We start from the raw sequence: 144,179 nt of genomic DNA on the forward strand, positions 1-144,179 counted from the left end.
ATCACACTTGTGATCATGATAACTGACTGATTGAAAAAGTATCAAACAAGTATCAAACAACTCATCCAAGATCTTACGGGTAAGGTACACACATGCACATGGACACACACACACACACATACAAGAACTTTGCAGTATCTAAACATTGAATCATTACATCCTCAAAATGCCCTGGAACTCAAATTAGAATTTCATTTGTGATGATCAACGGTACTTCCCAATTCTATTGATGCATGGGGAATAATGTAAAAAAATGCATTGAATCTTAAAGCACAAAATATTTTTTTTCTTTATCTGTTCAGCATTAAGTTCTCTCTTTTGTCATTTGAAATAATCTATAGGAAAGCTTATTCATAAGCACAGCATGAAAGAACAATTTACATTTCTACAAACAAACACAAACATATACACACACACACATCTATACATACATGTATTTATACAGTTGTATGTTTTACATATATATATATATATATATATATATATATATATATACATGTATTTATATGTGTATATATATATATATATATATGTATTTATGTGTTATATATATATATATATATATATATATATATATATATATATATTCATTATATATTCATAATAATATTTTACGTAAGGAGGGGTGAAGGGAGGAGAGGATGAGAAATCTCAATGGCACAAGCAAACACAGAGGAGAAAGAGAGAGAGAAGGGGTGAGATCAGAGCCGGAGAGCGGGACGGAGCATACAGAGAAACAAGCCACACGCTCTCTCGTGGCCACACAAGGTGCGGGCATCAAAATGGCAGAGTTCACGAGATGCCTCTACACTAGTCTCAGCCCATCAGACCCCAGCAAAAAATGTCTTATTGAATAAAATCAATCTTCTTTTCAGAATGAATCTTTGCAACAGAGTTTGTTGAAAAGAAAGCAGAACATGCACTAAATGCAGTATCTTACATGGGGTTCAGTAGCATATGGGGGTGGGGTCTCATGAATTTGAAATGCTTGGCACTTACATTTTGTATAAATGTTTGTTTTCTAATCAATGTAACAGTATGACGTTTATAATTCCTTCAACTAATCATTTTAATGACAAGCAAAAAATGCTAACCATGATCATTATGTAATGTGATTATGATTTACAAGAGCTTTTATATATTAAGAGCCAAAAACATCTTCCCAACAAGCAACCATTTTTGCACATAGAGAAACACATGCGAAAAGATTTGGTAAATTGCAAGAGCTCCATGCTGGATCTCATGATTTTTTTTTTTTTAACTTCATCCTAGTACAACTTTCTGGAGTCCATGGACTTTATGCGAATTAAAGTCTGGACAGAGAGACTATCTCGTGACAGCTTGTAAACACATGGGCTGCCTCATGTACAGCGGTGTAGACTGCGTGGGTGGAGGTTATGCGTTTGGACATATGCATGCGTGCATTTGTATTTACAATATGCCTTCAAATTAGGACAATTTCCAGCGACAAAAAGTTGCTATACACGGATAAAGAGTAGTCAGCGAGAAGGGCTGTCCTATAAAATTGCTGGATAGGCACAGAGAGCTGTGGATCTGCAGTGAAAATCTGTTTTAAAGATGCGACTGCATTTTAATGGTATGTACACAGCCCACAGTGTGACCATGTAAAGAAGAGAACTTTTGGTGGGTCTGTAATAAGGTCCATAAAATCATTGTGGTAAATGTCTGGTCATCAGGTCAATTTTATGTACTATGGGAAAGTTATCACTGTAAAAAGCTTCATGTTTGAAGGCATATATGTGGGAGTAAGTGAATGTGTATGTGTTTTATGTGTGAAGGCATTTTGTGTGTGTGTGTGTGTGTGTGAAAGGGTACATGCACGTACATCCGTAAGTACTATGTATTTTGCAAATTCATAGCATATGGAAATATTATCCTCTGTGGAGTTTGTACAAACACAATGATATGACCAGGATAGAAAAATCAGAATGCATCATAGCTTTGAACACAAAAGCACATACTGGTAGTACACACATACAATCTGACATGCAGACACCTATTACACAGAAACAGACACGCAGACAGACATGCACACACACTCACACCCTCACACTTATCCCTTTAACCATTGCACTACTACTATGTGCATAATTATTTTGGCTTTAAATGTCTCTGCACAAATACACACACACACACACACACACACACACACACACACACACACACACACACACACACACACACATACACACACTAATACATAATGCATAAGCAGTCAACAATCACATCAAAACTCACAAAAACAGCACAGGCACATACATACAATCTTACAAGTGCGCTTTAACGATATAATGAAATGCCCTATATAGCAATGGCCTGTCATTCTGGTCTCCTTCCCTCTTCCTTTGTGGTCAACCTCGCTGGCTAATGAAAACTGATTCTCTTTTTTTTCTCCCTCTCCTCCCCCTCATACCTATATAGACAACCGCATCCCATCTGTCAATATATCATTTCATTGAGAAATATGCTTTCTCTCGATATATCTCTGTCCATGGCCACCATGCATAATATGTCTTCCCTTCTGAGTAGTGCTCTCTTTCTCTTAATAAACTATACATACACATACAGGGCTCAACAGTAGAGGTGGCCCGATGGCCCGGTGGCCCAGGGCCACTAACAATTGAATGGGCCACCAAATCTATGTTTTGGTGGGCCAATCGCGCAACTAAGTTTCAAAATGGATTGTTATGTTTCCTTTTATTTCGGACCACCAAAATGTCAAATTCAAAGATTCTAGTGGCCCAAAAGGGCCACCAGAGTGTCAAGCCCTTATATATATAAAGGTATTTAGATATCTCTGTAGTTGATTACATAAATAAACTTGAAATATTATAATCTGTAAAGGGGTATCAAAGTTATAATTAGATGGAGTTTATCAAGGATTATGTGTTACATACAGTGAACATAATCTAAAATTTTAACATACAAAATAAAACAAGAGTTAACCAAAAAAAAAAAAACCAGTTATCACACACACATATGCACCTATACACACATAAAATATAGAACATACAATTTTATAACATATGGAAAAATATTTGGGCTTAAGGATGCATTGTGATGGACTAGCTAACTCTGATTTATTAAACCATGATTGTAAATGCTGCTTAAAAGCATGAATCTTACTTTATGGAGATTCATCTGTGTATTTTTTTTTTTTTGGTCTTTCAGTCACTTTTCATCTCTTTTCCAGACAAAGCACGTCTATACCACATAATCCTATGAAACATATAACAGATTACCATTCCTAAATTACATTTGATTTGCATTTTTGGTAGTCATATTTATCATTGGCTTGCTAACTCCCCCCCCCAAAAAAAAAAAAAAAGAAGAAGAAAGGGACAACAAAATTGATTTGCTCAACCCTGCTGGGGTATATAAACAACAATGACATTTTGACAAGATACATGCGCAAACAGATGGATAGAGAGGGAGAATAAAGGCCTGGCGGTCCCCTGGGAGCTTCAAACGACACGTGCCTCCAAATCCCGCACACTGAGCTGTTTGTTTCCGACAGACCGAAAATGGGGAGGTGAAATCCAGCCTGCTCTATCAACTGATTTCATATTGACACACAGGACTTGCCCCAGACAGCCTCGCGATTCCAACGAGCGGTTATGAATAGGGAGGCTGGGGAGAGAAAAAAAAGAATGTGGGGATATTTCGCTGCTCACTATCTAGTTGGGCCCAGGGTGGCTGGAACACACGGAAATAGTTCTATGTGTACTCTCACAGTGTTTTTTGACCGAGAAAAAAAAAGAAGAAAGAAAAACAGTAAAAAATGTGACACCACTCAAGGCCATGGTGCCAGATTTCTCAGGTCTGAATAACTTTTAGTTGATCAAAAAAGAACTGGGGTGAGGGACAAATATACAGATAAACAACTAGCTATATGGAGAGAGAGAAAATGTGTGTGTATGTATGTGTGTGCGTGTGTGTGTGTGTGTGTGTGTGAGTGTGTGTGTGTGAGTGTGTGTGTGTGTGTGTATTGCATGTGTGAGAACTGCTTGTGTGCATATAATGAAAATGGGATCGCAGGCAATAACCGCTCTTTGCTTTACACGTTCATCTTCGAGAACAAAACGGGTTCAGATACATGTCAGCAGATGGCTGTATAACCTAGACCCGATCATTACTCTGGCCGAGTTCACCCAATATTGCACACACATCAAAATCCTGCCTTCTTAAAAGAAATAAATACCTCAGGGTGACTAATATATATTTTTCTGTCCAAAGACATGGACATCAGCTTACAGATTGTATGATGTGTTCCCATCATGAAATGAAAGGCACTTGGCCAATAATAAAGCTAATGTTGGCAATAAATCATTGTAGCTCAAGGCAAAAAAAGAAGAAGAAAAAAAAAAGATCACTGTTACAGAAAAAGGCAAAACAAATTATGGAATTCCACTCCAAGCTCTATTCATTTCCATCATGTTGCTTTACATGTAATGAGATTGTACATCTGTTCTTTAATGAAATAAGAGGTGATATTAACAATAAAAAAACAACTTTTTGTTTATTGATATATCCTCATTTCCCTGTCAATAAACAATTTTTGAAAGTAACATATATGTGCTATGTACAATGTAATTGTCTATGATAGAATTTAACATGTATCATGGAAACAGAATGTACTACAATATGTGATATAAGAAAAATGTTACATTTAAAAAAAGGTCTAAAAGTATGAAAGACAGTGCCAGAGTCAAACTGTGCTATATTGCAATCTTCCTTAGATTAACTCATGCGTGCCATCAGCTGGCTTTATTGCAACATCCCCTGCTCGAGTGAACCTCAAATTGGCACGGATTGCTTCGTCCCATCGCTCCACTCCATTTTGAACATGCTCCTGATGTTTTCCCCTTCTCTTATCAGCCACACCACTGCAAGCCTCCATACTTGCAAATGAAAGTAACACTAAGAAGTTGACCTCTCTCACAAACAGCAACCAAAGAAAGAAGCTGGGGAAAATACATATATCAGCATATTAGTCTTTTTCAGAAATGCTTGTCTAGTCCATCTTTTTCTATTCTTCCATGCATAATTCATCATCTCTTATTTTATCCAGGTATCTTCACTTTGCTCTTTAGCTGGTTTAAATCACTGTACTTTATCTCTGCATACATTTTATAGTCATCATATTCACAGGTAACTACATTTAACATGACAGCCGGTTCAAACCATTATAATTTACCATCTTTGAGTCTATGCAAGTATGTAGTTGTTGTTTTTTAATCTTCAGTTGATTTCAAGTATTTTAAAACTGTTGTCTCTTACTGTATGCACAATGTAGCAACATTTTTTTTTTCTAAATGTAGACAGATTTAAACTGTTTTTATCTATCATTTCTCATTCTTTCCTGGTATCTACATTTCAACTCTTTAGCTTGTTTAAATGCTTCTTCCTGATACTCCTCCTCCTCCTCTTCCTCATACTCTGCTACATCCCATCTCTAAATCATCTTCAATCTCTATCATTTCTTGATCTATACTGCATTATTGTATCCCTCTCATTTTCTCTTTTCTTTCTACCCATCTATCTATCTATCCTTCTATCTATCTATTTATCTCTCTCTCTCTCTCTCTCTCTATATATATATATATATATACATATAAAGATATATATATATATATATATCTTCTTTTCTATTGCTGAACAATATCCTCATACATTCTGTATACTGCTATTACTAATTTTTTCTTCTAATTTGTATCCTCTGAGCTTTGCTTCCTTTTCCCGTTTTGATTCTTATGTACGCTTAATTCATCTCATTAAAACTCTCTGTCTCTCCCTTAATATCCATTTCAATTTACAATTTAAGCTTCTTTCCCATTCTCTTGTCTCTGTCCTTTTTTTTTTCCCGCAAGGGTTCCATCTGAGGTCTGGGGATTGGGCATTCTATAGATGCTTAATGAACCACACAAGGTCTTCCAAGGTGTTCTATAACAGCATGTGCCCGCATTCTGCTGCCAGTATGCATGGATAACTCATCCCGAAGGTAAGCCCGCATCGTCTCTCCTGCGCCCCCCTTAATCTGATGTGCCGAAGTGGCAACGGCCAAAGTCTATTTGAATATCTATACTTTGGTTGCTCAGACGGGGGTTAGAAGTGCCACGCAGAACATGCCCTACTGTCCTTGAAATATCTGTGTCTCACCAGTTGAAAAAAAAAATGTCAAGGATTATTATAATTGTTTGGAGAAGGGTCAGTGTCAGGTAAACTGGGCTTGATTACATTTAAATTTACACGCATTAAACATTGTGATGCCCCCCCCCCCCCCCCCATCGAGGTTGGGGTTACTCTCTCTAAAAAAAGCACTCTCATAACCCTGAAACCAATTCCATATAGTTGCCGCATCCAGGTCAATATAGTGCCGTGGTATACCATATGATTGGATGTTACAATGTACCATTCTCATTCCTCTGTGTGTGTGTGTGTGTGTGTGTGTTGTGTATGTAAATGTATGTGTACATGCAGGTGTGATTACACATTCTGAATCATCACTTGTTTCATTATTCAAAAAAGATCACATCTTGTCTTCGTGTATTAATGTATATCAATGACACTGGAGTGGGGGGAGGGGGGGGGGAGGAGAAGGGTGGGGGAGGGGGAAGACTTTCTTACTAGCTCATGGCACACATTTTGAGACCATCTTGCTGAAAGAGTGATGAGAGAGAGAGAGAGAGAGAGGAACCAGAAAATGAAACCTGTAAGGGTTGGGAGAAGGGCACCATGGGGGTCTTGTGCACTTCTCGCCCCAGACCGCACTTTATGGATGCAGGTTTGCTCCTGATGTGCGTCATTCCTGTTTATCCAAGGAGTGCTAAATGAGACAATCCGAATGCACGGCCTGCCCCCCGCCCTGGCATCACCGCTTACGCTGCACTGGCATGCGGAATCGCCCTGGCAGCACCACACTCTCTCGGCTTACTGGTCATTAGCTACATTGCTGACTTTGATGGGGAGTCAGTTGGTTTGTTGGGTGGGGGGGGGGGAGGGGCGGGGGGAGGAGGGGGATAAAAGAGACGGGAGACTCTCTTTAATATCATGTCGTTGTTCTTTTGAAAGAGGGAGGCATTCTTTTGCAAATATTGCACAGGTTCCTTGAGCAGAAAATCAGGAACACGGACTGAAATTCAGTATGCTGTGTGACTGTTATTGTTGAGCATGCGAAGAATGCCAGCTTGTTGCCAACTGCCCCACCCCATCTCCCCCCCCCCAAAAAAAAAAAAAAGGAAATACACATCAAACTATTAAGATCTGCTTCTTGGCAAATTGAAAGAAGTCTGCTGCATCAAAAGCAAGTTGCAGGGTCACAAAGACAAGCTCTGTCCTTCACAAGCACACAAACATGGATGCGCATAACTTTATAACAGGGGTTGTTATGACTGGTAGCTAGCTTGCTGGAGGGCTGTCCACCACAGCTTCAGCTAATGCCAGCAAAAACTGGATTTAAGTATTGAAGAACATTCAACAGCAGCAGGTTAATTGAAAGACTTGTTACTGAGTCCCGAGGGAAAAAAAAAAGCACATCCATAAATGTATACATCAAAAAACCAATTACTAACGAAAATGAGATGTGGGCTCACATACAAAATTCATCAAGGGCCACGTTGACAAGAAAACATCATTACCAGCACATCAAATAATGAAAATGCACTGTATTACATTGCACACTGGCTGTTTCATACATTGATGTCCAAAGCCCTAATATATGTCACCCCAAAATGACTCTGTTTGGTATTGATACACACTTTTAAAGCAAAGCATTCCTCAATCCAAAATGCTACATCTGGGATGCTACAAATCCTGCATGAACTGGGGGTTGTCCCACTGTATGTGCTAAAATAAATCTTAAGTCCAATTCAACTGATTTTGTGGACAATTTTAAGATCACTCAGTCCTTGGAAGATAAGACTTGTTTCTCTCCATTTTGGGTACGTCTTGTGCCCACCTTGCCACTTTCTTGAATTCATCTTGAATGTCTATGTGTCCTTCCCAACTAGATCTGATCTTAATCTGTCCCAACTTTGAGCTTTTGTTCAGCTCAATACAGTTCCCACGTTAGTGGAACAGGGTTCTGGTATATTGCATCACAATCAGGTCCAACCCCCAACACTTTAATCCCATATACCGTACTCACACTCTGTACAAATGCCACACTTTTATGCTGATAGGAAGCCGCTCAAGCAGATGGTAGGGTTTATACACTTTCCATGCCTAAATTAGATCTTTCCACTAGTATGTTTTGGTTATATAGATAAGTGCAGAATGTAGTATTAAGGAGATTGCAAGATGGCATACATGTACACTTCTCCAAGGTTACTACAAACTTTAGAGGCTTTGAATGGCAAGTCACTGAATTCCCAGTTCCCACCAAGATTCTGAGCACTGCATGTTACATTCCCTCTTGGCTATAAAATTAACTAAATCTTAACTCAAACTGCATTTCCTCTAGATTGCAATGAAATTGGACCTTCTGATGTACTGTATATGCCATATATTTAGCAAGTCAAAATTTTGTGAATCGAGACTTCCCCGACAATTTTGAGAGTGGTTAAATTTGCCATCATGGGGTACTGTACTGAACGGAGAAATGTACATGTGTGTCACATTCATATCGGGATCAGTCATTATTTTTGTGTCTTTAATTTCGTAAATAGCATCTGACTCACGAAATTCGCGAAAATAAAAACCTCGCAAAATAGTCAGCATATACAGTAATTGCAGATGTCACAAGTACCAACACATTTACACAAGCACACACACACACACATACAGACACACATTATAAGCTAGACAGAACTTGTAATACATATGTACATTTTAATATATACTGAGGATAGGTAGGTATCAGAAATACCACCATAAGTCATTGAAGCTCATTTTTTGATCTCTTAAATCTTGCTCGCCTTTTCTTTGAACTACCAACATTGCAGACAATTACAAGGTAATGGAAGATTCCTTCAGAGTAGAGTAACCCCTGGAAAACTGGAGCGGACTTGCACAAAACATAGAGTTGAAACATTCAAGCATTTTCTTGGAAACTTCATCACTTGAAAGGCCAAGAGAAAAACCTCTTCTTGTGTTCCTGTGGCTTAGTGTACATCACACCTCGTCATTAAAGTGAAAAGGCATGGCACGCATCCCCAACTGTCTGATGTGAGTGTTTTTTCTGCTTTGGATGTTTTTACTGTTCTTTCTTTCTCTCTCTCTCTCTTTCTTCTGTGTGTGTGTGTGTGTGTGTGTGTGTGTGGGCCCTTGCAAACTTTTTTTCTTACCATTCACTTTTTTCCCTCTCTCTCCTCTGTGTGTTTGTGTATTACTGTTAGTGCCCGAGTGTGTGTGTATGTGTGTGTGTTGTGCATGCTCTTACAATTTTTTTTTAGTGTTCACTGTCTCTCTCTCTCTCCTGTGTGTGTGTGTGTGTGTGTGTGTGTGTGTGTGTATGTGTGTGTGTCCTTGTTAACTTTTTTCGTAACCATTCACTCTTTCTCTTTCTCTTGTGTTAGAGTGTGTGTGTGTGTGTGTTACTGTTAGTGACTGTGCATATATGTGGGTGTTCTCTATGGGGGCTTCTCTCTATCTTTCCTTCACATGTGTGTGTCTGTATGTGTGAGTATTTGTGTATTTTTATTGGTGTGTGTGCATGTCCATGCATTTCTTTTTTTTTAATGTTCACTCTTTTTCTCTCTTGTGTGTGTGTCATTAGTGTATGTATATGAGTGTGTGTGCATGTACACAGGTATTCTTCCAAACTTATTTTTGATTCTACTGTTTGATCTTTCTCTTTTTCTCTCTCCTGTGTGTGTGTGTCTGTGTGTGTGCATATGTGTATCATTGACGATGTTATAAAGGATGTTAGGGGATGGATAACGCTATGAAGGATGTCCCTTCATTTTTTTTTTCACTGTTCAAATTTCTCTCTGTAGAATGCATGTGAGGCGTGTGTGTGTGTGTGTGTGTGTGTGTGTGTGTGTGTGTGTGTGTGTGTGTGCGTGCGTGCATGCTTGTGCATTTTCTCTTATTGTTCTCTCTCTTTCTCTTCTGTGTGTGTTATATCAATTTTGCATACATAATATGATTTACAATAAAAAGAATATATTTTACTATATGTCAAAAAATATGCATTATTATACTGTACATCGAAAAAAAAATGAATTCAGCAGCCCAAGTAAGAATACAGTTCCTTGTTTTCGTTCATATTGATTTCATTGTGAAAATGAGCCTGATATTGAATGAAATTCAAAGAATATCACAAAAAGTGTATGTGTGTGTGTGTATGTGTGTGTGTGGATATGGAAGCCTATGTGTTTTAATGAGGATGCTACAAAGGATGTTATGAGGATGTAATAGAGGATGTCACAAAGGATATTACAGAGGATGTTATAGGATGAATTAGTTAATTATGTTTAAGTGGATGTTTAAAGGATGAAGAGCAGGGTTTGGCAATATTGGTAATGTTTTAATGATGATAATAGATATGTATTTATACATATGGGGGACTGGGAATAGGTAGGGCAGGGTGCTACATAAGCACTTGCCGGATTGCCTGGGGCAAGTGAAAATCAAAGTCGGGCAAGTGTTTTGGAACAATGAGAAAAAATGCTTGCCCGAAATGGGCAAGCAAAAAGTTTTGAAGCCATCTTTACTTCTCACCACTTACGTGAAAAAGTCCCATCAATCCAACACCAACACTCCATCCAACCAAGTTTGTTACTCCCCATATGTGCTGTTAATTCAAATGATTGGGCTTTATCAAGCCCTTGGCTTTACAAGTGATTTCTTATATCTTTAGAGTTTCTTTTCGGGCAAGTATAATACATGTTCGGGCAAGTGTTCTGCAACAATTTGAAAAATTTGCTTGCCCGACCGGGCAAGTGGTAACAAAAAGTTATGTAGCACCCTGTAGGGGTTATGCTTTTGGCATAGGTGAGTAGAGAGGTATGTTTGTTGGTTTGCTTTTTCACATAATAAATAAGTTATGTGTTCACTTTGTTTGATTATACAATATTATATGATCATAATAATCTAATATCAAAATCATCTTAAACATTTTTATTTTTATAACAGTTATGAACTGAGTTATTTTAAAATGAAATAAATGTTTAAAAATTTGTTGACACATTCAAAGTGATTGTGTAAATTTTCATTAGTACTACAAATGGAATCAGAAATAAAAATCACTGAAAAAAAAATAAAGTTATTGTTAGTGCGTCTGCATAAGTGCATGTATGTGTGTGTGTTTGTTTGTTGGTGTGTGTGTGTGTGTGTGCACCCTTGTCCTTCCAAATAGTTCTTTTTCTGTTCACCCTTTCTCTTCCTCATGTGTGTCTGTGTGTGTGTGTGTGTGTGTGTGTGGGGGGGGGGGGGTTTGAAAGTGCGCGTCCTTGCATAGTTCTACCCATCAACCCCAAGAGGCTAACTACTGTATGACTTGAATGTTAGTCCTGGCCAAATGAGGCATCCAGGGAACACCATTTAATTCTTCCCTTTACATCACTCTCTCAAAGAAGATGACCCCAAAGGGGAAGGGAGGGAGGTGATGAGGGGTGGGGAAAGGGGATCCATGGAAGAAGGCGTGGTGGCACTCCCACAAAGGTCAAAGGTCAGCCGTACCCTCCACGTCTACCGATGTGTCAACATCTTTAAATTACTCACTTCAAGCTTTGATAGCGATCCAGAGGACATGCATGCCCATCACCTAGAGCCCAAGAGGACAATTTTCCCCGTAAAGACAATAAAAACTTCAAAACACTTTCACTTACGAAGGCAAATTGCCCACATAAGTGACACAATTGCTCACCGTTCTTGGAAAGCACAATGTGACTCGATGACATCATTAATTTCAGAGACTGCAGCAGCCAAATGTTTAATCCCACAATCAGGTTTCTTCACTCGAGTGTTGTACAACAAAAAATTAAAAGTTTTCTTCAGGTTCCATTTTTTTCCTTCTTTCTTTGCAAGAAGGGAAGAAAAAGAGTGATACAGAGCTACTTACAAATAAGAAGAAACACAACTCTCTTGTCCAGATGCCATGAGGCTAACTAGTGGGGAATATAGAAACTGAGCAAACCTCATCATTATATTCCATTATTCAACGTGAAAAATGTGTTTCCCTTGGATCCATTTTTCACCTACCATTTGCATTTTGTTAGCGCCATCTAACCCTATGAAGAGAAAAAAACATTTTTTAAATTATTTTCATAATTATCACTTTATATATCACAATATTAATATCCTAGAAATATTGCAAAGAATCTTCATTTGTGTTGATGTAGTGCAATTTGTCAATCAGTTTCAATCTTCAGCGTGTTTCACAGAAAAATGCTTGGCATCATATCAAAGTGGCGATAATGCAGGTGCTGTGCTGTGATATTCTTAGTCAATGTCATGGCAACCGCAATCACTGAAACTTAATGAGACTGCAGACATGTTTATACATGGTGGTATAAGGTTCAATGAGACGTCCCATCGTAATTCCCAATGCAGTACAACAGTCGATTCTGACCTGTTGTGAAAAGAAAAGACTATAAACAGCCCGTGTCGCTGTGAAACGACAAATGTGTACCACCTTTGCCACCTGATCTCGCAATTAACAGGTTTGAATCAACACATTGGTTGTCATTTTGAGGTTTGTGCATTCTCCTCCACTCAAGCCACAACTTCATGACTTCTTCTGTCGCATCCCAACTTTTATATATATATATATATATATCAATTACCATTATATTCACTTGGCGTCCAATAAAAACAAGACAATTAGGCGTGGTGGATTTGTACGAGCAGCGTATGTTTTGACCTGGAGCACATTTCATCTCTGACGCTTTGAGGTCCTCCAGACATTTTAATAAGTCTCCTCACGCAAAATGAAAGTGAGTAAAAATAAGAGTAGCTGAGGAGGTGGGATGAGGGGGAGGTGGGGGGGGGGGTATGTACTCTCCTGGATGGCAAAAGAAGGGTAGCATGCTGTATGCCCCCTCTGGCCACTACTGTGCCCTGAATTTATTGCCATATTACCGCCGGTAACGTGATTAATAATGCGCACTGCAAATCAGGTATGAGAATGATAATTAAACCTCGGAGACACGCTTTGTTTTTGTTGAAAACGCCAGGCCTGTTGTTGGTTGATCAACCTCACTTCCTTCTCTCCGGCAGATTTTGTGCCCGTATTATTTTTCCCTCCGTTCGCATCCTTTCTCTCTCTGTCAGCTCTTGCTCCCAGCGAAGTGGGCAGACGAGATCAGCAGTCTCGCCCTTCTTTCCCAAATGTCTTTTGGCTTTGTATGTCCATATGTCCGTATCATATTTCTTTTTCTCCCCTTATATAGATAATCTTTGTGTTTGTGTCTTCAAAAAACAACAACTACTCAAATCAATAGGTTTATTTTTGTTACCCACTACATGAAATGACATAGATCATTCACATATTCTGAGATCCTTTGGCACGGATTCCACTCGCTTGTATTTATTTGTTTCGTTCTCAGTAAAGTAAGTGCAGTGTGTAATAGAGAGAGGGAGGGGGGGGGGAATGCCCAAAATGGTGGTTGTGGTGGTATTGGGGTGCCCTTATGTAATAATCCAGATATATAGATGGCTATGTAAATGAAATCCAACATTATGCCACAAAATGTGCATTGCTTTTAGTGAAAAAAAAATGATGTTGAAATGATTTGAATTTGCATCAATATTTACTCTAAAATAAAGATTCTCAAGGAAAAACAAATGTCTAGTGATAGAAGAATAATATTCATTCCTTCTGATCCAGATATCTCCGAATTCAAACATGGCAGAATAAGAATTCAAGTCATCTGCAAAGTAAACCTGTTTGTGTCTATTTGCCTGACATTCTGCAGCACTTGCTCGAGACTGGAACCTGCATTCAGTTACTTGTTACCGAACTATTCAAAATGACTCTTGCGTGTCGTTGGAAGCAGATCCCCCCCCCCCCCCACCATCAGGGTAATGCTTAACTTACACATATTTATGAAGGTTTCGCAGTCTCTATCTGAGAAAGGGAACAAACTTTTCAGTTGGAAGCATTCGGTGTAGCTGTGGCAGTTTGTCTTGTGATCCACCAGACAGAGGGGAACAGTTTCCCCCCCATTACCCTTCACCCCCCTCTGTCGCCCCCCCCCCCCCCCCCCCCACACACACACACACACACTCGACTACCACGATCTCTCTGTGACCAGGTCTTGTGATCTGGGGGCAAAAATCCATCAAAATGCTTACTGCCGGTTGCGAAGAGTGACGCCAATGGTGCAGACGGGCGCTGAATTATTAACACCCGATGGGCGCCCATATTTCATTTGATCTGATTGATGTTAATGTGGTAACATTCGGGGGCTCCCTGCATCCCAGCTGGCTTCGTTGATTCACCAGGGCAGGTTGCTGCAACCAGCATCACCATGAGGATGCAGGGGAAGGGGGAGGGGTAAATGAAAGTGGGGGGGAGGAAAAAGAGGGATAGAAACAAATAGATCACACTTCGATTGTGGAGACAATACTTCAGTTTCTCTGTAGCCCAGGTCAACCACAAGAAAACAACTACCAGATCAGTAAGACTTCTGATAGACCTGCCCTGTATGAAAGCTTGAAAGGAATAGGAGGAGCACTACATGTATGGCATCATTTCCAGCCACAAGCCATGTAGAACTACATACCATTATCTCAATATTTGCCAGATTCCTCCTAATCACTGACAGTACTTGGAAAAAAAAGAGAGGAAAGAATGTTCTAATGTTGTGTAACAATGATCGGTACAAGGTGGTAGCAGCTGCAGGCATTTGATTTTGAGTCATACGGCAAATGCGCAACAAGACCGAAATGGCAATATTTTGTTTGCCTACCGGGCAGTGGGATCAATCTCTTGACAAAGGTAGGGTCACTTCACACGGGAAATGTGGAAAGAAGAAGGTGATGATGAGAACAAAGAAGCCAAAAAAGAAGAAGGTGGAAGAAGAAGAAGCTAAAGGACAACAAATGCACAGAAAAGAAAGAAAGAGAAGAAGGTAGAAGAGGGTCAGCCTGGACCACAGATAATATGGGACTTGAGTGCAAAAGGATCACGACTGCAAAATGCACCTAGTAGTTTGTGATCAGAAAAAGGGAAGATTCGCTAGGTGGCTTGGGCCCACAGCATACCGGATCTGGTAAAGAAGGGGAGTGGTATTTGATCATCTGGCTTTCTTTAAACTGCCCTACCTTCACAAATGGGACGCGGCAAGCACTTACGATTCAATATGGTGGACAAGAGAAAAAAATGAAACCTCACATCGGGACATGTCGTACACATATTCTCCAGGTTGTTGCCTCCCTCATTTTTCTATCTTTTTCTTTCTGTATTGCAAATCTTGACCGGATGGATACAAAAAAAAAAAAATCACTTTGCATTTCAAGGATCCATGGCTCTGGGGAAATGTGAAATGTATGGAATATTGCAGATTCCCTCGCGACCTTTCCGGCAGATTGCTTTCCAAGGAGCCGAGACCAGCTCTCATATGACCACAGACGTACGTAAACTAACATGACCTCTTTGAGCGGTACTGTGCATGGCAAACTCCCAAGTATCAACTGCGTACACTTTGCCAAAATGCTTGTGGAACAAAAAGCAACATCATCACGATGTCATCTTTTCCTTCCTTTTCTTCTTCTTTCTAACATTATTATCACAATTTTCATTATCACCATTATTGTTATTATTATCATTATTATTATCATCATTATTACTATTATTATTATTGTCATTATTATTATTACTATCATGATTATTATTATTATTATCATGACTATCACTATTATCATTATTATTACCATTATCGTCATTATTATTATTATGATTATCACTATTACTATTATCATTATCATTATTATGATTATCATCATCATTATTATCATTATTATTATGATTATCATTATTATTATCATCATTATAAATACTACTACAATTGTACTACTATGACTACTACTACAATTACTTTTACTATCATTATTACTATCATCATCATTATCATTTTAAGTAACGGTTGTGTAGTAGTAGTAGTAGTAGTAGTAGTAGTAGTAGTAGTAGTTGGTAACATTGTTGTCACCATCATTATTTCCTGTACCAGTGCATTTATTATCACTGACGTAGAAAAGACATTAAGAAAAATATATGATTTTGGCAGGTCCCTGTTCACCACAGTAGCCCCATATCTTTTGATTACAGTTTTCTGTGAAGGATCTGCCACTGTACTTCTATATGACTTCAGCATTGCCAAGTACCTGTTTACACATCCCCATAAAGACAGGACTTTTTGTCAAAAATCTATAAGATCAGCGGCATACACTGCATTTTAATGATTCTTTCTTGGAAGGATATCACCTGCATTTCAATTTGCAATAAAAAGGAGGGAAAAAAATAATCTCTGAAAAACTGACTTTTTATGTCTACCAGCTGAAAGGAAGACGGAACCTTTTACTTCTTACATTGCACTTTCTGTGAGTGCATTTCATACACACACAATTCTCTTTATTTCCATCTCTACCATGAATGGTTTGAATAATTGTTCTGTTTTATAGTATAAGAAATTACTTACTTAACCATTGTGATCCTTTTGCACCCAAACACAGTGCCATGAGCATCATTCTTGATGGCATTATAAGAGGCCACTATAATTAATATAATAATAATAATAATAATAATTATTATTATTATTATTATTATTATAATTATTATTATTATCATTATTATTATCATTATTATCATTATTATTATTATTATTATCATCATCATCATTATTATCATCATTATCATTATTATCATTATCATTATTATTATTATCATTATCATTATTATTATTATTATTATTATTATTATTATTATTATTATTATTATTATTATTATTATAATCATTATAATCATTATTATTATTATTAAACATATATGTTCAGTTGGCTTCCTCTTTGTCACCTCGGCCCTTAATAAGGTACAGTAAACATCCGTCAGTTTTTACCTACAATGACGCAGAATTCTGACAGAGTCTACATGGCTTTCCCGATTCTCTTTTTGTTGTTTTTTTTTACATTGTAACTCATAATTCTCTCTTCATTTCAATGAAATCATTTCATTTTCTTGGCAACTGAATCACAACACATTTTAAGGATGCTCAAGAAATACTGCGACCCAAATGTCAAGAACTCCAGGTAATTTGTTACCATTATGCTATTAACCATTCTAACTAGTTATTCTGTTGTCAATGTTTTAAAATGTACATCATTGGTAGATATTAAACTATGTGCTTATTTCCTCATATTCAAGTCAGGTTTTGCCCTTTGGTAACTTTACAGAGAATCATCAGCTGTAATGACTCAGACAAAAGGGGAAAGATATGAAGGAAGGTTATTGCTTCCTTTGCTTTAAAAAAATTAAAAAAGAATATTCCTGCAAAGATAAAAAAAAAGAAGAAGAAAATGTTCTACTTGCACAATGTTATCCGAGCTAGAAAAAGTATTGGTATAGTTTTGCTTTTTGGGTATCTTGCTAAGAATAGGAGTGAATTATTGCAGTAAATCAAATGAAGTGAAAGTAGACACAAGCATACACACAGATAGACAGACAGACAGACAGACACACATACACACACACACACACACACACACACATACACATACAATAAAAAGCACCAGAATAGCGATGGGTGGAACAGAAAAAGGATCTATAGACAAGAAGAAGAGAGAGAAGAAGAAGGAAAAACTGGGATTATGTACTATAGCCTAACATTGCCGAGGTATAACTTTGCTTGGGAGGAGGTGGATCTTTTAAGGGGGAAAAAAAAAAAGCAAGCCCAGAAAACAAGGCATTGATTAGGCTGAGCAAGCGACAGATTAATCTCTGCTAGGAGGGTTGAAACAAGGCAACGCAACGACCGTCCCTTCTCTCGCTCGCGTCGACAAAGTGATAAGACGCGTGGAAGCGAGGGAGGGTGGTGGGGGCACCCTAATCATCCATACGTCAACATGCTTTTCAATCAAACCTGTTTTTCGGGGCTGACGAACGGGACACCGGCGCATGCAGCGACGCGACTCCCTACGCAAACATCGTGTACGGCGGTGGCGAGCGCGGGAATGCATCTCTCGCACCCTTGCCAATGGTGCGTCCTCGCTGCAATCACCGGACCCTAATGCAGGGCGATGAGAGAGCTGGTCTCTCCACTTCTAGAGTGCACGAATAGTGCCTCTAGAACACCTAAAGACCATAGACAAGTCAGTCAGATATGTTAACCCTTTGCCTCCGAGAAGTGATGATTCTCATCAAATTTATCACATGGCATACCAAGTTCTGGTACGATGCGATGAGTTTAAACATATATGCAGTAAATCTATATCCTCATGAATATTATGTAACATACATGTATACACACAATACTACCGGCAAATTCTCCTTGGTAAATCTTTCCTAAGCATGAAGGCTAAAATGTGTATCACCGTTCTCCAACCTCATCTTCTCGAACGAACTATAACGATCCACCATTTGATGAAATGACCACACCAGGCATGATGCAGTACACTTGAGAGGCACTTATCTTGGACATCATCACTTTCACAGACATCTATCCGGGCGAAGAGATTAAAAAGATAAAACAGAAAAAAAGGACAGAAACTGTCCAACAGCATGCCTAAAAGGATGATAACAACTGTTTAACCCCATCAGCTATATGATTACATGTTTGACATATCGTCGCTGGGGTGATAAGACCTTGTATCTGCAATTTTGGTGAAAATTAGTTTTTTTGATTTATGGTCAAATAATGGGTTAAGTGATGTCCTGTCCAAATCCCAACTGTCTTACTCCAAAAATGAAGCCACCATGGCATGTCAAAGGAAAGGCTATCCTAATCGCCACAGTGCTTTGGCCACCATGTTTTTTGGCTCTCCTGAACATCTGACATTTTGTAGATACGAGGTCTTATCGCTTCAGCGATGATATACATCTCTCCCTACTTAGGCCTCACTGCAAACATTGAATAGAATATTACCAGTCCTATATAATACATTTTTACTGAGATTTTCAGAGTGTCCTCCCTCCTTTCGTATGTCAAAATGTCATAAGGTCTCAAATTTTGTATCTCTGTATCTGTTTTACATTGATATAGCTGATTCTGGGTGTATGCACTGGTCGGGGGAAGGCCTCGAGCCTTGGTGATTAAGTTTGCCTTTTCCTCCCCTGGCAACCAGCGGCATGCACCTGGAATCACCACAATTTTTATATCATGTAATACGATTTTCTGCTTGTTTTTTATGTCAGCTTGTATTGTGAATTGCCGAATAAATGATAATAATAATAATAATAATGATAATAAACTTTGCTAATTTTCAGGGAATTGGGTGGGGGGAGGGGAATTGTGATTATATATTGACCAGCATGGGTACAGACAGACATACAAATGGTTAGCTGATCATGACTTTGAAGGTAAGCAATGCAAACACATCACTGCAACGTGTCCATGCACAAAAGGATTACTGTCGCTCAGGCTACCAGTGTTAATATTAATTTCTGGTAAATACCACTCCATCACGCTCGATGACCGACATGCAGATGTGAGGAATAAGCTATGGAAACCCATATGGGCTTGGGGTCACATGCGCTGTCTTGTGCAACGGGCAGAAAAATCTGCAAATTGGCAAAGCGGAGGGCGAGATGGGGGGGGGGGGTGGGTGGTGGGTTGGATGGATGTTGTATGGCTAAGGCGGCTGGCGTATTTACCAAACCTATGAAAATGTGATTGCACGATAAGAGCCATGCGGCGAGCGGGCAAGCCAATATTGTGAATTTATTCCTCAAATACCGAGGTGTAAAATTCAGCCGAGATAAGAGGGGTAAACACGCTGCTGGATCGAGTCTTTTTTTTGGGGGGGGGGGGGCAAGAGAGGAACACCTGACCCATCAAAGGTTGTTGCCTACTGTAACATGGGAACTATGCATACCAGCAGCTGACAGCAGGAAAAAAAAAATAGAAAAAACTAATGTGAGTGGTCGGGTGATATTTCAGCTCTCATGATTTTCATCAAGGCATTAGCATTTGATACTAAATGTTTGTTTGGTCAAATTATTGATACAAAAAAACCCCCAACCTATTAACTTAAAATATCTCATAGATTTATCAGCCTTACCTGGCTTTGGATAAGAGTGAGAAATGACACAATGCATTCTTCTAATACAAATCATTTTAAGCACATCTTCCTCTTCTTCAGTATGATTTTGTGTATCATGTTTTTTGTATTACGTGATGTAACTGTTTTTTATTAAGATGCACGGACTTGTTGACGAACAGCCTGTGGCTGAAACAAGTGACCGTGTGGAAATAAGATAAATGAAAGAATGAATGAATGAAATGAATGTATGAACATTTAATGCAACTGACTACCATCATACAGTTCACTGCTAGATCTTTCCTGTTCATGATGCCAATTGCAATAAATGATTGGGTAATATGGTGGATGCTACTTACAAGTATACAAATTGCTGGCACACATTAATTATCATATATTAGGAATGTGCACGTCATATCTTAGTATGATATTGACACAAACAAGTCATGGATCTCTTCAGTCACATTTCCACTTGCAATAAAACCGACTCAATCACGCGGGAAGCGTATGCCTCTAAAGGATTATATTTTGTTCTTTCCACAAACCCGAAATCACACAGAACATAAGGCAGCAAGTTCCATTTATGCACTGACTTTGTGTGCAAGCATAACTTATTTAAGGGAAATTGCTGTCATATTGCCATGAAATTGAAAACCTGTGTTCTCTTGCTCTGGGAATCTAGCGAGTGGGGCCATCCGATCACAGAAAGTAAAACTGAATTCTGGATTCCATGTTGATTGATTTGGGTGGAGAACTGAGATAAGATATGAGAAGCAAAGAGAAGGGAGATGCAGAAAAAAACAACAACATACATGTATACACAAGGATGTGCATTATTTCACACCTTCCTGATTCATATAAACATACATAGATACACACAACTACACATACTCTCTCTTTCTCTCTCACACACACACACACACACACAAACACACACACACACACACACACACACACATGCACTCACACAAACTAAAACATGCATACACTCAAACACATGCCTATGTACACACACACACACACACACACACACATACACACATACACACAAACGTACCTCGGAACATAATCAAGGGGATACATAACTGCATAGAATATTATTATCAGTTTATGTACAATAGTGTATGCATGCATGCAGCAAGTCTATTGCACATTGCCGATCATTGCATGCAATTTTCCCCCATGCGCCCTCCCAGAGCTCGCATCAGGCCCACTGGCCTTTTGGGAGTCTCTGTTTTTTAATATAGATTTGCACTGAATGCTGTGGTCCCAATGCATACTGTGCATACACATAACATTCTACAAAATGAATAGTACATCTATTCCAGTGCCGACTGCAGCTCATCTGTGTCAATATGTTAATTAGCAGTCAGCAAATCACATGCTGTAATCTCCCCTCTCTCCATCTCTCCTTTTTTCCCTCAGTCTTTCCCCATTGCCCAACACTGGCACCGCACACTCAACGCACACGCTATATATCTGTCTTGAGCCGAGAATGCATGTAAAACCGGCACAGACGTTTGCAATGCATAACCGGCGAGGTAGAAAAATGCATGTCGGACTCGGGGATGAGTATGTAAATCCCAAAACGCACGGAAAAGTCGTCATCTTTACCACCACCGCACGATAGCACCACGAGATTACAGACAAACTGCAAAAGGGAAATACAGCGTACATAATGGGGTAGCAAAGGGTCACTCAAAATATGTGCCTTATCTTTACAGCAGACTCATAAAGCATTAATCATTATCACATAATTCTTCCATTCTTCCATACACTACATGATACCATGCATGCACAATCATTTTTTGAATATAAATGTACAGTTGAATAATTCTTCAGCAGTGTACATCTTATTGAAATGTGCATTTGTGATTCAATGTAGAATGCAATTATGTAAAGCAAATGCAAAAAACAAACAAACAAACAAACAAACAAACAAACGGCAAGTTATAACTTTTGCACACCAATGCTTGAATGTTAGAGCTTGACTTTTGTTTCACTCCTATCTACATTTGATTTGATTTTGATTTGATTTTAATGTTCCACATCTCTAACACAAATATTATGATACAACTGACAGAACACAGGACAAGACATAACGTTGTGATTAAAAGAGAAGACAATTTTACAAACATGAAATGTGGGGGGCCTACTAAAAAGTAAAGCTTTTATTGTATAGGCCCCTATTATTCCAAGTGTACACTAAAAAGAAAACAACCCAAAACTGTTCAATCACGGTGGCAGCCATCCCATAACATACAGAACAAAGTCAGATTAATTTAATGAAACAAATATACTATGCAAAATTCTGCCTAAAATTGTATAGACCCTTGATTACATTAAATGGTATTATCCGATCCTATTCACCTTCAAGTCATATACACCTGTAGCTCTTTAGTTCTTTTGGTTGCTACTGTTTCTTAAAGACATGGGGGTCCTATCTCAGATAATATCATCAATAAGGGCTATTGACAGCAAATAATTTTGTCTATCCACCATACAAACTTTAAAGTGTCTCCACCTAGGAGCTTATAAATATCATTGTCTCCAAAGGGGAGCTCACAAAAAAAACCCAACAAACATATTTATCCACATGGGAGCTCATGTTCATAGTAAATAACATTTATCATGAAATGGTCTCCACATGGGAGAATTCTTTATGTGTACACACATTCATTAACATTCACTCCACATCATCTTGGGCAATACTACTGTACACTGCACACACACACACATGTACACTTGCATGTCACAATTTGCATCAGCATTTATAGTGACTCCATATGGAGCTTTGAATTGTCTGACATCATCAAATTTGGTAGTCGTATTAGCGACCAAGTTTGCCAGTGGAACGCCTCAATCCAGTCCTCAGTTTTTATTCTCCTTACACTGTCTTTTTTTAACTCAAACTTTATGATATATCTCGTATGATACCCTTTGGCCAATCTATGTGTGTGTACAGGTATGTGTATTTTTTTATGTGTGCATTGCCATTTTTTAAAGGGATGACATAGTTTTGGTTGAGATGGGGATTCAGGTTTAAACATTTTGCAAGGTAATTAGAAACCACTTACCTGAAATGTTACAGGGTATACAATTCTAAGAGGAATTCAAAGTTTATTTGATGAAAATCAGTCTTGAAATGGCTGAGATATCAAAAACAAAGTAAAACAAACTGATCCTAATGAAAGGTACTTGTAGAACCCACCTTTTATTAAGATCACTCTGTTTTGGATATCTCAGCCATTTCAAAACCAATTTTCATCAAATAAAATTTGCATTCCTCTTATAGAATTGGATGCTCTTTAATATTTCACACCAGTGGTTTCTAATTATCTTGCATTAAGTTGAAAAACCTGAATCCCCATCTCAACTGAAACTATACCACCCCTTGAATCACTTTTTTCATACATGTGACAGCGCCCAACGGTCTACTTAATAATTACCAAGTAGCATAATGTTAGCAGATTTTTTGCAGTGCACAATCCATCAACCAGCCTTTCTGTATGGATTCATGGGAAGCACAGATGGCCTAATGTGTATCGCCATACAGAGTTAGTATTCCTACCATGACCTTCCTTTTGTCCGTGACACAGACTCCAACTTTTTCTGGCGAGCTGGTGCTCTGAAAAATCAACCTCAGGCTGGAGGGGAAACTAATGACCTGTACTTACTATGGGCGACATCCCAATGGGCTGATATTTTGCAGTGTGTGGAGAGAACAAGGTTAGTGGAATAGTCCCTCTCACAGGCCCCGGAGAGTTGGATCTGCGTGCATGGTTGGGAAAGCATGCCGGCATCAAAAGGGTGTCTGCTTCACGCAGACTACGCGCTCTCCCCTCCCCAGCTAACTGCATACGCTTAGGGCGCAAGCATAAAAAATGCGTGCTCGACCTCGGCACTGGTTAGCTATGCACTCCAAGCACATACACACACACACGCACACATACAGACACACACAAACACACACAGACCAAAGGAGCATTAGCCATATAGCATACGTCGAAACGAGGCCCACACACACACACACACACACACACAAACATGCACATATACACACACACACAGACAAACATGCACACACAAACACACACTGGCGCACACACACACACTCTCACAGATGCACAGATGAAGGCACGATGAACACACTCATAAACCTCACATACACACACACAGATAGACACACACACACACACACACAGGTTCACACACAGAGCAAGCACTGCATATATACAGCCACTATGTAGGCTGCAACTAGCAGGTGGTGGTGAAAATTTGGGTACATTGGCATGCATGAAGCTCTGCTGTCTACCACTACTCTCTTCTTAGCATGGATATATTCTCTCTCTATCTTTCTCTCTATCTCTTCTCTATCTTTCCTTGTATATTCCATCTGTCTCTCACCACTCTTCTCTACCTTACCCCTTCTATCCTAATACAGGAAAAACAGATAATATATGTACTTTGATATATGCCAATAGAACCACTTCTTGTTTCTTCCCTCTCCATAAGTTGACTTGATTTCATCTGTATCACTTTGCGTGCACAATGAAGTGCCTTCCCTACATACATGTGTACTGACTGATATTACTAGCTTTCCCCCCTCGAAAATTGTTTATCATTTATTGGCCAAAAAAAAATCATGAATACATAGCAGCATGTGGAACATTCTCCATTTCCACGCGACATAACGGGCGAGTGAATGGAGAGTCACACAAGACGAGAGAAGGGCATCTCATTACGTATGCAAAGCTCTGCGGCTGATGGATTTTAGTGCGAATCACATTGATTTTGGGGGGGCCAAATGGTGTTTCACATTCTAATGCATTCATGCTGAATGGAGGCGATGCAGCATGAACATTGCATTGTCCACAGTCCAACTAATGGACTATTACGGCTTGGCTGACACATGGGCACTGTGTGACAAGTCCACATTATCTGGTTGGTCTGCAACATCTGTTTGAGAAAATGTCCATGATGTTTCCGCTTAGTATCTCTTGCACAGATGTATACATTGTGTGCGCATCATCTACATTCGTCATGAATAATCTCTAAGAAACATGGCTATCTGCATACATGTTTCAACAACAAGTTCATCGGTACTGATGATGTAAATGGATGGGCTACATATTCTATCATTACTGTCAAGTTATGTACTATATATATATATATATATGACAATGAACCATCCTAGAAAATGTAGGTCAAGATAAGGTATGAGTATACATGCCAAGGTTGAACTCATCACTGTCATTGGCAGAAAATTTCTAGTGGCATTCTTCTCACCCCAGAACACACCACATGAGATTCCACAGCAATTTAATCATGTACACAGATGAGTCCATATGGCAAAAACAAACAAACAAATCATTCCAATGGTAAACCTTTCCTTATTTTTCATTCGATTTCAAGTACATATCTAGACTGTAACTTATTCTAGTACTTTTTTTTGTAAAAAAAGAAAAGATAATATTCTTTCATCTCCTCAAAACGAAAATGAAAAAAAAAACTGTAATGTATTCCCAAGATCACTGAACTTCCAATCAGAGTCTTTCATGGCACACTAAAGCTGATCAAACCTGGACAACAAAATACTCTGATGAAAACAAAAACAAAAACAAAACAAAACAAAACCACCACCAACCCCCCCCCAAAAAAAAAACAACAACAACAAAACAAAAACAAAACAAAAACAAAAAACATTCACATCTACATTAGATGAAGCGCTACAAACTATTTGTGGACAAACCTGCACAACATTGCTTCAATCTCAACAACTTGGCTTATTTTTTTACTCTGAAGTCACCTGTATCCATACAGTAAAATAGTTAAAGGACAGGTTCACCTTTATAAACATAAGGATTGAGAGAATGTAGCAATATTAGTAGAACACATCATTGAAAGTTTGAGGAAAATCAGACAATCCGTTCAAAAGTTATGAATTTTTAAAATTTTTGTGCAGCAACCGCTGGATGAGAAGACTACTGCAGTGTATGAATAACTTGCGTACAACAATATAAGGAAAATATAAAGAGAATTTCACAAAATTCCATCTTTTGAAAAAAGTACACATTCCCCTGACTCGTTACCGACAAATGTTATGGGCAATATTATTCCCCCTGCCTTTAGAAAGAGGCAAGTCAAGAGCTCTTTTATTATGCGAAAAAAATGAAAATATGTTGAATTTTCTTTTACATTTTCTTTATACTGTTGTACGCATATGACTCACAAGCTGTAGTAGTCTCCTCATCCAGCGGTTCCAACACAAAAATTTTAAAAATTCATAACTTTTGCATCGATTGTCCAATTTTCCTCAAACTTTCACTGATGTGTTCTACTAATATTGTTGCATTCTCTCAATCCTTATGTTTAAGAAGGTGAACTTGTCCTTTAATAACCCTTTGCATGCTTTGAGTGGTGATTGGTACAGAAAACCCCTTTTATTTATTGTATGCAGTTATACACATGGTCCAAAGTCCCGAACACAGAAAGGGTTAGACCAGCTACAATGAACAGTATTCTTTTCTAGAAATACATGTATTTGAATGTTGTGCCATCCAGATTCAGGATGGCGCAGATAGGTAAAACAATACTTAAATGGCTATAAATCTGCTGCGGGATGACAAGAAATAACAGGGAAAGAGATTTATGATTGTACCATGGTCCATTGCCTATTGCCTATTGAATATGAAAAGCAACTGATGACTGCACAAAAGCGGTCAGAGGTATAAAATATCTTTTCTACGGATTTTCTTCAACTCTGCGTGTGAGCATCAAGGCGTGTCAAAACACAAAATGGCGCAAAAAAAAAAATGAAATGTGTGTGCGCAAACAGGATCTCATGTATTATTCATGGGAATTGCATGATAATATCTGTATTTTTGTTTTTCAGTCCCATCTACCTTCAGTACAAGCATAAATATATCACTAACAAAAAAAAAAAAAATTCTGTTGATTCCCTGACTATCTAGCATGCTCAAGCCACCTTATTCAAACGGCTTTGTTCTCCTCTATATCTGATAAATATTGTTTTCAAGCTGTTACCTTTGACACGGTATAGAAGTGGCTGCTTGAGTACAGTATGCTTGTTTTTTCACAAATCCTCAAAATGATCAGCACAGAAGAGCTCCATAGTACACTACAAACATGTTTGCTCTGATATATTTTTTTTTACCGTCAAGTGCACAACAATAGTCAAATAAATCAAAACAAAACTAAGAAGACATTTTTTCTCCCCCTGCCAAGAGTATTTCCTTTTCAAGTTTGGAATGTGGTTCTTGGCATGAACACTATTAGAGGAGTGGCTTTCTGTATGAATTTTAGACTGCGTTTGAGCATACCTGTGTAATAGATAAAATTAATATATACTATCATAGTCCATCTTTTTTCCTCTCTCTCTTTCCCCAGAGATTCTGGAATTGTAGGCTTCTGTTCTGGTATCCATGAAGTCAACTTTTTAAATTTTTGAGAGCTATTCTTTTATGGTCACTGTTCAACAGATTTTGAACCAAGATTTGTCCTTTCAGAATCAAAGTTAAGAGGCATTTTGAAGCACTAGAATATAAGATCAAAAAATTCTATAAATAAACAAGTTACATTGTTCAAAAAGCGAATCATGTGGTCTAGGCACCTCATATGAAAGCATCCTGTTACTGAGTCCCAAAGCACAAATATACCTTCTTTATTCAAAGTCAATGTATGAAACTTGGATTGTGTGTGTATTCATTTTATGCAAACAGTAACTCAGATGATTGCTGTTCTGGTTTGGCAGTATTAAATTTATCAGAAAAAAATATAAGGCATGCACCAAATTGTAAAAAAAAAACCCTGATAAACAAGTGCTGCATGCTCTCCGTCGCTCGGCAAATTTTTACATTAATATCACAGCATCATCGCGCATCCAGATAAGACGAACAAATATTGACGGGGCATCTGAATTAGCGGGCACTCATTTACGCATGAAGTTAGGGCAAACAGTAGGGGTGCAAGACCCCGCCTTCAAAGGAGCCATTGGCATGCAAGTAATACCAGTCAACAGAAGCACAGGGGTAAATGTAAATGCACTTTAGTCATAAACATGCTCTCCGTCGGTGCGCTAATCACCTTTTCTCCAGATATTCCACGTGGCCTGGAAAGGCATTGACAAGAAAAAAATATAGAAAATTAGAGAGAGAAAGAAAAAAAAGGAGCATAGGAAACATATGGCACCTCAAAATGAGAATAATCATACGATATACACTGTATCCTAACCTGGTTGGAGTGTGTATGTGTGTGTGTGTGTGTGTGTGTGTATGTGTGTTGATTCTCCTTCACAAAAGTTATAAAGATCTGACGGACCATGTGGGATGTGGCCACATGTTTGACAGTAAAACATGGTCAAATCTAAAGTTGCAGTCAGGTTGGGAAAGCAAATGACGGTAATGATATCTACTAGTGAATGCCAGTGAATTTTTATATCTTTTAAACATGAATGTATGCATGGTAACATATCTGTCTACAGTGTGCAAAATCATGTAAAATCTTGCCTATCTGTTTCATGATTTGTCAGTTTACACAGATCCAGAATGTTTTATTCTCCTGACAGTTATCATTTTATTATTATCATTATCATTACTATTTTAATCCAAATAAGTGTTTTCATCTTTTTAACCCTAAAACTCTATGACAGAATTTCCTGACTTCACTCTCTATGTTGGCATCATTATCCAATCATTGTTCAGACACTTACTTTTAGTACACCAAGCTCACTATAGAGCGTATCATACTGATCAAACTGAGAATGTATTCTTACAGGAGCTGCCTCATGAGTTGGTAGATATCTTTTGTTTAGATGCACTCAGCACAAATTGACATTTGAGCTGAATCTTGAAACGAAATTCATCATTCGTTGTGCCACGATGGCACTGGCAAAACTCAGGAGGGAATTCTGCAAAAGCTAGTTTGCTGAAATTTGCTGTCATCTTCATATTAAAGTAACTGGCCAAAAATTAGGTCCCCCCCCCCCCCCCCCAAGAAGGGAAGAGGTGCACTGGTGTAACCAGATCAGTGCTGAATTTTCCCTGACCCTAAACATTTCAATGTGGTCTTTCGTATCATCCATGTACTAACCACTAGAATCTGCATAGCGCAATGCTCTGTTATCATTATCTTCACATTAGCTCTCCATTATATGCCAGTGTGTATGAGTGTGTGTATGAGTGTGTGCATACCCCCTGTGTGTGCCTTTGTCCTCTGTGCATTCTGTGTGTGTATGTATGTACAGTGCATGTATGTGTGCATGCATAAATCTTCACATGCTATTGTGTAATTTTATGCTTGTGTGTTGGCAAGCCCCATGAGTACAATTATTCTATTTCCCTGGTGAAAAAGAAATGACCTGCCTAGCCTATTTTTGATGGTCTGTTACTCCAATAGATTTACTTTTTTCTCTCTAAATCTTTTTATCTTCATCCTTGGTACTGGACGTGATGAAGAAAACAGCAATTTTCCTGAAAACATTTTGCATTTTCTGTTTCCTCCTAATTAAGTGTGTTCAATCATGCCAAAGACAGACAGTGGCAATATTTGCTTTTATGTCAAATCATACCCTCTAATTTGTGGAAGCTCCACACAAAAAGCGAAAAAAGAAAAATGAAATAAAACTGTACAAGTGCATAGCTCATCTATACCATCAACAAGCATTAATCAAATCAGCAGTATCTTGAGTGGATGTGAAACAATACATGATCTTCCTATAAACATATGCTAAATTCAGCTTAAAAACCACTCAACATATTGTGCACATAATACCAAAACCACAATCTTTCTGAGTGGCAATGACGCATATCTTAGGGCATTTCCGGAGATATTTTACAATGAATTGACCATACTAATTGCTCTCTATGAAATAAATTAGATTAGTCTTTACTGACGTTCTCACAATGACTTGACATTTCTGCAGGCAAAACGGTTTCACGGAAGGCAAGAAACTTTCCATGAAATGTGACCACACATTGAGATTTCTCTCGTCATTAGCCATACAATGAACATTGTGAATAATCAATGTAAGAATCAACTTTAAAAAATTTTCAATAAAATACTTTAGCTCTAACCAGAATATCTGAAAACCAGCTGCAGAGGTTTTTGTTTTTGTTTTTTGTTTTTAAAGAGTACAATCTAATAAAAGAAACCCTTGCAAATTATGCAAAAATGACCATGACAAGTAAGACACAATCTATCAATAATCATTTATGAGCATGACACAAACGTACATGCCTCTACATATCAAAAAACTACCCTCACAAAATCATACTTTTTTTCCTTTCATACTTCTCTCTGATAAAAAAGAATTATATTGAATAAGACTCCTTGACAAAACTTACAGGAACTCTAGTCCAGTTTATAAGTTAGTTTGATAAAAAAGAACTAAATCTTAGACTAAAATGTCAGTGAAAATTTGATAAAGTTATGAAATGTAAGTTGTTTCTGCAGAACAGTTTCAGTACAGTTGATATGAATATATATGCAAGTGAGTGAGCTAATGATGTCATCACCTCACAATTTTCCATTGATCACATACAAAGAACAAACAAACAAACAAACAAACAAACAAACAAACATTCAAGTGTAAAACACAGTGTCATTCCTGGTTGAATATCTTCAAAATAATGATCAGTTAGATACGTTGAGACTAGGGCATACTTGCATTTTAATGAAAAAATTGAAATTTCAAAATCATACCAAATACATGTATAAACTATATGATGGCAAGTGGTGATGATGGCATTCATATTGACTGTTCAAGAACTGTTACCAGATAAATTACCAAAATTTCAAAATGTCATAACTTTTTTTTTCCATCTGAATTTTGATAGAATTGTCATTGTTGTGCGAAAAAACATTTTACTCCTTCTTTTCAGACTATAGCTGCACTGGAATTTCCCTTTCAGAATCTCTTTTGCTACCATACTTTGTGCTGGGATACCAGAGACTCCAACCCCAAGCACCTTCTGATCTGGGGATTCTCCCTCCCAAAACCCCTAGCAAACGGTAGACTCAAACTTGATGTGCGCGAAGGGCACATCACGAGTGCGAAGTTCCTTGCGGTCTAGGCTTCTAGATGCTCTCTCGTGCTCTCTAAGGCTTATTTTTCAACATACAATGAAATTAAGTAAGAAATCATTTCAAGCGGGAGAAATCAAATCTCAAGCGGGAGAACGGGAGATTCTGCAAAAATGGGCTTTCAGCGGGAGATCTCCCGTCGAAAGCGAGAGAGTTGAAGTCTCTGGGATACTTTCTTCAAGTGCAGTGACTGGAAGCCGTCAAACAGCATTGCAGTAGATGGCAACACACAAGGAGAAAAAGAGGACTGAAATTAGTTCTGATCCTACGTGTTCCAATTTCTTTTCTAACACACACACACACACACACACACACACACACACAACCCACACAAGACTGTAGACAATTAACCCATTGAGGACTAGCTGACTTTGTCCCAACACACACTTCCCATCTGTAATACATGGGACAAGCCTTCAAAGGCTTCTAGGAGCACTGCATGCTCACACAGCAATACACGGTACACCTTCTATGGTCTACAAACAAGCACTTCAGTGACAAGTCACATGACCACAAGCTTCCCATGACGACGATGAAGTACACGTGACAGTCCGCATGTCAGCTTACTTCCTCCAGACTTTGCACTTCCTGCTGCGGCTCCACGTAACGCGTGAAGTGTGATCTACTCTAGATGACAAATGGACTTCCCCCCTAGTCCAATTCTTGCAAGCTGCATGAGCACAAGAAAGTTGCTTATGTTGTGGCTTTGAAGCAATGCTTGAGTACTGAATCAAAAACATGAACGATGTGGACTATTAAATGAACAAGAATATCTCTCTGAATGCATCATTATATCAAAATGGCCACTGATTCACTCCCTACAATACAAAAAAAAAAGCAAAAATGCACGCTTTCATATACCGTCCTCTTTCTCTCTTTGGGATTTTGGTGAATCTAAATCAAATGTCATGTCATAGAATAAACATTGGCTCATGACAGTACCATTGGTGTGAAAGTCATATAGAGTACTCCTACAATGTAGCTGTGTCCAAACTACAGTACCTGGTAGATACACATTACCTTGAACCCACTGTGCACTAAGGAGGATTATAAAATGGGTTCAAGAATGTAGCCAATTGGAAGCGCTGAAATGAGTCATGTGTGCGTGCATTAATTTCTTACTAACATGCACGGGCCGGCCCGCCGTGCAAAAAAGCGTAAAGTCACTGACGTCATAATGTTTACACTAGCAGTGCACACTAAATCAGTTGTTACAAGTGCGTCGCGCGCTACTATACGCGCTGTCAATCCTGTAAACAACTTCTAGTTCGGGCTGCCAGCCGGCCTTTCTTGTGCATAACATGTGGCGTACGTATACGCATACGTACTGTACTTATATGTGCGGGATTTCCGAGTGCGACGTGCGTAAATGTTTGGGACGAACATCTTCGGACATCTTGACTTATTTTTTTGAGCGAGTGCTACATGTAGCTGCCTGGTATTGACCCACAGGTACATGAAAAATGCTGTTAGTTTTCGACCCATTTTATAAATCAAATAATACACAGGTTTGAGTTTGTGACGTTAGTGGAGATGCAGCTCACTCTCGGGTATTTACAATGTAGTGCAACATGCACTCGGCTTCGCCTCGTGCATTGTGACTCCACTAACGCACTCTCACCTGTGTATTATTTGTATACTGTCTTCCATTCTAACTCTACTGGAGGGTATAGATTGTATCTGGAAAATCAAGCATTGTGTGAATGCAGATCTATAGACATGGATCCACATCTGTGAGAGGTATGGAGGACAGTGTCTATGGGGGTAAGATGACCAGGATTTTTATGGGTAGGGGTTCGTAGTTGGGGGGGGGGGGGGGGGAAGGGGGCCAGGATTTCAGTGGTAGCGGGACAAGGCATACAATAGTAAGAAGACCGTATTGATATGGGTAAATGGCTAAGTTCATATCAGGGGCTGCAGAACCGGAGGGTGCTGCAGCCACCCACACTTTTGGCTCATCAAAAAAACAAAAACAAAAACAAAAACCACCTATGACTTTCAATTTGCAAAGATCCCGCCCTTACACTCTTCCCGTCCCAGTGGGAGGGTTTACCATTAACCTTGACACCCCCCCCCCCCAACACAAACACAGAAGAGCATTCTGCAGCCCCTGCACGTAGGTATACATGTCAGGGGGCTAGATTTCTGGAGGTGAGGGGGCCAGGTTGTCACTGGTATAGAGGACCAGTTAGGAGGGGTACAGATACGATGAAGGAAAAAGGACCACATTTGACCGGGTATTAAAGCAGTCACAGATTGTTGGGATAATTAGGACCTGAGTTGTGGAGAGGACAGGACTACATTTCTTGTGGGAATGAAATGACCAGGTTTCGACCACACATTTAAATGTAAGTGGGGATATAGGACACTAGGGCCCGAATTCACGAAGGTGGTACAAATGAAACCATGGTTTAAACCATGGACAAAAACCATGGAGTGCCAAGTGTCACACGGAATATTTCGTTACGAAATTGGTCATTTCGTCGACGTGGAGAAAATGTTCATTTAGTTGCAAAATGTTGTCATTCCGTGACAAAATAATCATTTCATTGACAAAATGACTGATTTCGTAACAAAATATTCCATGCGACACTTAGCGCTCCATGGTTTCTGTCCATGGTTTAAACCAAGGTTTCACTTGTACCACCTTCGTGAATTCGGGCCTAGGAGTTATTGTTTCACAGGACTAGGTTTGTGTACAAGACAGCCATGATCTTTTTTTTCCTGCCTAGGTCCTTTTCTTTAGCACACAGATGAGAGAAGATGCAACACAAATGTGACAGCGTCTAAACACATATTAGATAGATTATATTGATGTGTAACATGTTTAGGCCCCTTATGTGCATGTTTATATGTGTGTGTGTGTGTGTGTGTGTGTGTGTGTGTGTGTGTGTGGTGTGTTTGAGCTAATGCTGCTTTTTGTGTTTGTATTGGATATGTGTGTTTATATCTACCCTCGTTTAACTAACAAAAAAAAACACATTTACTAGTAAGTGCCTGTGTGAGTGTCCCTTGGAAATTGCATAAAATACTTTCACAATACACACTCACTACCCCTAAACCAGGGCTCCACACTAACTTTTTTTCGGGGCCACCAATCATCAATTTCACATTTTTGGTGGCCCGAAAAAAAAAACAAAAAACCATTAACTCACTGCATGCATTTATGCATTTCTGGGGCAAAGTTACGAATTTATTGACATACTTTTAAAAAGATTTTGGTGGCCTGAGGCGGGCCAACAAATTTGCCCTTTTTTAAAATTTGGTGGCACGACTTTCATTTTTGGTGGCCCCGGGCCACTGGGCCGCCTTTAGTGTCGAGCCCTGCCTGAACTTACATCGTATCCCAACTCAGTGGGCACACTTGTTCATTTTATCTTCTCTAGATATGAAGACAATCTAGATCTTCATACGGGCAATAAAGTTGTCAATACTTTCTGAAAATGTCGAGACTTCCCTTTATACTTGATCATGAGAATACAAACTGTATTCTATCAAAACTTAACATGCCTATGATAGACTGTAATTCTCCATCATCTTGTCATCTATGACATAATAGCACACCCACATTTGCTCACACCCAAGAAATAGCTACGTATTTAAATATCAAAAGCATAGACTGTTCAAAATGTCTCACTTCTCATCCACATCTTGACTTAAAGAGCCTGCTGAAAATTCTCTTGATAAAGGCCAACACTCCTGCATACACACACACACACACACAAACACACACACACACACACACAAACACATACTCTTGCGCCCAACCTGCTGATAGCGCTATCTCGACACACAATCGTTGGGCAAAGCTACTTGAGATTAAAACGGGAGATAGCGCGGGATGCGGGTCCCATCACGGCAAACATTCGCCGTCGTGGATCTAAAGGTCATGCCCGCAAGAGACGGGAATACAGATATGTCTCCTTACCCACCCTCAGCCAAGCCAAAACTTCCCCTTATGACGAGAAAAACAGAGGTGTCCTTAGCCCAAAACACGGCCTATTAACTCACAGAATATTATTTCTTTCTTCTTTTTTTGTTCAATTTATTTCCAGGGGTCCATTTCATGAAAGTCTTATGAGACACTTTAATAGCTCATAAGACATGTACTTATGAGAGACTTCATGAAATGGATTTTACTTCTCTACATTTGATATGAGTGACTTTCGCCATTCTGAGATTTATGTAAATGTCTGTTCATGAAACGGACACCAGGTCTGACAACACTCCAAATAAGATGTGTTTGTAATATATCATTTTCCTGTTCTTTGGTTTTCCCGTCAAACGGCATTAAATAACAAAGGTCACTCGCGTATTGAGGACCTATTTGCAGAACTCAAAGCATTCATTTCTTTCATTGTTTTTGTGTCTGTGGCAGGGATGCCAACCTTGTAAACAACATTGCTGTATTTTGAGGTCTGCAACTTAGGCTTTTTTGTGTTTTGGTGGAAAAATAGTATTTATACCATTCCTGCCATTGTATAGAAATACAGTTTGGGAAATACAGCATTTTCCATGAAACCTGTAGTACTTTTCGCCACAAAAATAGCACTAAATACTGCAAGAAAGTAACAGTTGGCATATCAACTTTCATAATGTGTCTTGAAAGCCATCTACATTTGCACAATGTACATTTAGGCTGCGTTCACATAGAAGTATACTATTCGGGTATTCAGGGCTCGTTTTCGAGAGCACGCGAATAGCTTGAATCGAACGATAGGATTTCCTCACACTGGTTCACATAAGAGGGCACTATTCGAAAGTACCAAATGGCTGCGAATAGTATAGCAAAGTGGGAATCGAGCTTGTTCGATTTTCTTGCAGCGTATACCGTGTCTCGTTTATGAAATAATGACAATTTTGGTCTGGATTTGCCCTTTAGCAAAAATAAGCATGCAGACTGACATTCTGATGCAGTTTAAAAATTGTTAATAAGATTTGCTGGGATGTAGGAGGAAGAAATCCTCACTGCATGGATGGTGAGTTGACGGTGCGGGTGATGGTGTACTCGGTGCCCGAATAGCGAATAGTGAATAGCGAATAGCGAATAGTGAATAGCGAATAGCGAATAGCGAATACTTCTATGTGAACGCAGCCTTACGGATACATTAAGTACAACACATGCCCAATACATACTACTCTTTTCGTTTTTGTTTTGTGCTTTTTAATTTGTGACCACATGGGAATGGAGTAGGTGGCAATCCTTACAAAATGACTGGAGAACCATTTTTAGTTGATATAAAAGAATATCTATACAGAATTTTCACATCAGAAGCTTTATATACTGGGCACGTGAACTGTGGAAAAAACAATGGCATCTTCATGAGCTGGGATTCTTAAATTCTGAAGTTGCATTTAACGTATTTAATGTACTTGTATTCTTGTGGTACTCTTGACCATTGAGACAAATTGTACAAAATTTACATATTATTTGTAACAACTTCCTTGTCGAAAATGATTGCTGGAAACAAAGAGTTATCGAGATGGGGGAGGGTTGCTTATTTCCAACAGGTGTCTATTCTTCATTTAATATCTGGCTTCAGAAAGCTTATGGTAAAGGAAATGACCTTTTAATGAAAACAGAATGGAACCAATAGCACTGCTCTTAAAACACAGATAGAATAAACAAACAACACGGAGAGAATATATGCTATCATGTTTATTTGTCTACTACAGACTACCCTGGTTAGGAATGGATTGAATCAACTATGAAAAAAAAAGAATGGGGAAAAAAAAAAGGTGCGCATGAATCCATCATTTTGATTGGCCATTTCTTTCCCACTATCTAGGGTCTTTCCAGACATTGGTAAATATTTTTGCAAAATACCAACCATCTGGCATAGGTGGCCTTAATTTCAAAACAAACAAGGCCCTCGGAGACAAATTTCACACTACCCGGCCTATCAGCAAAATAGGCACAGTGAAAATACACACACCTGGTACATGTACACCAAGCCCACAGAGACACACACACAAAAATAATAATAATACATGTTATTTTGCTACCTCTTAATTCCTATAGTATGTTCTTTATTGTATTCTACACTGGAATTTCATATTTGCTTGTTTTGTTGTCTGTATGATTCATGAAAATCAATGAAAACATAAATACCTGGATTTTCCCTCCATGCCATGTTTATGGATATGACATGTAACATCTGTGTGTGTATCTATTCATTTTCTCTCTCATATACATTTTGTATCACATGAAAAGGAAAATACAGTAGATATCAGGTTATTGACACCTTAAAGCCAACCTACTTACCATTGGGAGCAGTGATTAAAAAAGCTCAATTATCATATTTGATGCATATACAGTTCATAAAATTGTATCACAAAACACCCTACCATACAAAAATTTCACAACAAAGCCACAAATGAAGGAGATATCACTAATTTTCTCAATAAACCATCACAGAGAGTTTATTTTACAATTTTTTTTTAAATAGAACTAATGTTCATATTTTGCATTAATTTTAAAATACTTAACATTGATTATACTGATTAAGATTTTCATGTTCGATATATTTATCCCTAACCCACATTTTAGAACTATGTTGAAACACTACTAAAGCTGTTTTTCCATCTGCAAATATTAGCAAAGAGCTTTCAGGCAGGATCTAGACCTTAATAGCTATGGATTTCTAGTCCAATTTTTACTCCCACCAAATTTCTATCATGATACATTCATAAAGTACCTCCCCCCCCCCCTTTAGCATGAAAACAAATACATCATTGTGTCTGACACTTTCTCAAGCAAGCAATGTATATTATCCAAAAGTGATATATTTGCTGGCTTAATCATATTAATCATATTCTTAATGTTACCATATTCAGCCAGCCAAAACCCTAAAAAAAAAAAAAAAAAAAAATACAAACACATGGACAAGCCCAATTTATGTTGTGCAGTGCACTTTCATTTGAGTTGGGCTTAAATGGTATATCATGGAGTAAATTAAAACAAATAGAATAACAGATATTTCATCCAAATTGGACCTTAAAAAAGAAAGGTGTGGGATTTCATAATTTCACATATTTTCACAAAACCAAGATATTAACGACTATACAATTGTATGTGCAAATAACATTCAAAGGGTGATGACGTCAAAATCTCAACAGTCTCTGACAGACTGCCCTACAAATCTTTTCCGAATGTCTAAAAAAACAAACAAACAAACAAACAAACATGAAATCAATGAGAACGCATGTATCATTTCTCCACTGATAGTGATATCGTAGTTAATTGCCTTACAGCAATAGAGTCTGTCATGTAATGGTGGAGAATAGAACTGCTGAATTGTCCATCATCTTTTTTAGATAAATTCTATTGCAGACATTAACCAATGGGGAGGATTGTGAGGTGTTAACATCACAACCTAAACTATAATTTGCATCCTAATAAAAGTTGGTTGCAACCAGTGACCCTGTTCAAACCAAACATTTACGTTTTGCTATCTTATTTCTTGTCCAATTCTGATAAAACTGCACCCATTCAGTTTGTTTTCATGCTACAAATCGGTGTCCGCTTGAATTTAGATATGAAGTGAAAATGCACTTTAACTCATTGAAGACTAGTCCCGAGTATACTTGGGCAGGTGTTCATGGGAAATGCGTGTTGTAGTAAAATCAGCCGGTCCTCAATGGGTTAAGCTGCTAATAAAACTAGCATTTCAGAAGACAACAAACATTGCAGAGCCTGATCAGCACTTCAGTCCCTAATATAGGACATCACATAATTTTCATTTTAAGCCACAAAAAAAAAAAAAAAAAAACACCACCCCAAAAACCACAACCCCGGACAAAAAGATCTCAAGCTGTTTATTCTTTTGAGTACAATATTCATACAATCCAAGTATCGATGCTTTTCACTTCTTGTGCCATTACATCCATTTATGAGTTTGGGCAAACATGTATTCATTTAAATCTGCCTTAATGCCAAACGCCATTTTCAGCTTACAGGAGATTTCAACAACTCTGAGAAGGAGAAAGATGCCACGCAAACATTCTCTTCTTGCTACTTTCTGATAAAATACTGAACCACTGACATCAAAATGGCTGATACTGAAATATGATGCAGCATATTTTTGAGGGTTCTAAATAGAAATGATTTTCATCTTAATCAGCAAATCTGAAATCATGAGAATGAAGTAAATCACATTCTATGAACATTCATTCCATTAAAAAAAAATATTAGAACACTTATCAGATCCAAGACATCTGACACCTTTTTTTTTTCCATTTCTAACAACAACTGGTTGTCACATTGTAAATTATCATTTTTTCCCATGTTTTACAATCATCAACAGAACAAGACAGCGCTAATTCTAATTGATTGTTCAAAGTTCATGAATAAATCCATTTCTAGAGGCTACATTGGATATTGTGGATTTGAGTCACAGGAAAAATATTCCAGTTGGGGGGCTTATCCACAAGCTATGTGTACACGGCAGTGGAATTCATGTACAGTGTACATGTATCTAGTGTACTTATAAATATCAAAACATGAACTTTCAGCTCCCCGAGCATGCAATATTGTATGTGCTTGATGAAGAACACTACAGTACCGGTATCTAATGAAATTCCACACCTACAACCCTACTCTCAGAGGAGTATGGGCAAGGACACGACTATCGGTCTTTAATGGCAAATTGAAGATGGTATCCTCCTGTAGTACAGAGACATGTACACACACACACACACACACACACACACACACACACACACACACACACAGAGAGAGAGAGAGAGAGAGAGAGAGAGAGACAAAAAAAAAAGAAAAAAAGAAGCATCCCAGAAAACTCTATGGAATGCCTTGACTGGCTGCTGAACTAGAAAAGTTCAAAGAGCATTTTTTTTCTTCAGTTTTTTGTATTAAATTGTAGAAAGTCATGCCCTCACAAATCATTCTGAATTTATCGTAAAATCATAAGAGTTGCTTCAATAAATGTTATCAATATCAATGCACTCTAATTTCAGACTGGTGCAGTACAGTGTGACTATTTTGATTCAAAGATTTTATAACTGAAGGTCAAGACTAAACTGGCAAAATTTCAGGAAAAAAAATCAGAACCCAAGCATCACTGCATGAGTTTCTTGACAGTTGCTTGCACACAAACTTACTCCAACACTGACTAAAAACTTGGTGACTACTGACTTCAATACAGATTCTTAATACTTTTCTCCCTTTTTATTAGAAATTAACAAACTCAAAATATTCTCTTTTACTACTGATGGCACACCATGATTCTACAGAAAGAGAGCATAAGATCCTGTGTCTCATTTTTTATTTATTTATTATTAATATTATTATTATCATTTTTATTTTTTTTGCTGTCAGTAGGGATCTAAGATTATAATCATGTTTCAACAAGTATGGATAAAGAGACATAAGGCAGACATGCTAATCTTTATGATGAACAGGACATAATGTCTCATAGACATAACTACCTGTACACAAAAGCACAATGCTAAACCTATAATCATGAGATACAATACATAATTATATGTAAGTCATCATTTGTTTTAGAAAAATACATTCCAAAGTATGGTTCAACAGAAGGGCATGGTACAATTGTAGGTTATAGATCTACATTGATGTAATTCAATTCATTTCCTCTCTTTCTCATGGGATGTCAAAACAACATCCTTGAAATCAACATTTTCATCTTCCTTGTACTACAGTTTGTTTGTTTTGTTTTGTTTTGTTTTGCTTTTTCGTTTTTCGTCTAGCGCTTTGTAGACTACTTTGGAAGCTGGCAAAAATGAAAGCAAAACACAACAAAACAAACCCTCAGTTTGTCACATGTATACAAATTGATGTTCAAAGGAAAAGGCAATATTTGAAGGGAAATTCCCTTCCATTTTATATGCATCACGGACACTTCTATGAAAAGAGAAAAGTTAATCGGAACAAGGAAAGTTTCTTTGAAATTACACAAAAATTAGAATTGAACAAATCAGTGACGTCAGTAAGAATCCCCTGCGAATACTGGGTGAAGATACGGTACTACGTCACTGCCTCACAACTGTGCTATTGGTTTGTATATAATGAATTAGAATTAGCTCTTGTCAATAACTTCAACACAATACTAGCTCTCCCTTTAAACACATCAGGCACTGCTCATTAGTATCACAATTGGACCAAACCGTGCTGCGCAGGGTACCTTCCCCCCATTTCTAAGTTTCGAAGAAACAGAATTTAGTCAAGAATCGTGTTCAAGACACTAAAAAAGCAACATATGGCACTGTAGTCATCTCCTCAGCTACGGTGGTTTACAAATTTATACACAGTATCACACTGTTTCGAATATATGCCACATGTTATCAAAATACATTTTGTCTCAATTCATGAAACTTTCACTCAAGCGACTGTCTGATCTTGCTTGTATCTATTCAGTCAACTGCCACATGATCTGGGCCCCATTTCATCAAAAGATATTTTAATCAATTATAAAATTTCCTTACCACACAGGCTGCCATAGACTTATGACAGAAATCAACTATATTTATAATCAATTATAATCACTCTTCATAAACCAGGGCCCAGGACTCTTTTTTTTCTGTGTGTGCGTGTGTGTGTGTGTGTCTGTCTGTCTGTGTGCGTGTGTCTGTTTAATTCAGATTTATTAGCTGGTAACATAAAAGCAGAGGCTGCACAATGTAACCTGCATGACTAGCAGGGGACCTTGAAAATCATGTAACTGTACATGCGCCAGTCAGCTTCCAGAGAGGGGGTTCATATAGATGGTGTGATGAAGTGCTCAGTCTAGCAATAGCATACTAATCACTTGTCAAGTAGCCTGTAACCACCCACTTTGCTGTGTGGTATACAGCGTGTGTGCTGGCAAACGTCTATGAATAGCAACGGTAATCAGGGAGATCCGTCACACGAACCCGTCTCCCGTCTCCCGACTCTCTCTCTCTCGTGGGGAGGGAGCGAGCCTGACCTAAACGCTGACTGGACACAGATGCCATATGGCTTGACTCATCGGCAAGACTCCGGAGTTCAAGAGGAAAAACAAAAACTCACGCACACACACCTCACTGAAGGCAGCCACTGTGACTGCCTGTTTTTCACTCAAGCATTGGATTAGGCAATATACAGCACTTCATACCTCTCTCTCTCTCTCAAGAAAAAAAAAGAGGTTCTGTATAACCTTTTTGATTCCACCATATGATCAGGAAAGTCACGTAAGGGGGGTGGGATTAACAAAAAAAATTCTCCAAACTATGCATATAAAGCTATTGAGCAGTGTCTACTATTTTTTTTTTCTTGTTCAGACTCTTTGGCACAAAACTGAATACATAGGAATATATCTATCCATATCATAACATTGCATGCACACAACATACCGGTAGTACAATTTTGTATACACTCATCTACAATAAAATATAAGATGCACAAACATTGACCAGACATAGACAGTGTACAACAGCAATATGTAATCAATGTTGACTTTAAATCATAAATAAATCAATGAAATAGCCCTTTAAAATAAAGAGTGAGCACCGTCACTTGTGGCCACACTCATGGGTATGCTGTCACGAGAATGTTACAGTATAGGGGTGGTGAGCGGTTTTTAATTATATTTTTGGGGCAATATGCATTATCAGTCCAGCAAGACAAGAAGGCTGTTCTTCTGTCTGTTATCATCGCAAATCAGCTGCTAAAGATCATTGGAAAACAGAACAAAACAAGTTGTTGAAAAGAAAAGTAAATTGCTTCCAAAGTACATTATGAGTATTTAATACAATGCGCATATGAACAATATCCATAGAACAGTTGTGACAACATATAAACTTCAACAACAACAACACATAAACTTCAACTTCAACAACAAGAACAACAACACTAACAACAGCAACAACAACTACAGCACGACACAAGCAACATCAGGGACATCATTTTGGTCACGAACAATTAACACATATATGCTGAGCATTTGCAAACGCCGACGATGCTCTCTGCATCAAAGGATACATTCTCAGCGATCCATTCTTTGAGCCCACAGCCAAGATGTTCTGGACAGGGTCGTATGCCATGGCGGTCGGTTCAAACGGGAATCCATGACGAACAACCTGCAGGCCGAACATGACAGAGAATTAGGCATCACGTTAGAAACGACATTCTACTATGGACCTGCCAAGGTTGGTCATAATACACAGGAATGACATCATAATATAGCAAAGGACAAGGATTAAGATCGAAATTCTGTGTTTATCTCCCAAACCATGAGGATTAATACAACCATTATCACAAGCTGTTTACATTGTACTTTAAAATCCTTCAGTCAACAATTCTTCCACAGGAAGTTGAGCATGACATCTTTAAAAAGAATATTAGACACGGCAATATGGTGCATTCGTGGAATGGAAGAACATGTATACATGTAAAAAATTTTATAGATTTATACTTCTTGCTCAATTTTATTTTCAAATGATATACTATATGCAGATTTCTCATTCTTTCTGTCGAAATATATGGATGATGTGTCTCAAAAGTACAAAAGAAAGAGCAGTTCCCATAGGAGTGTTTATGTCGTCAAATTATCAAGAAATATATTATATAGGAAACTTTTATATTGAAAAAAAAAAGCTGGGAATGGTCAAAATTCAGATTCTTTCTTTCCTCCAAATTCAGAATAGTTCGGAGGTCTGTATAAACAATGAGTTGTAGAAATTTCAGGGATGGATGATAAGACTTAAAGGGAAAAAATAATTCAAAGGGAAATAACAATTCAAAGGAGGAAGGACTTAAAAATGTGATGTAGTAATTTAGAACAAAGAATATGAAGTGATTGGTTGATATGAAGTGAAAGTACAGAATGCATCTAGAGCACTTTCAATTTTTACGAAAACTGGTTTGTCAGTTCTTAAGTGAGTTCTTGCAGATCTATTTATATGTGAATTCCCTTCCCCTTCCATGAGACTTTTTTTTTCTGATAATATTTCTTTTGGCCAATCATGGCCCAGAGGTGGTCTTCAAATTAGATCAAGCTCACTCCTGGGTGCACCTTCATTATGTCAGTGGTTTGACCTCTAAACCTTGACTTGAGGAGGTGGTGCATACCTTGACCTTACAGGCATTTTACATTGTATCATTTGCAGATGAAACAAAAACCCAGCTGTAGTGTTTCAATATAGTTCTAAAATAACAGCTACATGTAGGGTAGAAACAAGCAGTGTACAAAAGTTAGTCAGTATAATCAATGTTCAGTATTGTCAAATATGCAAAATGTGAACGATAGTTAAAATTAAATTGTTTCTAGACTAAACCATCTACAGTTATGGTTAAGTGAGAAAAATAGTGATATCTCCTTATATTTCAGGCTTTATTGCAAATATTTTATACGGCAGGATGTTTTGTGATACAAATGAGATACACATATACAGCTGTATATATATGCGTCAAATGTGATAACTCAAACATTTTTAAAATCATTGCTCCCAATGGTAAACAGTACCTTTATGTACATGTAAGTCATTTCTACCATGGTGTATGCAATTAAGCCGGTTCATAAGTAGTTCCATCAAGGGGGCTCAAGAGAATGGAGTCACAACTGTACTGCCTGAATATTTCCTTTGAACCCATGTTAGATGTCCCCACTCGAAAATATATGAAGTATACTTGTTTTAATCTGGATCTGCTGCACAGCTAGGAAAACAATCGACTTGTGTATCATTGCATAATCACCAGCCACTTTCCAAGGATGTCTTTGTGATGGTAATTATGGCCATCCATACTTATAAAAGGTGAGATAAATGTTAAAGACACAGGGATGCACGAATAGAAATTTGGCCAAAAAAGAAGAAGAAAGAAGATGAAATAAAAATGAAAATTACTTGATGGGGCATGCCAGCACTAATCTGATATATATATTAATAAAGAATTATACCTGAAGATTATTTCATGTCAGTTCTATTTGTCGGAATTATGTAGAAAAGTGATAAAACTGGCTTTCCAGGAGGGTACACTTATAAACACTTTCACATGATACAGTTCTGATTTACATTTTCCCATACATTTCTGGACAGGATTGTCTTTTGTTTTATATGCTTTATCATTAACTGAGATTTCATTTCATTCAATAAATGAACAAGCAAAATATCGCCAACATTATGCTAACGTTCAAAATGAATCCTCAGATTGCTCAGCAAGACGGCAGCATCGAGCATCGATAATCAAAGACACAAATGCACAGGTCTGTGGAATTCTTTTGTCTTCACATCAATAGAAAACTAACAACTGTTTAAATAATCACAGCCAGCTGGAACTCTATCTCTATGTAGTAGTAGTAACAGGCATATCGGTTTTTAAATTCACTCAGATTTTATAAGGCATCTGTGATGAACTGATTATCTATGTACATGTAATCCGTGAAAATGGTGCTTCCTGCCAGCACATCAACAAAACAACAAAGTGTTCATAAAAGCCTACCATTTGGCAAAAATAATAGAAAAGGCTTGTTCATATATATTCAAAGCAAAACAATGAAATCGCTGTTTCCCCAATATTATTTATTATTTGTTGATGTACTACTCTAGTCACTTTGTCTACAAGTTCTTTCTCTGTTTGAACATGAATTCCATAAATTGTACGATCGAGCTATGCATTTCCGATATATCACTTGAAAAGATGAATTAAGTGCCTAACAAGCTGAGAATAGACAAAGGTTATTGTTACCAATGTGCACATGAGCTCATGACAAATTGGTTTATTAATGCACTCCAGCATTTTATGTAAGTATTGAAAGTGACATGTTTAACTGACAGGCTATGGAATTTTGTGACACAGCTGTATGGAATGTTGTTTGCAGTTTGTGGATATTGACGAGGTAACTCATTTTATAGTTTGTGTGAATGAAAGAACTCCAAACAAGTTTAGGAATTACAAACCAGTTCTTTTGTTAAGTCTGAAAGCCCTCAATGCAATGAAAGTCAGAGTAAGTGCTGTACACATACACTATTGATCTGCATTCAGAATACATGCCTAGCTGGAAAATTTAATTCTAGGACAACTAGCTGGTCCATAGTCCGGCCAAGCTTGAAAGGTCAAGTGCTAATTTCTATGAAAGCAGTAAACTATCATCTTGGGTAAGACTGTTTTTTTTTTCTCTTTCTTTTCTTTTCCACTGACATTTCAAAGGTATGTAGCTACCTCTTGCAAACGCAATTGAGAATAACCCTTATTTGGTGTAACTGTGATCTGAAACCTTTAATCAATTCTAGTTTACTATCTAAAACATATTTTGGTCCTCTTATGGACACACTGTAAAATGGAAATATCTCAATCTCCCGAGACGACACTAACAGTGATATACTGTATGACTAATCTTGGTCACAGCTTTTTAATACAACACTGCATGAAGTAAACATACAGGACCCTATACCCAATAACGTATGATCAACTATCAACCTACAGCCTTTGGAACCACTCAAGCCTCTATTCAATTTATCATTATAGGAAATTACCATAATATTGCACAGATATCAGATAAACTGTTCCAACTGTTTTCATGCCTGTCCAATAACTCCAAAATTCTACTGATCTGCTGATAACTGTCAATTTCAGTCATTCATTGAGAAATACTTTTTCTTGCAGGGATACCTATATCTTTATCTATCTATCTATCTATCTGTATCTATCTACAGCCTGTATCTCTATCTCTCTCTCTCTTTCTCTATCTATAGTTAAATACATATCTCTTTCTACATATGTGTGTATGTTTGTATGTGTGTACAGTATGTACAATGTATCTCTTCTAGTCATGATTCAAAGCATGCTAACTTCTGTATCCACTTGTTTGAAATGTGGAGAAATGTACCCACATCAAATGAAAAATATCAGTAATGTACTTCACTACATTTGCTGAAAATGGTGTTGAACCATGCTCTGACTGCTTCTCTGCCACAATTCTTTATTCCATAGGGGCGGATCCAAGAATTCCGAAAAGGGGGGGGGGGGGGGGGGGCGCAAAATAAAACAATAAAGGGGGATGCAAGTGCCCCCTTTTATTTTATTTTATTTTTATTTCTTTCATTTTAACAAAAAATAGTAAAGGGGGGCACACGCCCATTGCGCCCCTCTCTGGATCCGCCACTGTTCCATATTGTCAATGAAATATCAACATTTAGACAAGCTTAAAAAAACTCTTTGAAGCCATTCAAGATGTTCATCTTTTGTTTGGGGGGGGGGGGGCAGGAATTGGGGGAAAAATAAGTTGCACAGTCTTTCAAAACCAAAACCAAACTTGTTAGACAAAGAACTGCAATCTACCAATCATCATGTCAGGGGAAATTTTGCTGAAAAAAAAAAACTAGAAATGTCGCTATGGCGACTGGTATGCCTCCGCCATAATGCATGGTTTTCCGAATAGGTCTATAGTACAATGTCTTGACAATGTGTGATGACAATTTCACATAATTGGCAAAATATTAAAATGACAGGTTTGTCACAAATGTGTTGAATGTTCACTTTCCTTGAGCTAGGTTTAATTGGATGAATGGCTATACTGTCTATTAGAGTGCAGGTATTTGGGGATTTGAGGATTTGTACCTGACTTTTGACCCTTTTACAAGTGTAAGGAAGAAGTGAAATTTAGCACTTTCACTTGACCTTTGACCTTTTGGCAAGACACTTCCAAGAGAATCTCTATTGGGTAATACATGCAAACACTAAAGTTTCAAGAAAAATCCTGCAGGCATTGCATAGATAAGAGGGAAATAGTGACATTTGATGAGTTGACCTTGACCTTTGACCCCCTGATCTTTGACCCATGACCCCTAAATTCCCTAGATGATCACTGCCAGTTAGTACAGTATGCATATGTACTAAGTTCCATGAAGATACCTTGAAACATTTGAGACATGGAGAAAAAAGTGAAATTTTAACATTTTCACTTGACCTTTGACCTTTGACCTCATGACCCAAAACTCTCTCTGGTGAATCTTAATTTGGTAGTTCATGTATACACTAAGTTTCAAGAAAATACCTTCAGGCATTGCATAGATATGGGGGAAATAGTGAGATTTTGAGCATTTGACCTTGACCTTTTGACCTTTGACCTTGAGCATGTGCACCCAAAAGTTGATAGGCACAACTTCGCCCACTCATACATACATATGCCAAGTTTCGATAGGATACCTCAAACCGTTTTTTAGTTATGCTGTCCACAAAATTTGATTACGGACGGACGGAAGGACGGAAGGACGGACGGACAGAAGGACGGAAGGACGGACAACCCGAAAACATAATGCCTCCGGCGACACTTCGTGGCGGAGGCATTAAAAAAAAAACTACAATCACATTTATTATTTTGATATTCTCCACAGACTTTTAACTGGAAAAAGATTAGAAAGAACTGGTTAAACTTGTTTAATCGACACAATTAAACAAAGAAATTCTCAAAATGTTGAGATTCTAAAGAAAAACAGGGACTTGAAACATTTTTATCATTTAGCCAATTAAAGAATCAGTAGGGGAAAAAAAACCCCTACATGTAAAAGGCTGAGACATTCACAGCACAAAACTTTTGCAGCACAAAACTTTTGCAAACTGGAGCCCACTGCCTTTTTTACTGGCATAAAACTTTTGCTCACTATCAACCATGAAAAAATTATGACTGGTTTTAACACTGAGTACCCCTAGAACTTGATAAAATATATCTAGTATGGTTGGGGCACCACCTATCGACAGGGCACCTTCCCATCGACACCCTGCGTATCATGGCTGTTTGCGTATAGAACAAAAAAGTACGCGCGGGATTAAGTGTCATTAGCTATAAAAACAATAAAAACGAAGAAACGAAAATCAAACTCAAACAAACCAAGCTAAAAATTACACATCCGATCAGTAACGACGCATGGCTGTGAAATTCACGTGTATTACCTATGGCCTGTGAAATTCACGTGTATACCTATGCTGTGAAATTCACGTGTATACCTATGGAGGAGAGGGGGTGTCGATCGCAAGGTTCCCTTTTTAGCTGCGCGAAGAAAACGGAACGCACGCACTAAAATTGCGCTATTTTAAAACGGAGATTCATAATCAACGAGACGGTCACGACATTCAAAACTGCAGTATTTATGGCATATTTGAGGTAAGAATTAGGCGGATTTGTATTATATTTTTAGAATAAACAAGCTACAGATCCTTAGGGTGTCGATACGTGGTACCCCCAACCCTACTTAGTGTTTGGGGAGCTTTTATCATAATGAACTACTTGAGAGTCATGACATTATTTTTAAGGTCCACTCATCAGACATTAATCTCTTTTCATTTCATTTTTGGCTGTCATCACGGCCCACTTGCCAAGAGGATTTGCAGCCCACTGGTTGAGAAGCGCAGGTATACAGCATTGGACTGGCATTCACTGCCTGGCGAAGAAAAATAAAAAAAAACCTTTTGCATGCATTATACTTTCTCAAGTCTTGGCTAATCGCGAAAATTCAAAGTTTCATGCCCATTGTAATTTTTGGTTTTACAGCATGTACAGTACAGCTCTTAATAAAACCACAGTGATATTGCTCTTAAGGCTGGAAGGGTTCACTGTGATGTGACACAATTGCTCCTACAGTAAATGATGTGCTGATCATTATGTAGAGAGATTAATGGGAAATTACCCTTTCTTTTTCAGAGAGTCGATTAAAAATGTTAATCACATTTACTGCTAATGCAACATGGATTGCTTAAAGTTACATCAATATTCATCATACTCATGAAAAGTACAGTGCCTCCAACTTCATTAGGATATTGATTTAAGTTTGGAGGAAACTGACTTCTTGCTATAATGAGGTTTCCTATGAGAAGCAAATCAACCCATAAATAGATCAGTAAACATGTTTAATCATAATGTGTTTGATATACTCTGTAATTTAATGAACACCCGGGCATCATGATAACATGACCATGTTATTACCATGAACACCACCCCTCCCACACCCATCATGACCATGTTACCATGAACAATATTTGTCAAATAAGCGGCAATATGCATAATGTATCTATGGATAGGGATTTTTGTCCAGGGTATTTGTTTCAGGTTAGTTACAAAACTTGTAGGTTAGTTACATGTATACAATAGGTGTCCATATCTTACGGTAGTTTCTTTTGTTTTTCCACTTTTTATGCAGTCTATCAATCATATAATTTGTTGTATAACATGTGGAAGGAATGCAGCCTACAAGCCCTGCTTTTTAGCATTCCTCCCCATTTCCAGCAATTCCATATACTTACAATATAAACTTATCCTTTCTTATGAATTATGATGAAATTTATGTATTCAATTCCTGTAAAATATTCATATGTTTCTGTTGGAAATGGAAAAATAAATGAATGAAAAATAACTCTAGAGCACATAATATCAGTATCACGCATCAGTCGGTCAGCTGTTTTCAGTTTCTGGAATGAAATTTTGCAATAAATTAATCAAGCTACTTAAATGTTGGTAATAAAGAATACCCAGTGATGGTGTGACTACACTGTGTCAGTGTGTCATTTACTTTACATTCCTGTTTAAAAAAACAAACAAACAAAAAATATCAATTCAAAAGAATCCTAATCAAGCTTAATGCTTATTTTGACGACAATACAAAAAAGCAAATCATGGAAATTGTCATATCCAGTGTTCATGGATGCCCTCTAAACCTTAAACCACAATTTTTGCTTTCGTTTTTGTTTTTCCCCAATTGTGTAAATCAGACTGAGTCATTCAGCTCTTGTATAGAACCTGTTCTTTTCACAATGTATGTTACCACATAAGGCAATATGAATCATGGGGGAAATGTCTAGCTAAAGAAATGTAAAGTATGCTGTTGATCTTTAATCGGAAGGTACAAAGTTTCTTCTAGACAATATGTGAGGCTGCTTCACGTACAGTACATCAATTATGACTCTGGACGGACAAGAGGAACTGCAGCTTCCATAAATATCCTGCATTAGTTGTATGAGAATTGATTAAATTTCAAGAAATACACAAAACAAAATGTACAAGTTTCTTGCAGTAGACACTCCATCTGCCAGGTGCACACGGCTATTGAGTATTGATTAGGAAAGATAATATCTCTACAGCAATGAATATTACATGTCATCGAATCAAACTGGTCAGAACTGTGTTGAACAAACAGAATTGTATCCCAAATTGCTTGCAATAATATGATAACTATTGACAATTACCCCTGAACACTTGTACTTCATTACCCTTCATCGTTCTGATCACTCATACAACAAATATCGGCATCTTATCATGCTTTTCACAACCTGTCATTTCATGTTTATTCATAAAAAAATTACATTCTACTGTGCATCTTAAATAAAGAACTAGAAACAAATCTCAACCACAAACAGGAGGAAGACAGAGAAAAGAACAAAAAGGAAGAAAAAAGAAAGAATATTATTTAGAAATAAATGATAAATCATAACAAATAATAAACAGTGTAATCACCACTGACCAATACTCCATTTCTGCAATATATGCCAATTTATGGATGTTTCGTTTTCTACAGCCATGTAATAAAACCATTTAATTTACTTGCCTCCTCTAATTAAGTTTCTTAGGCAGAGATTTTTATAAGTTGTTCTAAGGAGGTCTGAGAGATGGAGTTCCAATTGGCTGTAATGATTCAAACAGTTGTCAATTTTTTATTGATGTACACAAGAATTCCACAGGTGCATTTGTGCCTTTAATGATCGATGTTTGATGCTGCCGTCTTGCTGAGCAATCTAAAGAATCATGTTGAACATTAACATAATCTTGGCTATAGTTTGCCAAGATTATGTTGAACATTTCAGACCAATTTCAAAATTATCCTGGGCTCATTAAAATTGACATTTTTAATTTTTTGAATGTCTCGTTTGTAGATCTTTAAACCCATTGAGGATGAGTCCCGAGTATACTCCCGAGGGCAGGTATCTATGGGAAATGCGTGTCGTACCAAAATCAGACTGTCCTCCACGGGTTAAATGTTCATAATTCTTTCTTCTTTTTCTCTTCTTTTTTAAGTTTTCAATGTCAATTAAGTGATAGATTGTGCGCACCGTGAAGCACATTGTAATTGCAACTTGCGATATATGGACAGCTCTGACCTAGGATTAATGACTATTTGATTTAAATCTTCACACAAATAACAACACAAAGGAACTTGTAAAATGGCATCAATAATGTAATAGAAAAAATAATGACAATGACAACACTGACTTTCAAAAATAAAAACATTGATAATGGTATAATTACCTATTATCATCACTACTTTTCTTCATGAATTTTTATTGTAAAAAAAATGCAATTAAGTTTGAACCATCGTCATTGTGATCATTTATGACAATTGATCTTATTCACAGTATAATTACAACTGTAACTCAAGGAATTGAATTTGAAAATGAATTCAATTCGTTGTTGAAAGAAATTGATTGCCCCATCCGGGTTGGAAATTAATACCTGTATATCCTATGTGTTAACCCTCTAGTAATTTGAAAGTGGTCCAAGATGGGATAAAAAATGCTACGTGGTTCTATGGACTGAATGGGTTTTAGTCTGACTAGGAAATGATGACAAAGAAATGAAAATACAGAACACCAGAATGCAAGATAGACAAACACATACAGTGGCTGATCCAGAGAGGGGCGCACAGGGAATGTGCCCCCTCTTTATTTTTTGTTAAACAAAAGAAATAAAAAGTAAAAAATGGGGGGCATGTGCCCCCTTTAATTTTATAAAGGTGCCTCCCTTTAGGGAATTCCTGGATTCGCCCCTGCACATACAATTGTACATGTATGTAGTATACACTTGTAGTAAAAGAATGTTTGAAATCTGAATTTGTGTTTTCCCCTTATCAAACTCTTTAAATGTAAATAATGCATTTAATATCACAAACTTCCATCAGTATTGAGAAATATTAAAGAACCCTTTTTGAGGCTGTCATTCATACAAATTACAATTGTATATATCATGTAAAGGCAGACCGTTCAAGAAAACAAAAAATGTCAGTGTACAGTATATAATGCACATCATACAAATGCAGAGACATTTTATTTTTTCCACTGAAGCGCTACGACACATATTTGGATAGAATCTAATAGTTTCTTATACAGACCAGTTTACCATTTCATATACAGTATATTACATTATATATCTGCACTCATCAAGGAGCCTGATGAAATGACATAACATTGCATTGTAACTCCATTTCCATTGATCTAGATCTATATCAACTACGTTTGTACAGTGTAGAGTTGACTGGTTTCTACATAGCTGCAGTCGTACACTGAGAACTTAAGATGCTGGACATTTATCATATCCCTATTCATCACTCATCATTCGTAGGGCCTACACAATGTATTTCACCTGTGTTGCTTAATCATGATTTTTTTTTTTTTTCAATCATGAAGTTTTAAGGCAATGTGAGTAGAACATATCGATACAGAAACCAGGTCCACCTTTTCATTCAAAACAAATGGCAGATTAAAACACGTACATGAGATACAAAATAATTGTATCTCATGTATGTTTATACAATATACATTATCCCAACACAGAATACATAATCATTGATCACACACAAACTGTCCAGTATTAATCAATCAATCAATCAAATATCAATGAGATCACTTCATTACAACAGCAATGATAATTACAATCGTCTTCTGCAGTATCAATACAATAATTCTCATATAAAAAGTGATGATGAAATTACAAAAACATATACAGTATAATATATAAACCTATTATCATCATCATCAATATCATCTCATCTCATTTTCACAATCTTAAATTTTCATTTGACGATGTCCCATATTGTCAAATTTTTGAAAATTTGAATATTTACTTAATTTTATTATCATTATTAATACCATGATGAGTAGTAGGTTCATACATGTATATGGTATGATGGTTGTTGTTCTTTGGGGTTGGATTTTTTTTCCCCCTTTTCTTTTGCAGCAACACCGGGTGATGATCCACATATGGGAATTCAGAGAATGACAAAGTATCAAGTGGTGGGCCCCCAGATGTCGTGGTCTGAATATTTTACAACTCAACAAGTAGTGGGATCTACCCTGTTATAAAACGAGAATAGTATGCATAACTACGATTATCTGCAGGTTCTACATAAACTATTTAAGTACGATACGAATTGAATTGTCTAATCACGTTTTCCCATCTTGAAATGATGATGGGGTTGGTTTTGTACCGCGGCATTGGAGTTTCGCATAAGCAGCAGCACACTCGAACTCCTCCATCGGACTACAGTGCGCATAGGGCTGCCCTGCCTGTGTCTGAGACACCGGGCCATCACCACAAACCTCTTCACACACACACACACACGATCACATACGGTAAGCAATCAGCCACCTGCACCTACGCAGAAAGGGAAGGAGAGACCGTTCCACCCACCTTGCATACGTTGAAGTGTTCGGGAGTGAGCGATTCTACTACATCTGAATCGCCTTTGGCCGAAGAACTGGACCCGACACTGGCTGTAAGCCCGTCGAGCACCCTCACAAGTCGCTTCATTTTGCTAAATTTCTCCATGAAATTTCCTCAAGAAATTGCCATAGCTCCACGATATACATTCCACCTATCCATTCCCCCGTTGAAATCGCCAGGAAAACACCGCAAAATCCACGGGAGGCTAGGGCGCTCGAGCTGCTAGCCTACGTACAGTCACTTTCGTGTGTATGCGCACTAATGCTGAGCAGGGTTCGTGTAGAAGTCTATGCAGGCAGAAGTGAGACACATCAACATAATGTGAAGGTTGAGGCTGGGTTTAACCTTCAACGCAAATCCCGGATGTGAATAGGAGCGAAGCTGCACTCGGGAGACGGCGCGAACGCAGAAGGATGGTGAAGTAATATTCCATATTATTAGCAAACTACATGTAATTAACCTTCATGTCAATAGGATAAGAAATTTGAAGGGAATCGTGAGTCATCTCTTCGTTTGTGGTAAAATATTGTTCGTCAGAATAAACGTTTCGTGCCTTCCTAAAATAAGTAGTAAGTAATGTTTACATCGGAAGTGCATCCCCACATGTGTCTTGACGCGCGTATTTTGAACGGTATCCTTTATAACAGTCCCATGTATTGAAAATTTTGTTATGAGCGCTGCTATGGGGCTAGATCAGGGAAAAGAAAATATACTTTCATCATTAGTAATTTTATACGGAGTAGTAGGTGATCATGTGTCTAAACTTTCGGTTATTCGATTGCATGTACTTTATTTTCTTTCACAGTTCCCGTCATGTTTTGTGGCTTTAACAAAAATGCAATCGTTTTAACTTAATTTAAAAAGCCTAAAGTAAAATGTAAATTTAATTTTACTTGTCTACAACTAAGTTAGTAAATTTACTAGTTGTTGATTGATAGGTCATTATTTCTTATATAGGGGTGTGTATGTTGTTTACTTCCTTGCATGAGCTGGGTGACAAGATGCTTACTTGAGAGTTCTGACCTTGATGTTTCACCACAAAAACAGTGCTAGGCCTAGATTCTATACACAGGTAAGTACCTTTAGTATTAGTAGAATTTTTTTAAATGATGAATAAAATACTGCATGATTCATGGCATGTGGAAATGCAATATATGGCTGGTCAATGAGTGTATTTAAATATTATCAGGCTAACGTAGTGTGCGTAGGATCTGCTACTGTCTATGAAAATAATCAGTGAGGATTTCCTTATCCATACTTACAAATGTACCTGAGCTTAAGTTCAGCAGCTGAACACTAACCATGATTAACAGGCTTAATGAGAATGCCTTCCTGCAGGTTTACAACTGTACTTGTAGGCTTTCCATTCATAAGATATTATCTTTTCTTTTTTTTTCTTTTCTTTTTTCTTGTAGATAGATTAAGATGTTATCTTTGCCGGTTACAGTGTTTCATTTGAGAGATTTTCAACACGAACAGACTTGAGAAGTTGAAGTGTATTCAGGAATCAAAGTATTCGACTAAAATATGTCAAACAAAGTTTTTGCTGTCCCTTGCATCATATGCTACTCCCCACAGATACCTGGCCAGAGGAGTGTAGAGTGAGCCAGACTGGTACTGATTTATTTGCTACGGCAGGTCAATATGGCGGGGACCATCAGGAAGCTGGACGAGACAGTGGTCAACAGGATAGCCGCTGGAGAGGTCATTCAGCGGCCAGCAAACGCCCTGAAGGAAATGATAGAGAACAGGTGAAATCTGGCACTGATTTCAGTGCATTGTTTTCTCTTGTTGCTTCAGCTGGCTGATCTGGGCCCTGTTGCATAAAAGTTATGATCAAACGCAAGTCAAGAAAATCATACGCAACTTGATTTTCAACCAATCAGAATGGAGCATTTGGGACTTACGTTTGATCTTCTTGACTTGCGTTTGATCCTAACTTATATGCAACGAGGCCCTGGGCCCTGTTTTATGAAGAGTTAAAATTGATTAAAAAGTTGATTTTCATCATAAGTCTATGGCAGTCTGTGTGTTAAGGAAATTTAAAATTGATTATATCTTTTGATAAAACAGGGCCCAGAACTGTTTTGGTTCATGGTGACATACATGTATCAAATGAGTGTTTCATGTGGAAAAAAAAAAAGATTGCATGTTAATGTACTATCACAACTTATACATTATTCACATTTGTACATTATCAATAATTCAGATTGATTAATCTGCATGCATTTATGTGTTACAAATTCAGACGTTGATGAATGATTTCATTTTGGTATTTGAATCTGATATTGAAAAAGAAATAAGTGAAATATTCTCAATCAGTCTTTTCGACATATGGCTGATTGCTGTAAATGACTTTACTCATGATTAATCAAAACTTTCCAATCACTCAAACAAGACTGGGTGGATACATAACATAGTAAAAGGCTGAAGGACGTTTAAAACAGCCATACTGTAAAGATATGAATCTCTGACTACAGTTTGATCTCACTTTTAATAGGGTAACACATTTTCTGAACTTTTGTCCACAATTTTCCACTCCATGCGGCAGCTTGGATGCCAAGTCCACCTCAATCCAAGTCACTGTCAAGTCGGGAGGGATGAAGCTCCTGCAGATTCAAGACAATGGGACTGGTATCCGGGTAAGATAGCCTCCAGTCAATCTGATCATTTGAGAGAACTATACTTAAACAATCCATGATGTGGTATTGAAAAATGCAGCGAAATTGCTAATCATTCCAAGTACAGGTGGGATTTTGATTTTAGTGAATTAAAGTGGATTTTAGAGTAAAAGAGACACAGCAGATACTTAAAGAGATGAGGAATACTCGCATTACTCTCTGCATCATCTGAGAGGCCCACCAGTCTTGATCCTTTCTAACCAATCCATGCTCCCTTTTGTACAGAAAGATGACATGGACATAGTGTGTGAAAGGTTTACAACCAGTAAGCTTCGGGAGTTCAATGACCTCACCAGTATCAGCACCTATGGCTTCAGAGGAGAGGTAAGCCTATGTGTAGTAGGTAATGTAAAAGGGGTAATGTTTGTGTATTTTCGAACAACACGCACCTAGCACGAAAATAAAGGCATGCAAACATTTTTGTTTCCTATATGCAATACTAGTACATACTTTGATTAAAGCGGAATGAAAAACTGGTAAAATTCATTTTACCTGGTGGAGCGCAAGATATGAAAGTTCTTGAAAATATCCACTTTTGCAGTAATAGAAAGACATTGTGATCCAGTGGTTTCTCTGACAGGCTTGTCATGGGATGGCCTAGGGTTTGAAGCCTTGTTCATGACACTAGTGTCGTTGAAGAAGACATTCATTGATATGATTTTCTCCTCTGATCAGGTGCACATATTAGATTGGGGTCAAGGCTCATGTAAAATGATGTCTGTCTTAGTTTTTTGCTAATCCTGTGGTCCTCTGAATTTAGTTCTATTTTTAGGTACATTTTGAAATAATGTGTATATGTTTTATTCAAAACTGTGATTTTAAATTGTATTGTAAAGGAAATGTCCACTTCTAAGCCCCTTGCTTTTGCATGATTTCCTCCTTTGACTAACGCATCACTGTAAATATTTTGAATGTGATTTTATAGAATAAATAGATTGAATTTGAATTAATTTAATTCAATTATCTAGCCTCACTTTAGCAAGCAAATAGTGGAGATAGTGTACATCCATATGAGCACTTTGAAGTGTACTCAGTAAGGAGAGAGTGATGGGCTTTAGGAGTAGAAAGAGGAGAAGGAGAAGGAGATGAAGTGTAAAGATGTTGTTATACATTAGAATAGGGGCTACTTCCCCAAGAATACATTGTATACCCATGTCATTGACCTTGTAAGGATTCTAGTCTGTTTTTTGTTTGTTTGTTTGTTTGTTTTTTGTTTTTCTCCAAAAGAAATTCCTCTCTTGAAAGGACTTTGATCACCAGATACTGGCTACATGTATGCTTTGTCAAATATTCTGAGTACAAAAAGTTCAGTCATTTACCACCATACACGTAGTTCTGAATTGTATCTTTGATCTCAGCTTTGAAGGAATGGTATGGTATTGGTGGAGATTATAGGATTGGGCTTTATGCGAGATACCAAGAAACCACTTATGAAATGATACAAAGCATACCATTCTAAGAAGAAGTCAAAGTTTATTAGATGAAAATCGGTTTTGGAATGGCTGAGACATCCAAAAACAAAGTAAAACAAAGCGATCCCAATAAAAGGTGGGTCCCACCTTTTATTAGGTTTGCTCTGTTTTGGATATCTCAGACATTTCAAAACCAATTTTCATCAAATAAATGTTGAATCCTTCTTGGAATTACATGCTTTTTCATATTTCATTGGAGGTCTCTCATTATCTCACCTAAAAAATGTTAGAAACCTGAACATAGGTCTCGACCAGTCTATACGATTCCTTTTAATTGCCTTTCTTGTTCATCATGTGAATGTTAGAAGTTATCATGGACATATATGTAAAAATTTTGTGTTTTATTATCTACAGTGGTTGTACCATGATTGTAGGATAGTTTGGGTTTACAAGACCAATCAGGCTTCATGGTCAGGCATCTACAGATGTACTGATTCCGATTAATTGATTTACGTTTTTCACTGGACAACAGGCTCTGGCCAGCATCAGTCATGTCGCCCACGTAACAATCATCACGAGGACGGAGGATTCCAAATGTGCCTTCAAGTGAGTGAATAATGTCCTTTCTTCAGAAATCATGTTACGGCTTGCCAGGTCTGAACAATTACTGTAAAACCAGAAATGTTTCGCATGCATTTAAATTTCCTGAGTTTTGCAAGAGCCAAGATTTGCGATATTGAAGTGCCTGCAGGAACATTATTTTCTTGTACATTATTCTTTAGTTTGGGACCACAAAATGAATGGGAGATGGATTTGTTTTTTGTTTGCTGTTTTTTAGAACACTGTTTTTTGTAGAAGGTAAGTCTTAGAGGTCCCTTTTCATTTTCATAAATGCTCTTTTGTCACACTCTTCACTTTCAACTCTAGTAACTTTTGATAGGATGTTGCTACTGCATTTAAAGTTGGTGTTCATCATAAAGAGAATGTGCTAATAGAGTGAACAATTTAAGCTTTATCTGATAATTCTGTGTTATGGAGTTTTGCTTCCTGTTTTTTGTTCCATTCCCAGCACAGAACCCAGTGTGGTGCAAGATTAGGCACTTGAATAGACCCTAAACTTCAGAGACTATTCTCTTAATAAACTCTTCTCCAGAGTGTGTACTTTCTTTTTAGTTTTTATATAGGTTAGGAAAGTCCATTTGTATTGAATTATAATACATCATTCTAAAGTTTAGAGTCTACTCTTTCAGCATTCGCCCTCGACTTAAAATCCGTACCTGGCTACTTTTTGTTGGCTTTGAGATGCAGGGTCACGTATGAAAACTTTATGAACAAATGGTTCGTTTTCAGAGAGTGCTTTGGATTGTATTATAAACTAGAAAAGATCACTACCAAATCACTACCAAAATTTAGTCATCTGTCCCTTGTGTCATTATCAACTTTTCCTGCAAGTTTCATTCAAATCCATAGGCGTACCCAGGATTTTTTAGAGGGGGGTGTTCAGTGGCGTACCGTGGGTCAAGACATTGGGGGGGGGCACCTCATGGAAGCAACATCAGAATTGCATAACTGTACAATTAAATGCGAGCAAGCGGAGCGAGCGAGCTTGAAAATTTTGACATTTTACAGTCCTCAAACTGCCGTTTGTAGCTATATATAATAATATATGTATATATATATATACACCGGGTGCAACTGCTGGCAGTTGCTGGCAGTAACATCAGGAGAATGGCATAACGATTAAATGCGAGCGAGCGAAGCGAGCGAGCTTGAAAATTTTGACATTTTACAGTCCCCAAACTGCCGTTTGTAGCTATATATAATAATATATGTATATATATATATATATATATATATATATATATATATATATGTATATATATTTCCTTTGGAAATTAAGGGGGTTGCACCGGGTGCAACTGCTGGCAGTTGCTGGCAGTAACATCAGGAGAATGGCATAACGATTAAATGCGAGCGAGCTTGAAAATTTTGACATTTTACAGTCCCCAAACTGCCGTTTGTAGCTATATTTTTTCGCTTTAGAAATTAAGGGGAGGGGGCGCACCGGGCGCAACTGCTGGCAATTACTGACAGCAACATCAGGAGAATTGCATAACGATTAAATGCGAGCGAGCGAAGTGAGTGAGCTTGAAAATGTTGACATTTTACAGTCCCCAAACTGCCGTTTGTAGCTATATTTTTTCGCTTTGGAAATTAAGGGGAGGGGGCGCACCGGACGCAACTGCTGGCAATTAATGACAGCAACATCATTAGAATTGCATAACGATTAAATACGAGCGAGCGAAGCGAGCGAGCTTGAAAATTTTGACATTTTACAGTCCCCAAACTGCCGTTTGTAGCTATATTTTTTCGCTTTAGAAATTAAGGGGAGGGGGCGCACCGGGCGCAACTGCTGGCAATTACTGACAGCAACAGCAGGAGAATTGCATAACGATTAAATGCAAGCGAGCGAAGCGAGCGAGCTTGAAAATGTTGACATTTTACAGTCCCCAAACTGCCGTTTGTAGCTATATTTTTTCGCTTTGGAAATCAAGGGGAGGGGGTGCACTGGGCGCAACTGCTGGCAATTACTGACAGCAACATCAGGAGAATTGCATAACGATTAAATGCGAGCAAGCGAAGCGAGCGAGCTTGAAAATTTTGACATTTTACAGTCCCAAAACTGCCGTTTGTAGCTATATTTTTTCGCTTTGGAAATTCAGGGGGGGGGGGTCATCGGGTGCAACTGCTGCTGGCAATTACTGGCAGTAGCATCAGGAGAATATCATAAACGGTTAAATGCGAGCGAGCGAAGCGAGCGAGCTTGAAAATTTTGACATTTTACCGTCCAGAAACTGTCGTTTGTAGCTACATGTATCTTTTTTTTTTCGCATTGGAGGGAGGGGGCGCCCGGTGCGCCCCCTGGATCCGCCACTGGTAGTCAAGGGTGTCGGTTTATGTTCATGATTGGGGGAGGTATGACCAGCGAGGGGGCGTCGAAGTGACCAAGCGGGAGAAGGATGTCCAAAATCTGCACTTTATATAGAGCATCCCCTAATTTGTTTGTGTTTGCGAGTGTGTGTGTTTCAAATAGATGGAAAAGTTAGGAAATAGCCAAGGTCAAGTCTTATTATTGGCAATGCAAGGCATTTTAATATAGACTAGTACGTAAAGCAACACTGCAAAATCAATGATCAAGCTTAGATAGCAAATGTGTACAACCTATCAAACATCACATTGCGCAACATTGCAGCGACTCTTTTTGCCATTCCGATATTCTGAGTACACTGCGCACATCCTGCTTGTATTCAAAATGCCAACCAGGAATCACGCTGAATCATAATCTTTTGTCGTCTCCGGGCTTTTTGAATAATGTTATACCTCTTTAATTATATGGTTAAAAGAAATCTTAGAAAAATATCTTTTTTTCTTGATCATCCTTTCATGTCGATTTCAAAAGCAGTTTACTAACCCTTGAATTACCATTTTCGAAAGTTTTTTTTTCTTTTTTTCCCTTTTCTTTCTTTTTTTCCTTTTTTTTTCTTTTTTTTTTTACCAGCGGATTGGGGGGGGGGCACGTGCCCCCCATGCTCCCCGTAGTTACGCCACTGTCAGTGGCGTATCTAGGGAAAGCGGCGCCCGGGGCAAGCGCGAAAATTGCGCCCCTAATTTCTGAAAAAGTGTTCAACCCCAACCCCATCCCGGTAGGGACTTTAAAGAAGTCCTCACGATATGCTTTTTGAAGCACTTAAGAGGGGTCTTTTGAGGGTGATTTTAATGTAATAGATATTGAAGAATTTTGGCGAGCGAGTGCAGCGAGCGAGCCGAAAATTTTTGTATTTCAGCTTACAAAACATGGAATTCTTGTCATGTTTGGTTATTAAATCTTCGAATGACAATTCTAATCAAGATATAGTGACGGTCTTATAGATAACGATTTATACCAACAGTGTTCAACCCCAATCCCATCCCGGTAGGGACTTAAAAAAAGTCCACTTGATATGATTTTTCGAGCACTTAAAAGGGTTTTTTTGAGGGTGATATAAAATTTGATAACTTTTGATAAATTTTGGCGAGCGAGCGCTGCGAGCGAGCCGACAATTTTTGTATTTCACCGTACAAAACATGGAATTCTTGTTATTTTTTTTGTTATTAAATCTTACAATTCTAATCAAGATAGTGACGGCTTCATAGATAACGATTTATGCCAACAAACTAAGGACTTTGAAAAATGCTCTAAATTACTACGAGTGAGTGAGCCGAAATGTTTATATTTCCACGTCATCATTACGTTTTGTTCTTCTTATTTCTTTTTTGGATAAATCTTGGCGAGCGGGCGCAGCGAGCGAGCCGAAAATTTTTATATTATTTCAGCGTTACAAAACATGGAATTCATGTTTTGTTTTTATCTTGTTTGATTTGGTTTTCTGCCCCCCCCCCCCCCCCCCAACATTCTCCTTCCCCCCGTCCGGGCGAGGATTTTTTCTTCTTCTTCTTCTTCTTTTTTCTTCTTTTTCTTCGTCGGTTTTTTTCTTCTTCTTCTTCTTTTTTTTTTCTCGTTTTTTTTCACGTGCCCCTCTTGCCCCCCCCCCCAGATACGCCACTGTTGGTAGTTGATACTACTAACTTAGCATGCAATGTGCCTATAATAGGCTGCAGCGCAGCATGCATTGTACACACATAATATTATGCATCATACACAATTTACGGTATACCGCGTACGGTATAATACCGGTAAACGGTGAACATTATGCGCAATGTATCTTCGCGATTCAGCCAGAAAGCAAAGCAGGAATCGGGAATGTCTACTGTTTGCGCGTCAGCTTCGCGCGCGGTGCAGTAACGTAGTACAGTGTATTAACACGTACTGTACACGAGTTCCTTAGTGCGTATAGTATTATGTAACTCCATAATGTATCATCATCCACACAAACATTAAGATAAAACAAGGAAGAGAGAGAGAAAATGAATGCAAAAGAAAGGAAAGGCGGAATTCAAAACGGAAATAAAAGCGGTAAAGACAGCTTTTGTTTCATTTGTCAACATCTAAACATTGCTGAAGAGGGGTGTTGAATAGCTCAAACACCTCCCTTTTTCCCAAGGGACGGTGTTTGAACACCTCAAACACCCCCATTTTGGCAAAGGGGGGTGTTTGAACACCCAAAACACCCCCCCTCGGTACGCCCTTGTTCAAATCCATGTACAACTTTTTGAGCCATTTTGCAAACAGACAAGCAAAGCAACGCCGATGAAAACATAACCTCCTTCTTCCTTGGCGGAGGTAATTACATACCAATGCTGAGAGTTTTTTCAGCACATTTGACCGCCCCTACAGTGTGTCTGTCAACGTCATCTCCGCCCCCTTTTTTTTTTTGTCTTTCAGAGGCATGTATGCAGATGGCAAACTCAAGGCCCCAGCCAAACCGTGTGCTGGAAACAAGGGAACTCAGATTACTGTAAGTTATAGGCAGCTGTCAATCAAGGCTGTCAAAATCACTGCTGTCAGAAACAAAGAAGATTTGTTTTGTTTTGTTTTGTTTTATTTTTGACAACTGACAAGATTTAATCAATATTGTGATATCTTTTCCGTAGGTCATGTGGCCACAAATGAACTACTGTAAAAGTGGTTTCTTTCGCGTACAGAAACTTTCACGGTTTCCATCGGTGCCGACTTTTTCGCCCGTGTTCAAATTCGTGGTCGATAATGATAGCATTGTAACAACCGACGAGTTCAAAACATTTTCGCGTGATGTTAAATGCGCTGTTCAACCTCAAATCGCGAAAAGCGCGAAAATAAAACCACCGCGAAAGAAACCACTTTTACAGTATGGTAATCAGTCGTCATCTAGTGCTTTTCATGCTTATGGCATGGATAACTTGCAATGCCTTCGTCTCTTTCCAATCGTACATGTGGTTTTGATTGCTTCTGATATTGATATCTATATTTCATGACCGCTGTTCACCTTCGAAGTAAAATTGATCACTACTATAGTGTATCAATTTGTTTGTTTCACTTCCATCTGAGAAGATGGCTGGATAGCCCATTTTCAACTGCAATAGCTGGTCTTCCATGGGGTTCAGTTGGATGTGAGGCTGGACTACTTCACCAGGTTAAACCTCCTGCTCATTGCGATGAATAAATGAAGCGGGATTTTTTTGTCCAAGGGGCAGAGTGTTTTGCCTCTTGCCTAGAGGGGACGGTATGATTACACACAACATTACTCAGTAGGACTCTGGAATCGAACCCCAGGTCCTATTGATCGTGAGGCAGACGCACAAACGACTGAGCTAACTCACCACTAAGCTAACTCAGTGATGATACATCTCTAGAAATGAGTGGAAAACTGAGGAGCTGCCGTGTATGCATGAACTCGCCGTGCCTACAGCGTATTGACCTTGAGAAAAAAAATGACAAACCTTGGGCATTACTAACCCCAAAAGCATCAAAATACAATACAATTGCTGAAAAGAGAGAGACTAGATAAATGGATAGAGTAGACAGATATATACTATAGATGTAGATAGATACATAGATACATAGATAGATAGATGGATAGATAGATAGATAGATAGATAGGTAGGTAGATAGATAGATAGATAGATAGATAGATAGATAGATAGATAGATAGAGAAAAAAAGGAGAGACCATTATGCTTTGTTTTAAATCTAATGTCATTACAGGAGGAAGCCTATTCTCTGGAAAGGAATCACAGAATATCATTGTTGAACATTCTTCTTCTTCTGTTATGTGTGATCGTACCGTCCCCTCTACTATGAGGCAAAACGTTGTGTCCCTCGGAAGGGACATGAAATGGAGTTCCCATGTGTGAGGGAATCATGACTCATGCAAGAAAAGAACCCACTGCACTCATTCCTTGCAAAGAACAGCATGCTATGCCCGATGATCTAAGTGGTCCACCCACATACATTTTGTACCCACACCTGAAAACGGGCGAATGATACCGACTCCTTGTGGTTTGCCCCAGGTGATTGGCAATAGTCAGCAAATGGTATCAACCGGGTACTGTTATATTGCACCATACAACGAAGAAGAAGAAGAAGAATTCTTGAACCATCCCCACCCCGAGAGTTGGGACGTGAAAAACAAAAAGTGTAGAATGAAAAGAAAAAAGTGTATTGTAAGAATGTTTTTAGATAATTTGCTTATTGTTGTTGTTTTTTGTTTGTTTGCTTGCTTTTTGTTTTATATTTTGGTCCATTCACAAGCACAACAAAGGAACAGGGCACAAATTTGAAGCCAAGATCCTGCCACTAAACATATGGCACCACCACAAGTTCTCCATTCCAGTGTAATAAAGACAGAGAGGGGGAGAGTACTGGAAGATTCATTATACAGTGTGATTGTTTTTACATCCCTTTTAATATGAGTCCAATGATTACGGATTGACACAATTAAATGGGCATTCATTTTGAGAGCTTGTATTTTTTTTTCACACATCAGGTGGAAGACTTATTCTACAATGTTGCCACTCGGCGGAAAGCGCTCAAGAGTGCCAGTGAGGAACATGGGAAAGTCGCAGAAGTGGTCAGCAGATATGCCATCCACAACTCTGGAGTTGCCTTTACTCTGAAAAAGGTATTTATGATTACTTTCAGTTGGTAATTTGCAGAGATTCCGTATTGAACTCAAAGGGTTTTATTAAAGGTTCTTGTTGTGGGCTTGTTTATGTCCCTCCTTCGTTTGTTCAGTCTTTTGTGTGTGCGTGTGTGTGTGTGTGTGTGCGTGTGTCTGTGTCTGTGTGTCTGTGTGTGTGTGTGTGTGTGTGTGTGACATCAGTTTTTACCGAGAAAGAGAGACGAGACATACTTTAAACCTGTCAATCACTGATTTGAAGTAAATACTTTAATCAATACACTTCTGCCTTCTGCTGAAGTAATGTCTATGTGTTTTTTCTCTGATAGTAAAGGAATACACAGGACATGTATAGAAGGAATGAAGCTATATTTGGTAAATTTAACATTTTCTGCGGAAAGTGATGCAAATTTTATTCTCTTTCATCAAAAAAAAAAAAGGAGATAAAAAATCAGGTTCTCTCTGTTTTACGCCCTAAGGCAAGACCACTATTTGTAATTACAAATAGAAAATATCAAATGTTGCCTTGAATGTAATCTTCATCTTCACAAGGAAAGGAAGAAATAATTTTCTTCCTCTCTACCTGAGGATAGGCAGTGCAATGCACAATCTCTCTGAAAGATATCAGCTGGTTTTGCCATCTGTTTGGGATTAAAATCTCATAACAATCCAACCAGGGATATAGCAGTGAGCCATGCACGAAATTGGAGGAGGTATGGTTTTAGACAAATGTCAACGTCCCCGAAGATTATCCCCCGACGTTTAAGAGGCAGTGTACGTTTCAGGCCAGGGGGAGAAAAAACAGAAAGAAAAAGCAAAAAAATACTAGCTGATTTCATGCTGTAGATTTGCCAAAGGGCCAGTCAATATGAGAATTTGATTACCTTGGATTCCTGGTCCGTTTCAGAGGTTTTGTTACTTTTGTAGGAGGCAACCTCACTCAAGATCATATTATGGAGGGCTGCAGATGGAAGAACTTCTTCGCTTTTGTCTTAGTTCTGATCTGATTTATTTTTTATTGTTAGGTAATTATTTACAGAATGTCTTTAGTATTTGACTAGGCAGTGACATGCGCGTGGTGATGTAATTTTTCCGTTTGGTCTTTGGAGCTTGTTTCATCCTTCAGAAGCAAAACAAAACAACGAAGTGACCATCCAAACAAGCAAATGAATCTTGTTAAATTCATTATGGACAAGTATCACAGTTATACCTTAAAGTGGCTTCAGTGAATAATGTGTTATGATAGATATTGGATAATTGAAAGTACAGACTGTAGATGCTATATTGGATTGAAATAGATGGGTTCTTAAATTTGATGTCGTGTACATATTGTGACACCGGATTGGTTGATTAGTACTTGACAGTGTGGAAGTGTGGTTTGTTAGTTACGCCATGATAATTACTATTAGTGAAACAAGATAAGAAAAAACAAATAGTATGTGTTCTGTTCTGTTCCCACTGTATTGAACTTATGGAAATTTTTACTGATGAAATCGGTCAATCAATAAATTAATCAATCACTTGGGAAATCTTTTATCTTCATTGCAGTTTATTTGATAACTGGTAAAAGTCACCCTCTGTAAGGTCAAAGCAAGTGGAATGAGATGAAAGAAAAGGCTTTTGCAAACAAGAATAACTCAATGATAATGAGAAGTTAAATTTATCTATTCCAGTGTGTCATATCATAAATATTACCCTCTCTTTGATAACATCTCTTTCCTTTTTTCCTGCAGCAAGGAGAGAGTACTGCGGACGTCCGCACCTCGCAGAACGCAACAACCGTTGACAACATCAGAACGGTATTTGGTCCCACAGTTGCGAGGTAATGCAGGCATGGCCCAGGGGTGTACCTAACCTTCTATCACCAGTCACCCCCCCCCCCCCTTCACCCAACCTAAACCAGGAACATGGCAATGCAGATTGGCTTTATCCTCTGTAGGGAGAGCTGTAGAATTTGAAGTCATTCATGCATAGTACACTCATAAAACTTTAATCTCACTCTTCATGTGGCGGAATATTATTGTGAGAAACTTTTTAGCTTGCCAACTCTTCAAGTCTTAATTTTTTTTCATCGCATTTTTGTGTCGTCCTATTGCTGCTGGAATGTCTGCATGATCAGAATATGGGAAAAATCAGATTTAATTGTAGAGCTCATGCTTTTTTTTTTGGGGGGGGGGGGGAGAGGGGCTTGGGGGGGAAGATGGGGAGGTGGGGAGAGTGATGTGAATCAAACATATTCTATTATCAGCTTCACGCTGAACTCCTGGATACTATTAACTATTAAACTTGCTGTGATCATATATTTCCCCTGAAATCAACATTTGAATGGGATTTATGAGAAATTTAATCAATTTAATCAGTATAATTTGCTTATAATGACTTGACACTTTAAACTTTTTCTTGCTCTTTCTTGTCAATGTCTGACAGGACAAATAGGCACCACACATGCATTTCTTCTTTCCCCCTCATGTTCCCATGCTCTCTTTGTAAATACTCCCCCCCCCCCAACTCCAATCAAGTATCATTTAAACTATTTGCAAGCATATATAGATTGTGTGCACGGGGGTTGCAACGATTTTCAAGCTTTAAGCTTGTATGTTGCAATTCCTTTGCGTGTTCGTTACCTTGAATAATGTAGCTCTCTTAGTGGAGTTGTATACTATCTTGTAACTGCTTCTTATCAATGTATACTTATTGTATATATTCTGTCTTGGCTATATGAGATGTACTTGCATACATTTGTATGCATTCCTATTTTGTGAACACGCATGAAATCTTGAATAAATAAATAAATAAATAAAATACAGCATCAAACTACCAATCCTTGCCATATTAAGGTTCCACTTCAAATATTTGATCCTAGTCTCTAGTCCAATTTTCAATTTCACAACTTCTTCCCTCAACCATTGCACATAATTTATTGTCTTTTGGGGCATTTTCTTTGTTCTCCCTTTGTGTTTGTGTGTGTTTCACCGATGAGCCTCAGAAGGGCCCTGGTTTCACACAAGTATTTAAATGTTTTTCATTTTATGTCAATGTAGGACTCCACCGCATGAATTGTTCTATGTTGCTTTGTATTTTTTATCTTTGTTTCTGCCACAAAACACTTGTGTATAAGCAGTGCTATACATCTCTGAATCAAAATACCCAGCTTTGAAAGAAAACGAATTCTGTAAAAGTGGAAATTTTTTGTGCATTTTGCATGACATGCAACTGGTGTGAAAGTATATACACTCGAAGATTTTTGTTTCCTTTATGTAATACTAGTTCATATTTTGATTCCGTGGAATTGAAAACACCCGATATTCACCTTACCAGGCTGAGGGCAAAAAATCACTCACATGAAACTTTCCACTTTTACAGTAGCTAAATATGAAAGATATGAGCCATATTGCTTCCAATGTGTTCAATTTTTCATATCTTTGGTAAAAAAAACCAATGCTAAACATACAAAGGCAATTACCAATTGTACTTTGCATTTGCAGGGAATTGATAGAGGTCAACCATGAGAATAAGAGGCTATCCTTTAAGATGTCCGGCCAGATCTCTAATGCCAACTACTCTGTCAAGAAGTTGGTCTTTCTACTTTTCATCAACCGTGAGTCACACAAGAGATCTTGATAACCAGTGTGTGTTGGCAGTCATCATTATGCACCAGTGGGACACAGTAGTGCGAATGGACGATATTTAGTTTGGGATATTTGTTTTACATTATCTAATTTGATAAAATATGGTTGTCTTGATGCTAGCCCATGGCATGCTCTCAGTTTTACTTTCATTGCTTGCAAGCTTTGCAACAGTTCCTGCTCCCACCCATCCTTGTTTCTGTGTAGCAGAGAAATAACGTGTGTGTCCAGCACAACGTGTGTCGATAAACCTTCAGGAGGCAACCTCTCTTTTTACTTTCTAAAATTTTATTAGATATGACAAGAAAACAGCTCCTCAAATTGTGTATGTGTAAGTCCTAGTTTTTAACATGACCATGCATATGCATCTTGAAGCAATGACATAAAGATAGGTGATTCCTTGTAATTCGTGCTGTTTCAGAAGTGACAATACCTGAAAGCAGACTACTTCTATACTGTAAAATGATAAATTTTCATGTGCATGAAACTTTCAAGATTCATGAAAGTCAAATTCATACAAAAGTTTTCATTTACACAATGAATTGCGTGCGAATATAGTACATAACGTGGTCAGTCATTCGCAAAAGTTTCGTGCCGTGAAAAAGGCTGTCGGCTCCGACTTGCAGAAGTTTCATGTCGCGAATGATTCTAGTTTCACAGTATCTCTTTAATGTATTGGGTATTTCTTTGTTTCCGTTGTAATTTGTCCATGTATACAACCCACAATGAAACTCTTTGATGTTTATCTACCGATGCTCTCTATCCTCAGATCGGCTAGTTGATTCCAGCAGCTTGAGAAAAGCTATTGAGGCTGTCTACAGTACTTACCTGCCAAAGAATATGCATCCCTTCCTGTATCTCAGGTAAAGATGCCCTCATTGCAGTTCTTCAGTCCCACCTTACTGTTTGTGTGTTGGGGCAATACGAAAGCCCCCCAATATCGTTTTAGTGTCTGAACTGTATTACCTCCAGAAGCTGGCTATGTCTAGGATTGAAAGTTTTTGAACATATGCATGCACATTGTGTTCTTGATTTTGTTGTATTGTCAGAAAATTGTATAAATAGAATTCATAAATAAGCTTATACTTTCTGTGCCAAATGAATATCACCAGAGATAATGAACTCTTACTCTAGATGAATTTCCTAGAATAATGGTAAATCAACCATTTGATTGTCAAAATCTCCCACTTTTGATTCTGTACTCCAATGCATATGTTTCCTATTTGTTTATGCATGATTTGCTTTATGGCTTCTGGTTTTTAACACTTGAAAGTAAAAGGGAAATTGGGATTTTTTTTTTGTGGGGGGGGGGGGGATGGGTAGTTTCTATGAGCTGTGCAGACTCATGAAATTTGAAAGTCACCATGCTTTTAACCAGTAGGTTCATGTAAGTTTTTCCCCTCAGATTTTGTTTCATGATTAGCTATTTCTCTCAGTTTTCTGTATGCATCCTACATTGTATGCTTGATAAGAATACAAAATGAATCATTGAACATATTGTACATATGTCATATTAATCGATACCTTTGTTAAATTTTTTGATGATATAATGGTATCGCTGTAGAGAAATGCAGAAAATGAATCAAATCAAACCATTGATTAAATCAAGTGACATTAGAATGCTTTGATTTCTTTCTTTGTTATTATAAATTTTTTTGTATCATCGTTCTGATATGAGCATCTGAGGTTGAAGTAGATTGTCTCTTTTCGATCATCCACCACTAGACCAGTCAATTATCATTTTCCATCCCTCCAGCTTGGAGATTGCCCCCCAGAACATCGACGTCAACGTGCATCCGACGAAGCACGAGGTCCATTTCCTCCATGAGGAGGCCATCATCGAGGACATCCAGCAGTGTCTGGAGCAGAAACTCCTCGGGTGCAACACATCCAGGACTTACTTCACGCAGGTCAGACACCGCTGCAGAGATTGACAATGTCCAAGACACATTTCTTTGACTGCTGCATACAAAGAAATTAGTTCTCATTCTTTCTTTAACCCATTGAGGACGAGTCCCGAGTATACTCGTGCAGGTGTCTATGGGTAATGCGTGCTATAGCAAAATCAGCGCCCGTTCTCAACGGGTTAATACATTTGGTCTCTTTTTTCTGTAGCAAGGACTATTTAGATAGTGATGGGCTTATCACTATTAAAAGAGAGGTGATGTGGATAGAAAGTATTTGATAAAGATATTTGCAGACAGAAGCAAGCAAAGGAAACGTGCACTCACCAAAGGGCTACGTATGGCTACTATTAACCCTTGAAGACGAGTCCTGAGTATACTCGGGCAAGTGTCTATGGGAAATATGTGTTGTAGCAAAATCAGCCCATCCTCAACGGGTTATTAAAACCGGCTACCAGTGCAGCATGCATGGTCGCACGCGGATATTAAATATTGATATATCTCAGTTATTGGCGCTCTTTGTGATGAGCAAGAAATTTCTCGGGTACTAAGGACAAGTTCTAATACCTCAAATCTAAATTTCAAGATACAGCTATACACTTGATAGCATCAGTCACCTACTGAGAGGGTTAGAGCGCAGGAATGGTTGTTGGGGGAAAAGTTCCTGTACATTCCATCAAGCTTTAAATAAGAAAAGTCATTGATTCTGCTCTCTGTGGATGTCATGAAAAAAAAATTCCGGACTAGGAAAAAGAAGTGTGCAATTATATATTTTCAGGGTCATTCAGTTAGTTTTGGCATATAAATAGAGGTTTGTGAATTTTTTTAAATAGTTCCTCTTTCTGTAAGCATGTTGATATGGATTCATATTATATCTGAGAAGCCTGCTGATTTTAAATATTGAATAAGTGTACTCACATGAAGACAGTAACAACACAAATTTCTTTTATATCAGGTACAAATCAATCACAGTTTGGGTAGAACACTTGTGAGTCCTGGTGATGCAGTCTGTTTATTGCATTTCTTTTAATACACGTCCAGGCACTTCTTCCTGGGGCTCAAGTGTCTGTAACAGAGGTCAGCGATGGTTCCAAGGGTCAAAGGTCGGGGTCATCGGGTCAGGTGTACGCGCACCACATGGTGAGAACTGACTCCCGCGACCAGAAGCTGGAGGCTTTTTTCCAGAAGAATCCTGCCACGTCCGTTGCCCTTAGTAACCAGCAATCAGATGAAGCGCCCTCTGTGTCGGGAGAAGGGAGTGTCGATAGGGGTCAGAGGTCAAGTGAAGGAGATGGTGGTGCTGCACTCATGGAGGGCGTACAAGATAGTGCGACATCGAGTAGCGCGTCAAGGTTTGTGTACGAAGTGTCTCATACATGTACACTGTATGTCCGGGGAAAATTATTCTTGTGCTAGGAGCAATGTTTTCTTCATGCTTTGCAATGTGCCTTGGAATAGCTGTACTAGATGGCGCAAAGTGAATGCATGGTACAATTGTACATGTATTGTTATCTTTATCACTATGCACAGATGCCCAATGCAGTCTACTTTAGGGATTTGTTGTTGGCGTCCATATTTAAACATCTTATGTCTACATTTCTACATGTACAATATGCATTATAGAGTACATTGATATTTTCACTAGTCTTGTTTGCTCCTATTTCATATCTTTGTTTATTGTAATCACTGATACCGATGCATTTAAAAGAGGAGGGGAGGATTTTGAACTTGCTTTTATCAAAGTTTTGCTTGGTCTGATCGTGTGATGCAATATCTCAGTGATTACTTGAAAGAAGTACTAACACGATCAACATAAGCTTCTTAAAGTACAGCTTGTTTGAAGGGAGTATTTTTTAATGTCTTGTGAAAGCCAGAGAAGAAGCTTTTTTAACAGCTGGGTCATAGAATATTGGGGAATATTTATATTTTCACCAATTGATTTTAATTACAGCCTTGTTATCACCCATATTCCCCCTTCTACCCAACCTTCAAAGAATCACTGAGACGTTTTGGAGCTATGCAATATTTGTCCTCTTGTTTTCCCCAGGAAGCGACCGATCCAAGAAGTAGAGACGGGGACAGAGAGTGCCCCAGCCAGGCCATCTTCTGCTGATGGGGAAACTTCTGTGGCTCCGAAGAAATCTCACCACCGAGAGGTCCATCTTACCAGTGTCCTCTCGCTGCAAGAAGAGATCGAGAACTCCACGCATGAAGGTGATACAAGTCTTTGCACAGTTTTTCAGTTTTGATTTCCCAAAAGTTGTTGTCCTGAATCTCCAATGTAGTAGATGAGATGCTGAGGTTTCAATATATGACTTTGTTGAGATAAGCAAGATATAAACTGATGGATGAAGCAAAGTTGTGTAAATATTTTCAAATTTATAGATGTTTCTGTTGCAATGACCAGTAATGTGTGTATGCAGATCATATATGTATTTTTTTTTCCATAACAAACTGGTTGTTTGCTTTTCTTAACTTGTTCCTGCTGCATGTATTTTATACGTTGGATCCAGTTGCATGCATTAGTTGTCACGATATATTTAAAAGTATTCATAGTATATCCATACTATGTACCGTGGTATTGTTGCAAATCCCATACATGCATGGTAAGTAAAACACAATTTGATAATTGTTACGTATTTTAGCAATAACATTATCTGTGCTGAAAAATGATAGGCACATATATCGATATGCAGGTTTAATGGTTCTTGCAACCATAAAACTTTTGTAAGGCTTGCCCAACAGAGCAACAACTAATACATGCAAGCAGGATTGACATTGTTTGAAGAGTATAATAGTATGATGGAACACTTGACTTGCATAGCTTATCATTAGGGCCTATAAGGGGTTTGCCAGAGTTGTCAACTAGTATGTTTGTGCAATATTTAGTATATTTTTCTTAATAAAAAATGACACAATTTTTTTTTGATGAAAAAAAAAACATGGGGGGGTGTCTAAAATTTGATAATTGTGCAAACTATGTGCAGTTTCCCATTTTTCAAACAGAATGTGATTTTGCCTCTGAAGCATGTTTAGTGTTTTGTTTTGTTTTTAGTTGTTCTTGTTTTCTACTCTGTATCAATATGTGCATCTGTACGCGGATGTGATGCTTCCTCCAAAATAAACTGCAGATAGAATCTAGGATGAATGTGGAAAATCCGTGTAACATTACTCCATAATGCGTACAATACTCATGCATTGTGAAATCGATGCCCTTTCCTATGGGAGGATACAGGATCTGCGACTGTAGTTTCGCTTTTTTAACTTTGAAAGATGTCAGAGAGTTGTGAAATATATACCTGCCTATGTGTATTTGCTTTCACACTCTGACTATTGTTGCAGGCTGATTTATAGCTATGACTGATGGTGTCGTGTGGAATGCCATGCTAAGTAGTCCTGTATTGTCCTTACGCTCATGATTGTGAGACTGTTTTTTATTTGGTTGTTGCTCTTAAAAATACATTTTGATGCAATATTGTATGACAGCTCAGGGAAGATTTTTATCATCTGCAGTTGCACAATGTTTTCATACTTGATGCTTTTGTCTTGTTAAAGGGCTGAGAGATCTCTTCAAGCAACACACGTTTGTTGGTATCGTGAATGCCCAGTACGCGCTTGTTCAGCATCAGACGAAACTCTACCTCGTCAACACCACCAAGTTGAGGTTAGAGTTAAGCTTCATTTCTATCATACGCATCGGTCAGTGACAGCTTAAATGATTTTGCTCAATATTTCATATGATATATATATTTTTTTGCATTTGTGTGTGTAGAATTTGTCATATTTTTTTCCAAAGTAGATGATGACATAAATGCATTTGCTGTATTTCATGCTGTTAAACAAACTTATGTGCCTTGATAAGAATGATTAGTTGTTATTCGTACGAGTGCTATTTCTACCCCCTGATTTCTGTGTAATTTGTTTCTGTTTGAGACAATTTTGCATATCATCTCAGTTTTAATTGTGTCCTTTTTTTTTTTTTTTTAACTCTTAATTAGCATGTTCTATGCCTGGTTATGTACTCTCAGCATATGCCAGGGCCAGCGCAACTGGGGGGTTCAGCCCCTCCCCCCCCCCCCTTTTTTTCCGCACAATACATAGGAATACATACATGTAGGGTGTAACCACTTTTGCCCCCCCACACACACTTTTTTTTACCCTGGAAGTGGCACCAGAAAATAATAGAATGTGGCTAGGCTTTTGCAGATTGCAAGTTGTACCAGAGTGATTTTTTTTTTTCTTTTTCTTTGGTTGTTTTTTTTTTGCCGATTGCAAGTTGTACCAGAGTGATTTCTTTTTTCTTTTTCTTTCTTTTTTTTTTTGCCGATTGCAAGGTGCACCAGAGCGATTTTTTTTTTTTTTTCCCGTTTTTGCTTGTTAGGTGATGAAACCCAGAAGTGGCACCAGAAATATTGACTGGGCCCCCCACTTTTAAAAACGTGGCTCTGGCCGTGTATGTTACTCATTTTGTAAAGATATACATATTTGTATTATTGAAGACTAGTGACTCTAAATTTGCAATTCCTCTCAAAATTTTCTCTTTGTTCTCCTTTGATCTCCCTCCATGATCCCATCCAGTCAAGAACTCTTCTACCAGCTGATGATCTTTGACTTCAGCAACTTTGGGGTCATGCGACTTTCGGTGGGTATTCCAAACCCTCCTCTTTAGAGTCCTCCTCTCAATGTAGATGTAAAAATTCCGTTGCTGGCGGTCGGGTCCGTACGCTGGCCGATCGCTACACGCTCATGTGACATGAGTGAGGTGATTTTGTGCACCTATGCACAACACGCAGTGGTCAAGTGGTTTACATTTTGTTGCCTCGCTTTGACAAGCAAACAAAACTGCAGGCAAAAAAAAAAATGATCACCTGCTCACAAACTCAGTTGGATTTTGTGTGTAAAATAGCGGGCAATAAATGCAAGTGTTTGGTCTCATCTGTTGCGCAAATGTTTGCTACGTTTGTGAATTCTGGCTACACGTGTATGAGTGCGCAAACTCTTGCTACAACAAGTGCAAGCAGGAAATACTGGTAATTTGCCCTATAGTCTTTGTTTTTCATCCTTTGAAATAAGTTTAAGATGTGATTGTACATTAATTGTCAATATTTTCAAGTTCCCTGTAGATATCTGATTTTTGTTAATAATAATATTAATGATTTTGAATGAATTCTTTCAAGGAATATGACATTAATTGCCCTCGCTAGAATTCTATCCCCCTCAAGGCCAGTACATATCATATAAATGATTATTATGTGTATGCTGTGTTTGGTTTTGTGGATAAAAGTTCATTATGTCACAATCAGTTGCAAATTATCTGTTTGATTAGAGTTTCGCCTCCTGAATCTGTAGGCTTCTTCAGATCGATGGCTGTGAGAGAGTTGTCTTCCCACTAGGCGACGTAGCTGGGGCACGCCGATCTGAGAGAATGGTATCGTACATTTAGGAAAGTAAGTATTGCCCCAGGTCTCAGGTGACAGTTTTTCCTTGTTGTTTGCGAATGTGAATGGCTTCCCTTATCCATCGTGAGGTTTTAACAGAGTCTCTGGCTAGGTCGGCATGCGCTAGCTACGTCAGTTAGTGGGAAGACAACTCTCTCACACCGTTCGAAAGAGGCCTACAGATCCAGTAGGCGAAAGTCTAATCAAACAGGTAATTTGCAACTGATCATGACAAAATGAACTTTTATCCAGTTGACATTCCAATCAGATGAATCTTTTCAGCGAAGTGTGTTGGTTTTGTGACACCCAGAACCCAGCCCCCGTGTATGAGCTGGCCATGCTCGCGCTGGACTCACCGGACAGCGGCTGGAGCGAGAGCGACGGTCCCAAGGAGCAGCTGGCCCAGTACATCGTCGACTTCCTCAAGTCCAAGGCGGAGATGCTCGGTGACTACTTCAGCGTGGAGATTGACGAGGTGGGCTTGTCGTCGCAAAAATGGGGGCTAAAAAGTTTTGTTGGGTTTTAGGGGACACCCTGTAGTCATAATAACGTATTGGCATGCTTTTTTGTGGAGGCTTGCTTGTTTGCAGATGCTTTGGTGACAATGATGGTGATAATACTACTAATTATATAAAGTTATGTACCTGTGTACATTTATTCTTCTGCACTGCAAGAGCTCCCGATATGCTTGAAAATAAAAATGAAGAGCGAGTATTGCATACCTGCCAACCCTAAAATTCAGTGAAAAGAAATAGCTGGGAAACATAAATGCACAAATAGGGATTTTAATCAATCTCCAATGTAGCACTATTAGTGGGTGATGACAAGAATAGGAACACACGGCTAAATGAAGCTACTTTTTTTCCCCCCTATACTCAGATTAGGAATTTTCCTATCAAATGGAACAGTTGACAGGTGTGAAATTATGGAGACTACCAGACACGAGGTACATAAAAGCTTGTTTAGCCCTGCTTGGTTACCATGGAAACCTCTCTTTTCTCTCAACTCCAGGAGGGCAACTTGTGCACCATCCCCCTGGTCTTGGACAAGTACATCCCAGCCCTGGAGGGCCTACCGATGTTCGTCCTTAGACTGGCCACAGAGGTGAGGGGGAAGTTCGGACAAAAATGTGCAAAGAAGAAAATGAATGATCCATCTTTCTCGTGGTTCAGCATGGTTAATACTGTCAGCTTGTTGATATTTGTTTGTTGGAAAGGGTGTACCAGTGGGTGGTTTCGTATATTTTGCCAGGATATTCTACTAAAGGGATATTTCTGGCTACTGAACTGACTGTATATGCAGTGTATTTTGCTCTGTGTGTGTTTGTGTGTGTTTGTGTGTGTGTGTGTGTGTGTGTGTGTGTGTGTGTGTGTGTGTGTTTATTTTTTTTTTTCAAATTTGATGAGATGAATATTATTTACAACATTAATGACTGCAAAACATTGCTTCCCATTACAAAACTGTTGTGCATCATCTCGAAGGTGGGAAATTGCTAACTTTTCTCCAGATAAAAGGGATTATAATTTTTATGTATCATTTCGTCACAGTGGTTATTCATTACAAATTCAACCATGTGCGATATTTTCTTATAAGTTCTCATTGGCAAACTATATGGCAGGTTATACAGTATCTTCTCTCATATCTGTGCTGCAAGACACTATGGGGTCTTGTGAAGTAAAAGAGATTGTGGATCTTCTACACTTCCAGAGCACACCTATTTAGTGTCCAAGCAAAAAAAAAAAAATGATTGAGTGTTCTGCCCCTGAGATCAGACACAAATTCACTCTTACTGAAATGTTTTATTTCTTTTATAGTGGATTTTTTTTTTTTGGGGGGGGGGAGGGGATGGGGGCATGTAAAAGGGCTTGCCGTTTTGTGGTTTTATACCTCTCATCCCTCTCTGGTTCTGAATTTGGTCCTCCTAGGTGGACTGGGATTCTGAAAAGGAGTGTTTCCAAACCTTTGCCAGAGAGTGCGGCCTGTTTTACGGTGTTCCCAGAAACCTGAAACTCGGCGACAGGAAGGGGGAAGGTGGAGAAACGGTAATTTGATTGTGCCTTGCATGGCATTCGTTTCGACAGTCAGAATGTAAGATTTTTTTTTTAGAGATGGGCCTTCCTTTATGTCTTCATGATGTTTGAACGGATGCAGAGTGTACTGCTTTGAACAGAATTCTTATTTCACTCACTTTATCTGTTAAAACATGGTGGGGGGGGGGGGGGATAAATTGGGGAATAAATTGGCTGCACAATTTACTTTATATCACCTTTGAAACCAAACTTCTTAAACTGTTTATCTGGGGGCAGCCAGCTTTCTTACCATTTCTGATGTGAGTTTTGGAAATACAGGGGGATTATTACATTAGTGGAAAGCTCAGCATCGATAGAGAATTCAATGACACCAAATTCAATAAATTTAATGTTTGGAAACTGTTTCATGCTTTCAGTGTGGTGAGAGATTATCAGACATATGATATATTTGTTGTAAAATACACACCAGGAATATATTTGTTTTTGTTCTTGCTTTGACTTTAGTTTCGTAATTGTTCATAATTTGGAGAGGGCAGGGGTCTCAATTTCTGTTTCCTCTTTCACATTTTTCCTTCCATTCAGGAGTCGCCCAAGCAGGAAGCCGAGCTGCCGGACTACAACTGGAGATGGACCATCGAACACGTCATCTACCCTGCCCTCAAGTCCACTTTTCTCCCTCCTAAGGAGTTTGCTGGGGATGCCAGCGTGCTCCAAGTTGCCAATCTCCCCGATCTCTACAAAGTCTTTGAGCGTTGCTGAAACCTTACTTTTTTTTTCTGTGGACAAAGGGAATGGCAAAGCGACGGTCATAAACTCTGACTGTAAACCCACCAAAAACTCTCCATATGCCCTCTACTGAAGTACTCTCATCATATGGATTGTACAGTATGTTCATTGAAAAATGATGGCTAGGCTAATGGTGAAATTAAAAAGAAAACTGCCACACCTGTGTGTTCTGGCAGAATGCAATGTACGTCATACTAGTACTCAGTGAAGAGAAAGAAAATCTACTGATAAACACACACAAATGCTGTCAACATTTCACGAGTACAAACACCCCAGAGGACCTTGAGATATACTCTCACTTAAAGGGGCATAGTCCCGGTAGTGTAGAGGGCGCTGTTGATGATACTGCCGATCACCGTTAGCATTGATACGAAGATTACCGAAGTTGAGCTGTCATCAAGAGTAAAGTGCATAGGTGTTGCTAAGTAACGTTGCCTTCGTTGTCTTCTCTGCGCATCGCGCAGTCTGTAGTAATGCCAGGGCGCGTGCATATGTGCTTGTTATTATGACATCACAAAAGAAGTTTGCTAAAGCTATCATCCCCCTCAGCCGAATCATGAGCCAAACTGTGATCGGACCACTGACTACAGTGGATCGGACTTCTTTGGACTCAGGGAAGTGGGCCAAAGCATAAGCGCTAAAGAGGAGTCGATAGCGTACGTCTCTATAGGAAACTTGCGCCGTGCGCCCGCGTACGCATTTGACTAAAACACCGGGACCATGCACCTTTAAGCTTAACTTCAAACACCCAAATAATTTTGAATTTTCATCACCCTGTGGCACTCCCACATTCGATCAACATGTGCATTGCTATCTTTTGAGTGTGTTATCAATGGAAATAGTGTACATACATTGGTACACAACTTTTATCCCCAAAGCACCCTCCCCATTCAGTAGTAGGTTCGGAATATTACATCATGAATGATCAATCGTGCCCTAGCAGTCATATTTTCCAACAAGGTGCAAGTGATTCACTCTAGCATGGAAGATGGGAGGATACTGCTGTGGCCTGATATGTCGATTATCAGTAATTGATTATAAAAAATTATGTAGCAACAACATAGCATGATCCGAGACTGTAGTACTTCCGGTGAACCTTTTCGGCTATTAAATATTTTGCATATTCGGTATTGCCAAACTAAAATTGTGTAATCAAAGCATAATATCACACATTTCTTATGCGTATGCGTAAATTTTAGAGCAAAGATTGACACTTCTGCAGATATATGAGAACTATGTTTTTATGATAAGGCCCTTCTCCTTATCGGCTGACAATAAGCTAAGTACACAGAGATCTCAGAAAGGCCGTAGAGTGTGATTTCCCCATCAGCTATCATGTTGAGCAACGCTGGGCCAAGAATTCAATATCTTGCAAGACTATTGGCACCTGTGAATAACATCATCTAGTTTGGGTTTTGTGTGTCCATCCTCATATACTTGGTGTGAATTGTTTAGGACCAACAAAACTGCAATTTACCCAGAGATACATTCTGGTATGATCATGAATGGAAAAGACTAAGATACTTTAGTCGTTATCAATGAAAATTGGTCGGTGTTTTTGTAAATTGATGTATAATTCCAGCAGTTGTATTGAAAGCTAAGTCTGTAAATACACGTGGCGTCAATTAAACTGGCAATAACCACACTCGGAGCAGCAGCCAGCCGTTTCATTTTGTTATATCGTTTAATAAATGCCAGCATGATATCATGTCAATACTTGCAATAATAACATTGTTAAATGTCGATACAATAGATACAATAACATAATTTATGTTATTCTCATTGTCATAGGTCTCTGCTGTTTGTATAAGTTCATTTCATCTAGCATACACATGTTTTACATGTTTCCTTGAAACAAATGAAGTAAAATATATGCTGTCATCAATTTCGTCTCAAAAAAGGAGAGAGAGATAAAACAAAACACACAAGGAACAGGTCATCTCCCGTTCTAAGAACTACCATTCTAGTTGAATCGCGAGGGCCAGATACGCCCCTTTGGATTGCAGCTTGCAGTAACACACTACAATGTTCTACACATGCATGCACACCTCGGTACGCCAGAGAACGCATAACAGCTTTACATAGTGAAGACTGATGCTCGGTCACTATACCATTGTTCTTACAGTTCCTTAGTTTTGTATATATAATACAGTGTATGTATATGAAACACTGAGATCATTTTTTTTTTTCTCATTGAGTTTTGTTTCGTCATTTTTGTCTTATTTATTCCTTCCTTTTGTAAAGCTTGCAATGTTTCCAATTATATCCAGTACACTGATCATCTAGCTGCAAAGTTTAGCACTTATAAAAGATTCTGCTGTCGTAGAGAATGCCAGTACTTAATTTTAAGAACTACATATTGCATGACACCGATGCATTCAGGCCAGTAGAAACCCTCAAATGGCACTCAAGTACAAGTACTCAGAATTAAATGGAAGGGCTGATCGGAAAACTTTGCCTACCTTAGCAGAACAATTTATGACAGATTATGTGCTGGGACTCGGTCACACGTTGATACACTTCTCCATCTGTCTTTGACATACTACATGACGAACAACGGGCAAAGAAACGCACTTTTCACAAGTACTTGAAATAGCTCGACATCTGACACTTTTTGTTGTCTTTCCTCAAATTCACCAGAAAAATAAAGATTTTGTGTCACCACATGTCTTTATGTACACGTACATACAGAGTCAATAAAATACACCACATGAGGTACCACGTTGAAATAATGTTCAAATATCCCGAGATTAATATTCTGTGCTAATTTTGACAATAATATTCATGATTTGGCATTTCATATCTCACATGCCTATTTCAGCTCTTATCTAGCCAGTTAATCTCGGGAAGCTACAGCACCGCTACTGCCATATGAGAGTACATATACACTTGGCTGGCTTAAACGAGCATCAGAACACTTGCATGCATACAGTATAGAATCTGGACAATTTATCACGAGTACACTGTATCATAATTATGGTATTGGTGAATATGTCAATCAAACTTTGAGGAAGGACAAGAAGAGATGGGCAACTCTGCAAATTGCGCCTGCTCTTCCACAACTAGAACTGAACCATGCATTTCTCAAAACATTCATGCATCATACTACAGTATCACCTCGGTAGGAGGCAAAAGAAAGTGACCACAAACTATGGCCACATGAATGAATGAATGAATGAATGAGTGAATGAATGATTGCATGAATGAATGACCGACTAGACATTGCTATTTGAAATGACAAAACTGCTGGAATAAAATCGGGCATCACGCCAAAAGAGACCCTTCTGAAAAAAACAACTCCATCAATCTGCTCTTCTGGTTTCTGCCCCGTTCTGCCCACTGTGCAATAACTGAAGTTATCATTCTCCTATTGTATCACTGCGAGCAAACACGCTTTAATATGCTAAAGGCGAGAAAAGCAATCATGTCGCGTTCTCTGCACAGACTATAGGGAGGGGGACACAAGCCTGTGACATGGCTGCACCAAAATTTGCAGCATACCCTTGTGAATTTCTTGCCTGTATAGGAGAACCTTGTTACAACAAGCACCTTGGGACGAGAATTACCTCATTTTATCAGGGTAAAAAAAGAAGAAGCAATAACGGAGAAATATTTTAGAGAATTGGGATTAATCTAATGGATAACTCTTGTGTGCCTATCATTTCACAGTGGATACATTTTTCGCAAATCTTGTAAACAGAATGATCTTGGTTACATTACTATCAAACATGCCAAAACGATCACTCCAGTAACATCGATGCTATAAATATCACCTCCAAGGTGAAGAACTACTCTCTTTGCTACATGAGAAGGAATAATTGATGCTCATTCCGATGCTTGGGTTCTTCACTGCAACTTTTAATCAAATCTTGAAATTGTCTTACATGTTCGGATTTCCAAAACATTATGCGTGCAAACATATACATGTACTGTATACAGTATCTGGTTTAGTCAGGAGGGTGAGAGCACAGAATAATTCTTCTGTATCATTAGCCTCGGTTATTCTCGACAGATTATCCACGAGTTAACAATGGTGTGCATTTCTGATTGACATATCGGAGGCTCTGTTAGCATGCGTTTTGAGACTCTCTTGGGCTCCCTAAAGGTAAAATAACATAAAACTTTTTTTGCAGGCATACAAGCGGTACTTAAGACTCATCATACAGACACTTCATGGAGAGATTCTCAGCACAGTCATAGACGGAAGAAGGCGGACGTACGGATATCAAGTGAGAGTCAATGTCTCAGTTCATAGAGTCGTATTGCTGTTGCTAAAATAACTGGACACATGTAAACACACAATCGGAACTTCTTAAAAATGCCTTCAGGCATCTACCATTCCACAGTGCTCACGCTTCCCCCCTCAACTCACAGTGGGTTGAAGGGCTCAACACCATACAAAGAGTACACAGACCTCGCTACCTGAATATATGCATTTCACTCAAACAACCGTCCCAAACGTCTACGCATATGTAGATCCATCTCAGATACAAGTAGGCCTACTTTCATATTTGTGTAGGCTCTACGGCCAATGACACTATTACAGCCGTGACCGTATGTGTCGACCCGTTAGCAGGCGAGTATTCTTGGGATGGTACATGACTGAAGGCATGAACAGATGCACATGAACACACACACACACACACACACACACACACACACACACACACACACACACAAACACAAACACACATCCATACTTATTCTGTACACATTCACATTCCAACACAACTTTCCTACTCGTAAGAAGGAGCTCATAAATAATTATTTTGTTGGAGTTACCATAAAATGCCCATGCATGATGCGTATCGAGGAAGCATTTCTCACTACAAATCATTCATCCAAAGCACTGTACCGCTTGCAGACAGTACAGTGCTACAGTATTTCTATAGCTACAGTATGCATGTCCCTATGGAACGGCAAATATGTAGTAGATACAAGGGCAAGTGTGTTATATTCTATTCACAAGCTCAGCAGATTTACACTTTCTTTTACAATCTTTTTTTTTTGTTCCTCCCCTCGTGCTGCTTGGTCTGTTTTCGGTTGGTGTTCTTGTAGCACCTTGTCGCATTTAGATGACAAGCTCCTTTCAAAGAGAAAAGACACAGCACCATTTGGGGTCCTGCATATTCAGAACTTGGTGATCAACGGCTAAAAATCATGGCTGTTTATCTGCCATCCTTGTGCATATTCTGTATGATCACACTGAAAATAAAAGACAACAAATAATTGCTTTTACTAAGGGATCGCCTCATTTAAATGTTCACAAGGCTTACCTTCTCGGAGGCCTCTACCTCACTATACCAAAAATTATTTATGAGTTTTGATTCTATTTTCTGTCATAAAATATGACTGAGAATATGTTTAATGTTCGGGGGACATGCAAGCAAGGGAATGCAGCAAGCAAAGTGGGGGAAGGTGCGCGAGAGGGAATATCCCCGCCCCATATGAGGGGGACCTTTTGCACTTTACAAATTGAAATTCAATGATCTGGTACAAATTTGGTGAAGAATATTTGGAAATTTTTAAATCCAAGAAGTATTCAAGAAAAAGAAATATGCAAAAAAACAAGGAAAAAAAACCAAAAAAAAAAAATGCCTTGGATGTTGGTTATTTGCGTAAGTTGCGAAAAAGATTGCAAATAATTTTTTTTTTGCATAACAAAATTATTTAAAAATCTTATATTTGTGTCTGAAAAAAAGAGGGGGAGGGATTAACATTTCTTGGGGGGCACTTGCCCTCATGGTGCTCAGTTGTTGCCAATCTGTGGCTTTTGCCAAGAATAACTTTCTGCTAGAGGGTGATTCCCCATCTTGGGTGCATGCAAGATAAAATCCAGCCAAAATTAACAGCTGAGGACAAGAACCTCTGAGTGAGAAAGAGAGAGTACAGAGCAATTACTGACCAAATATTCAAAAATATAATCAGTCTCCTTTCCACATGAGAAAAGAAAAGAAGAGAACTTCAATAAACATACATCAAAGCCATCATGCAGAATCAAAAGAGGAGAAAAGACATAAAAATACAGAAGTCTGATAAACACTTGAAATACTCCTTCATTCAGACAGGGGGGGGGGGAGAAATCTTGTAGAATCCCACATATTTTTCAATTGTTGAAGAATAGAATATTGCGTCACTTTAGTTATTTCTATTCTCAAAGAAAAAGTACATTAAAAAGCACAACCAAACTACAACTCTCTCTTCCTGTACGGCACTTGATTGCATCACATCAACATCCATTCGCAGCAAATCTAATGCTACGTTTATGCCATGTTCCTGGCAGCCACGGCAGTCGCGCTTCAGGCCCCCGCAGACAGAAAAAAAAAAGAAAAGAAAAGAAAAGAAAAGATGGACGCAAGACAAGACAGCAGGATGGGATAGGCTGACCGAATTGGTGTGGATGCTGTGTCAGATTTTTAAACTGTCAAAAAATTTGCAACAGCATTTACGGTGCTGATGAGAGACCCAGCAGGCCATATGAATATGGGGAGAATGCAACTAAATGTGTCAGCTCGTAACAGGTCGTAACAAAACTTGCAGGCGGCCCGTAGTGGGACGTAAAGGAAAATAATGTGTAGTCTAGCCTGACCAGATGCTGTAAGAACAGCTTCTGATAGCTACACGTTCACCGGAGCCAGGACTGGATTGAACATGACTAGAATTAGAACACGGGGGGGGGGGGGGGGGGGGGGGGGGGGGGGGGGGGTACAAGGAGAATATCCTACCTACACACGGTATACTACATTTCGCGCAAACAGGGCTGCCATGGCCGCCAGGAGCATGGTGTAAACATAGCATGACCAATCAGACAGGTCCGAGGGTAGATTCATCAGACCTCAATAAAGTCTCCTGGAAGTTTTGTCTCTCATACCTACACATGTGAACCACTTGGCCCATTGGTACAGCTTTTCCAGACAGTGGCAAGCAAGCCACGCTTTATTTGTCTGTCGTCAAATTTTGGCACCTCTAACACGAAGGAATCTCTCCAGCCCACAGACTGTATGGCCGTACAGCCGTGAACGAAGAGCACACGGGCATGGTTTGTGTCAATGGAACTCTGTCCGTTAAGCAAAACAAAACAACAAAAAAAGCATACAGAGTTGCACAATCAATGTTCATCCTTTATCTGCAAGAGGGAAAGAGGGCACCATCCCGGCATGATAATTCCTAATGTTGCAACCGTTCTGAGCACCATTTAAATTCACCGGTCAGTGGCTCTTGTGTTCTTCCGTCTAACCCTTTGAATGCCTTTGAGTGCTGTTTGACATCGAAAAACCCCATAGCCTTGTACACACTGTCCAAAGTCCCTGGCGCAGGATGAGTTAAATGAGATCCGGGGTATCATCCCTGGGTGATAAAACCTCTTCTGGGTCATCCAATGTCATGATGTTAGCTCCATTCGTCCGTTCAGTTACACCCGTCAAAATTGGCCCAGCATACGGTACACATGGACACGCTTTACGAGCTTTTAATAAAGAAATGAAATCAAAAATACAGCAAAGAAGAAAGAGAGGTGAAAGTTGGTATCGAGTCGTGCAATGTTCTCTCATCATGTTTGGCCCAATGGGGTCAACTTGCAATTTCTGTTCCTCCAGTTTGATCAACGATGAGTCGAAAGAGACGTTTGCATTTCCACAAGACAATCAACCATTCGGGACTGCAACAAAGACACTGAAATAGTCTTTGGGTTATCGAGGAGGGATACAGTTTCCTTTTCATTCTTTTTGTTTTTGTTTTTTTCTGCATTTTGGTCAGTGCCTCTTCGGGAAATTGCTGTTACGGGTTGTCTCGCGGCATTTCACAACACTCGCACTTGTCGAGGAACGGGTGGTTGAGGAACGTGCAGTGGGTGCAGCTCCATTGCTGGCCTTCATCGGGGTCCGAGAACAGAGGCTGGACATCAAAGGCTTGTCCTGTATAGCCAGAAAAACAAGAAAACAAACACACACACATGATCAATGACTTTGATCAGCAGCACTTACGAGTACCCTACAGACAGCAGCATGCACTGACAAATACCTGAGTGGAGAAGCTATAGGGAAATTTCAAACAGCACTTTCTCAAACAAGGCTTATCGTTATTCAGACTTTCATCCCTCTGACTAAGATCATGGCATGCTGAAACTGTATATCAATTACCGAACTCGGTACAACATTTTCAAGTGCACACATAACATCAAGCTTTTGGGGTCAATGTGTATGTGTATGTATTTCCAAGCCTGACATATGCATTTTTGTTTTAGTAGGGGTCAGCAAGGCTTTACATGAAAAAAAAAAAAAAAAACACTTCTTACCACTACTATGTACAGATTTGTAATTGCAACAAAATTTTGAAATGTGCAAATTGCAAAATGGTGCAAATTGCAGAATGGCACATTTTTGCCTCATTTTCGAAGATTTGCACAAATTTGGCCCAATAATGTCCTCTTAAAGGTTACATGTAATGCATTTCAGATACAGCAATTATATTCTGTGACAAGAAAACCCTCCACATATTTCTACATCTTTCATAAAAGAACGAAAGCAAAGAAAAATGAATACTACACTCAAATGAAGAAATAAATTTAGGGGCTACCAAGCGATGACCAATCAAAATGCTAACCAATGCTTCTCGGGAATGGCAACTTGTTCACAGCTTTTTGAATGCTTCATATTAAAAAAAAAAAAAAATCGCTTTCAGTTACTGTAAGTTATTCAAACTACTAATTTCTTTTGTACTACGACATCTGACTTCCTGCTCCCCAACTGCTACTCTGCGTTGCCAAAAATGCCTCCTGACGTCTCCTACATGAGAGCATACCACCACCACCTATACAGCCCTAGTAAGGCACCGTGCGAGAATTGAACAAAGTGATGGGTGATTTCAAGTGTTCAAGTATTTGGATAGGAAGAATCACTTTCAGTCGTGGACTATGTCAATGTGAAACTGTGCCACCTGCTTCTACTACATGGTCACATGGCAACACCACACCATATAGATTTCTATTACCTTCCCTCCCATGTGAGATCTCATACTGCCAAAGTGTGTCTGAGATATTGGGAGCTCTATAACTATCTGCGTGTGGTATATGCGACGGTGCAGACTTACATTATACAGTACCTACTTGTACGAAAAACTAACATTAGCCAGGACTGCACACTAACCTATTTTCTCTACTGGTCCAACCTGTCTGTCGGACCAGCAGGTACCCAGTTTTTTTTCATGCTTTCAGGTCTATTCCTGAAAAAGTTACTGGTCCGAGAGTGATTTTTACTGGTTCTGGACCGTCGAACCAGTGCCAGTGTGCAGCGTTTCGTTAGCACTGATATAGCAGGTATAAAACAAAACAGAAACACTCAAAAAATAATCTAATGGCGGGTTGAACTAAGCAATGATCACTCCACTATGACATCTCTTTTCAGTTCAATTACTCCTGATAAATCTGTTGCTGTTGCCATGGTTACCTGATGCTATGGGTGCCGGAGGAATGGGATCATTGCGTCCCGTTGTACCCATGTTCTCGTAGAAGTGCACACGCTGATTTCCGATGCTGATGACGGCTGTAGGAAGCAGCAAAAACAAAACTTTTCTCATTAGATGACACACGCACATACATATACACACATATATACAAATATATAACATACTCTTCCAAAAAAGTAATGCAAAAGTTAAAATTTCTTACTAATTATACATGTATGGGAACACTGTGCTCCGAAGGCCAAGCATGTGGTGTAACAAGCTGCATGTCATTCATTCTCACGTGCAATGGATGCTGCTATGGCCTGACGTATTGTAATCGATTAATAGAATGATATATAAAACATCACATACATGTAGCAACCACCATTGGATAAGCTCTGACATTGTAGTATTTCTGGCGAACATTTTTGTCTCTATTTCCCATTTTCAATGTTATAAACCCGTCTGAAATTGTGTTATTACAGTGTCATGTCACACTTTTCTATTGTATTTCAAAATTTTACAGCAAAAATGTACAAGTTCTGGAGGCATACGAGAACTATGTTTTCACATGAAATCCTCCCTATCCCACATAAAAAACACACAGATACTTTGTGAGCATGCGATGGTCACCTACCTTGCTTCTTGAATTGCTCGATCTCATTGTTCATGCACTCAATGTCAATCTGGAGCTGTCTCTTCTCCTCCCGCAGCTTGTTCAGCTGGTCATGCTGCACGGCCAAGCAAAGCATGAAAATGATTAGGAAAGGTCCAGAAGTATAAAATTTTGGTGAGTTAGTTTATAAAAAAATAACAGCAATAATAAAATGAATAAATAAATAAATAAATAACTAGAAATGTCGCTACAGCGACTGGTTATACCCCCGTCAAACAACATTTCATAAGCTGTGGTCAAAACAACATTTGATAAGCTTTGGTCAAAAAACTGAGGAAGTAGTTAAATCCGCAAGATCTTTCCTTGATCTTCTGCCATTAATATGCCGTTACCATGGCAACGTACTTTCGGGTACTGTCGAAAAATGCGTCTTGCACATCTACAACCAAAGGCACACGTCTGTACCAAGTTTCATGGAAATTGGGCAAAAACTGAGGAAGTAGTTTGCAACACAAAATTTTCCATCATTTTGGGTCATAATATGTGAGCTGTTACCATGGCAACATACTTTTTGTCACTGTCAAGAAATGTGTCATGCTGACCTATATCCTAAGACAAACATTCAATATGAATTCCATGAGAATTGGAAGAACACTGATGAAGCAGTTTTGCCATGAAGCATTTTGCCCTATATTTTACCAATAACATGCCGTTACCATGGCAACGCACTTTTTGCCACTGCGGAAATATGTGTCTTGCACATTAACATATTCAGATGAACATCTGTACCTAATTTCATAAAAATTGATCAAAAACTGCGGGAGGAGTTCGCGACGCAAGATTTGTACCCATTTTTGCCCATAATATGCCGTTACCATGGCAACGTACTTTTGGGTACTGTCAAAAAATACGTCTTGCACATCTACAACCCAAGGCACACATCTGTGCCAAGTTTTATGGGAATCGGTTGAAAACTGAGGAAGTAGTTCGCGACGCAAGATTTGTACCCATTTTTGCCCATAATATGCCGTTACCATGGCAACGTACTTTTGGGTACTGTCAAAAAATACGTCTTGCACATCTACAACCCAAGGCACACATCTGTGCCAAGTTTTATGGGAATCGGTTGAAAACTGAGGAAGTAGTTCGCGACGCAAGATTTGCAACGGACCGACCGCCCGACCGCCCGACCGCCCGACCGCCCGACCGACCGCCCGACCGACCGTCCGCTGATTCCTATATACCCCCTTCAAACTTCGTTTGGCGGGGGTATAAATATAATGAGGACAATAATGATATTCATCATCATCATCATCATCATCATCTCATCCTCATCCTCATTAAATTGGCAACTCTGAATTTTACTGCATAATATCTTATGCTGGAAATAAACAAAAAAAGATTGATGGAACTGGATGAATTCAATCTCCACAAAAATCAAGGGGCATATAAAAAATTGCCAATTTGATACAGAAACAGAATGTGCTGCCAATTAAAGAAATCACTTAAAAATTTAGGAACTATGATATGGACGAGACTCTTCAAAATCCTGCAATCGAAAACAATTACTCAAGTGAACGAAAACGTTCCACTCTTCTTTACAACACACTAACAATGAAAAGTAAAAGAGGCAAGGAAAAAGATAGTCATCTTGGGATTGATGAGATAGTGTGCAATCCTATATCATTTTCAAGTTGACTGTAATGAAGTTAAACCAGACAAACAAAAGTAGTGGTGCCGCAAAAATTGGATCCAAAATATGAAAGTAATGTACTTTTCAACTTTCACAGTAACACATGTACATCACAATACATGGGTACAGTCGACAAACCTGTCCGTGGCGGAGGCATAAAATATTGAAAGAAAGAAAGAAAGAGAGCAACTGCTCCAACTGGACAGTCGAAGGAAGATCAAGGACCTCCCGACTCACCGATATTAAGGTGGCTTTGTTTTGGGTCCTCTTGTTGTTCAGGTCCTGTTCCATCGTCCCAATCTCGCCCCGCAGCAGCTCCAGCTTCCTCTGCTCCTGACTGAGATCTCGTCCTAGGCGGTCCTTTCTTGCCCTCTGGTGCATGATGAGAGCTGGGCGTGGTGCAAAATGAGCAAAAACAGAAGGGCTGAAAGCGCTGACCTCTCACCTGTACTTCCAGCACACTTTAGTTACATTCATTTAAACCAGCAATTGGTGTGAAAGACATTAACTTGTGATATCTAGCTGGCCATAACGGTACATTAACCTTGAAGCATGCATGTACAATCCTTGTACTCTCAAGAATCCACTCACAAGAAAGAGCTGTTTACCTGCTAGTATTTGCTAGTATTGAAGTACAATAAAGGCTGCCATTGTAAATGAATTTCAAGTTTCAGACAATGACAATATTAAAAGTAAAATCTTCAAATTCGGGAAATCTACTCTCTAGATTTTTATCCAGAGTCAAAAATCCTTCAGAAATTTTAAATGCTTTCTGCAAAGAGCAATGCTCAACGGCATAGAACTACTTGTATCTAGAGGTCTATTTACAGATTTCATGCATCAGGCAAGCACTTAACCTTTCACTCCCTGGAAAGACCCTGAAAGGCTTTAATGTACTGGATGAGTCTCAGCGCTTTACGTTGGCCCCTGAACTGCCAAAAGACACCAATCTTGAACGTCGCTGCATCGCTCAGGACTGTCAGACCTTCTCCCCTTTTGCCCCATTCTGATAGAAATTGTAGATGTGTCTATCACTTGGCATGAAACTTGACTTCAATACACAAACTGCTTCTTACCACTGCCCAACATGCTGTGTTTTTACCCTTTCACCCTTGACCTCAAGTCCTATGGCCCAATGACTCAAGGAAATCATCTCCATGTGTTTTCACACATCATTCTTGAAAAATGCTAACTTACCATGTAACTATGTCATTGTGGTTTCCAGAAATGATTGAGCACAGATGACCATTTCAATTTCTTTATAAAGCCATCATATCTATGACACTATCTGACACGTGATGAGGGCTATTACTATAGCTCCTCTACAGTATACTACAAAATTACCCCCCTTATGTCACCTGTGACAGCAAACAATGTGTAGGCCTTTAATGTTCACAAATTATCCCTAAGTCTAAATGCTTAGAGGACTGTTAAATCTATACGTATTCTGTTGAATAAATAGTACATGGTAGTCATCCTGGGCAATGATATCACAAAGAAAACATCTACGGTAAAATGGGTAATATTCTTGTTATATTTCCAAAATGTTTCATCCAGCAAATTAGCTAAATGGGATTTGTTGGTGCTACAGTGCTTTCCCTTCCGCTATGGCAGAGAGATGTTTACCTTGGTTGTAGGCCGCCTCATCTTGGCTGCCCATTCTCTTCCTGCCCTCCGGGCTCTCCATTGCCTGGGGGGCTGTTCTTTGGTGGGGTGGTGGAGACGTGGTGGCGTAGGATGTATGGCCCAACATCTGGGCACTGGACCCAGGACCTGCAGGTGTGGCACTGTACATGTCTGGATGCCTCTGAGACGCTGGGTCTGCCCATCTGACTGAGTCTGTCGGGTGTGTCGGTGTCCTTCTCCGCACGTCTGGACTGGGATTGTTCAGCTGGTGGGGTGCGACGGGGTGGGACGACACCACATTCGGCTGCACGACGGCTGCTGTGGGCAGAACGCCAACGCTATTTGAGTTGTAAGCAGCAGGAGCAAGAGTACTGGGTGAGGTGGTGAGCATGCCGTGACTAGGTCGCGACGAGGCACTATTCTGGGCCAGGTAGGCGACACCTGGGGATGACCGCCCCTCCTGAAAATCCAATCGTCCGTTTGACTGTGAGGCACGTAGAGCATAGTCATTTATGGGTGGGCCTGGGAAGAACGGGTTAATAGAGGGCGAAGGGGACCTATCCATAGGGGGCGACACACCGTGCAAGCTTATACTCCTGTCTAGGCCACTACTGTCCGGGGTGCCTGGCGTTGTATTGCCACTGCCCCTCCCATAAGTTCTCACAGGTGAAGTGTCTAAAGATTGAGCCTGTGCTGTGTTCGAGGAAGGGTTCCTGCCCTCGCCGCGCAAGTTTACAGATAATTTTGACACTTGCACGGGCGGTGGGTAATGATACAACTGTCGGTAACCCTGCCATCCCGACGACGGCTCTGCGGCCTCTGGCGTCCTATTGGAGGGATGCGGATGGTTTACGGTGGTGTCGCCTCCAGGATGCATTGTGGTAGGCCAGTCCACTCGCACCCAGCCGTCGCTGTTTTGCGTGGACACCAAGGAGTTGGTGTCCGATCCTGTATCTATGGGCTGCTGATGGCGGTGGGCCGGATCCATTCCGGCGGACGCACCACACATGGGATATGGCTGTGCTGCCACCAGACTTTGCTGGTAAAGCTGACTCATGCACTGGTCGAGGTTAGTGGGATTCTGAATGTGATTGAAGAAGAGCAACATGGGCATTGTAATGAAGCTTTTGACACATTCATATAGTCCCTTTTTATCATGTGCACGAATAAACACAAAATATCATCAAATGTCATCAAATCACAAAAAAGAAAGGGTTTAAAAGCCAACGTGACATACATGTGTATTGATGGAATAATTTTCATTTCACAATGTCATCTCTCTTTCACATGTCTTCAACATTATGCACCGAAAATAGAGAAAATAAGAAATAAGAAATTTTACTCGCTCTACAGGCTCCTAAAAAATGTATGAAGGTGAAATTTCAAACTGCATACAGTGATACATATTGTATTGACCAATTAGCAAAATGGCTGGGAGATATAATTTTAATAAGCTACAGTACAAAAAAGGAGAGGGGTCATGATAACATCATGGATTCAATTTGAAAGATACAAACACAGACATTTTCCACTGGATTTCCAAAGCTACAAAGATATGAAGTACTGTATACGCCAAATATTTCGCGAGGTTTTTATTTTCGCGAATTTCGCAAGTCAGGTGCTATTATCAGGTGTTATCAGGTGAAATTAAAGGACAAGTTCACCTTCATAAACATAAGGATTGAGAGAATGTAGCAATATTAGTAGAACACATCATTGAAAGTTTGAGGAAAATCAGACAATCCGTTCAAAAGTTATGAATTTTTGAAGTTTTTGTGCAGTAACCACTGGATGAGAAGACTACTGCAATGTATGAATAACTGAGATGTCACATGCGTACAACAATATAAGGAAAATATAAAGAGAATTTCACAAAATTTTATCTTTTGAAAAAAGTACACATTCCCCTGACTCGTTACCGACAAATGTTATGGGTAATATTATTCCCCCTGCCTTTAGAAAGAGGCAAGTCAAGTGCTCTTTTATTATGCGAGAAAAGTGAAAATATGTTGAATTTTCTTTTACATTTTCTTTATACTGTTGTACGCATATGACTCACAAGCTTTAGTAGTCTCCTCATCCAGCGGTTCCAACACAAAAATTTTAAAAATTCATAACTTTTGCATCGATTGTCCAATTTTTCTCAAACTTTCACTGATGTGTTCTACTAATATTGTTGCATTCTCTCAATCCTTATGTGTATGAAGGTGAACTTGTCCTTTAAAGACACGCGAAAATATTGACTCTGATCCCAATGTGAATGTGACGTACGTGTGTACACTTCTCCGTTCAGTACAGGACTCCACGATCGCGAATTTAACCACTCGCGAAATTGTTGGGAATTCTGGATTCGCGAAAATTTAGACTCGCAAAATATATGGCGTATACAGTACTTGACTGTATATCGACATTTTTAGTATTGTACATTTTGTACATGTATATGCTCTTTTCATCTTCTCCCTCTCCTTACATAACCCTGTCTGGCAATCACTAGGCATAAAGTCCATTGAACCATACATATGACAAGTACCACTTCTATTATGAACTACAGGATGTACCAACTAATTCCCCTACCAATATATTTCATTGTGTTTTACACACCAAAAGCCATGCCTGAAATCAAAGTGCAAATATTAAGTGGCCGAGACACTGAACACATATAATGTACAGAGTAGTACAGAATGCAGCATGTCATGATTGGTTTCTGTTTCTGACTACAATTTGTAAAAAGTGTTTCATTTTCTGTCTCGCTCATACTGTGTTCACACTTGTCCTCTTGTCTTTAAGATACAGTCCAGTGAAAGATAATCATCTTTTACTATCGAGCATTTGTATTTATTCCTCTCCCTATCTATAGCACAAAGGGTCATGTTCATACACTGCAGGGCGATAAGCTAATACCATTGTGAAAGTACACAAACAAACTGGCCAGAGATGTATATAAATCCGACCTCAATTATCCAGCCCTCTCTTATTCTGAGTTTTCTATTACTGTAAAATGAGAAATGTTCGCATGCATTTTAATTTCGCGAATTTCGTGAGCGGCAACTTTCGCGAATTTCGCGAGCGGCGACTTTCACGAAATTAAAATGCATGGAAAGTCCTTACCTACATTTTGTAATAAGCATTGGACGCCAGTGGCAATTGCGAAAATTTCATGCCGCGAGAAAGGGCGTCGGCTCCAATTTACGAAATGTTCATGCTGCAAATACTATATCATGTTTTTTTAATACAGTATCCTGACATATCTGAGCAGTGAATACCAGTACAACCAAAAAAAAAAAAAAGATTTCACACACACTGAAAACTCCTACAAAATTCAGGCAATCTTATATTCCTTATAGAAAAATGTTATGAATTCTACAGTAAAATGTTTCAATTTGATTACAAAGTAGGCCAGCATAGTGTACGCTACTGTTGCAGTGTTCACTACTGATATTTCTCATAATAGCACTGGGTCTGCAGCCTACTTCAAGTACAATTTGTACACTTGTACATGTACATTGTATGTACAGTACATAAACAATTTTTCTTCCATCTCTGGCCAAATTGCTCTTTATATCGAGATGGGCGCTGGTCCTGACATGGCTGGATTAACAGAGGTCGGAGTGTGAATTGTAGTTCTTGCACTCCATATTGTGCAAACACGTTGTACTGTACACAGTGTATTGCTAATTGCCCAAGGCTTCACTCTCCTAGTCAGATTTGTTCTCACATACAATGGACGACAAAAATGCATGAATTGAGCATACTGTATGTACTTCTAAAGAAAGACAAGCATCAATACAAAGGTGAGATATTGTATATATGTGACCGTGTACCTCAAAACGAACATAAAGTCGCACACACTGATTTTGCGTAAGGACTGAAAATACAGTGTAAGTGAAATGGGTCAACCTAGCCGAACTTGACTTTTTCATATTTTCTGAGAGAGCGGGTCTTCTTTTACATTATGCTAAAATTTGGTATCATAAAACGGGCAGGAAAGTGTGTTTTTTTAGCAGTTTGTCTCGAACATTTTTGGTAGAATAGTGTGATTAGGTGTGTCTTTAGAATCCCTTTTTCATTTCTGAAAAACCTTGTCCATACTCTTCACTTTCAACTCTACTAACTTTTGAAAGGATAGTGCTACTGCTTTGAAAGTTGGCATTAATTATGGACAGAATGTGTTAATGAGGCACGCTTAATTTCAGTTTAATCTGATAATCCCTTCAATGTTGTTACCCTGGTGGTTTACTTCCTGTTTTTTGTCCCATTCATCGCACAGCCAGCACGGTTTGGTAAAGATTAAGCGCTTGAATAGACACGGTACTTCAGAGCCTCTTTTCTCAGTTCACACTTTTCCTAAGTTTGTGCTTTCTTTCCAATATTTAGATAGGTTAGGAGAGTCCATTTGATTTGAGTTATACATCATTTTAAAGCTTAAAGTCTGCTCTTTTAGAATATGGTCTTAGTTAAAAATTTATGTCTGGCGACTTTTTGTTTGTTTTGAGGTGCAGAGTCACATATAAATTATACTAGTATTCCATACAAAGATGAGATATTGTACCATTTGTATATTAACAAGTGATTACTTGACAAATAACATGAAATGTGTGTAAAGAAACTCACAGTTCTAAGGCATTCGTTGAAAACTGGTTCTGGTAACTGTGAAAAGCGCTGTCGCAATAGTTGAACATCTTCTTCAACAAGAGCCATACTGTATCAGGGTAACAAGAAACAAGAATTTCATGCTCAATTTGCCATCTTTGTGCAGTAATAATAGCCGAAATACTGTACATTTGTATGTGCTCATGCAGAGAAAAAGAAAAATAATCACACAATAAAGAAAATACTCCTACACTTGATTACAGATGATCAAGTCCTCACTTTACAAGAAAAGCTGCTCATACAATGTATATGGAAAATAAGACATTTGATGACACAAACGACTTTGTAATTAGTAATTTGTTATCACATACACAGCGTACCACAAATATTACAGTACACAACTTGATATCAATGTCAATACAATGTCAATATCTGTCAAACACTACATGTTATAAAGTGCAACTTGCACTGGTACCTTGATATCAATATAGTTTTTGTTCACATGAAGGCTACATGTGGAGATACAATTACACTGAAGTGTGAAGAACTTCCCATTCTGTATGAAAATTGAATGGACCAGCCCACAGTGCAAATACAGCTCTACAACTGCATGTCTTCTTTGTTCTTCCCATGCATAAACTGCATACTGTACAAACACACACACTTTTTTTCAGTAATCTTTATTTGATTTCTATTATTTCACATAACAAAAAACATTCATCTTGAATGTATAAACACAATATACATGTACAAGTGTTGTACATGTACAATCAGCAATGTATGAATAGAAACCCCCCCCCAAAAAAAAAGCAATTGGTGCGTGTCCCGAAATACGTATGTAACTTTACATTCAACACATACAATGTACACATTGTAGACTGACACGCACACACACACACACACACATTTCAACCATATTCATCGCCTTGCAAAATTAAAAGATCAAAACAGACGACTGAATAAACCACAACAGACATCACAAACGTCACCATATCAATTGTGCATTGGTGTCTGCAGTGTGCTGCAATTATTCATTGAGACAAACAGTACAGCAACCCGGGGGGAACAACTCTTTTTAAAGGTACCATAACAAAACAGGCGTAAATTCAAAGGAAAGCCCTCAAAACAGGTAAATTTCATGCAGCATGTTTCCATGGAAAAGACAAATAGGACAAGTTAGTGAAATCTTTGGCAAACTACAGACTCTGGTAGTCAACCCAATGCTTCTGAGAAATTATGTTGAAATTTGGGGGGGGGGGGAATTACACTTGTATCTTGGAGGCAACAGATTGTAAGTGTCATTACAGTGTACATGGATGCCAATAAAGTCTGTTTCCTAGAAGTGACTTCTACAGCAATCCTCATTTGCTTGTGTACATACAGTATAGAAATGAGTTCACCTTTTGTAAAACAACAACACCAACACCAACAACAACAACAACAACAACAACAACCTCAGTGGTGCACCTGTTAAACTTTTTCCTGAATCACAAATTGACAATCATAACAGCAAATCTCACGAGGACCTCATGCTGATGCAATGGGCTTCACTTCACTTCCCTTCCAATTTTTTTGCTGCAGCATCAGCATTAAAAGGGACTGTACAGTTCTGGTTGAGGTGGGGATTCAGGTTTATAACATTCCTATTAAATTGAGATAATGAGAAACCTCTTATGAAATATGAAAGATCATGTAATGTTAAGAAGGATTCAACGTTTATTTGATGAAAATTGGTTTTCAAATGGCTGAGATATCCAAAACAGTGATAATAATAAAAGGCGACAGGCCACACCTTTTATTAGGATCTCTTTGTTTCACCTTGTTTTTGGATATCTCAGCCATTTCAAAACCGATTTTCATCAAATAAACTTTTGATACCCCTTAGAATTGCATGCTCTTTGACATCTCATAGAGTGGTTTCTGAATGTCTTGCAAAACGTTAAAAGCTAAATCCTCACCTCAACCAGAACTGTACACACCCTTTAAAGAGGAAATTCAGTCAAAATATAAGTTAGTCTGATAAAAAAGAGTAAAATTTTACGAGTACAACGGTAGAAATATGACTGAAATCGGATGAAAAATAAGGAAGTTATGGAATTTTGAAGTTTTGATAATTTCTCCAAAACAGTTCTTGTACAGTGGGTATGAATGAATGCAAATGAGTGACCTAACCATGTCATACCCTCACAATTTTGCACTGATCGTGTACAAAAAATGACGAAAATTCAATGTTTCTGTCATTGAAGTCTGAAACATGACTTTATTCCTGATCAATTGAATAACTTCAGAATAGTAATCAGAATAGATATATGAGGATTTAAGCCTCGGGCATAATTGCGTTTGAATGAAAAACAAGAAATTTCACAATTTTATGGATAAACTATATATATGGCAAGTTGTGAGGGAATGACATGCTCACTTTGCCATTTGCATATAATTCATATTGAGTGTTCAAGAATTGTTTCCCCCCAAAAATAGTGAAATTTCGAAATGTCACAATTTAACTTCCTTATTTGTCATCCAATTTCGATCAAATTTATACCGTTGAACTCGTAATATTTCATTCTTTCTTATCAGACTACCTTATATTGGGATGGATTTCCCCTTTAAGGTGTTCAAAATGTACGTTAGCCTGATAGATGAACAGACATGACAAAAGTGATGATTGTAAAATTAGGTGATCGAGCTTGATAATAATAATGAGAAATTTGGCCATTGTCTCAAATAATGAACAATTTTAATATCCCAACTTCCTCCTGTCTGGATTTTAAAGTCTAAGAATGTTTGATTTGTTCAATGTTTATGATTTTATGAAGCATGTACTTAGGTAAATGTCATAACCTGTGGTATTTATTATATTGGCCCATGCAGAAATGCCTCGTAACAATAACAATGCAAGTTCCTACAATGTACATGCTAACCTGCAAATTACATGTAACTTCAGTGCCGATTTCCTAAAAAAATCTTATTCATCTGGCGGAAAGTTTTTTGGTACAGTACTCTCCGCGTAATCGGGTATCGCTAATAAACGGGTACTCCGTTTAATTGGGTAGTAATGTCAAAATCAGTTCCAATGCACATTAAAATTACCTGATAATCGGGTTGCCTCTCCGCATAAACGGGTAAATAATTTTCTTCTAATCTTATTTCTACCCACATTTTATCTCAGACTCAGATACAATTGTATAACACTTTAAGAATAATAAATCATGAATGTCAAATTTTTCACGGCTAATCGCATTCTCTGCTTAATTTGCAATGAAGACCGATCATTTGGGGAGTGATTTACACATGAAAACACATGTACCATCGTACCGACATATTGCCACACGTAAACGAACATTACACAAGTCGCACTCACAATTGCATAGACAGACAGGAGTTGAACACACTTGCGCTCCTCCCTTTCTCCCCTACAACATTCACAATACGAGAAGTTTGCAACGAAAATCAGGCCATGCACCAGCTCCATAATTTTCCTTTTACTTTTCCCCAGTCACTTCTCGAAAAGTAACCCGATGTTCTACGTGGCTAGTGCACGCAAAGAGTCGTGTGCATGTCGGAAAACGCCTACTTGTTAGCGCGGAGTCTATAGTCAAACGACAGTTTTCTGAAGACATATTTGTCCATAAAATGAGTGTAAATTATTGCTCGTGACTGAGCAAGTGTAAGGTGTGTGTAATGTGCCGTGAAGCATGCATGTTAAGCATACAGTGTAGGTGTTTGGTGCAGTGTACAATGCATGTATATACACATTGTGTGTGTCAATTGTGAATTAGACGTGTTCTTCTGTTAATCGGGTACTCCGCTTAATCGGGTAAGAAACGCTCTGCCCGAGCCTACCCGATTATGCGGAGAGTACTGTACTGCCTTTCGAAAATACAGAGGGGTGTGTACGTACATTGTACATACATCTAAACATCACTGGAAAGCTTTTAAGTTTGGAAATTTAAAAATAAAAATCAGGAAGTAAATTGTTTGGAGATTCTATTGGGCTTTGTAATGACAGATCACATGACATTGACAGCACAATACTGCAGTGCATTTCAGAGAGTATACAAAAATGTACATCTGTAGGTACAAGTATAGGCCCTACTCAACATTTCAGCACAATAGAATGGCAAAAGACACTTTGTAGTACATATTCATTCCAGTAAATTACCACGGAGGTATACAAATGTGTACCTCCTTGAAATGACAAAGGAGGTAGAATTCTACGGCAGCACAAAATGCCCTCGGTGTCTCATCACTGCAGTTGCTATAAAAACTGCAGTCAATATCTTAATGTTGTAAGCAGGTATTTACACTAATAATATACAAAATATAGATTAAGAAATTATAAAATACATGTACACATGTACAAGTATCAGCACAAGAGAAAGGCAAAGTTCCCATGTGTTACACTGTATAAAATGGATATTTATAGGAAGCATGCAGAATTCAATGGTACACACTTTGTTGCATAAAAAAACCCTAGCATCTCATCACTGCAGTTGCTATAGAAACTGCAATCAATTTGTGTATGTATAAAGTGCTGCATGTTACGTACATGTACAAGCCTGAATGTGCACTTTGTATACATGTACAATATACATGTGTAGATTGAAAGCAGTGTGTCCATGTACAGTACATCAGTGGTAATTTGATTGTTACAAGGGAAACATGTACATCGTATGAGTAGATCAGAAAGCGGCATCCACTGCAACCACAAGTACTCAGGCACTTATGAAGCAATTATCCGCTGTTGACGACACCGCTCATCTCCATTAATATCTTGCTTGAGAATAGGACAATTACCGTGTCAAGCGGCGCATGCCACACAAACCTGGAGTGCGAAAGTACCTACATATAGATGCTGTACATTTATAGCGCAGCTGAGTCCGCTGCGCAGGTTGGAGCAGTCTGCTGTATATAAAGCTAGGATTGCAGCCAGGGATACATGTACAGTACTGTACATGTAAATCCCCTCTGTGGAAGGATGATGAAGGACATGGGGGAATTCCCTGAAAAATTGTGCAAGTTTCCCTCACATGTGGGGAGGCAGGATCAAAGGCTTTCAAACTGATTAAAACATGATATCTAATACACTACATGAGCAGCACTTACAAAACAAAAGACAGCAATTGATGCAAAACGAGGCAATAATGCTACAGGCATGATGTACTTTCCGTATGTAATAGCAACATGGTTTTGTATATTCTGCCAGTATTTTACTCTCTTCTTTTTCCTTCTTCATCCTGCTTTGATTGTGCACCATTTGTGTTCTATATATTTTGTATCTATATATTGTAAGTTGAGAAAGTCTTGTATTTACTTTGGGGCCTATTCCCAACAAGCCTGAAAGGCTTTAATTGGTCCCCCACAATGAATATGTTTATACTATGACTTGAAATGTAATGATTGTTGTTTTTAATGTGGAAATAAATGAAATGAAAAATGTTCACTATGTTTTAGTTGCATAAAAGTCGTTTTTGCTCAAGTTTAGTCATTTTCTTTCCCTCTTTTTTTTTTTTTGCAAACCCTTTTACACCACATGATAAGGTCTGTAAACAGAAATCTAATACCTTGTTGTCAAAGTCATTAGAAATTTGCTTTTGATGCAACACATCACTTCAACCAATTTGACGTCTTTTGATAAAAACATGCAATTCTTGTGTAAAGTGGTGTTAACGTTTTTAATAGGCTATTTGGGGTAGTGGACACGTAAACACAAAGATATTACCTTTTAATAGAGAAAAACAATGCCACAATGGAAATTCTCAATCTACCACACTAGAGCAAATGGCTACTTCATGTTGCACCTGTACTCATATACATTGTAAAAACTCTTTCAATACTCCCCAGTGTCTAGATCTGTACATGTAGATGTACCACAGCTTTGAATGCCATTGTTTACAAGAATGCATGGAATGCAATGTCATTATCATTATTTAGACAGCACAATATAATATGGTCACTTCACACTCAAAGAATGTCAAATTGCATGTACACATGTACACTTGTAAGATTCGCGACAATCAAAAACTTAGAAATTAATGGTACTCTGAAATATGGTACGGGTCATACAGCCCAGTCAATTAACCCATTAAAGACCATTTAATCTTGCTGCATCTCTCGTTCCTTTAATACAGACCCCTGCCTCCAACTGTCTACAAATGCTCTGGAATTGGCCCTTGAGGGATTCTAGTGAGCGACAGAAGAGAGTGATGTATGCAAATTTTGCCACTTTTCTTCTGCACTCCATGCATTAACTTAACACTGCAAAACATGTGAAGAGCCAACACAAGCCCAGAGGGACACACTGAAGTAAAAGCTTGACCTTTCTACACGTGTACATTTTTAGAATCACCCCAATATTACAAACACTTCTCCAATGACATGTACAGTGTACATGAAGCGTGTTCTACATTTCTTCTATGGCATGGACTTTGGCCTACACTATGTATAACGCTACCATTGCTTTTTGCCATGTTCAAACGCACATTTTACATTACATTTCCAATGATTTGGTATGGACATACTGGATGGAAAGAAAAAGAAGATGGTTACATATTGTATATCCTCATCCTGTACAAAATGAATACAAAGTACTGGTACTTTTTTTTTCAAATTCTGATGAAGGGAAAGAATACAATATCATTAATCACAGTATCCTTTTAGAATTTTCCCTTAACTGAAAGCAAAACTTCAAATTTTTTTTTGTTTTGTTTTTTTGTTTTGTTTTGGGTTGTTTTTTTTTTTTTTTGGGGGGGGGGGGTTACAGTTCATCACTGCCATCCATTTAATACACTGTTAAAAAAAGACAAAAAAAAGTTTTGAATAGATTTTGTGGCAAGTTTATGTACATTGTACAAGGTGCTGCTTATTTCATTCCATTTACAATTGTAATTCAACAGTTTTTCACAAGAAAAAAGATGTTCTGCACTCAATATTCAGTTGTACACAACATGTATTTAAAATCACTGCATTCAGGGAAATTGTCCCATCATGTGTTCCATGCATTACCTTTGAACACATTTTTGTACACTTGATCTTACAACAAACCAGAAAGTTGTATTGACAAATTGCATGAAACTTTACGTTTAACTTTAATATTGATTTTTAAGATGTGCAAAAAAAAAAAAAAAAAATGTAACCAAGCAAATTATGATTTGCTTTTAAATTCAGAGAGTTTTGAGACCAAAGGTACAGTTTGAAAAAGTGCTCAGTACTTTTTTTGGTCCCATGCGTTACAGAAATTAATCAACGAATGTACAATCCAAATGGTTGTCTTTCAAATAATGGTCCTCAGTATTAAAAGGGACTGTATCCAGTACTGGTTGAGGTGGGGATTCAGGTGTTCATTCCTACGTGAGATAATGAGAAACCTCTTATGAAATATGAAAGAGCATGTAATTTTAAGAAGGATTCAACATTTATTTAATGAAAATTGGCTTTCAAATGGCTGAGATATCCAAAAAAGTGATAATAATAAAAGGCGACAGGCCACGCCTTTTATTAGGATCTCTTTGTTTCACCCTGTTTTTGGATCAAATATATATCTCAGCCATTTCAAAACTGATTTTCATCAAATAAACTTTTGATACCCCTAATTAGAATTGCATGCTCTTTGACATCTCATAGAGTGGTTTCTGAATAAATATCGCAAAATGTTAAAAGCTAAATCCTCACCTCAACCAGAACTGTACAGTCCCTTTACCCAATCCCTTGGGTTTCATTAGGCCTATAAGATTTGTGAAAAAAAAAAACTTGTTTTTGCCTGATATCAAATGTGTTCTCCAGCTGCAAAGTAGATCGGATTTGTTCAATCACCTTTCCAAGAAAACAGTTCTGTTGAGAACAAACACCATCTTGTTTCCTGGTCTGCAGTACACAGTGTACATTGACGATAAATCAAAGTACGGTGCCAATAAAGAAAAGTATTGCAATAAGGCAAAGAAACAGGTTGAAAGAAATATTTGTGATATTAACCAGATTTCCCAAGTGAGCAGACTAAGTGACATTGTTGTTGTTTTACTATTTTCTTTTCATCAGTTTCTCATGATCACTACAAAGAAGAAAAATTAACAAACTGGTACAATAATGTCTGCTCCCAGAAACGTGTGGGAGTCTGAAGGAGCCCAACACGACACAAACACAACAAATAATGCACAAGCAGACATACACTGTACATATCAAACAAACCAACCGAACACAGGAATTGTGCTGAACAGCTTTTGGCCCTGACTCTACAATGTATGGAAGTGCAGTGGTTTTATAAACTGGCACGTGATCTACAATGATATGTATGGCTCTGCTGTACAGTACATTTGTACGTCCTGCCAATGGAGGCTAGCGTCCTCACAACATTCCACACTGTGTAGAGGGTTCAAAGTCCAGCACTACAACGTACACCTGACCTCAGTATCCCACTCTTCATTCAAGTGAATGAGGGGCTGCACTGCCAAACAAGTACAAATACAATGTGTGATCCATAACACATGTACTGTATTGCTATCCACTGTACAAATACATTGTAGATGATAAGCAAAATAAGATACATTACAGTGTACAAATGTATAAAGTACATTGTATGTACACGACTATGTACATGTAGGACACTTCACTAGAGCCAGTAGAGGTACAGTCAATTTGTACATACATGTAGTATAGGCCCTACATGTAAAATCCAAACCCAAACAATCTCTAACTTATGACAAAAGATTCACACATTTTGTGATACAAATATCGGAAGCCATCATACATGTACACTGTACATCTGTATTCAGTATTGAACACAATGACATGGGGGGATACTGTAAAGTTAAACAAATCAGGAAAGAGGAAGAAGGAACTCTTCAAATAAATTTCACGGCTACTTCCAATTCCTACATATCTTGAATGGAAACTTAGGGTTGGGTTACATGTAGGGAGCGGCCTTGCTCATTTACATCAAGGTCAAGTTTAGATAGCTTACTGAATGTTGGAAAAAAACACTTTATAAAGTCCATAGGCACATGAGAGTTTATATACAGTGCGTATCAAAAAAAAATTTTGGAGGGCTACTATTTTATAATTGTCAGCTACAGTGTATGGAAAGCACAATGTTGGTTGTGAGGAAAGAGGAACTCTTCCTCTTTTCATTGATACATCTAATTATATTGACAAACGTCATGCATGACTGAACACATGAACTTTAGAGACAACAATGACAAATTGCACTTTTTTCCAAGTTTGCGTGTTATTGCGAAGGAGCAATGCATAAATGTCTCACTGCATGGATGAGCAGGGGTGTATCCAGGATTTTTTCTGGGGGGGTCGTAACCAAAATTTTTGGACCTTTACCTTTGCGAGGGAGCGGAGCGACCGAGCGGGGGGAGGGTGTGGGAGGGGGGTGTCCCCCCTTCCACGGTAGGGAGTTTTTGAATTTTATATCTTAAAATGGGGCAATTTGGTGCATACAAAAGTGACTTTTTCGGCATGGCAGTGCAGCTTAGAAATAAGGTAAATTATGGCATATTAAAACTAAGTTACGAAATTTACGATTTGCTGGAACACCACCTTGTCACTTTTTTTTTTCCTGTTGTAACAAAACTTGTAGGCCTATATAGAGTAAAAAGCCCTCAAAAAACAAAAATGTCTTTTACAAAAAGTGGACCTTTTGAAAATTTGGGGGGGTCGTACGACCCTCCCGACCCCCCCTTGCATACACCCATGATGAGATCTGTCAATGAAAGTGGTCAAATCGTCAGGCCAGCCTGCATGACTGCAGATTCGTGTTTTACATAGGGTTTCTTCTAACGTTTTATGGTTCATAACCTTCAACATGGCCACGTTGTCGATAACTTGGTCCTTCCCATTAAGGCGAAACCATTATCCATTTTACATGTACAGTACTTTCCTCATATTCAAGACATGGTTTGTCACTGGGAGCTACATGTATGTGTTGAATATGAACAGAGAAAGATGGACTGCATGGGTTGGCCTCTGTGGGAGCGACCAAGTTATCAGACAAAAGGCCATCTTAAAGGTTATGGACCATAAAATGTTAGGAGACAACCTAAACACAAACCCTAAACACAAATGCTAAACACAAACCTGCATTCGTACAGGCTGGCCTATTGGCAACTTTCATTGACAGATCTCATCCATGCAGTGAGACATACATTGTTCCTTCACGATAACAAGCAAACTTGGAAAAAGTGCAATTTGTCATTGTTGTCTTAAATAAAGTTCATGTGCTCAGTCCTGCTTGACAATTGTCAACATAATTACAAATGTAGACATGTACCAATGGAAAGAGGAAGAGTTCCTCTTTCCTCACAACCAACATTGTGCTCTTCATACACATTATTGTAGCTGACAATTAAGAAATGGTAGCCCTCCAAAGTTGGATTACCTTTTTTTTTTTTTGATACGCTCTGTAGTTCAGCATCACTATAAGCTTTGAAAAACCAGGTAGTGTGGGGAAAGAATGGTAGCCCAAAACATAGAATCGATCTTTATTCCCTGCCCAACACATCTACATGTACACAGCCCAGGACTGCAAATTTGCCTGTTAGCACATTTGTGCACAGAAAACTTTACAACATGTATATGCCACAAAGTCATACATGTTGTAGTCTGACATTGTAGCAACAAGAACTCTCCAAACCACAACAAAGAGGTAACTTGAAATTACACTGTAGTCTAGAACTGCCTCTCCCTGTCTTACAGATAATGTGTACAGTAAGAATGGAATGTCTACATACATTGTACATTGTACTTTGCACTGGAAGTCAAGAAAATGTGAAACTACATTGTAATTACCATGTACAATGTTCTTCCAAACAAACAACAAAAAGAAATATTAAAAGTTCCAGGCAAGGGACAATATTGGTACATTTTAAGATGTACTCTACATGTACATGTTGATGTATCCAAGTTGGGTCTTAGAACTGGGACTCAAGCGTGCCAAAAGTTTGACAGTAACCCTGAACTTTAAACTGAGCTGCCCTTTAAAAGTTGTCGTAATGCCTTTTCGAATGGCCATACAAATAATTGTGTAATGCCCCTTGAAATTTTTGGGTATCAAAGGCCACTTTGCCTCAAGCTACAAATGTACAAGTAAAGTGCCCTTTTAAAATGGCCTTGACCTTCAGAAATCTTATTTCGAGCGCGGAGTACAAGCAAGCACTACCGGTACTGTACTGAATGTACAATTGTATGTGGCTACAAAGTACATTAGGTGATCTATCAGAGAGTACTGTATGCACATGCTTCAATAAGCACACATTTGCATAAATATTACATGTCGCACACAATGTACACTGTACAGCCAAAGTCCCAATACACTGTACATTGTATGTATCAACCAATCAATTATAACTTTGCTACATTTTTGTACTCTGCTATTGCAGGGTCCTCGTGAGCGTATTGTACAGTACTCTCCGCATAATCGGGTAGGCTCGGGCAGAGCGTTTCTTACCCGATTAAGCGGAGTACCCGATTAACAGAAGAACACGTCTCATTCATTCACAGTTGACACATACAATGTGTGTATGTACATTATACATGCATTGTACACTGCACCAAACACCTACAGTGTACGCTGTATGCTTGAACACGCATGCTTGCACGGCACATTATACATACCTTACGCTTGCTGAGTCACGAGCAATAATTTACACTCTTTTTACGGACAAATATGTCTTCAGAAAACTCATGTTTAATCACTCCTCAAATGATCGGTCTTCTTTGCAAATTAAAGAGAATACGATTACCCGTGAAAAAAAATTGACATTCATGATTTCTTAAAGTGTTTTATCTGCGATGAAATGTGGGTAGAAATTATATTAGAAGAAAATCATTTACCAATTTATGCGGAGAGGCAACCCGATTATCAGGTAAATTTAATGTGCATTGGAACTGATTTTGACATTACTACCCAATTAAACCTAGTACCCGTTTAAAGGGATCGTATAGTTTTGTTGAGACCGAATTTCAGGTTTCTAACATTTTTTGGTGAGATAATGAGAAACCTCTTATAAAATATGAAAGAACATGTAATTCTTTGAGGAATTCAATGTTTATTTGTTGAAAATTGATTTTTAAATGGCTGAGATATCAAAAAAAAGTGCAATTCTAATACAGTGTGGGTCCCACACTTTATTACGATCGCTTTGTTTTACTTTGTTTTTGGATATTTCAGTCATCCCGAACCCGATTTTCATCAAATAAACTTTGAATTCCTCTTAAAATGGTATGCTCTGTACTATATTCTAAGCGTTTTGTTGGTATCTCACAAAAAGTTAAAGCCCAATTCTCACCTCCACCAATACTGTAGCATCCCTTTAAGCGACACCCGATTACGCGGAGAGTACTGTATCACCCTTGAAGAAACAATCACAGACAAGTGTAAAACTTGCCTTCAAGGGTGACTACAATACAATGTAGTGTACACATGAGCTTGCAGTTCAGACTACTAGTACCCAACCAGTTTCACTGTCTGATTACTGTACCAGCACAGTATCTGGCCAAAAAGGAGCGAGAAGGGAGCAGCAGTTTACATGCAAAAAAAGTTACTCACCACCTGTACGTACAATGTATACATAATACAGTACATTACAACACCACGGCTCTACACACCACACACTCACAATTAAATATACATGTAAGAGGCAGTATACGATGTATTCAGGATCCACACACACATCATTCAATATTGTATTTCGTATGGATTTGGACAGACAGCCGCTCGCCTTGGCTCAAGTCTCGTGTTACGGACAAACGGAGGAGTAATAAGAAATGCATGCTCATTACCTCCACCAAGATGGTTGCGTTTTTTTGCCTGCTTTGGTTTGTCTGTTTGTCTGTCTGTCTATTTGCAAAATAACTCAAAAGTTTAATAGATTTGGATGAAATTTTCAGGAACCTAGTGACACAAGGAAAAGAAGATTTAATTTCAGTCGTGATCAAGATCACTGCCAGGGATCAACAGTCAGGATCAATGATTTGTGTGTGTGTGTGTGTGTGTGTGTGTATTTTCAAGATTCATATCAATTCTACGACACGTAGTAAGCTGGCTATCTGAAATGACATGAAAAGAAATGCGTCGAAGCCTGTTGGGTGGCTATGGAATCTTTCATTGCCGTACATTGGAACATGTGTACTTTCATCTTCCGTAAAGTGCTCTTGTGTTTTAATACATTTGTACTAGCAAATACATAGTACATAATGCAGAACATATTTGTTGGGTAGTCAATGATTATCTACAGTATGACAATTAAATGTCATGCATTGCCTTTGAGCATTCACTTTCCATGGGTTCGTAAACATCATTTGTGAATATTCCTTATTTCCTTTCCCCTGTGCCAAAATTAGTAAGTCTGTCACAACAGTAATCGCTGCAAGCCATGTCAGCAAAACAAGAACTTCTTTCAAGATCAATGTACTCTTATTGTAACATGCCACGTTTCTTGCTTTATGATAATGGTGAACGGTTTTACACGTGCAGAAAATCAATGACTAATCATTCATCACTGTTCGCAGCTGGTTTCCATGAGTGACATGGTACAACTGGTTACTGACTGGCTACAACCTGAAGGAATAGAATACTAGTCTCATTCCTTTGTCTGTCACTCCGCTTTCATAAAGCATTGATTTCAAGTTTTCCATGGCTGCCTAAATTGTCATCGTTTTTGTTTTTCTTCATAAGGAACATTTTCCTTCAACTGAACACTTTCCTTCAACTTACAATCAACATAAATAACTTGGTTGCTAGCACATGGTTCGTTTTTGTTGCAGCGTAAGGAACTTTTGTTGTTGTTGTTGTTGTTGTTGTTGTTGTCATTGTTGTTCATCATTCATGGAGGAGAAAGAAGAGGAATGACAGGGGAGAAGGGAAATTTACAGAAAGAAACATCTGCTCAGCATGCTGTCTTTACACCAGCATCATCAGATAATAATTTATCACCACCATCACTAATCATATCATTACCTCTGCCAAGAAGGTTATGTTTTTGCCAGCAATGGCTGTTTGTCTGTTTGCATTGAAATGACTCAAAAAGTTCTGAACAGACTGAAAAGAAATTTTCAGGATATTTTGATGATGTACATATTAAATCTAGGTAGTGATCAAGATAACAGTCTGTATGAACACATACAAGTGTAGGACTATAATGATGGAATCACAACAAATCAGTTATATTTACCTAAGCCAAAAACAGACAGTAAGATACGTTCCTTCTCATACTCCGCTTGCAATATGTTCAATTCATTACCAATTTCCGTTCAATCATCCCCTTCATTACCAATTTTCAAGAAACGCCTCTGGCTTCACCAGTCTATCTCTTGATTTAGTTATTATTTCGTATGACCACCACTTGTATTGCGTCGTATTACATTTCCATATGTTTTCATTGTATTTTCTATTTGTATGTTACTTGATATTACAGTTGTATTTGTAATCTGTATTTGATTTTGTAACCTTTGTATTTGATGCAGGGCTCCCTTGCAAAGCAGGCCATTGGGGCTCTGAATGAGACAACCCTGCTTTTAAAGAAAATATGAATAAATAAATAAATAAATAAAATATGGCGGGAAATGAGCTAGATTGGCAGTAGTCTGTTCTATCTCTCTCTCTCTCTCTCTTTTCATGTTCGTATTACAAAATTGCTCAGTTGATGATATTTATCCTCCAACACCAATATGACGTCTGCTCTCCATTCCACTCCGTGCTGCCACCCCTTTCCTTTCCTATATCACTGTCAAGTTCTGTTGCGTGAAAAATAGATCTGTTGGGTTCAGTAATACTTAATATTTCATATTTCATTTGTACTATTGAATGTGAACCTGTCCTCGTCATTAAGAATTACGAAAGAAAGGTGGTTTGTTGTTGTTGTTTTTTTTAATTTGCTTTCCATGCAGTTGCCTCAAGGAGCTACACTTTTCCAGCATTAAATTTTGGATACTGTATGCACAGCTTCAAAGTCAAGGGCCCATATCTTAAAATAAAACAACCATTATTTTCCCCTAAAATTATTATTACCTAATATCCTCAGCGGGCGCGAATTTTTCTTTTCCTTTGCTGTGTTTTCCCAGCACTACTTCTGTCTTCAGATTTTGAAATTTCCTGTGCATCTGTCATGCACTTTTTTTTTGAGAGAGAGAGAGAGAACGAGAGAGAAATTTTGTTCTCTCAAGCAGAGCAAGCAAAGTTCTCTCAAGCAGAGCAAGCAAAGTCACATTGCGTAATAATGCAGTTTCGATTTCCAGATGACTGTACCAGTGATGAGATTATATGCTTATCATTAAATATCAACACAAGTCTTGACTACATGTAGTAACAGACCAGTCTGTCAACCTATGCTCATCTGAGAAGAAGGAATGGATTTCTGAGGACCTCAATCATTGTGAACAATTTATAGACAGCTGAAAGGGCAAGAAAGGAGCTAAACTAAGGTTTCTCGATATCCAGGAGATAGCCCCCTTCGAAGAAAACAGAATCTGCACTACCGTCCTCTCTTTCATTTTACAAACAGCTGCCTATGTATATAGTCACTGAGTTTCTGTTCAAGTGATAGAGAATATGCCTCTCGCAATGCTCATTACATCTCGCACTTCTTGGTGAAAACGTCTCATTTTTAGTGGCATTTAGTGGAGATTTATCTGTGTTGTATTGAGCACTGTAAAGTCTTCAGTAACCATCCCCTTGTATAGGCCTAAGCACTGCGCGCCGCATGCCACTTTAAGCGCCTACTACATTTACGAACTATGCTTTTGCGCATATTAGAATTTTGGTATGGGAGGTCAAACCTTCCAATTGGTACAGGTTTTTTAGTCCTTACACTTCCACAGCTCGCCACTACCACTCAACACGCACATCTAGAGTAAAACCACCAGTTTACATGTACACTTTCTGCAATATTCATTCAACTCATATATTCATACAAAATATAACAATGTATGTTAAATATATATCAAACTACCTTTTCCCAATATCGATTTTGTTAAATACATCAAAAATTTCACAAAGTCCCCAAATATTATCATCTTGACAATTGCCCAAAATTTGGACAGCCTCTCCAAAATTCGGACACACGCTAACACGCGTTCAATGTCAATACGCTTACAAGGCCGCTGAAAAATGAAAAAAAAACGCGCAATACCTTGTTGGCGCAAGGTTGCATCGGGAACGTTGTGGCACCCGTTTGTGTCTGAATTCTGGTGACTCGGCACTTGCATTCAGCCCCTGTACATTTATTCACTGCATCGGCACGTACAGAGATTTTGTTTTTCTTTAGTGTTCTTGAGGATACCATCACACTCTGACCTTGCGATAAGTGAAAAATCTCGCAACAGAACGGTGTGATTTTTCAATTTTTAGTGCTTTTTCGGCGAGCCTCATTCCTAAGATGGGACCTAATGCACTTGTCAATGTAATGACTCACCCCACTACCCCCGGACATGGGTGCGTCATTTCCTCGTTTGGTCCGTCAAATTTGTGACCCAGGTGTTCGTCATTTTACCAGCTTTGTCCGTCAAATTTTTGACCGAGGGGTGCGTCAAAATCCCATCATTGTCGGTCAAAATTTTGACCGAGGGGTGCGTCATGGTACGTCACTTGGCTATGGAAAATAACATGCATTATTTTGAACCGAGGGGTGCGTCATGGTACGTTACTTGGCTATGGAAAACTGCACGCATTTTTGCACGCTACCGGTCCCGGATACACGTACCGCGAGTGAAATTACAGTGAGCGCTTTCCCGCGGCAAGTGAAAATCAAAGTCGGGAAGCGTTTTGGAATAAGAGGAAAAAATGCTTGCCAGAATCTGGCAAGCAAAGAATTTAAAAGCCACCCTTTCTCCTTACATTTTCCCTCCAACAAACCCATGAAATCATGCATACTCGATCTCAAACCAGGGACTGTTCAGCGATGTAACAACTTAGTTCAATCTTTCCTGTCGAAGCGGCAGCAGAAGAACTGCCTGCATGCCGCATGCTATTTTCTGCTCGCGGGATATAGCCCGACCAGCTGGCCAGACGCGCGCGCGACGCTGTTAGCTGTGCGAATCTCTACGTACCGCGACTAGGCTGTACAAGTAGTTACGCAGTACTCGAGCGGGAATATGAATGCCGTGGCGTGGTGTGTACCTACCTGCGCTGCAGCAGTATGCATCCACCGCACTAGCAATGGCCGCGCACACACAGCGCATTCTGCACACATAGCGCATTCTGCACACATGTGATTGTCATGTATGGATTGCATGCACAGAATACATACTACTGTTCGGAATATCGTAGCAGCAGCGTGATATACGGTGAATGACAATACGGTGCTTACATGGTAAGGGAAACTTGCCGAAACTTTTACAAATCATGTGTACGAACCAAAAGAAAATGAAATTGCTTGAATAAAACGTGTGCAAAAATCGTTTCAGTATTTACGGGGGTGCGTCATATGTACCGAGGATGTCCGTCACAAAAGTGACCGAGGTGTGCGTCACTTTCAACGTGTTGTCCGTCAAAAAAGTGACTGTGGTGTTCGTCACTTGCAGCGTTATGTCCGTCAAAAAAGTGACTGTGGTGTCCGTCAAAAACCCCGTGTGGTCAGTCAAAAAATGACCATGACGCACCCATGTCCGGGGGTAGTGGGGTGCGTCATTACATTGACAAGTGCATAATTCGCACACGCTTTGGAAAAGTTGCGCCGATTCTGCATTTTTGACAGTGAAATTTGGGATTTTGGATGGATTTTTTGAGGTAACTCAGGCACTTTCCTGTGGTGAACGAGTGTGCCAGTATGTGAAACGATGTGATATGCGTGTGTTGTGACAGTACTGAGTAGAATTTGCGGGCTTGTGATAAGTGATACAAGTTTGTAAGTGCAGTGTCCGGATTCTGGAGGCGGGCCAAAAACTGGGGGTTTTACTCTACAATGTACCTACAGTACAAATAGATCAGATGATGACTTTCACAGCTCAGGAAGCTGTAGAGAGGGTCTGTATCACAGATTCACAATCCAGTCTTGGCAGATTGAGGTCTACGATGCAATGTAAACCTCAGCAGTGCCCAGCATGCAGTTCGGAGTGTATTGTTAATCATAAATGATTGTTAGACGTCTAGTCTACCTGCTCCTCATCCTGCAACACGCAACAATCGATCACCATCACACTCACACTAATTACACACTAAACACAGACAGAGTTGAATTAGTGTCTACATGAATGATGAACATGAACAGCCATTCTGATTGTCTTAACATCTAACAAAACACTAAAGAACCTCACTAAACTGATTTCAGTTTAGATGCAAATCTCGGGATGGCGGTGGTGAGTGAATTTACAACTACTGTTAATAATAGTAACGTTAGAACGATCTCATGTAACAGTTAACACCTTAGGTGATCTCCCCAGTCAGCCCAGAAGACCAGGCGACACAGCACAGCCACAGTCAGTCCTTCCAGCTCCAGTTGTTTTGAGCTTCTTCGTTCGGGCGGTTTCGTAGCACCTTACTCAGATTCAGTCTCCTCACAGACACAGCACAGGCTCAGCAGGCGATCTCCCACAATCAGAATTCTATGATTATGAACCACTCCACACAGGACTGCTTACAAAAAGTGGACATTTACGACTCTAAAAGATTATATTAACACTGAATTCCAAACTGTCTCACCTCATCATACGGTTCCAACTCCTTTCCGATGCGATAAAGCCATCGTTTCAAGAATTTGATCCAAGTTTCGTAGATAGGTCCCGTATACTTCCCGTGTTTGGATGAATAGCTCCCTAAAATGTACACATACGATTGAAGTCGACTCGAAACCCCCTCCCTAGCGTGAAATTGGACGACTACATACACCGTAAAGCACGAAAATGTGGAGCTATCGACGTAATAACTACAACGTATGGCTCACATTATTACGCATGACTATCAACCTTTGACCGTCCATTCGGGACTTCCCAGTCGATAGATGGCACGCTTCATCAACTTTTTTTGATGCTCTCACACTGTCATTGAAAACATTATCTATAAGCACACGGATTAAAAGCAACAGATATTACAAAATGTGATACTTGATCTAAGCACTCATTTTGTCTTACAATAAGGAAAATATTCAAAAGTAGCCATTATAAAATTACCGACTATGACACGCTTTTATTGGCTCCTAAAAAAGCAATAAAGAAGACTTAATTGTTTCTGATAAGAAAAACAAAACATCTGAGCATTCCATTGTTTCATGTGCATTGAAGGTTGAATTAAATGTTGCACATAAAACTGCACAGGGTTGTTTGCGATATGTCTTTAATGATAATTGTCATATATTCATTATATTACAGTCTAATTTGTCATCGTGATCATTATTGCTATTCTCTTCATTATTGTTATTAGTATCATTATGTATATTATTATTATTATTGTTGTTGTTATTATTATTGTTATTATTATTACTATTATCATTATTGTTATTATCATTATCATTATTACTATTATGAATAATCTCATATTTCATTATCATTATTGTCCCCATCGTCATGAGATATTTTGAAGATCAATGTCATGTTAAGTTCCATCCTGGAACCTCAGACTTTTAGTCCTTTTTTGAGGATTCTTGCCGTCCCGAGCAACACTGCTTTTTTTTTTTCTTTTCTTTTTTTCGTAGCGTTAGCGTTTGAACTACATAGTTTACAAAGAGAAAGCAATCAGCCAGCAAATTCTCACAAGGGATCCCTGTCCAAATCAACGAGTTTGAATGTAAAAAGAGATAAATGCCATTTTCAGATATCTCAAAATAAGGTCATTATAAAGAGCATAATGAAATGTTTTTGATGATACTGCACTTTAACTACAAGAAACACTTTTGAAGATACTTTAAAGGGATTGTATAGTATTGGTGGAGATGAGAACTGGGCTTTTAACTTTCTGCGAGATACTTAGTAGAAACCACTTATGGAATAGTACAGAGCATACCTTTTTAAGAGGAATTAAAAGTTTATTAGATGACAATCTGTATTGGAATCGCTGAGACATCGAAAAACAAAGTATAGCGTAATTCTTTGATTTGATATCTCGGTCATTTTAAAACTGATTTTTATCACATAAACGTTGAATCCCTCTTGTAATAACATGCACTTCCATATTTCATGCGAGTAGGATTCTCATTATCTCACCAAGAAATATTAGAAACCTGAAGTTAGGTCTCAACCAAAACTACACGCTCCCTTTAATCTATCACGCATTTTTAAAGGAATTTCTGTGTTGTTGTTGTTTTTTCTGCAGATTTAACATAAATCAAGCTGATATGAAAATATATCGGTTTTTACATTTAAACTAAATAGTCTTTATTCATCATACTTATAGGGGTTTTGTTGTTTCTTTGATAGATCTGCCTCAGCTTAAAACCCTATCTGTGCATATACTTTGGTATATAATAACCACATAGAAAATCTATCATTATAGGAGCAACGACAAATCATAAGATAAGTTTGCATTACAGTAACTGTCATTATCATTTCTATTATCATCTTCATAAGAATAGTAACAGCGATGATTAGTGGTGGGCAAGAAAGTAGTGTCTTGCTGGACTGTAGTAAGTAATATATACGATTGCCGCTAAACCCATTAGTATCATAATCGCTATCTGATTATTGTTCCATTATGATCTTTCTTAACAACTCTGCTCATGCAATATTGCCTCGGTTTCTGAATCACGTATTCTGTAATTAGGTTTGATAAATACAACAAGGAAGACCGGCATCGAACAAGCTCAGATTCTTTTATGGATCTGGAATCTAGTTCTTTTGTTGTTAATGTTTATTGCATAATGTTGTTTACTTTAAAAAAAATAAAGTCAGATAAATGGATGATGGAAGTTATAGTCGATCAAAATCGGACATGGATTTAGAATGAAATTTAAAACAATTTACACAGGTTTTGACCACAATATCAATATATAGGTTGCAAACCACATACTCAAATTTAGCTGAGATATAATGAGTTGTCATCCATTCACAACCCTTCATATTAAACAGCACAACAAAATATCGCAAGCTTCATGCTTTCGGCTGATTGTTCAATATCTACAACCATTTATCCTAAATGTAATCATTCTTCGATTGTTGCAATAACTTACTGATAAATGCGCATCAGGAAGGGAATTATGTTTTTTTTTTCTCTCTTTGACCTCACGCTAGGGCAAAAATGAAATACTTAAATTTATTTCATTATTTCATTTTATTCTAATATTATAAGAATGATAAAATAACAATAGTGGGGAATACAGTAATGGGATACCCATTCAATAAGTCTTTTGAGGCCATGACATCGATTATTTTCATCTATTATAATGAATCATCATGGTGGCTGCTATATTCATGTCATTGTTCCGTTGAAGTCTAAAATTTCTTCTTTTCTTATCAGCGAAACTTAAATACCGTTAAATACAATTTTCTCCACCATTCTGTCTAATTTTGCTCTATCGACGTCATCTTGTGTATGGTATGTAAAAGCACTCCAGGCGGTGGTTGCAGGCATCAGAGGCATCAAAGCGTTAAGTACGAGTGTCTGTTTGTTTATTTGTGTGTACATTAATTGTGATGAACGTTTGTATGCAGGGTGACAGCTTAAGAGAGATAGAGAGGGCGGGGAGGAGAGAAAAGGGAAAGGAAAGAATTGACTGAGAGGATGCGTGGAAATCATGTTTAGAAGCTCGCTTTCTGCTGATAATTTGCAAACGATGAGAAGCTATTTTAATGCGTCTGATGAAAACGAAGAATATTATGACCATTAAAACCATGGGAGGTCTTAAATACTAGGCCCCATGCCATTCTCGTGGCACCGACTGAAAAACGACATCTTAAAGGGATCATATAGTTTTGGTTGAGACCTAACTTCAGGTTTCTAACGTTTTTGAGTGAGATAATGAGAAATCTCTAGTGAAATAATTAATATAAAAGAGCATGTAATTCCAAGAGGAATTCAACGTTTACAGAGACTCCAACCCCAAGCACCCTCTGATCTGGAGATTCTCCCGCCTGAAACCCCTAGCAAACGGGAGACTCCAACTTGATGTGCGCGAAACGCACATTACGAGCGTGAAGCCCAGAGTTCCTTGCTGCCGGGGTCCAGGGCCCGCTTAGGGCCTTGGAAGCTCTAGGGTTCTAGATGCTCCTCGTGCTATCCAAGGCTTATTTTTCAACATATACGATGATACTAAGTAAGAAATCATTTCAAGCGGGAGACACAGAGCCAGGGCGGGAGAAATTGAATCTCAAGCGGGAGAACGGGAGATTTTGCAAAAATGGGCTTTCGGCGGGAGATCTCCCGTCGAAAACGGGAGAGTTGGAGTCTCTGCGTTTAATTGATTAAAAAAAATGGTTTTGAAATGGCCGAGATACGCAAAATAGAGCAATCCTAATAAAAGGTGGGACTCACCTTTTATTACAAAAGCTTTATTTTACTTTTTTTGGATGTCCCGGAACCGATTTTCATCAAATAAACTCTGAATTCGTCTTAGAATGGTATGCTCTATACTATTTCATAAGTGGTTTCTTGGTATCTCACAAAAAGTTTAAAGCCTAATCCTTGCCTACACCAATACTGTATCATCCCTTTAGATTGTTGGTCTCGGTTACGTCACGTGATGGCATAAGTTTTATTGGCGTCTACAAGCTCTCAATCAGTTTGATTAATATATTTTGATACCTTTAATTTTCCCCCTCTGATTTAATATCTCTCCCTCCCTAATATATTCCGCCCCTGTCCCTATAATTCCTCTCCTTAAATTTCTGTCTTTTCAATCTCTTTTTCTGTCTTTCTGTCTCTCCTTTTCTGTCTGTTCGTCTGTCTGTCTGTCTGTCTCTCTCTCTCTCTCTGTCTCTCTCTGTGTCTCCATTTTCAACCAAACAGCGGTTATTGCACTCAAGTAACATACAATGTTCATTTTTGTTTCGTTGATAAGTCACGTTTATTTTCCGAGTATTTTTCAGTTACCATTGCGGTTACCTTACTCGCCCCTTTGTATACAGCTATATTTTTTCTGTTCCTTGATTTGACCCCACCTTGATCAGTAACTGCTATGCCTGCAGACTAAACTGCATTTGCTTTCTTGTCTAAGACTAGCTGACTTGGATGGGATAAACGTTAATGAAGGAAAACGCTGCATCGTTTGAACTCCCACCTGTGATTCACTGCCCCCTTCCCCCAGGTCGGAGGGACCGCACCAGGGGCGGATCCAGGAATTTCATAAGGGGGGGGGGGGCGCAAAGCAGTTTAAGAAAAAGGCTTAAGCGCAACACAATTGACTGAAATACAAGGATGGTTTCTTTAAAAGAAATGTAGCTGGCCTCCTTTCAATTTTTGTCCTTTTGTTTCTTTTATTAAAACAAACAAACAAACAAACAAACAAACAAGTGGAACGAAATTGAAGGGGGCGCCCGGTGCGCCCCCTCCTGGATCTGCCACTGCGCATGTGTGTTCCCAAAATCTCCGTTAAAGAAGTACTTTTTGCTCGACGAAATCCGGCCCGAGAAATATTAAAGAAAAGGAGAAGAACGGGAAACAGAAATTTGACCCTTCTCCCATAGATTTATGCTAACAAGGGATTTTTCCTCTCTCTCTCTTTGGAATGCTGAAAAAAAAGTTAAAAAGGGGATTAAAAATCATAGAAAATTGATCAAAATTTAATATCATGTCACATCCAGAGGGTTTTTTTAATAGTTGCTTAGTTTCTCAAGAGTTCTGAGATTCCATTTTGGACAAAATAGGACCTATATATATATATATATATATATATATATATATATATATATATATATATATATAATACATTTCCTATCATGACAGCTTATAACTGAGAGAAGAGAGGGATGTCTGGAATAAGATACGGGTCTGGAATGAGAGCTCAACCGAGATTGGGGTGCATTGAGCAGTATTCCGGATTCAGGGGGGGGGGGGGGGTTGAGAAAACCAGAGAAAGGGGTTTCAGAAATGTTGGCAGTCCATCAGAAATGGGGGGGGGGGGGGTGATTTCCCTGACGACTCCAATAACTCGGCCATTGTGCCAGAATCTTTGTACTAGTCTTCTAAAGATAGTGGAACAGTTGCTCAATTTGTACAGAAGAGCACGTAAACCACGATGGTCATCTGCATACCTGTCAATATTACAGTCATATTCGTCAATGGTGTACTTCTCGATTCCATCGATTAGCCATGTGAGTATGAGTTGTCTCCGAATCGGCTTCTATCTTCCGTCTCCGGGCTCCTGACTTTTTTTTTATCTTTCTCGATATCTCCAATTATATAGGATATATTATATCACGAAGTATACGAAAATATGCAAAATGTGAATAACAGGTAATATGCATAATAACAACCCAAATATTACACTGTATAACCATTATGTGCGCAAAATCTTGGGTGCACCGGATGAACGATAAACATTAAAACAGTCGCGAATGACTGGACTGTTAAAAAGCAGAACAGAAAATGACATAGACTGCCACCTTTGAATTCGAATTCGATCTGGAAATGATCAATCGTAAGCCCCATTCCACTGACCATCGGAGGCTCATCTGATATCCAAAATGGTATATCTTCGGCGTTTCAATAAGTTCCGATGAAATCTGATCTGGCACGACTCGCACCAAGGCTCATGTCTGAGCCTGAAGGTGACTTCAGAGACGTAATACGGTGATCATCCGGAAGTTGCGGAGACGTCTCCGTGACGTCTCCATGACGTCTCGGAGACCTCGCGAATAAGATTAGTCTCCACGACTTGGATACGACTTTTAGGGAGACATTGCCGAGACTTCGCGGACACGTCTCCGCGACTAGCTGGAGACTGGAAAGAATCTCGAAAAAAAATAAGCATGTTCGATTCTCTCGCGATTCTACATTCCAAGAGATGTCGCAGAAGACGTCTCCACGTCTAGCGAGACTCGAGTCGACACCGGGGTCACCAACAGTTTGAAGCCCAATGAAATGTCCACTTTAGTATCTCTTGAAATGTTGATTTGAATTGATATACGAGTTACGAGTAGTTTTATTCTGCTCTTCTTTCAATACAAACACGGCTAGAGGATAACAAGAAGGAAAACACTAGAAGCTAGTAAGCGAGCAAACAAGTAAACAAACAAACACACTGCCTGTCAATCAGGAGGTCGTGAATCAGTTCGAATCCAGCCACCAGAGGATGTATGCCCACGATTTTTTATTTTATTTTTTTTAAATCTTTATTTCTATTTATCTATCTTTTTTAAAATCATGGCTACTTAAACTCAAAGCACTGAATGATAGACCGGTTTACTAACGTATTCAAATTCTATATGCACTCTTTGCTGACAATGGTTCTTAATTCTTGGCGACCTGAAAAGTTGCTCAAGGTTTGCCCGACGTATAGCAACGACCAATATGTGCAAACTGTATTTCAAATATTGAAAAGGGTTTTCCTATAGGCCTAGCTAGGGGGTGTCGACTGGCTCTTTTACTGATGAAGACGGAAGGGACATCCATAAATTAAATTTGAATATGGCATTATTTTACAGTAATATATGCGGCAGTATTTACATCGATGTAGGGCAGCTTGTTGACCAATATTGCAAATAATGACACACAAACAATGGATGATAATGATACTGTAAAAGATAGGGGCAGGTCCGGAGGTGATCGAAGAGGGGTTAACAGGTGATCCTTCGAAGAGAGAGGGGTAGAGCTAACACACTATGACGTCATTCAAATAGAATAGCAATTGACATAAAGATCTCGGATCGAGACGTACTGTACGGTGTGTACTGTACGAGAAATCCAGCTGAGAATGAGTCATTTCTACACAAACTATTTTGCCCGTACGCTGCCCCTATGTACTTCGACTGCCTAATCTACATCATAAACAAAGCTCAACAACTCTAACGTTACAGGAGGTTGCAGTGTACTCGAAAATCAGGTCTGCCAACATTTCTACATTAGAGTCCGTCGGGGAAATCTTCAAAAATGTCTTTCTTTCACAAACCAAGTGACAAGGGTAAGTTTTGTGCCTCTGCAAATGTGGATATAAAAGTACTTTTCAAAGGTTCGCCTTCGTAACACAGGCCTTAACGGAAGCATCCCTTACCTAGTCCCATATATTGCAAATTGTGCGGTACGACGCGATTGCAGGTTGTATGACTTTACTAGTGTTTAGGTCTAGAGCTCTCTTCTTCTTCTTTAATCTTCGAAGGGCTAAGTAATGCACCCTGCCATCATGCTCATGAGCTAGACTAGTGTCTAGACCCTCTTCTTAGAAACAGTGTGCTCTCTATCTCCTTGCCACCTTGGTAAAATTTAAATTTAGATTACCAGTCACAATTAAAATTACCTCCTTCTCTGTCCTCGCTTTAATTTATTAAACACACATCACGGAAATTTTCATAAATAGCTTCTAACGAGGTCACTTGTAAGTTATAAGCCTGTAGCCTGTGCGCTACTGTACCTGTAGGTCGACCGTCGACGTACAGTGTAGAGATAGTTTTGTAGCCTACCATTACAGATGATACAATTTGGTCACACTGTAAATTTCGCTCTGGCCCCTAGGTCCTACGCATAAACATACAATGTACAACGTCATTCCAATCTGACATTGTCTTTGATAATTGTGTGTTTTGCAGAGGTCTTAAGAAAGACAGAGAAAGACCTGAAAAAGACACAACGAGGTGTTGACAGAGATCGTGCTAAACTGGAGCGAGATGAAAAGAAACTGGTAAGTAATATTTGTGCAATTTTGTGTGTGTGCTTGGTAATTAACTGCGACCAGCCCGAACAGTAAATTTATAACTGTGTAAAATGGAGCGCTACGGGATTGATTATGTGCTTGGTTGGTTGCACTATATCCTTTCCATCACATTAAGATTTTTTTTTTTTTTTTTTTTTTTTTTTTTTACATAGAGTTATTCACTCAAAGTTTGAAAGGAAAACCACATCTGCAGTATTTCCAGTGAGCTTTTTTTTTTTTTTTTTTCATATGAAAGGTAGATTTTTCTGTGAAATATTCATGTGACCTCAACAATAGAAAAGACCCTAGTACCCTTGTCCTTTGAAGGTATATGTGTACGTGTCGGCCCCTACCATGTATATGAAAATATTCAGATTTTTACCTATGAAATATGGGCCGTGGGCTTGAATAGCATGACATTTAGTACATGCTGGTTTGCAAAGTGATCAGTGGAGCATTTAATGAAGTGTTTTGCTCATTTCTTTTTTCTTACAAACTGTTATAAAGCTTCTGAAATCCATGCATCTGATTGACTGAGAGCAAAATATCTGACTAAACATTTCATGAAATGCCCCCCCCCCTGATCAATGCTCCTTGCACCAAGAATCATTTGTCAATTCTAAGGAATAATCTATTCTATTAGTGTGAATATTTAACATTTTGTTGGATTTGTTTCTTTACTCTGCCATGCAGTGAGAGAAATTGGGTTGGACACACTGTGAATTTAATCCACAGCTCACAGGACTACAATTATGCTTATGTACACTGTATAGTCCTAACCACTTTAAAAATGGTCCAATGTCCACAGGCTCATTTTGTTCCAGTCAGGATCATGGATGTTTGATATCTATTTGATTAGGAGTTTGTAATTTGCTAATTGATATTTTGCCTATCATTATGCAGGAAATGGAAATAAAGAAAGCTGCCAAGCAAGGGAATAAGCAGGTAAAGTATGATAATGTCCTCATGATTTAAACTTAGTCATCATCATATTCATCATCATCATTTTTGTTGTCACAATCAGTTATTTCTTTCTTGATTCATGTCTTAGGGCATGTTTATGGCATTGTAGAAAGTGTTACAATTGAGTGATTTATCAGTAAGGATGTGATATCCATTTTGTTCCCACAGTAATTACTTTCAGCCTCTCTTGAAACACAAATTAGGGGTACAATTTCCAATTCCTGTTTTGATTTAATATTTCATGTAAACTGTAATCAGTTTTGCAACTCTTGTCTGTTACTGCTGATACTCTTGTGAGGTCTTTTGAAAGCGTAATTTGTAACAGCATTCTTTTTTTTTTAACTAGTATGTTGTTATGCTTGTGATGGAAGCCCTGATAAAGCATGTAGATTTCATGCATGTAGCCCTGTTTCTGTCTATGTCTTTCCCATGTAACAGGCAGCAACAATCCTGGCCAAACAGCTCATTAACCTCAGGAAGCAGAAAGTCTGCTTGTATGGAGCCAGTGCCCAGATATCCTCTGTCAATGCTCAGGCAAAGGTGTTGTACAGTCATTTAAACATGTGATAAAGTGTAGTCACAATCCCTCATATTTCCCCAGTGCATTGATCACCCAGATTTTCATTTCCCTTTCATTGTTTTCTTTTTATATGAAGAGAGGTTAAGAGGACTTTCCTTTGAAACAAGGAAATGTGTCTTACAAATGTAAATTTATTGTTTCTGAAGTTCAAGGTTGAATTAGCATTTGCTATGTTAGTGATGTCATAATTTGAAATGAAAGAAAATTTGATGACATGATCACGCATACATGTGTTTATGATATTGACAAGACTTATGAGAACTCAATAGTTTTCCCCCAAGTCCACCTTGCTTGAGTTTGAGGATTATTACTTATTCTGATGTGCTTGAGTAGATTGTAAGATTGAAGATGCAATTTACTGCAAAAGAAGCAAGATGCAAGTGATTTAGACTGATATACAGTTTCGACATACCAATTCGAAAAGAGGAAATGAATACACAGAAAGAGAGAGATAGAGAGAGAAAAGTTGGAATAGATGCATAACATAGTATTGAAATGGGTTCAATATTCTGCACCTTAGGTAAAAGAGTACAAATTGCAGTGAAACCCACATTGTAGAGTGTGCACTTCTCCCCACAAGTGAATCTCAATTTAGATGTGAGGTATGTATGCTTTGTAGACTGACGGCTTTCATTCAAGTGAAACAATTGCTGTGAGAATGTGCATTTCTTCTATTATACTATGAATACCTGGTGTAGTGTTCAGGGGCCCCGTGGTCAGTCAAGGCACCTTAACACCCCCTAAGGTCAATATAATGGAACTATGAATGCATTGCATACAACAGATAGATTGTACGCATTTCAGCCAGTGCGATGCTATTCTTTCTTTTCTGATGCAGACCATGGTAGCAAACAAAGCCACAGCTGAGGCCATGGGCAGGACAGCAAAGGTAAGTTCAAAGCAAGTGCAGTACACTGTACTTTAGTCACATCAATTCCATAGGTTTTCAAGAGACCATGGGGCATGCAGACACTTTTAAGGGGCATCTGGCCGGGGGGGGGGAAGTTTTTTATGAGGTAAACACTACTGTAATGTTGTGGTCACATACATTAAAGACAGTCTACAGACCTTTAAGGAAATCATGGATGTTGTTACAGGTGATGGCACCTGTACTGTAAACCCCTTAGAGGAAACACCATGTGGATTCATCAAGGAACATGTGTGGGCATTTTGCATGCCCTTGAAAATTGTATGCCTTCTTGGGAACAGCTCTGCAACAAATTATGTGGAATCTGAAAGAGGTCTGTGCCTATGTGTGCGTGGTCCGTGTGGAGCCAGCAAGGAACCTGTACAAAGACCTACAGTAATCGGCCTATGGGCCCGTGCAGATGTCCATGAAACATTATGTGCACGTCCCAGCACGGGCCCTTCATGACGGTCTGTGCATGGTCTCCAGGGCAACAAATCCTCAGGGAGTCTGTGTCTGAAAGTTTGCACAACTTTCAGTTGTGGGCTCAATTGGTGTACATATGGGTCAAACAACATCTACATGTATGAATGGGACACTATGCAGGTCTGCGCAGATATCACAGTATTGGCTTTGCAAGGGGGGGGGGGGGCGATAATCAACCCAGGAGCTACAATTAGACGTGTGCATTGTCAATAATTATCCTCTCTCATATATTCAAAATACGAGTCATATATTGCAATATCATCAAAGTGATGAGAGCTAAAGGGCTATGATGTGATATTTTCAGTAACGCAGTCATCATGCTTAATGCTATGTCACTAAATGTCCCTGTAAATGGGATGAGATTTGTATGTATTGTTAAATATCTCTGTGGACAGGATTAACTTTTTAATTGTTTTTGAAAATGTGTGTAGGGAAAAATTGAAGAAATGGGGAGAAATCATGAAATATCGAGTGCCTTTCTCTACATAGTTATATTATTATGTTCTATTTCTGTCGTCACTACATATGAGCACATTCAGAAAAACCCTGGAATACATTTTTGATGTCGAAGCTATTCTCCCTATCCCCCAATATTACAGGCCATGGGAGCAATGAACAAGCAGATGAACCCACAGAAAATGATGCAGAACATGAAGCAGTTTGAGATGGAGTCAGCCAAGATGGAGATGAAGGAAGAGATGAGTGAGTATGGAGAGGGAAAAAGGATTGATGGGATAATTGCAATCAAATTGCAACCTCAATTTCCAACAACTTTGTTTTGGAGTTTACCATAAAGATATAGCATTTTTTTGTATCTCTGTTCACAAATACCCAAGTCTAAATCACATGTTATTATGTTCATTACATTGTTGTTGTGATTTTGTGACATTATTTGTATACCCAAATATTTCATTGTATCCTCAATTTGTTGGAGATGAAATAAAGCAACTTGAACTTGAACTTGAAATGCAAAAGAAACCCCTTTATAATGAGCTGCTTGGAAACATTGAAATGTTCTCGCTATATCAGATATGTCATTGTATCAGGGTTAAAAACAAAAGAATATGAAAGAAGAGGGACCTGCAAAATTACCTCATGATATCAAGTATCGTGCTATATCTGACCTCAATATAAACAAGATTCCACTGAACTTGCAGTAAAAAAAAAAAATCATGCAGAGGTAATGATGAGGATGGTAATGACAAATTTCAATGATGATAATGATGATGAAGAGATTGATAATGCACATTATGATGATGATGAATGTATGTGATGTTGGAAATGAAATATAAATTGAATTGAATTGAATTGAATTGAATTGAATTGATAATCATTCACCAATACTTTACTTTGCTGGCCAATTGACACACCTGCTGACCTGCTTCTGTCTTGTTTGTTTGTTATCTTTTTCAATTTTCCACCAAGCAGCACAAATATTCTTAATCTAACTCTAAATTTTTATGGCCAAGATATGATTCTCCTAACAGCCATTGTACCCCAGCATTTATGGGATTTTTTTTTTTTTCATGTCAGTATACTGTATGTGGGCTTGTCACATTCAAATGGACAAATAGTCAGCAGAATTATGTGGCATAGCAATGTGAAAGATAGCCTTGTGAGTGACAGCTATTTGCAATTGCACGTAAAGGTAATATGGTGACAGCGATCGTGATTATGATAATGATATGTGATGACTGATGTTTAGGAGGACTGTGTTAATGAGTGCAATGTGGCTGCGACTGATTTGTATCACTGTGGCTGCTGCTGATTTTTATGACTGTGGTTATGATTGAAAGGTGGGAAACGGAAATTTGAAATGAGGGGTAAGACACAATTAGAAAAACACGAACATGCCCACAAAATACCCAGTTTAGTTGGTCTGGGGGCAATGTCATGATAATATTTGAAGTGACCAAAGTGGCAATTCTGATAACAGTTTGTGTGTTTGTTTTATTGTTACTGTACCAGTAATTTATAAGTGTGTCAAGAATTTGATGTGCAAATTATGGAATACAGCAAAAAGGAAAACAAGGCAATCGCCAAATTGTGTCTCGCCCATTCGCGTAAAAGGAATTAATATTTCTATAACTCCCAGAAGTTAATTGACCTGCTTATGACCTTTGACCTTGTGGTGACCTTCACTACCCTAAGGGACATTTACCATCCAAGTTTGGTCACAAACGGACAAAGGGATCAAAAGTAATGAGCCATAATCGAAACGCGCCATAAAAACTTAACATTGGGCCCTAAAAATTTGTTGACCCCTTTCTGTGACCTTTGACTTTGTGATGACCTTTAACTCCCCAAGGGACATCTACCGTCCAAGTTTGGTCACAAACGGACATAGGGATCAAAAGTTATGAGCCACAATCAAAACGCGCCCTAAAAACATAACATTGGGCCCTAAAAGTTTGTTGACCCCTGTCTGTGACCTTTGACCTTGTGACGACCTTCACCTCCACAAGGGACATGTTCCATCCAAGTTTGGTCACAAACAGACAAAGGGATCAAAAGTTATGAGCCATAAACGAAATGCACCCTAAAAACTTAACATTGGGCCCTAAAAGTTCGTTGACCCCTGTCTGTAACCTTTGACCTTGTGGTTACCTTCAACTTCCCAAGAGACATCTACCATCACCCAAGTTTGATTGCCATTGTAGCAACATGTGCTGAGTTATGTGTGATAAGAGAGTCTTGCAAGTAAACTTTAACGTATGACCTCAAATGACCTTTGACCTTATCCTGTGACCTCCAACGGCACCATAACATGAAGGTACCCCCAGTGCATCTATGACCCAAGTTAGGTTGTAATCCAAGCAACTTATGTGAAGTTATTTGTCAAAAGAGAGTCTTGCAGGTAAACTTTAACATAGAAAAGAGGGTCTTGCACATACCCTTTAATATATGACCTCAAATGACCTTTGACCTCATCACATGACCTCTGACAACACCACAACATGAAGATACCCCTAGTGCTTCTATCACCCAAGTGTGGCTGCCATTGCTGTAACAGTTGCCAAGTTATGCATCATAAGAGAGTCTTGCAGGTAAACTTTAACATTTGTGACGGACGACGGACGGACGACGGACGGACGACGGACGGACGACGGACGGACGCCATTTGGATCCCTTAGTCTCGCCTTCACCTCCGGTGGGCGAGACAAAAAGTACATGTGAGATATTAGGAGTCTACGTCTCGAGCATTGCTCTATACATTTTCTGAGACCCAATGATTGTCTTTCATCCAGTGAATGACACCCTGGATGACCTCTTGGGTGGATCTGACGAGGAGGAAGAGCAAGACGCCATCGTCAACCAGGTCCTGGATGAGATTGGAATCGAAGTCGCTGGAAAGGTACATCTGGGAAAGATAATGAGAAACGGAGATAGCGGATTTAGTGGCGAGATTCATTCTTTCTTTACTCCTGGCAGTGTTCCCCTTGTGAAGCTTGATGTGAAATTTTCATCTAACTCCCCCTTTTTAAGTAGAAATCACTGTAATTTCAGCCCCCATCAAGTCAAACCATATCCTGCTACAATGCACCACAAAAGCCACAAACAGTAGCCAGACAAGATTGTTTGGCTTTGGTCAGATTCTAAAAGCAAAGATTCTCATACCACGGTACATTACACATCAAAATCTGATATTTCAAGCTCACCAGAGTAATGGTTTTTAAAATTGAACCCTTGTGGTTTTGGGTTGTATGAATATTTTTTTTTTTTGCACATTTACAGGCACCTCATAGACAGGAAACAAAGAACATGAAAGTCATAAACAGAAAAATATGATATATTCTACCAAGAAAAAAAAGGGGTATTTTTTCAGGGCTCAGCTTGTGGGAAAAAAATCCTTAAAATAGGGTGTCTTTTATTATTTTCCCCCGAAATATTTCTAATTAAGAGGTAGTTTACAAATCTGTTCCAACATCATTCAGACATGTCCATCGGTAAAAATCTCAGCCTGGGCCCTGAGTGAAGGAAAAGTGCTCCAGGAAGTACATCTTTTCTGGCACATTCAGCATGAGAACGTCTCTAAATATATTCCTGTCTATGCAGGTGCTGAAATTGTGGACACTCTTTACCTCAGCACTCTTCCTTCATTTAGGGGGTAATTTTGTCATTTCCCTTCCAAAAGGGGGGGGGGGGGGGGAGGGGGGAGGGGGGGGGGGGGTGAGCTGTTGTTGCTCAATAAATAAGACCACCAGAGCTCCATCAATCAAGAGATCTCTAGTTCAAGTCCCCTTGCTGCTGTGGTGGTACCCTTCACGAAGGGACTTATCCTTGTTGCCTAGTCCTTTGTAGGTGACATAAAAACCATCAGTTCTGTGTATTGCTTGCGTTAACATAAGCAGTCAATGCTTCCTTTTGCATTCACATCAGTGAGATCGATTTGACTCAATCCAGTCTTTGGTTTTCTGTGTTTTTTTCAGCTTGCCGATGCACCAACGTACAGGGGATCCCTGGCCAGCAAAGAGAGCGAATCAAAGGCAAAGGACAAAGCTTTAGAGGACCAGCTAGCCAGACTAATGAGGGAATGATACAGCTGGAAAGTGCCCACAGGGTATTACATTTTGTATATATCAGAGTCGCATCAAATGGTGTATTAATTCCGAGTGTTGGATATTTGAAATAGGCGCAGACGTACCTTGCCATGGAGAGAATGAAACAATATGATGGTTTTGACGCGATCATTGTGTCCCAGCCCCCAGTTTTGTACAAGGAAGCATCTCAGAGATCACAGGGTATGCATTACAGACCATGCTGCAGGGCGAAATAATGTGGCTGGGAGTGTCTCCAGTGAAGTGATATCCCTATCATACCTGTGGGGGTTCCTGTGACATAGATGTCTTGCTGTAGCCGTGGTGTACTGTCTCAACGATCACAGACTGTGTGGCAATAAAGACTGCAGTACCTGCCAGGAAACAGGGAGTGTGTTTGACATGAAATGCCCTACTCATGCACAATCAAGAGAAAGAGCTTTTGCCCGCTCCAAATTATAATCTGGAACTGGGACGATTTATTACCATGATTCCTCAGCAAATTTTGTTCACCAGGGTAGCGATGTCTCAACCCGTTGAAGACCAGTCCCGAGTATACTCGGGCAGGTGTCTATGGGAAACATGTGCTATCACAAAATCAGCTCATCCTTAATGAGTAAGACTTACTTTGCATACTGGTATTCCGGTGGAAAGGAGACCCTGCCCTGTTCTCCTAAGGTACTGTTTACCTTTGGGAGCGGTGATTTAAAAAAAAGTTCAAGATACATCACATTTGATGCTGTATGTATACGTCAGTTATATCAGAAAACATCCTACCACGTAAAAATTTTGCAATATTAGCATAAAAACATTTTTATTATAACTATTGTTCACATTTTGTATGTTTAACAATACTTAACACTGATTATACTGATTCAAATTTTTGTTTTGGTTATTTAGTGCACTCCCATTAAAATGGACACAGTTACAGCGAAGCAAGAATTCAGGCCCCCAGATTTTTGTCTGTCTATCTTTATATTCTTTATTTACCTGGCTATAATGAAATTTTGATATTTAAGGAAATTTTGATAGACTTGTATAATGGAAGAAAATTGCCTGTCCCGAGGACTTTGTTATAATGGGAATTGCTTGTATAACATTGGACATTCATGCTTCAAATTTTCAATGTACACTGTAATTTTATTAGTTAAGGCACATATGTAGCTTGAAATTTGTATCTGCATCTGTAATCTGATGAAATGTAGATAGATTGGATTATTCTTTTTTTTTAAAGTAGGATGTTAGTGTGTTGTGCATGTAAAAGTCTATGGATGTACTGCAGTTTGTGTATAAACTTCAGCATGATGGACTGAAGTGAATATGAATCAGTAATAGATGAGATGTATTTATTTTGAAATAGTTGTAAGAAATCTTTCAAAAAACGGATACTGAAATTGTCTTCATTCTTGCAGCTTTGCTGTCCCTGAAAGAACAGAAATCAAAGCTATTTAAGCGTAATATTAATTTTCCACCCAGTGTGTTTGCAAAGTGATATTTTCGGCCCTACAATATGTTGTGTTCATGTACTGTAAAAGTGGATACATTCATGTGTTTAATTTTTCGCGCTAGGGTGCGCAAGATGAATTTCACATGTTTTTAATTCCGCAGAATCAAGACATTACATAGTGGCACATAGACAAACAGAAATATTTGTGTGCTTTTATTTTGGCACTAGTTTCTGGTAGTGCAAAATATGCAGGCATTTTCACACCACAAAAATGTGCACGGTTACCAAGGAGCTTCAAACACATACCGTATCATACATCTCTGATAGAATGCCATGGTCACATGCACAAGTGTGCAGCAGAGTGCCATATTCATGCAATAGGCACAGAGTATGATGATATGCATATTGTTTTGTTTGTAGTATATGACTGATTTCCACAAGAATTGTAGCATGCAAAATAATGTACCTGTGCACTCTGTAACTGCATTAACAGAACTGATTTGGGTTGCCACATCATCACTCTAATACGTGGGATACCCAAGTAGAGGACAGCGTGGATACAAGGAGGTCATTATTGTATGAGATGGAGAGAAAGAGAGAGTCAGTGGGAGTGAAAGTATTGTCTTAGAATTCAAACCTCGATATGGCATTATCAATATGAATATCCCACAAATCCTCCCTTCTCAACTGTTTCCTCTGTTTAAATTAATGAATGTGTGATGGGAAATATTGATCAAGTGAGTCCATTGTCCAGTTCCATTTACAATTTACTTCGGGTCAACATCCGTTAGTATAATATTATCTCCAGGGTGGTCCACAACTTGAAATTTTAGCATGTTGCAAGCTCAGAATCTGAGAATATTGCAGAAATTGAATATGCGCGGAGCGCACACGATGAGTACGTAGTACGCAATATTTTGCTGCTTATCTCTCTTTGTGCTGCTTACATTCAATGTTCTCTCTCATGTTTTGCACACAAATATCTAAAGTACCTGGTAGTTTGATGTTTCTTAGGTTATGCACATGTTTTGCACATTTTTGAATACTTTTACTTTGAGCTTGTTGCAAATTCTTGAGGATGTTGCATAGCATGTTGCTGGCTTTTTAGGATGTTGCACAAGAATTTTAGCATGTTGCAGCGACATGCTAAAACCCCTTATGGACCACCCTGATCTCAGTTCGAATTTGTAATTCAGAGTTTCAAAATCCAGATCCAATGTATGCTGTCTTTGTGATAGATATGCTACTACTTACAAGGTTTATCTACATGTTGTCCATTTAGAAATTACTGTACCTCTTTGATGTGGTTTAATAATACAATGTACAACACAATATATGACGATGTGAGTGTTGCTTTTATTTCAACTTATTTATCCATCAAATTTCTTTTCTAACTACAATTTTGTATACGTATTGAGTTTATGTTTTTCCAAAATTCTCTCTTTTTTTTTTGCTTCTTATAAACACTGTAAATCCAGTCGTACATGTGCCTAATTTTGTCAAAGAGGTACTTTCCTTCTTTAATGAACAACTAACCTATTTACATAATTTGACACAGGGGTGGACTACCCTGGCCAAGTAGTCATCATAGGAGATTATTCTGCCCCTTTTAGTTTTTAATCAAATCTGACTTCCTAATATCTACAAATTCAATCTGCCTGGCAGTTGCCGGTGTCTTTCCGATTGATGCAGCATTAGTGTTGCAGCTTCTTCTGATTGAAGTGTTGCTGGTGTTGTAGGTGTTGTGTTTGCTGTAGCTGTTGTTGTTTCCTCATTTGTCTCTGTTGTGGTATGATGCTTTTTGGAGGTACGACGTATTTTGGGCTCAGGAGCTTGTTGCTGCTGTGTTGCAGATGTCATATGATCAATGTGGCGCCTCCACTCTAGATTTGGCACGACGTTGACCTGGTATGATACTGGGCCAGATCTTAGATCACCCAGACTGGTTCGCCAACATCGAACTGGCGCACTAGAGTGTTGCGGCGTGTTGCAGCCATTCTTGACTACTTCTTGTTGACCTGTTTATTTGCGCCCGTCTGGTTTCAGCAGGTCTAATCTTGAGCGTAGAGAACGATTGTCCAGCAGCATAGATGGCGATTCCCAAGTTGTGGGGTGAGGGGCATTTTGGTATGCCATCAAGTACTGTGTACGTACTGCAAAACATTTCTTTGGAGTGCTCCCTTTTTTCCTCTTGCAGAACTTTATGCAGACTTCAGTGACTGCACAAAGCGTTCGGCAAATCCATTTATGGATGGGTAAAATGAGGCGGAAGTGATGTTTCACTCCATTGCATGTCACAGGGCTGCCAACATTGGAAACTAGTTGAGAGTGAGACTCCCATAGGTCAATGCTATAATTTAGGAGTCAAAATGAGTGAGATCAATAGAAATGCATGCAAATGAAATAAAGTTTTAGAGTGAGAAAGGACCAAAATGAGTGAGTCTCACTCTCAATGAGTGAGAGTTGGCAGCCCTGATGTCATGAAGGCCTTGAATTCGGCTGAAGTGAATTGTGGCCCGTTGACTGAGGCAATTTGTACGGGACACCATTTCTTGCAAAGATGGCACGAAGAACACTGATTTTTCGCTCGCTAGTTGTGAACTTCACGAGTGTAACTTTCGGCCATTTTGAGTATGCATTGACGACCACCAGGAGCATTATGTCCGTCTACCTGCGTAGTCGACCTGCACTCCCTGTCATTTTCCTGCTGGCCACTCACATGGATGGAGTGGGGCTAGGGGTGGTGATTTTTTGATGCTTGGCAACCGGTGCAGCGTTTAGCCATCGCTTCAATTTCTTTTCCTATGTGCGGCCACCAGACATAGATGCGTGCCAGCGCTTTCATTCTTACCACGCCCACATGTCCACTGTGAAGTTCTGTCAGCACTTTCTTTCCGAGTTTTTCCAGGGACTATTATACAAATAATTTATGAGTTGTGAGTGCATAGGGCACGAATACCGCACGAGGCGCGAGATAAGCCACTTGTCTATTCAACTAGGCGCGTAGCGCCGCGTTGAATAGACCAGTGCCGAATCTCGCGCCGAGTGCGGTATTACGTGCCCCAATGCACGAACAAAATCATAAATTATTCGTTTTATACAACACCTTGTCCACAATCACAGTACTAAATTAGTGACCGCCAACTCAGGAAGGCCCAAAAATGAATGTAACAATTAGGCCGAGAATTGTAAACCACCCTGTGTACTGCTTTCAAACACTCGTCATGATTCGACCACAACAGTCACAGTAATCACAAACTCCGCAGGGTCTATACCCATTCTACGCTAACGTTAGATCGAGTTAGGCCTGACTGTTAGGCCGATCTGAGATGTCGGTAGGTCTAGTAGTAGGTCTAGACTTTGTCTATTTCCGAAAATGATAGTTGTATAAAAACACAGAAAAATAATCAAATTACGGTTTCTCAACTTGAAATGAAGTCTTGATTTTGGGATCACTGTGGTCCACGTAGCAGATCAGAGTCAAAAGTAAAAACACAGCAGTAGGTATAAAGGCCGCAATACTAGTACATGCAACTAGCTAGGTAAAGCAGCTGCGCGTACACGTTAACGTTGCAGTACTCCGCGCGGCGCCTGGTCTGTGAGACTCGCTACCGGCAGCGCAGCGCAGCCGGCCAGCACGTACAATGTAGATTGCTGGCGCTTTGCTGCTGTGAGCCACAGAACTCTGTGAGCGGCCATGCATTAGTAGCCCCCCGCGAAGCCGTGCTATAGTACCTTCGATCCGTGCAATAGGCCCATGCCAGGGGCCTATTGTATGGCTGTCACTCTCAATGAGTTTGATAGGTATTTTCTATTGAATGTCATGTGACATGTTCTTGGCCAATCACAATTCGAGATCATTCTGAGGTGTTGTATAATAGGCGATGTCCCCACATGATGCATCCTTGGCACAGTTCATTCAAGCGATGATAGAATGGTGCCAGGGAGTTGGGTAGATTCGATTTCCATCCTTTTTGCACATTTTCATACACCATCGACAACTGTGCATCGCTACGTGTTTCAATGCTCATCTGAGTGCTGGTTACTGGCGGATTTGCCATTTCTTCCAGATGTTTGATACCGAGGGTATCTGGAGCAGTTGGTTCCTTTGATTGTTTCACAGGCAAACCCGACAGTACATCGGCATTTCCATGCCTGTGAGTACAATGTATTGTGGTACTCAATGCCGTAGGAGACTCCAGCTGAGAACAAAGCGTAACGCTGTAATCTCGCTGCGGTTATTGCAGGTAGGCCCTTCAGATTCAAGATGGTATTACAACAAGGGATTGATGGTCTGTGATCAGCGAGAAGTTCCGTCCAGAGAGACTCATGAAGAAGTGATGCATAAAGAAGTGTTTCAAGATTTTGATTCACGTGATTTGAATACGTGTAGTTGTTTGGTTTCTTATGAATTTTAAGATCCCATTCTGGACACACACACACACACACACACACACACTAGATTTCGTATTGTTTCATGACAGCTAAAATCTAAATGAGGTGGGGCATCTGTCTTGAGATTAATATAGGGGTTTAGAATGAGAGCTGACCTGAGCGAAAGAGGGCTCAGGAATTTTGGTAGTCCAGAGAGAGAGAGAGAGAGAGGGGGGGGGGGGAGATTTCCCTGACGACTCCAATAACTCGACCATTATACCAGAATCCTTGTACATTATTTGGAAGATCGTGGGACAGGTGCTTGCATTTGCACAGAAAACACTTATGATGGTCATCTAGTATAGCAATCAATTACAGTGATTTTCTTCAGATGGTTTAGGCCTTACTTCCTCGATTTCATCAATTTCCCAGATGAATTAAAGTTCCCAAATCGGCTTCCTATCTTCTATCTCCCGGCTTCCGTCTTTCTTTCATCTTCCTCGATCTCTCACTTTATATATATAGCTGATATAGCATACCATATATCATACCAAAGTTATATATATATATATATATATATATATATATATATGTATGTATATATATATATATATATATACATATCTATATGTATATACATATACGTATATATGTATGTATATAGCGCGAGAGATAGTTCCCTTCCCAAACGTACGCGGTGCCTCATTGTGGGTAGCATATACTGAAAGAAATTAGACTGAGGTGGACGTTGCTCTCGATCTTTAGTCTCCCTTTTAATCAATCAATCTTTTAGCCTGTCATCAGACCTTCATCAGGATCTACAGTGTATATATCAACAGAACAATAATATCTAAATGACCTAATGTGTCATAATACATGCATAATGCAATGTCATATAATACCAATCTGAAATATTACCTTTATATACACAAATCAATCATTCAATTCAATACAAAATTAAATCTACCATCATCTCATCAACAATATGTATCTCATATTTAACAGAGACTCCAACTCTCCCGTTTTCGGAGGGAGATTCTCCCGTTTGAGATTCAATTTCTCCCGCCCTGGCTCAATGTCTCCCGTTGGAAAGGATTTCTTACTTATTGCTATCGTATGTTGCAAAAATAAGCCTTAGATAGCACCAGAGAGCATCTATAACCCCAGGAACTTCGCGCTTCGCACACATAAACTTGGGTCTCCCGTTTGCTATGGGTTTCAGGCGGGAGAATCTCCAGATCAGAAGGTGCTTTGGGTTGGAGTCTCTGATTTTTAAGTGTATATAATTTGATAAATGATATATATTACTAGTAGATTGTTGATGAGGTGATGTAAGATCGTAATTTTGTATTGAATGATTGATTTGTGCATCGGTTATTTTTTTCTGTTGGTGTGTGTGTGTATGCATTCTGTACATTTGTGTGTGTGTGTATGTGTTGGGTGTCTAGGATCTGTAGGTCTACATGTCTGTATGTTGATGTGTCGAGTAACCGTGTGTGTATGATTGTACATTCTGTGCATTAATTTGTGTGTGTTTTTATACATTTGTGTATGTAAATTGTATATAGTATTTGCATGTGTTTGTATGTCTCACTTGACTGTCTGTAGGTCTATGATGTCTTTATGTTGATGTCATTGTGATGTGTGTGTGTGTGTGTGTGTGTGTGTGTGCATTCTGTGCATACTGTGTTTGTATACTGTCTTGTGTATATTGTATATTCTCATGGTCGGACATCCGGGTATTTTGCGTGTCACGGGGTCATGGATAGCGTTGGAGTGAAAACAAACCACTCGCGTGAGCCTGGAGTGAACGCTGTACGTGTTTTCTGCCGGGGCGCCCCGCGAGCATAGCGCTAGCGCAAGCTGGTACTGTAGCTGTGCGGGCGGCAGGATTAGGCCCTAGGCCTACTCTAAATTAGGCCCTACCCTAAGTACTACAGTACTAACGTTAGACCTACCTGAAGTTTTTATGAGGTACTAAGTAAGCGTAGATATCGGGGTAGGGCCTACTCAAAGAGGTTCTACTGCACATCTGGCCATTCTGTCGGGTCGTTGATCCAGAGTCCTGCCGCGATTTCATACGGGCACAGGTCCAGTCCGGCCGCCTTAAACTTGGCAAAATACCGGGACCGATCGATCGACAGGATCCAGAGTTTTAGAATATTGCTGGCAAGACATGATGCATGTACATGTATCTCATGAATGATGGCACAAATGACAAAATGAATAATGAAAAACAGTCCCCATGTCGAGCTGCGTAGAGTTGCACATAAATTATACGCGTCGCACATGCACAGCATGCAGTATGCGCATTACTAGTATGCAGGCTTAGCGCGCGCTTGCAAGCTGTTTGTTTTCACTCCAGTCGACCGGAAGTGACGTGTAGCCGACCGCAAGAATACCTAGATGTGATAGGAGTATGTGTTTGCCTGTTCATGGCGCTCCATGGTATGTTTGTAGGTCTACACATTTGTATGTTGATGTGTCATTGCGTGGGTGTGTGTGTGTGTGTGTGTGTGTGTGTGTGTGTGTACAATAACACGAGTGTGAACTCGACCAGCTTTGTTGCACCTTTCTCACCTACAAATAGACTGCAGCACACAATGACACAAAAGAAATAAAACAACACATCTATAGGGGATTTCCCCCCTCCAGCTGCCGTGCATCTAACATTCCCTTGCCTCGACCTCTCAACTGCCAGGTGTAAGAGTCGCATATATCTACCCAGAGGTGTGTTGTTGTTGTTGTTTTTTTTTTTTGGGGGGGGGGGGGGGGTAGGGGGGAGGTGTGAGCAAATGAGGATTCAACTCAATTCAGTTTAATTTATTGGAAACCACAAACCAAGCATATATCAGAGAATACATAAATCTTTGTTAATATCAAATTTTGCGAGTTACATGATTTCATTTTCAGAATGCGAGTTTGTGGGCATTTCCCACAAGATTGATACACAGATGAGATATTTGACAATTCTGGAAAGGGGAAGTAGTAATCGTCTCCAAGCGCCATTTATTGATATCTTTTCAAGGGCTATAGGCCTACTTCACATTCCCGGCGCCTATGGCCCGCGCCTTAAATGCGAACTGCAGACACGGGCAGTACGTACTGTACATGTATAGACTATGGAATGATACGGCGCGGCACCAAGTCCACATGTATTTGGTGTAATTTACGTAGGCCTATACACACCAATGGGGTAAAATCGAGATTTTTTTTTTCGCATACATGATGGTATATTAATATAATGCATTCATATGTTACTCCTGTTCCTTCGAACCCCTATTTCAGCTCTTATTTCCACACACATCATGGTACATGTATAACACACTGCCCTACTACTGCTCCCCCAACCTCTTTCCCAGCTCTTATTTTCATACTGTGCATTTTGGTCTAACACTCTTACCCTGTTTTCTTCTCCTCAACCTCTAGTTCAGCCCCTTATTTTCACATGTATACATCATGGTTTAACACAGATGCTAGATGAATGTGGACATCACTCAATTTTATTTCACTGTAACAATCGTGTTAGACCAGAATTAAATTTACATGTTCTTATTCAGAATGAAAGACAACAGCACTTATGCTTGTGTTCCAGTTTGCGTAGTTGCTTAAAGGGGCAAATTATACATCCAGTTTGGGTCTTGGATGAGCATATATAGTATGTGTTTTAACAAAAACTGTTCAAGTATTTGGAAGGTGATATAACCACTTTGCCGAGTGAGATACATATGAGCCATATGGCCTCTTTTGAACACACATTGTGTTGAAATGTTGTTTGTATTTCGTTTGCAGGCGAATGATGTATATAAAAATTCTGACGTCGAAAGCTTCGTAACGGTAAATGTAAACAGTATGCTTGAATGCTTCATTGTTTCCTGCTAAACTTATTCATTCATTGGGAAGAAAAATAAAAAGAAACATAAAAGAAAAGAAAAGGGAATTCCCGCTTCATGGCAAACATTATTTAAGGATGACAATGGGGAGGGAAAATCTCGCTCTGTATCACAATGGATGACTAAGGTGGAGGTGGGTGGGACTGGGAGGTACAAAGACTCGCGCTCCAAGGAGTAGAAAACATATATTTCTATTCTCTTCTTCACGGCATCGAGATATCTGAAAAGCATTTAATTGATTTCCTTAGTCGACCGTGCATTCGGTAGTTGACAGTCTGGTATACATGATGGTATATTACACACTATTGCGTACCCTACTCCTGCTCCTACAACACTGTATTTCAGCTCTTATTTTCACACACATCATGCCCTGTATAACACATACATCTGTTCTCCCAACCTCTATTTCAGCCCTCATTTTTACATACACTCAACAACAACAAAAAAGAAAGTAAACGCTCTTTCGAGTTCATAGTCTTTATAGAAGATTTTCAAATTGATGAAAATCCATGTATTATATACCATATCAAAGGTAATTTAATTGGCTATCAACCTAATAGGTCAATATCAAGGGAAACCTTACGCATGAGATGAACACGTTTGTTTTTGTCCTCTAAGGCACAAAAGAAAAAAGTTCAAAAATTGACTTGTTGTCTTTCATTTGGAATTGGCCTTCATGATAACAAAAGACCAGTGTAACACAATGAGAGACACGAATGAAGTAGCAAAAATAAGTTTTCGTCCTCTTTATCTCTTTATAACCCCAAACAAAATCAAAGTGGGAAAACTTAAGGGGAAATAAGAATTTTCTGTCAAGTCCAATGTCAAATGACATATAGCGAGTAAGGGCATAACGACGATTTAATGAACAGAATATCTGTATTTCATTCTTTCAATTTAGCATTTTATGAATTCATGCAGCAAATGCAAGAACCAAATGTTATCTACAAATTTCTTTATTTGAAAATCAATTCAAATTCCTGCCATTTTTCTTCTCTCATTTCATTTGAATTTGGATTTGACAGAAGATTCTTCATTTTACCAATTAACCTTTATTGATCTTTTTGGCTTCAAAGATGTCATAGAGATCATAGATTTATTGTTGCGACTTAAGTTATGTTGTTTTATTGTGTTAAGTTTGCCTTTTGTTCTTATTGTTACATAGAAAAGCAATTACGCGTGAATGTCATCTTGTTCATTTTTCTTTTTTTTAATACTTTTGTGCCTTTGAATAGAAAAAAAAAACCAAAGCTGTTCACTCATGCGTAAAGCTTCCCTTTTTATTGACCTGACAGATTGATAGCCAATCAAATTACCTTTCATCTTGTATATAGTACATCAACTTTAATCCAAATATTCTATGAGAAATGTAAACTTGAAAAAGTGTTGGGTTTTTTTTTTTTTTTTTTTTTTGCTGAGTGTATATACATAATGGTATATATAACACAGAATAAATGCTAGATGAATGTAGACTCCAGTCTATTTCATCTCATTGTAATAATCATGTCAGACCAGAATTAAATTAATAAATTCTTATTTAGGATGAAGGACTACATGCTTGTGTTCCAGTTTGCGTAGTTGCTTCAAGGGCGAATCATTCTCTGTATACTGTTAGAGTCTTGTCAGTGTAACTGTGTTTTTAAAGAAAACTGCTCAAGTATTTGGAAGGTGGCATAACATGCACTCTGCTGAGTGGCGTATGAGCCAAATGGTTTCTTTTGAACACGAATTGTGTTGAAATCTTTGAGTAAAATGGTGTAAAAAAGGGCCTGAACTTCTTTCTTATTTTCCTTCCTTTTCCCTTTTATATGCTGAATCCTCTTCTTCTTCTCCTTTATCCTTATATTTCTCCTGCTCTCCCTTTGTGCCTCTCTTTTCTTCTCCCCAAACCTTTCTTAATTTCTCCTCTCTTCCCCTTCACGCTGTTCCTGTCTCAGCCTCACACTATACATGTATAGCACTCTCCATCTCTCAACATTTGATTTGATTTGATTCCTCATTTCCCGCCTGCTCTCTTCTTCTCACACCCTTTTTACTAACAGGAATTGGAAGGGTTGTGATATGTCAGTAATGAAGGATAATATGAGATACATATTATTCGTAAACCGTGTTCGTCTTTTTTTATCTCACTCAACTCTGTCTCCGTATAGTTACATGTTCATGATTTGT

The 144,179-nt window shown here is 38.7% G+C and overlaps 3 protein-coding genes across 3 annotated transcripts; 2 read left to right on the forward strand and 1 right to left on the reverse strand.

Annotated features, from left to right (window-relative positions):
- Window positions 1–55,039: 55,039 nt before the first annotated feature.
- On the forward strand, window positions 55,040–80,945 carry LOC139739490 (DNA mismatch repair protein Mlh1-like). The gene is made up of 19 exons (XM_071650094.1): window positions 55,040–55,096; window positions 56,259–56,431; window positions 57,232–57,322; window positions 57,587–57,685; window positions 59,306–59,379; window positions 64,157–64,229; window positions 66,236–66,370; window positions 68,101–68,189; window positions 69,853–69,965; window positions 70,763–70,856; window positions 71,750–71,903; window positions 72,939–73,249; window positions 73,945–74,111; window positions 75,453–75,561; window positions 76,476–76,539; window positions 77,646–77,810; window positions 78,347–78,439; window positions 79,261–79,377; window positions 79,948–80,945. The coding sequence occupies exons 2-19, from the start codon at window positions 56,325–56,327 to the stop codon at window positions 80,122–80,124; spliced, it is 2,232 nt and encodes a 743-aa protein (XP_071506195.1). The 5' UTR covers window positions 55,040–55,096; window positions 56,259–56,324; the 3' UTR covers window positions 80,125–80,945.
- A 5,922-nt stretch (window positions 80,946–86,867) lies between these two features.
- LOC139739510 (uncharacterized) lies at window positions 86,868–116,871 on the reverse strand. The gene is made up of 7 exons (XM_071650115.1): window positions 116,752–116,871; window positions 98,139–98,226; window positions 93,528–94,608; window positions 92,139–92,290; window positions 90,230–90,323; window positions 89,595–89,690; window positions 86,868–88,064 (listed from the first exon to the last, which is right to left on the reverse strand). The coding sequence occupies exons 1-7, from the start codon at window positions 116,757–116,759 to the stop codon at window positions 87,928–87,930; spliced, it is 1,656 nt and encodes a 551-aa protein (XP_071506216.1). The 5' UTR covers window positions 116,760–116,871; the 3' UTR covers window positions 86,868–87,927.
- Window positions 116,872–123,971: 7,100 nt separating this feature from the next.
- Window positions 123,972–135,089, forward strand: LOC139739511 (uncharacterized). The gene is made up of 8 exons (XM_071650116.1): window positions 123,972–124,096; window positions 124,719–124,810; window positions 125,726–125,767; window positions 126,224–126,325; window positions 127,204–127,254; window positions 128,358–128,460; window positions 131,007–131,113; window positions 132,189–135,089. The coding sequence occupies exons 1-8, from the start codon at window positions 124,066–124,068 to the stop codon at window positions 132,294–132,296; spliced, it is 636 nt and encodes a 211-aa protein (XP_071506217.1). The 5' UTR covers window positions 123,972–124,065; the 3' UTR covers window positions 132,297–135,089.
- Window positions 135,090–144,179: the final 9,090 nt, after the last annotated feature.

Source organism: Diadema antillarum, unplaced genomic scaffold (assembly GCF_040938485.1).
Source record: "Diadema antillarum isolate AM-2024a unplaced genomic scaffold, OU_Dant_1.0 seq00000802_RagTag, whole genome shotgun sequence".
Taxonomy (NCBI): Eukaryota; Metazoa; Echinodermata; class Echinoidea; order Diadematoida; family Diadematidae; genus Diadema; species Diadema antillarum.

Excerpts from the sequence above, each read along its gene's own strand:
- LOC139739490 (XM_071650094.1), top strand. The coding sequence starts at position 56,325 with ATGGCGGGGACCATCAGGAAGCTGGACGAGACAGTGGTCAACAGGATA. Across the intron at positions 57,686-59,305 it reads CCTATGGCTTCAGAGGAGAG|GCTCTGGCCAGCATCAGTCA; the intron begins GTAAGCCTATGT and ends ACTGGACAACAG. Across the intron at positions 64,230-66,235 it reads ACAAGGGAACTCAGATTACT|GTGGAAGACTTATTCTACAA; the intron begins GTAAGTTATAGG and ends TTCACACATCAG.
- LOC139739510 (XM_071650115.1), bottom strand. Across the intron at positions 92,291-93,527 it reads TGAGGCGGCCTACAACCAAG|CTCTCATCATGCACCAGAGG; the intron begins GTAAACATCTCT and ends CACCACGCCCAG. Across the intron at positions 88,065-89,594 it reads TCCGGCACCCATAGCATCAG|GACAAGCCTTTGATGTCCAG; the intron begins GTAACCATGGCA and ends CTGGCTATACAG.
- LOC139739511 (XM_071650116.1), top strand. The coding sequence starts at position 124,066 with ATGTCTTTCTTTCACAAACCAAGTGACAAGG. Across the intron at positions 127,255-128,357 it reads CCATGGGCAGGACAGCAAAG|GCCATGGGAGCAATGAACAA; the intron begins GTAAGTTCAAAG and ends CCAATATTACAG. Across the intron at positions 131,114-132,188 it reads GAATCGAAGTCGCTGGAAAG|CTTGCCGATGCACCAACGTA; the intron begins GTACATCTGGGA and ends TGTTTTTTTCAG.